This window comes from Salvia splendens, chromosome 7 (genome assembly GCF_004379255.2).
Source record: "Salvia splendens isolate huo1 chromosome 7, SspV2, whole genome shotgun sequence".
NCBI lineage: Eukaryota > Viridiplantae > Streptophyta > Magnoliopsida > Lamiales > Lamiaceae > Salvia > Salvia splendens.
In genome coordinates, this window is record NC_056038.1 from 32988912 (window position 1) to 33130918 (window position 142007).

The 142007-nt window shown below is 36.7% G+C and overlaps 15 protein-coding genes, 1 long non-coding RNA gene and 2 pseudogenes across 22 annotated transcripts in view; 8 read left to right on the plus strand and 10 right to left on the minus strand.

The window, feature by feature from the left end:
• Positions 1–1605, plus strand: part of LOC121741119 — a 24338-nt gene extending 22733 nt beyond the window's left edge. For 2 of the 3 annotated variants that reach the window (XM_042133817.1, XM_042133820.1), the window contains 2 exons: positions 736–915; positions 1022–1605. In XM_042133817.1, the coding sequence (XP_041989751.1) occupies positions 736–915; positions 1022–1389 (548 nt within the window). In that variant the 3' untranslated portion in view covers positions 1390–1605. The remainder of the gene's footprint in view (positions 1–735; positions 916–1021) is intronic. The other variant, XM_042133819.1, reaches the window with a different exon arrangement.
• A 3762-nt stretch (positions 1606–5367) lies between these two features.
• On the minus strand, positions 5368–8390 carry LOC121810761 (putative F-box/LRR-repeat protein At4g15060). The gene is made up of 5 exons (XM_042211498.1): positions 8352–8390; positions 7418–8263; positions 6949–7092; positions 6309–6870; positions 5368–5605 (listed from the first exon to the last, which is right to left on the minus strand). The coding sequence occupies exons 1-4, from the start codon at positions 8388–8390 to the stop codon at positions 6568–6570; spliced, it is 1332 nt and encodes a 443-aa protein (XP_042067432.1). The 3' UTR covers positions 5368–5605; positions 6309–6567.
• A 13525-nt stretch (positions 8391–21915) lies between these two features.
• Positions 21916–23918, minus strand: LOC121742014 (magnesium-chelatase subunit ChlI, chloroplastic-like). The gene is made up of 3 exons (XM_042135023.1): positions 23716–23918; positions 23446–23558; positions 21916–23187 (listed from the first exon to the last, which is right to left on the minus strand). Exons 1-3 carry the CDS (start codon positions 23819–23821, stop codon positions 22132–22134), a joined length of 1275 nt encoding a protein of 424 aa, XP_041990957.1. The 5' UTR covers positions 23822–23918; the 3' UTR covers positions 21916–22131.
• A 2964-nt stretch (positions 23919–26882) lies between these two features.
• On the minus strand, positions 26883–29130 carry LOC121742315 (GDSL esterase/lipase At5g45920-like). Its single transcript, XM_042135423.1, has 5 exons — positions 28801–29130; positions 28516–28731; positions 27614–27681; positions 27358–27519; positions 26883–27276 (listed from the first exon to the last, which is right to left on the minus strand). Exons 1-5 carry the CDS (start codon positions 28897–28899, stop codon positions 27117–27119), a joined length of 705 nt encoding a protein of 234 aa, XP_041991357.1. The 5' UTR covers positions 28900–29130; the 3' UTR covers positions 26883–27116.
• Positions 29131–30550: 1420 nt separating this feature from the next.
• On the plus strand, positions 30551–32905 carry LOC121741764 (pyruvate decarboxylase 1-like). The gene is made up of 5 exons (XM_042134649.1): positions 30551–31340; positions 31426–31987; positions 32069–32275; positions 32346–32534; positions 32607–32905. Exons 1-5 carry the CDS (start codon positions 30736–30738, stop codon positions 32775–32777), a joined length of 1734 nt encoding a protein of 577 aa, XP_041990583.1. The 5' UTR covers positions 30551–30735; the 3' UTR covers positions 32778–32905.
• Positions 32906–36324: 3419 nt separating this feature from the next.
• Positions 36325–38603, plus strand: LOC121811033 (GDSL esterase/lipase At1g28590-like). Its single transcript, XM_042211786.1, has 5 exons — positions 36325–36642; positions 36719–36922; positions 37008–37156; positions 37833–38112; positions 38195–38603. The coding sequence occupies exons 1-5, from the start codon at positions 36399–36401 to the stop codon at positions 38452–38454; spliced, it is 1137 nt and encodes a 378-aa protein (XP_042067720.1). The 5' UTR covers positions 36325–36398; the 3' UTR covers positions 38455–38603.
• A 5858-nt stretch (positions 38604–44461) lies between these two features.
• Positions 44462–47942, plus strand: LOC121811388 (GDSL esterase/lipase At1g28570-like). Its single transcript, XM_042212239.1, has 5 exons — positions 44462–44981; positions 45062–45280; positions 46937–47085; positions 47198–47474; positions 47560–47942. The coding sequence occupies exons 1-5, from the start codon at positions 44705–44707 to the stop codon at positions 47808–47810; spliced, it is 1173 nt and encodes a 390-aa protein (XP_042068173.1). The 5' UTR covers positions 44462–44704; the 3' UTR covers positions 47811–47942.
• Positions 47943–48747: 805 nt separating this feature from the next.
• On the plus strand, positions 48748–56132 carry LOC121740793. 2 transcript variants are annotated; one of them, XR_006037671.1, is made up of 4 exons: positions 48748–49017; positions 50093–50327; positions 54940–55024; positions 55112–55321. It is a non-coding gene; the product is annotated as an uncharacterized LOC121740793 (long non-coding RNA). The 2 variants fall into 2 exon arrangements; XR_006037672.1 differs by lacking the exons at positions 54940–55024; positions 55112–55321 and adding an exon at positions 56010–56132.
• A 4021-nt stretch (positions 56133–60153) lies between these two features.
• Positions 60154–62084, minus strand: LOC121811665 (adenylate-forming reductase 03009-like). Its single transcript, XM_042212560.1, has one exon. The coding sequence runs from the start codon at positions 62023–62025 to the stop codon at positions 60367–60369; it is 1659 nt and encodes a 552-aa protein (XP_042068494.1). The 5' UTR covers positions 62026–62084; the 3' UTR covers positions 60154–60366.
• Positions 62085–90665: 28581 nt separating this feature from the next.
• On the plus strand, positions 90666–94863 carry LOC121742712 (protein CHUP1, chloroplastic-like). The gene is made up of 6 exons (XM_042135948.1): positions 90666–92034; positions 92310–92441; positions 92525–92706; positions 92782–92893; positions 94302–94436; positions 94532–94863. Exons 1-6 carry the CDS (start codon positions 90808–90810, stop codon positions 94661–94663), a joined length of 1920 nt encoding a protein of 639 aa, XP_041991882.1. The 5' UTR covers positions 90666–90807; the 3' UTR covers positions 94664–94863.
• A 673-nt stretch (positions 94864–95536) lies between these two features.
• On the minus strand, positions 95537–97787 carry LOC121742068 (protein trichome birefringence-like 38). The gene is made up of 5 exons (XM_042135095.1): positions 97356–97787; positions 97108–97279; positions 96305–96480; positions 96078–96236; positions 95537–95998 (listed from the first exon to the last, which is right to left on the minus strand). The coding sequence occupies exons 1-5, from the start codon at positions 97652–97654 to the stop codon at positions 95707–95709; spliced, it is 1098 nt and encodes a 365-aa protein (XP_041991029.1). The 5' UTR covers positions 97655–97787; the 3' UTR covers positions 95537–95706.
• A 7732-nt stretch (positions 97788–105519) lies between these two features.
• On the plus strand, positions 105520–106263 carry LOC121741245 (annotated as a pseudogene).
• A 2166-nt stretch (positions 106264–108429) lies between these two features.
• Positions 108430–110518, minus strand: LOC121810762 (annotated as a pseudogene).
• Positions 110519–111680: 1162 nt separating this feature from the next.
• LOC121811446 (U-box domain-containing protein 7-like) lies at positions 111681–114235 on the minus strand. The gene is made up of 2 exons (XM_042212303.1): positions 113695–114235; positions 111681–112660 (listed from the first exon to the last, which is right to left on the minus strand). The coding sequence occupies exons 1-2, from the start codon at positions 113967–113969 to the stop codon at positions 111808–111810; spliced, it is 1128 nt and encodes a 375-aa protein (XP_042068237.1). The 5' UTR covers positions 113970–114235; the 3' UTR covers positions 111681–111807.
• Positions 114236–123264: 9029 nt separating this feature from the next.
• LOC121810939 (ubiquitin-like modifier-activating enzyme atg7) lies at positions 123265–127879 on the minus strand. Its single transcript, XM_042211682.1, has 14 exons — positions 127344–127879; positions 126440–126657; positions 126064–126255; positions 125925–125979; positions 125750–125844; positions 125402–125591; positions 125217–125325; positions 124992–125136; positions 124752–124910; positions 124455–124643; positions 124123–124323; positions 123913–124028; positions 123672–123828; positions 123265–123600 (listed from the first exon to the last, which is right to left on the minus strand). Exons 1-14 carry the CDS (start codon positions 127489–127491, stop codon positions 123427–123429), a joined length of 2148 nt encoding a protein of 715 aa, XP_042067616.1. The 5' UTR covers positions 127492–127879; the 3' UTR covers positions 123265–123426.
• Positions 127880–130618: 2739 nt separating this feature from the next.
• LOC121811053 (heavy metal-associated isoprenylated plant protein 28-like) lies at positions 130619–132564 on the plus strand. 2 transcript variants are annotated; one of them, XM_042211824.1, is made up of 3 exons: positions 130619–130765; positions 131902–131977; positions 132099–132564. In XM_042211824.1, the coding sequence occupies exons 1-3, from the start codon at positions 130760–130762 to the stop codon at positions 132473–132475; spliced, it is 459 nt and encodes a 152-aa protein (XP_042067758.1). In that variant the 5' UTR covers positions 130619–130759; the 3' UTR covers positions 132476–132564. The 2 variants fall into 2 exon arrangements, with proteins under 2 accessions (XP_042067758.1, XP_042067757.1); XM_042211823.1 differs by lacking the exon at positions 130619–130765 and having other exon boundaries at positions 131890–131977.
• A 102-nt stretch (positions 132565–132666) lies between these two features.
• On the minus strand, positions 132667–136456 carry LOC121811052 (lipid droplet phospholipase 1-like). 3 transcript variants are annotated; one of them, XM_042211821.1, is made up of 12 exons: positions 136065–136201; positions 135926–135978; positions 135418–135562; positions 135215–135282; positions 134460–134530; positions 134036–134287; positions 133699–133862; positions 133553–133608; positions 133427–133479; positions 133189–133357; positions 133016–133113; positions 132667–132930 (listed from the first exon to the last, which is right to left on the minus strand). In XM_042211821.1, exons 3-12 carry the CDS (start codon positions 135516–135518, stop codon positions 132811–132813), a joined length of 1152 nt encoding a protein of 383 aa, XP_042067755.1. In that variant the 5' UTR covers positions 135519–135562; positions 135926–135978; positions 136065–136201; the 3' UTR covers positions 132667–132810. The 3 variants fall into 3 exon arrangements, with proteins under 3 accessions (XP_042067755.1, XP_042067754.1, XP_042067756.1); XM_042211820.1 differs by lacking the exon at positions 135926–135978 and having other exon boundaries at positions 136065–136456; XM_042211822.1 differs by lacking the exons at positions 135926–135978; positions 136065–136201 and having other exon boundaries at positions 135215–135277.
• Positions 136457–139790: 3334 nt separating this feature from the next.
• Positions 139791–140540, minus strand: LOC121811672 (dof zinc finger protein DOF1.5-like). Its single transcript, XM_042212567.1, has one exon. It carries the CDS (start codon positions 140368–140370, stop codon positions 139945–139947), a length of 426 nt encoding a protein of 141 aa, XP_042068501.1. The 5' UTR covers positions 140371–140540; the 3' UTR covers positions 139791–139944.
• Between the last annotated feature and the right edge of the window lie 1467 nt (positions 140541–142007).

The following is a 142007-nucleotide window of genomic DNA, read 5'->3' on the forward strand; positions in this document are numbered from 1 at the left end:
GGTCAAAAATTCGCTTTATCACAAATTTGGTTCTCTGTTTCCCACAGACGGCGCCAGTGATGAATCGGCGAATTTTTGACGGTGATGAATGCAGGAAGATGCAGATCACGACACAGAGAATTTACGTGGTTCGATTTACTGAGGTAAATCTACGTCCACGGGAAGAAATGAGGGCAGAGTTGTATTGCTTGATCTGTTTTCTTACAGCTTACAATACAGACTTGCTATTTTGTATTTGATCTCTAGAAAGCGAGAGAGTCTTAGAACGTAACCCTATCTATCTGATCTAGGTTCTATTTATACATTGACCTAGATCGTGGCATGCAGCCATTTACTAGGTAGTGGATGTCGTGGAGATCGTGGCGATCTTGCATGGGTCCACTATCCTGCATGAGTTAATGACTGCTTGACACCACTAAATAGATCGTGGGTGTAGTGGAGGTGGAAATCCTGCATGAGTCCACTATCTCCTAGTTCGGTCGAATACTGAGACCGAACTGCTGAATTATTGCCGAGCAGCTTTTGCCGATCTGAGAGTAGAGCTTGATGCCGACCTGAGAGCAGAGTTTGATTGGTTGGCTTTTACCGAGCTGTAGGCTGGGGCCGAACTCTTTGGTCGTGCCGAACTGAACTCTGATACTCTTTAGTCATGCCGAACTGATACTCTTTCTTGGGCTTTAGGCTGATGGGCTTTGCTGCTGTTGGGCTTGTTTAGTACGTACTCCATCAGCTTACATAGCCAGCAGTTCAGCTCTCCAGTTTTTGGTTTGTGGTTTTGTATATTATGTCTTCTTGTTTATTTTCGAATTCAGGTGAAGTTATTTATATTATACCATCTCTCAGGGGTCATGTTCAATACTGGCATAGCCAGCAATTCAGCTCTCCAGTTTCTGCCATCTTATGTTAATCCTCCAGGTATGATTTTCTTATGTATTTGTATTTCTTTATCTTAATCTTAGATATGACTTTTCTTGAATTTGATATCATTTCATTTATGCACCTGGACCCCATAAACTTTCAGAAAGGGCAGAAATGCTCACTAATACTCACAAAGAGGAGGCTGTTGTATTTGTTAATGCTCAAGAGAAGGAGAGGGTTCGTTGTTCGGTCTGCTGGCAGTATGGTGGTGTCCGTGGAGAGTATTTCTCTCCCAATGGAAGTGGAAATCTGAGCCTATCTGGATTTCAAGCTCATCTTTCTTCCGACTTCCATGTTAAGTCTCTGTTGGCTAAAGAGAAGGGGAAGCAGACTCTTGAAACTGTTGTGACAAGTCAAAATTCTGATTTGGGAGGTGCATCAGAGCATGGTTCTGTGACTGCTGTCTCCTCCATGGAGAAGGTGTCCACCTCAGTTGAGGAAATAAAAGGAGTGCTAAATGAGAAGCTGTAAATCTTTGCTGCATCATTACTAACTTGTTGCATACTATATTTTGTTAAATCTTTGGATGTGCTGCCTTATAGTCTCTAAAAAAAGTTCATCATTGCTTTATTTTTTGGCCTCAAAGTATGTTTGAGGAGGAAAATGAATGAATGCTATGTCTATGTCTCAAATTGTGAATATTTCATTTAGTGCTGCAGCATTTCGTTCCTTTTGTGTTCTATGATATGTCTCAAATTCCTTTTGTGTTCTATGAATATTTCATCCTGCTCCAGCCCCAGTTTTCTTTGCTGAGTTCTTTTATTGCCTCTGGTCTGATACTTGGGATTATGTTGGCCCTCCGCTGCACGCGTTTTTTAACTTCTTATTTCTTGGTTTAAGAAATGAAAAAGAAGCCCTTAGATACTTGAATTTGACAAAGGCATATGCCAGAGCTCGCTCTCTTTTCACTGCTGCCTCCTCTGTCATGTATTTTTGCAAGAGCTCCACACACTGTTTCTGAACCTCCATTCCACTCCACCTGTCATACATTTCTTTTACGTATAACATCATGTGTTGTGTACGTTATTCTACATTCCTCTTCCCTAGAAATAACACTCTGTCCTGGGTGTCTTAGTTACTTTTTTCCCCACAAGGAAATGCAATGAATCAAAGAGCTAATATTTCATTTAGCGCAGCAACATTTCATTCTTTTTGAGTTTTTAGCGTTTTTAGCCATAATGTACAGACATACATACGGAGTCTTGGTCTTCCGTAACCGTATTGGCATGACGAGCTCTAATCCGGGCCTGAGTCTTGGTCCATGAGTGCAGGTGACTAAATGTAGCCGAGGCTTGATTCTTAATAGAAACACACTGCACCAGCTTTTGTAACCTCACGGTTCCTCTCAATCGACGAGCAGGAGAGGAAAACAAATTACGAACCAAGCACAAGTTACTCGGTAAGAAAAAAAGAATTACGAACCAAGTACTAGAACAATACCAATTAGGAGCAGGGATAACATACAGCATGTGCACGGTATGCAGTCTGAATCTTTCTAGCAGCAACATATTCTCTGGAGACACCAACACTGCCCTGATTGTCGAGACAAGAACCATTGGCTACTGCTATACACCCATTGAGAGAGCAGAGATCCTCTTTGCAGCCATCTATGTGTTCAAGGGACGAATAACTCTGCTCAACAATATGGAAAAAGATAACGATATCAGAAATCGCGTCCTATCTTGTGTAAAATGCCTTGTATAATTGTATTCAATTAGGCAACCGAAAACAACTGCATGTAAAAACTTTCACCAAGAAGAATGGACCAAATAATCTTAGATATTTTGTACTCGAACTGGTACTGCAACACCCTATAGAAACCATAGATCACATCAATTACACACAGTACATGAAAAAGCTTCAGTGCACTTGCTCACTAGTCCAATTATATGCTTCAGCATAAAACAAGATTTTGGTATCATATGACATAGATTGCTTCATTTCTGAGGAATTATCAATATTTCCTCTAGTCAACTCAAAAACCATCAACCGGAAAGGATGAACGAGAAACTTCAATAAAGAAGAAAGCTTGTGTTCCATCTCATAGATGGAATTACAGTGTGTACTTCTATATGTGAATAAAACTGATAGTATTAACTTGTTCGGTCTCATTGAAGAACCAAAGAGTATTCTCAAGTAAAGGCTAATCATCACAGGGATCATTAAACCTCCCGTAAAAGCAAATCATGGGAATGAAAAGAAGCTGATATTTAGTGGACCAGAGAGGGACATCAAGTTCTCAAAATGAAACTGGGAGTTCAAAGATCCAGAATAAGACTAAGGAAATCAGATTCAATCTAGTCTGAAAGATTTGTTTGTTTCAAAATGAAAGATTTGTTTGTTTCAATCTAGTCTGAATGGAAAGATTTATTTCCATTAATGTTCTCATGCATAAAATTCATCCGGAAATATATTTCTGAATTTTTGGAAGGACTAAACTGCAATTCGCACATGCAGTTTCAGTTGAACGGATGTACCTGTTCGTATGAACAGATGCAATGGTTCGAGCTGAAGAGACGCAATGGTTCGAAATGAACAGATGCACCTGTTCGTATGAACAGACGCATTGATCCGCCCTCTATAAATTGATCACTACATTTCTGGTTCGAAAAAGACTCTCATCGACATAACATCTATTTCGAAATTCTCTGAATTATATCCGATCAAATATTTTGTTAGAACCACCGAAATTGATTTGATCTGAAAGTGATCAGATCACGTCTTTCAGATATCCAGTTTGTTTGCATTGCTCGAATTTCCCCAACATGATTCCCATCCTCTGCGGCTATGTCACTCTTCCCTTGTATGCTTTAGTCACTCAGTTATGCATAGACCATCTCCTAAAGTTTCCGGTTTCTCGCCACATTATTCATTCAGCTGGTTGTTATTGACAGATGGGAACATCCATGGGAAACTCTGTGTTCCCTGAGAAAGTGGTTGGAGGGCTCAAGAGATGGCGCGCCAAGGCCAGGAGAAACTTGGCTGCGAGGAGAGGAGACTTGACAACGCGTTCCTTGGATGCATCGGTGGAATCATCTCCCTCATTTGCTAATCTTGATTCCTCACTGCCTTTAGATCTGGATTATACGAGCGATGATGATGGCATTGAGAGGTCAGACCAGCAGCAGCTCGGATCTTTTCATGGTATCGAGCCGAGCAGAGTCTAGTTTTCGGCATTGTATAGTTCTATCTTTTGGATCATGTCTCTTAATTTTTTTTATCATCTTTTCTTCATTATTAGTATTATTTGTACATGGTTGGTAAAAACCATTGATGAAATTTATATATGATGGAGAGGTCATTATAGATGTATTTATTTAGTACTAGTACTATTTGCTAATGTGAACAATGAAAAGAAGATTCAAAGATTTTTAAAAAAAATTCGAAAAACAGTAGCATAAAGCAATAAAAAACAAATGCTTTGGGTTTGAATGCTTTTGTGCTAACTGACGCCTATTTTAAATAAATGAGAAGCATGACTAGGAAATTTGGAATGTGACATAAATTACTACATGTAATTAATCAATATTGTACGTATAAACGATATAAAAATAAAAGATGTGTCTCAATTAACTGTAGATGATCTCATAACATATAATTTCACGTGGTAAGGTTTGCTTGGAATGACAATATGTGTAAACATATTTTATCAACAAAATGAGGTGATGGTTATGAAATTTTCTTATGCTTTATTATCATGAAGTTAAAGAATTGAAGAGTTGGTAAGGCATCTTTCTCATAGAAATTGTGAATTAATTTACACTGATTCTTGAATTCCTAGTAGTCATAGATTTGTTTGGAAATTCATGTCGAAACTTGTAGTAAGAGATTGATTAATAAGAAGATCCATGGAAATTGCTAAGAAAACTCTATGCAGTATGCCAATGATTCTCAATCACTAAGAGCATCTGCAATGCTCCGGAATTCCCGTCGCCCTTCCACTAGGACTTCCCAAAAACACTTTCTGCCACGTCACTAGGACTTCCCATCCCACTGCCACGTCACTAGGACTTCTCATCCCACAATCCGCCCTTCCCATCGCTCTTCCAGCGCGGACTTCCCACAATAAAAAAAATTCACAAATTCACAAATATACAATTTACGGAATTAAAATTCCGACACGAATACGGAGAAAATGCAACGATTTTATTTTAAAAAAAAAACATACATATTTATATTAAAAAAGTAGATAGTTCACAAAAAAAACCATCCCAAACCAAAATACAATTCAAACAAAGTACATGTTATGTCTTGAATCTCTATAGTTTGCTATACACCCTCTGAGAGAGCAGAGATCCTCTTTGCAGCATCTATGTGTTCAAGGGATGAATATGGAAAAAGATAACAATATCAGAAATCGCGTCCTATCTTATGTAAAAAGCCTTGTATAATTGTATAAAATCAGGCAACCGAAAACAACTGCATGTAAAAACTTTCACCAAGAAGAAGGGACCCAATAATTTCAGATATCTTGAACTTGAATATTCAGATAACATGTCATGATGTTGCCACTCCCAAAACATGGGAGGAAACTAAAACTAAGAAAACCAAAGATTTGGATTAGAGCTTCAAGCCTTGACTTTCCCTGATTTCCCACCCTTCACTTTCATTTTGCTGATTATATTATTAAACCAAACTCATGAACCCATGCTCAATGCTCAAGGCCTCGAACTGGTACTGCAACACCCTATAGAAACCATAGATCACATCAATTACACAGGGTACACAAAAAGGCATCAGTGCACTTGCTCACTAGTCCAATTATATGCTTCAGCATAAAACAAGATTTTGATATCATATGACAGATTGCTTCATTTCTCGGGAATCTCAAAAACCATCAACCAGAAAGGATGAACAAGAAACTTCAATAAAGAAGAAAGCTTGTGTTCCATCTCATAGATGGAATTACAGTGTGTACTTCCGTATATGAATAAAACTGATACTATTAATTTGTTCGGTCTCAGTTAAGAACCAAGGAGCGTTATCAAATAAAGGCTAATCATCAAAGGGGCATTAAACCTCCCAGAAAAGCAAATCATGGGAAAGAAAAGAAGCTGATATTTAGTGGATCAGAGAGGGACATCAAGTTCTCAAAATGAAACTGGGATTTCAAAGATCCAGAACAAGACCAAGGAAATCAGATTCAATCTAGTATGAAAGACTTGTTTGTTTCAATCTAACAGTCCACAGAAAGCAAAAGCAAATGCAATATTACTTAAACTGATTCGGATCCTATCAAGAATCACAAAAAATAAACACATTTTTTCTATCAGTAATAGTTGAAAAATGAAATTTAAATTAAAAGAGAGGCACATTTTGCTTGCAGACACATCAAAAAAACATTCTTGGAAGGAACAAAACAATGTGGGCAATTGAAGAAGCAGACATACCAAAGAAGTGGCCTCCTCCTTTTGGGCAAAAGGGTTTCTCTCAGAGCTGACAAAATAACCAAGCAACACACTAGAAGGTAAAAGCAGTGATGGAGATTGGAGTAGGAGAGACAAGTATGAGTGAAACTGAAGAAATACAAAGGCTTATATGTACACTACAGACTTGAAGTAGAAGGTTGAGAGGGAAAGAGAGAGCACATAAAGTGGGTAGCTTTGCCATGGCCCAGCGCCTGCTGACCTCAAGTGAAGTGCATTAATATTATATAAACTTGAATTCAACTTGATGAGGTAACTGGGATTGAAGTTGTTGCATATGGCCCATATGAGCTTGTACCTCAGCCTCACTCATATGTGGAGTACGAGTATTTTTCTTTTGATATGCATCGCAACAATCTGAAATACAGGTCATCAATTTCCTGATATCGATTGCACATGATCCTTCAAACTTTAACATTCTGAGACGTTGGTGTGGGCATCCATCTGGTGGTCCATAGCCATCAGTTTGCTTAAATTTATATACTTCTGGGGATTCTCCAAGATTTGATATTTTATACAAATAAAACTGCATACATCCATATATGTAAGAAATCATAAAATATTACTTGACGAAAATTTGAATTTATACTAATAATATACCAACCTCGAACGTAAACATCTGAAGACGAGGACATGCCGATGTTATAGATGTTACCGGCACAAGACAGTGGTGCGCATGGAAACGCGAAACTACAACATACAACTCCTTTAGATTAGGCATATAAGGAAGCCCTTCCCTTGAAAGAATCTGCAAATTTAAGACAACCAGTGAACCATCATCAACACCATCAACCTTATAAATGACCAAATCTATTAACAAACCAAATAATGCTAAAATGCATTAATAAACAAATATAATATGCAGCATAACATTTCCCTAGCTAATTATTATATGTATATAAGAAAAAGAGTAATCATTTCAAAAACATAATGATATTTGGCTAATTAAGTTCTAAAATCATCCAATGATTTCTCATTTGAGAACAAATTCAAATTCATGGATACTTGTTTTTAAAATGGAAGTACAGACTAAATTTTCACAAAACTTAATGATTTTTGGTGCAATGTCTAACCTTAGGTTTTGAGAGTGGGAGAGACAATATGAGTTTTTGGAGATTTGAAGTAAAGCAAGATACTGTTGAAGCAAAATTGGGCACATTATATCTTAGATTTCCCATTACAAGACTTGCTATAGCAAGTCTTGGAACATTCTTGAACCGTAGGGCGCCTGGTTTTGCATCGGAAACAACTTCATAAGCATTGGCAACAACTTCATAAAGACGCGGAGCAGAAATTTCGATAACGAATTTCCCAAAGGTGCATCCACGTATCCGAAGAATCTCCAAATCGCCGGAGAGATGAACATGAGACGTGAAAGACGATCTTGTGATGTTGAGTTCCCTCAACAAGGGACAATTTTGGAGGAAATATGAGATGTCTTGACCACTGACTTTCATAGCTGCCAGAGACAGAGCCTTGAGATATTTCATAGGCCTCATCTCTCGCACCAAATCTTCTAACACAACCGCACGCTTTCCACTCATATTCATACAGTGGAAGTTTAAATCCAATATCTCAACTTGTCTCAACTGCGCGAATTCGAGCCATTTGGTGATTGTGCTATGTGCTGATTTGTTTACGTAAATTGAAATTTTGAACTGTTTAATGAAAAGGGCTCGATGTGATTCAAGAACCGAATTAACCATTTTGACATGGTGGCACTTCTCCGCACGCCATGGCATGCGATTGGAAAAACCTTGGTCGGGGTCATAAAAGTCGAGATTAGAAGTATGCTTCCACAGATGGTGCCATCGGTGAGAAAGAAGGCTAGTGGCCGTGGCTTGTCTCAAGGGTAGAGAAGACAGTATGATGTATATGATCTCATCAGGTAACTCACTTATTCTGTCAACTGATCCACACTATATTATAAAATAAAACCAAGTCAAAAACACACAATTTAGAATGGTAGTAATCATCAAGATTTTTGCGCAACAATTAGAATCTAACCTCGCTCTTTCTCCTCTTATTGCAGTCGCTTTCATCCATCAATTTAGAGAATTGATTATGCGTCTGTCTGTATATAGAGAGATATTGAGAAAAGAAAGACCTAATTAACAGAGTATTATGTAAATATCTTCAATTTATAGAAGAAGAAATAGTATGTAGTATAAGGGCATCTCCAACGATGACGCAAATTGTTGCATGCATAATCCACGTACGTGCATGCAACAATTCGCGGAATAGCCGCGTTATGGAATGAAGGAATAAGGGTCGTATGCGGATAATAATAGGCCCACGTGGACGTCCGAGCTGGCATGGGAAGGGGAGTACGTGAGTTCGGCACCGAGCTGGCATGGGAAGGGGAGTACGTGAGTTCGGCACCGAGCTGGCATGGGAAGGGGAGTACGTGAGTTCGGCACCGAGCTGACATGGGAAGGGGAGTACGTGAGTTCGGCACCGAGCTGGCATGGGAAGGGGAGTACGTGAGTTCGGCACCGAGCTGGCATGGGAAGGGGAGTACGTGAGTTCGGCACCGAGCTGACATGGGAAGGGGAGTACGTGAGTTCGGCACAGAGGAATATAGGTGGATGCGGTGTGCATTGCGTGAACTATAAGAAGGGGGACCACACTCTCATTTTGTTATGTTAGTTATGTGATTGTTGATTTGGGCTAGGATCCGTGATCCGTAGCAATTAGGAGTTTCATTCTCATTGTTATCGTTATTGCTTTGTTGTTGCTATTTGTAATTCCTCTTTTGCAATTTACATTCGATTACTCAGATCTATCTATCTTAGCTCGGTTACTCTGCTACGTGAGGTGGTGTTGCTTGCTTTTGCTGTGTGACTTGCAGGGATCGTTGCGATCTCGCTGGCTTCGAGCTCGAATCGCAACAAGTGGTATCCAGAGCTACCGATTCTCGGTGAAATGACGCCGGTGAACACGAGGGGATCGACGGAGGCGGAGAGGAAGGTGATGGAGTCGGAGAGGCGGGTGATGGAAATGATTGCGGAATTGGGTCAGAAACAGGAGAGAGCGGAGGCGAGAATGGAGGAGATGATGAAAGCGATTGTGGCGATAAACGTACGGAATCAAACGGCGGAAGTGAGAAAGGAACGGGAGGTCGTAGGCGATGGTGGATGTACGAACGAAGGCGGAAATGATCTCGGCCGATCTACTCGGTACGAATTTCCTAAGTTTGATGGAACTGGACTAGAAGGTTGGGTGATGAGATCGGAGTTCTTCTTCGAAATCGCGAAGGTGACAGAGGATAGGGAAAAGGTGAAAACAGCAGCGCTGCACCTAGAAGGGAAGGCATTGCAATGGCACCGGGGGTTTGTGAGTTTGCAAGGGGAAGGAGCCTACGCAGATTGGGGTGGATATGTGAAAGCTATGTCAGCGCGGTTTGGAACACACGCTTATGAAGATCCATTAGCTGATCTGAGAAATTTGAGGCAAACCAATTCGTTGCAGGAGTACATGGATGAATTTGATGAGTTATACCCGAGATCGAAGGTGTCGGGAGAGCAGGCGCTCAGTTTCTTCCTTTCCGGGCTTGTGGATGAGTTACAGATGCCCGTGAGGATGTTTAAGCCGCAGAGCTTAGACGATGCTTATGCCTTAGCCAAGCTGCAGGATCTCACTGTCAAGGCGATGCAGGGCAAGCCTAAAGTGAGCCAAGGGGGAGGTTCGCAGGGGAGCAGTTATAGTGCGAATAACAAATCATTGACGGTGACTACCACCAACTACAAGCCAAGTGGAAGTGCAGGCGGCTATGGGAGCAGTAAGGAGAATGATAGAGGGAATCCAACGAGACCACCACCTAGACTTCTAAGTAAGGAAATGGAGGAGAGAAAGGCTAAGAACCTCTGCTTTTGGTGCCCGGAGAAATTCACACCGAATCACCGCTGCTCTAAAAGGAAATCCTACGTGATGCAATTGCTTGAGGAATTGAAGCAAGAAGAGTCTGAGGAGCAGGAAGAGGAGGAAGATTGTGAAGTAGCCCAGGACTTACAGCTATCTTTGCATGCTATGTGGGGAATTAATGGGGAAAGAATTATGAGGATGAGGGGAGTTTGTCAGAAAAAATACCTTAGAGTTTTGGTGGATACAGGAAGCACACACAACTTTTTGAGCAGCCACATAGCTGATAAGATCAAATGCAAGTGGACACAAGTAGCAACCGCAGCAGTTGAGGTAGCCAACGGGCAGCTACTGCAGTGCACAAAAAAATGCAAGGAGTTCCAATGGGAAATGCAGGGTTCTAAATTCACTACTGAGGTTCATGTTATTAACTTGGAAACCTATGATTTGATATTGGGAGTGACTTGGCTATCTACATTGGGGAACATTGGCTGGAATTTTAACACACTCAGTATGGTGTTCAAGTTAGATGGTCAGTTGTATCAGCTGCAGGGAGAGAAGTGGAATTCTAAGGAGAAGCAGCTCAATTGCATCCAACTAATAACTCAAGAGGAGGTCTCTGGTCAACCAGTAAAAATGAGCCAAGTGGTGACAGCGGTGGAGGGAGTTACTTGGCAATGTAATGGAATAAGCAAGGAAGAAATGTGGCCTGAGTTGGAGCAGCTACTTGAGGAGTTTGCTGAGATTTTTGAAGAACCTAAAGGCCTACCACCACAAAGGGAGCTAGATCATAAGATCATTCTGAAGGAGGGAACTGAGCCTATCAATGTGAGGCCCTATAAGTATGCAGCTCATCAGAAAGATGCTATTGAAATAATGATTAAGGAAATGCTAGAAGCCGGGGTTATAAGGAACAGCAAGAGCTCTTATGCTAGCCCTATAGTATTGGTGAAGAAAAAGGATAATACCTGGAGAATGTGTGTAGATTACAGGGCTTTGAATGCAGCCACTGTGAAGGATAAATACCCTATTCCGGTGATTGAGGAGCTGTTAGATGAGCTAGGAGCGGCTGGTTGGTTCACAAAAATTGATCTCAGATCAGGCTATTGGCAGGTTAGGATGAATCTGGAGGATGTGCACAAAACTGCTTTCAAATCCCATGAGGGCCACTATGAGTTTCTTGTCATGCCCTTCGGCTTGACAAACGCACCAGCTACTTTTCAGAACTTGATGAACACCATATTCAGGAAGTACTTGCGGAAGTTCGTGTTGGTATTCTTCGATGACATATTGGTATATAGCAGAAGCCAAGCTGAACATGTTGGGCATCTTAGGGTGGTGTTGGAATTAATGAGAGAGCATTCTCTTCTAGCTAAGAGGTCCAAGTGTGTTTTTGGGGGAAAGGAGGTGGAATACTTAGGCCATATAATATCAGAAAACGGGGTGGCTACAGATGAAGCTAAGATTGAGGCTGTCAAAAACTGGCCTCAGCCTAAAACGGTTAAACAGGTTCGGAGCTTCTTGGGTCTAACGGGGTATTACCGGCGATTTGTGCAGGGCTATGGTGTTATAGCAAAGCCTCTGGTGGAAGTTATCACAGGGTCGACCTTTGAATGGACAGAAGCAGCCCAGGCAGCCTTTGAAAAGTTGAAATTCTTGATGAGTTCAACCCCTGTTTTGGCCTTACCAGATTTCTCCAAGGACTTTGTGGTGGAAACTGATGCATCTGGGGTGGGAATAGGAGCAGTATTGATGCAAGAGGGGCATCCAATTGCCTTCATCAGCAAGGTATTATCTCCTAGGTATCAATCTCTATCAGTGTACGAGAAGGAATTATTGGCTATTCTCTTGGCGGTGAAAAAAATGGTATCACTATTTGCAATGCAGAAAGTTTGTGATTGTGACTGATCATCAAAGTTGGAAGTACCTTTTGGAGCAGAAACTCACAACACCTACACAACAAGCTTGGATGGCTAAGTTGATGCACTTCGACTATGAAATTAAGTACAGAAGAGGGGTAGAGAACTCAGCAGCTGATGCCCTCTCAAGAGTTCCTGAAATTATGGTTCATGCTCTCACCTCTTACATCATTCCCCTGGAACTCATAGCTAAAATCAAATCTACATGGGAGAAGGATCCGCAGCTACAACAGATTATCTCAGAAAAACAGCAAAACCTTGAATCTCATCCGAAATTTAGTTGGCAGAAAGGGGAGTTGAGGAGATATGGGAAGTTAGTGGTGGGAAATGACATCCAATTGAAGGCACAGATATTGGCAGTATTTCATGAGTCTGCTCTAGGGGGGCATTCTGGGGCTCTGCCTACTTATAAGAGACTATCGGCCTTACTATATTGGCCCAAGATGATGAAGGAAGTAAGGGAGTTTGTGAGGCTTTGTGTCGTTTGTCAAAGATTCAAGGCAGGAAATTCTCCCCCCGCTGGGCTACTACAGCCATTGCCTACTCCAACTTCACTCTTTACTGACTTAACTATGGATTTTGTGGAGGCTTTGCCAACTTCTCAGGGGAAGGATGCCATACTGGTGGTAGTGGACCGGCTGAGCAAGTATGCTCATTTCATGGCAATGACTCATCCTTTTACCTCTAAACAAGTGGCTGAAACCTTTATGAATTCAGTCTTTAAGCTTCATGGGATGCCACTAAAGATAGTCAGTGACCGGGGTGCAACGTTCATGAGTGCTTTTTGGGCCGACTTCTTTGCCTTGTTGGGAGTTGATCTCTTGTACTCCACGGCCTATCATCCGGAGACAGATGGCCAGTCCGAAGTAGTTAACCGATGCTTGCAATGCTATTTAAGGTGTTCGGTTGGGGAGAAGCCACATTCTTGGCATCAATGGTTGGGTCTCGCCGAGTATTGGTATAATACTTCGTACCATTCGAGTATCAAAATGACTCCCTTCGAAGCTCTGTATGGGTATGCTCCACCTCTACATGTGCCGTATTTGCCCGGGGATTCACGGGTGGAGGCAGTAGATATTGCCTTACGGGACAGAGAGGAAATGATTTCAGTGCTCAAAATGAATATACAGAAGGCTGCGGACCGGATGCAAAGGCAAGCCAACAAGCATAGGGTGGATCGCGAGTATGAAATTGGTGATTGGGTGTGGCTGAAGCTGCAGGATTATCGACAAAAGTCCATCCGAGGCAAGCACCACAAATTTGAACCAAAGTTTTTTGGGCCCTACCAGATTCTGGACAAGATCGGCAAGGTGGCCTATAGGCTGAGTCTTCCCTCATCAGCCACCATCCATAATGTGTTCCACGTTTCTCTACTTAGGCCGGCTTCTCAGCCTACTGGTCCAGTGCCCAACCTACCTGCTATATCTCACATTAGGGATGCTCTGCCGCAAGCTATACTTGAGCGAAAAATGGTGAAGAGGCACAATCAAGCTGTTACTCAATGGCTCATACATTGGGATGGGTATTCACCCGCGGATGCTTCGTGGGAATATGCGGATGAAATCAAAGCACGTTTTCCCTGGTTCCTTGAGGACAAGGAACCTTAAGAGGGGGGTATTGTTGCATGCATAATCCACGTACGTGCATGCAACAATTCGCGGAATAGCCGCGTTATGGAATGAAGGAATAAGGGTCGTATGCGGATAATAATAGGCCCACGTGGACGTCCGAGCTGGCATGGGAAGGGGAGTACGTGAGTTCGGCACCGAGCTGGCATGGGAAGGGGAGTACGTGAGTTCGGCACCGAGCTGGCATGGGAAGGGGAGTACGTGAGTTCGGCACCGAGCTGGCATGGGAAGGGGAGTACGTGAGTTCGGCACCGAGCTGGCATGGGAAGGGGAGTACGTGAGTTCGGCACCGAGCTGACATGGGAAGGGGAGTACGTGAGTTCGGCACAGAGGAATATAGGTGGATGCGGTGTGCATTGCGTGAACTATAAGAAGGGGGACCACACTCTCATTTTGTTATGTTAGTTATGTGATTGTTGATTTGGGCTAGGATCCGTGATCCGTAGCAATTAGGAGTTTCATTCTCATTGTTATCGTTATTGCTTTGTTGTTGCTATTTGTAATTCCTCTTTTGCAATTTACATTCGATTACTCAGATCTATCTATCTTAGCTCGGTTACTCTGCTACGTGAGGTGGTGTTGCTTGCTTTTGCTGTGTGACTTGCAGGGATCGTTGCGATCTCGCTGGCTTCGAGCTCGAATCGCAACACAAAACCCATCTTTGGGTTTTGAAGTTCCTGGAAATTGCATCCTTTGTATTTTCAAATGGAAACAACGACCTACCTGATTATGGAGAGTTGGAGATGGTTGAAGAACTTGTGAAAGAAATTTCGAGATGCAGAGAAGAGAACGAAAAATTGAGAAGGGGAAGAAGCGGCACTGGCAAAGAGAGTAAATTAGGTTTAAAAAAAAATGGCATGGGCTAATTAAAAAAAAATGGCATGGGCTAATTAAAAAAAAATGGCATGGGCTAATTAAAAAAAAATGGCATGGGCTAATTAAAAAAAAATGGATTTGTTTTTGGATTTGAGATAGGCTAATTGATGAGAAAAAAATTTCATGGATTAGGTATATCTAATCAAAGGGTCAATCTTAATGTCCTAGTATCAATTATTTTTGACATGTGGATCTGTATAAAAATCACCTTTCAACTAGATGGCCAGCAATTAGGAAATATGGTAAATGCAATAATATCACGAGTTATTTGGAAAGAATCTCATACTTCTATTATATTATAAAAAGATCTGGGCATAATATACACTATTTATTACCTAAAAATATGAGATTTTCACGTTAATACTGAAAAAATTACTAAATTTGATAAAAAATAAAACTACTAAAAATGGAAATCATTTGAAAACAATATACAGTAAATGATAAAAAAGAAATATAAAAACTACTACTGAAATTCTCTTGAAACAAAATACGGTAGATAAAATTAGAAAATGACAATTAAAAAAACATAAAACTACTATAATCAAAGACATCACCAATCATAAAGTTTAATCCTATAAAAAAAAAGTACTCAATGAATTTTACATAATAGATGGAGCTTCTCATTGCAATATATAAATGTATTGTGTATATATAGTCGAAAATTATTATAAATAGGATGCAAGAAAATTTTCATAAATATCACATTGTATGTGTACATCTAGCTGGAAGGGATTTTTTTATATAATTCCACATGTAAAAAAATGATTGAAACTCTGGTATATCTAGACCATGTGAGATTCACACTTAGGTATAACTAGTCCATGGATTTTTTTTCTCCTAATTAATTATCATATGTATAATGTAATGATTCACAGTATTTATTGTTTTAGTACGGTTTTATCAATATTTAGTTCAAAAAGTTGATTGGTATTTATTTTATTTTATACTTCTTCCGTTCCAATAGATGTCACATTTTCCTTTTCAGTTTATTGAACAAAAGATGTCACACTTCTTTTTTTTTTTTAAAAGCTCTCTCTCATATTATTAAAAATATACTCCCTCCGTCCCAATAAAGTTGAGACAAAACTTTTGAGCACGAAGATTAAGAATTTATATTAAATAAATAGGAGAGATGAAAAAAGAGAAAATATAAGAGAGAGTAAAGTAAATGATGGAATAAAATAAAAGTGATTAGATGTTTTGTCTTTTGTTAAAAAATGAAATGACTCAACTTTGTTGGAACAGACTAAAAAGGAATACGACTCAACTTTCTTGGGACGGAGGGAGTATTACTTTTACTCTCCATCTAACAAACAAAACAATATCATCTAAAATTTCGTGCATATTCCCAAGTGTGACATCTATTATGGGACAAAGAGAGTATAAATTATTAGTACTCCCTCCGTCCTACATAATTTTACCCAGTATTCCATTTTGGGCCGTCCCACATAATTTTACACACTTCACTTTTACCATTTTTGGTAGTGGACCTCATATTCCACTAACTCATTCATACTCACATTTTAATATAAAACTAATACTTTAAAAGTAGGACCAACATCCCACCAACTTTTTCAACTCACTTTTCATTAGATTTCTTAAAACCCGTGCCGGGTCAAAGTGGGTAAAATTATGTGGGACGGAGGGAGTATTAATTATTTATTTTGTATGATTTGTGAAATTATATTTAACATAAATTATTAGTATTAATTATTTTATTGAGTATGAATTGTAATATTATATTTAATATTATAATACAGTAAATTAAATAATAATAATAATACAATACTCCCTCCGTCCCAAGATAAGTGACCACAAACTTTTCGGCACGGGATTTAAGGAAATGAGGTTTTGTTAGTAAAGTGGAAAGTGAATAAAGTAAGAGTGTTAATAAAGTAGAGAGAAAAAGTAAGAGAGGTGGTACAAAAAAAAGGAAATAAATCACTTATCTTGGGACGTCCCAAAAAGGAACATGAGTCATTTATCTTGGAACAGATGAAGTATTTAATAACAAAAGTACTCATGCTACGTAACATACCATAATTGGTTCTACAAATGGAAACTACGTTACAATGACATAAATATATTTTATTGAATGGCCGTAAGTGTTACAAATCAAAAGTAATAATAACCTTAGGGCATCCACAATGGGGCGGAGGATAGCCCGCTCTAAGCCCCGCCCTATGCTCCGCCACGTCAGCATTCTATCCTCCGCCTCTTCTATCTGCAATGGGGCGGACTATAATTTTAACTCCTATTTTGTATTTATTTTTTATTTTTTATGTTTGCAAACATATCAATTAGCAAGAATAAATATAAAAACACCACAAATTAAAGGCAAATCCTATTGTCAATATTTATTATTTATTATTTATTATTTATTTTTTATGCTTGCAAAAATGGAAAATCGTCGGAATTCATTATTAAATTTAGAGAGAAATTGAGATGGGGAAGAAAGTGGAGTGAAAGGTGTGAAATGAAGTAAAAAAAATCGGTGATATATATAGAAGAAAATACAAAAAAATAGAAAAAAATGAAAAGTGTGTGCATCCACCGGCCTATCCTCCGCACCGATGCATCCTCCGTGTCATAGTCCGCGGACGATGCATCCTCCGCGGAGGATAATATGTGCATAGTCCGCATACCCACAATGGCGGACGAAGGGGCGGAGGATGTATCGTTCGTCGCATCCTCCGCCCCATTGTGTATGCTCTTAGGATCAACATGATGGACGGATTAGATGTAAAGTATATATCATACTCTGAGTTACATTATTTAGGAGTTCTGGTTACATTATGGGGGAACTTAGGATTCGGTTTTAAAATGGAAGGAACGAAATATCCTCTATTTCTCTCGATTTCTCTCTCCCATTTATCTCAAATCGACAAAAATCTAGTTTTCCACTTTTGCTCTCTATATTGAATCCTAGTTTCCGACAATTCCTTATCCACTGAAGACGGAGACCTCAATCCATCGCGAAAAAAGTGGAAGACGAAGCTTATATCAACAGTCGGTGACCAGAATTGTGGTGTAGAAGTGAATTTGTTCAAAACGGTAGGCTAGAAACTTTCAGTTGAGACCTCCATTTTTCGACCGGTTTAAGGTAATTTAGACATGAGATTCTCTCAATCATCTCCTATATACATTAGTTACTCAAATGTCCGATTAGAATTGTCCAATTTTATGTTTACATTACCGAGACAATACCTAGAATTTTCCTAAAAAAGAATCGATTTTTAAAGATACGTTTGTTGCTGGTAAGCATACTTCATTTCTCTTGTTCGTATTTCATTACTGTGCAAGGTTATGTACATTATTGATGTTCATGGTTTGTAGGTGTCCATTAGTAGTTGTTGTTACATTATTCAAGGTTGTTGTATACAATATTGATTAGTCAGCATACATTACTTGCCATGTTTGTACTACTCCCTCCGTCCCCCATAATTTGTCACCATTTGACCCGGCACGGGTTTTAAGAAATATAATAGAAAGTGAGTTGAAAAAGTTAGTGGCATGTGGGTCCTACTTTTATATATTAGTTTTATAATAAAATGTGAGTGAGAATGAGTTAGTGGAATATGAGGTCCACTACCAAAAATGGTAAAAGTGAAAGGTGACAAATTTTTAGGGACGAACGAAAAAGGAAATATGTGACAAATTTTCAGGGACGGAGGGAGTACATTATTGTGAATTGTTGTGTATATTATTTGTGCTCTAATTTACATTATTTACCCCAGTTTGATACATTAAAACAAATTCATTATGTAGTAATGTATGCTATCTACGGCAATAATGTAAATGACATAAGTCTTCATGTTATTGTGTAGATACAATATTCATTTTCAACAGGTCTTTATTTTAACGCATATATAGCGTACATTGTTCAGTATGCGATTATAATCTCACTTTTATTATGAACTTTTGAACAAGGTCGAAGAGGACAAGAGTAGATTATGAAGATGACTTTGTTGATTACTTTGAGGAGATGGATGTAGAGGATGTAGGGAACGGAGTTCGTCGAAAGAGGGATGATGTGCTCTATTATAAGAGAACATGAACCGTGTAGCAAGATTTTGTACTCCATTTATTATTGCAAATGTAATGTATATATTATTTTCTGTGTTGACATTATTCGTGGAACATATTGCATTATTTAATCGATTATGTTACATTATAACATATTCATCATGTATTAAAGTTTGTTATCTTAAATAATGTAAACTTATGGTATCAATAATATAGTCGTTATAGCTTTGATGTATGGATTGCTAAATTAAATAAAGTAGTATATCTCAAAAATTAAAATTTTCATGCTTTCAATTTCAGCGATTTACGTGTTATTTAATTATAATATATGCTATAACAATTTTATTGTAGAAAGATGTGATTTAGATTAAGATAATTAATTAAGGAAATCAAATCATGGCAGCGTTGAATTTAGGAAGCATATATATGGAAGGAAACTAATAAAATTTCTCATACCAAATCTACCCTTTTTTGAATTAAAATAATAATTTTATTAATAAAATGAGCATGTATCTCGGCCATTAGATTAAGAAATTGAATGGATGAGATTTGCATGAACTTTTGACATAATTTCTCTTATGCATATGAACACTCCCACGCACTCAGGGAGAGGGTAGGGCTGAAGCCCTTACCAAATTTTGTTTTTTTTTGTAATTTTTTACTTTCAAAATTTTTAAAATTTTGGAAATTGATGTTAAGCCCTTGAAGAACAAATTCTCTTGGAATGAATGATTGTAAGGGGCTGAAAATTTAAAGAAGGAAAAAGTGAAAAATTGCAGAGAAAAGGAATAACAATCGCGCTGCTGGATGTGAGGAAGAAGATGAGTAATTTATAATAAATTATAAAAAAAATAAAAAGTCAAATTGACCCACATTAGTAACTTGGACACGTATTTTACTTTTAAAAATAGACTTCAAACTTATAAAATTGTTATCAAGTGGCCACACATTTTTAAACAATTAAATTTGTCCCTACTAGTATATTGCAACTTAAAGAGAGCAAAGAGAGACAAAGAGAGGGGTTTAGAGCAGCGGTATGTAAAACCGGTGAAATTGAGGGTTTGAGTTTTTTAGACTTTAGAGAAATTAAATTTCAAATTCTACCTAAATTGTGAGGTAAGGAATTTATTAAACCTGTTAATTTTGTATTCCATCTCTTGTTTTTTAAAATTTTGAGAAAATAGTTGCAAGCTTGTAAAATAATTATAACAATGGTTACTTTGATGTTGAGTTTTATTTTATATATTATATATATATATATATATATAGAGATTTGATATGCTGCGGACATTTTGTGAGCGGCATTTGAGCGCTCTCTTCCACGTCATTCACCTCTCTCTCTCTCTCTATTCCGTGAAATTCTCACATCTCACATCCTCTTTATCTCTTTCGATTTCAGCTCTCTTTGTTTCTCTTCCACATTTATCTCTCTTCTTCAATTCTAAAATCGACTTTATTATCAACGAAATCTACACTCAAAATTACTCTCTACCATGATTTTTCTTCTTGCTCAATTCTACATATTTTTGTTACAGTCCGAACACATATGATAGCACAGAAGAAGAAAAAGAAGAATAAATTAGGCGTAATTCAATTGCTACTCCCGTCAATTGGCGGCATAATTTAGTAGGGAGATAAAGTCCAAACAAATCTCCTCAAGCAAAACCTTGAAAACTTTTCCCATCCTTCACTCTACTAATTAAAATCAAAATTGCCGGAAAGAACTCGGTTCCAAAGTTTTCCCATCCTTCACTCTCCTCAAGCAAAACCTTGAAAACTTTTCCCATCCTAAAATCTATTAAATCTTCCCAGATTCATGTCTTCTCGACTTAGGCAACTCCATCTTTTTTTGTTTTTATTCAAGTGACTTTTCAATCGATCTCAACTCCCCTCTCCCTCTCTCTAATTATTTTTCAACATCAAGCAGTATATATTTTTTTTCTGTTCCCCTTTTCTCAATTCTTATTAGCCCCAATTTTTTATCTACTAAGCACCAAGAGCGATGCATCGCCTAATTTAGGCGACAAATCTATGTCCTCATTTTTTCGTGTATCGCCTAATTTCTGTTCCCCTTTCATTTTTTACTCTATCAAGTATCAATTATCATCCCCAACTTTTTCAACTTCCGTGTATTAATGGGCTTCTACTTATTACCCTGCAAATATTCGCAGATCAGTGGCAATAATTATAGATTTTCTTTTTCAGAGGAAATCGAGAAAGAGTAAATTAGAATTGAGAGATGGAGAAATTTAAATTTACAAAATAATAATGAAATAACTGTAGAAATACGAAGAACATTATATGAGTGGTCAGATTATTGAGAACAGGAGGGGACAAAAATAATGAAATAGAAGTCCTGCAAAAATCAGGGGAAGCCGGGAAGATGTGAGCTCAATAGGAAATTTAGATTAAATAAAAACAGCAAGGAGCAGGGGAAGATGTGAGCTCAATACGAAATTTAGAGTAACAAAGAAGAGGAAGAAGAAGAAGAACCACCTGTTGAGAAAGAAACTAAATTAAAACTGATAAGATGAAAGAAACGTGCAGCAGTGGGAGGAAAGAGGAAAAGTGGAAATCTTAAAAAAATAGTGCTACTACTGCTAAGTAAAAAAAATCTGATGGATATTAAATGATATTTATACACGATAAAATGATATTTTCCAGCATGCATAAAATGATACTTTTAATCCATAAAATGATATTCTGTTCTATAAAATGATACTTTTTGTCCATAAAATGAGGGTTATTAGGTTATCACCATAAATATGAGGTTATCATAAGATCACATCCATGTAAATATATATGCATTTTTTATAGTTGTTAGGATTGCGATTTTTGCATTGTATAATATTTACATATATATATACTCACTTTGTCCCGTAGAAATAGGTCATTTTTTTGGTATATTCCATAGAAATAGTCCATATTCATTATTGACAATCTTTTTCTACCTCTGTCGTGTCAAACATAAATAACTTAATTATATGGGACGGAGGGGGTATATATATAGTGAAGCCCAGCCCCTATAGCCAATTTTTTATGCGTCCGCCCTGTATATATATACTGTTTAATGTGACAAAACTGGAAAAATGAATTTAGATTTAGTTTAAATGGTTGGAGATGGCCTAAGGAAAGACATATTTATAGGGATACGCTTTACTCACCGAAGGAAATACAGAGGTGAAAAGGGAGGCAGAGAGGAGCAGAGGAGTGATGTTGAAGACGAGTGATGTTGAAGACTTGAACAAATTAAGACGAAGATTTGAACAAATTCTAACCTATTAACTTCATTCTACCAAATATATTCTTGGATTATACTTGTCTATCAACATCAACTCAAAGTTTCAGAAATACAATACAAAATGCTTAGAGCTTTATCTGTTTGTTTTGCAGCTCCAAAATTGAATAGCCAAGTACACAAACCTTCATACCAAAGATAAACCTTGCACTGAAAAATCAGAAGAAAATTTACCTCCATCAGCCAAAAACTTCGTAGAATTTCTCAATCACGAGTACGCCTGAGTCGATTGACTCTAGAGGATCCTTTCTAAGTCGGTGTCTTAAGCAGTTGGGAATGACAGTGGCAATATCCTCTGCTGTAACTTTATCTCTTCCTTTGAGAGCAGCCAATGCTTTTGCTGCCCTATTCGAAACTATATCACCTCTCAATCCATCCACATGGAGCTCAGCGCAGACCTTGGAGATTTTTACTCGAAGATCATGATCTATTGTAACGGAGGAAAGGGCACTCCTGGCTGAGTCAATTTGCTGCTGGAGTTTCTCTTGCTCTGCGATGTAGGACTCCCGGAATTCTTTAGGATTCTTGTCAAATCGTGCTCTCTCCTCGACTATCTTGACCCTGAGCTCCGCATCCCTCACTGTTCCAACTTGGGCATGCATCCCAAAACGGTCAAGAAGCTGCGGCCTCAGTTCTCCCTCTTCCGGATTTCCAGATCCAATGAGTATGAACCTGGCTGGGTGCGAAATTGAGATTCCTTCTCTCTCGACAGTGTTCCAACCCGAGGCAGCAGAGTCCAGTAGAACATCCACTAAATGATCATCCAAAAGATTAACCTCATCCACATACAGAATCCCTCTGTTGGCTTTTGCCAGGAGGCCAGGCTCGAACGCCTTCACACCTTCGGTAAGAGCTTTCTCAATGTCGATTGTACCACAAACTCTATCTTCTGTGGCACCCAAAGGTAGATCAACCATATTGATTTTGGTGGAAACAACAGGGAGCTGTTCACCTTTCATGACTTTGTCACGTACTTCCGGCCCCTGCACTTCAGCATCCTCTGGATCCGAGTTAAATGGATCCCCATAGACTACTCTGATTTCGGGGAGTAAATCGACTAAAGATCTAACAGTGGTAGACTTCCCAGTCCCCCTATCACCCATGATCATCACCCCTCCTATCTTGGGATCAATCACATTCAACAAGAGGCACAGTTTCATCTCATCCTGCCCAACTATAGCTGCAAATGGATAAACTGGCCTCTGGTTCTCCTTCGAAGAAGTTAGCTTCTGAACCTGATCATACCCATAATGTAGTTTTTCACTTATGCAATAGATTCTATCTATATTCTGATAGCCAATTAAACGAAATGAGGAACATATGATTTGACAGTATTATGACATTTCTTATCCACAATTACCAAAAATGAGAATCAATGATTGCCGTTAAACTCAATAACATTCATTTTTTTTGGGGGGGGGGGGGGGGGGGGGGGGGGACACACTGTTTGAAGCAAGATGGAAACAAAGTATAGAATGGCAGGAAATTAGTACCTCTTCTTGAGCGGGAGAAGTGGCAACATTGGAAATAGAGAGATGTAAATGAGAGCGCCCTTTCTTCAAGGGGAGTGCGACTCCTCCATAGAATTTCCTCCCTGAACTTAGCCCTACGTCAATTAATAAAAAAATACTCCAATTAAACTTCTAATTGAACTATCGTTCAAATTTTTAGAAACGAGAAGTTGAAGCTTAATCGGAAGCAGAAGAGTTCAACATTGTAAAGATTGAAGATAAACTTGAAAAGAAGGAGCATAGGAAATGTACCAGAAGAGGGGTGGAGGGAGAAAGAGGGAGTTGGTGACGAGTGAGAAGAAAGGGGCCTGGAGGCAAAGATTGGTGCAGTGGAGGAAGTTCCGATAATCCCAGCCATGTTGAAGGTAGTGTGTTAGGTGGAATGGATTTGGAGTGGCGGAAATCCAATTGGGAGGTTGTATTGTTTTGTTGTGTTGTGTGTGGTGAAGATAAGGATCAGATTTCCTAACGACCCATCCACATTACTAATTACACAATTATCTAATGTCTCCACTACCGCTTCGATTGCGAATTTTTGGGTAAACTTCAATTCTAATTCAACCAATAAATTAAAAAATCTAACTGGAAAAACTATTTGAATTATTTTCTTGTTTTTCGGTGAAACTATGCTTCTTTTCGATTAACGACATTGCTTAACTCGGTGAGATGATTGAGAACAGATCCAAACTTTATGATTGAGAAAAAAATCCAACGTTTTATTTGTATTGTAAAAAATTTATGGTAGTGAATATCGACGTCACAACTCAAATTACATGTCGATTAAGTAATCGATGTGTAATTTTGTGTAATCAACGTGTAATTTGGATATCGACATGTAGTTTTAGCCCTACGTCAATTAATAAAAAAATACTCCAATTAAATGGTTATTACCTAAAAGGTGGTAAAAGCCCAAAATGATGGGACAAAATAGACTCTTTACCCCTTTTATTTACCACCGGCCTCCGTGCACAAAAACTAGATAAAGTTGTGAATGACACAAGTTTTAATGCGCAATTGGTAAAGTAAGAGAGATTGTGGGAAAAAGGTAGTGGAAGTAGTGTGGATTGTGGGGCCCACATTTCGAACGACGTGTAGGGTTATTATTTGTTTCAAAGTTCCCTATTTAGAATTGGTCTAATTTTGGTGGACGACCAAAAATGATCAAATTAGTCTATATTTTGTGGACATAACTTCAATTGATTCGGTAACATGTTTAACTCAAAATTTTAATTATGTATGCTAACAAATGAAATATACTTCCATATGTTCAAGTCTGAGTCTGAATGTTAGATGTCTGGATTTGGCATCATACATTACGCTGCTGGTTTGTTTACAAATGATTTACTTTATACAGTTCTTGTCTTCTGCATCAGCATCTACTCAAATTGTATTGATGCATTGCTGTAAATTTGGGCTTGTTCAAGTCATCAACCAACCATATTTGCATTTGACTTGCAGAAAGCTGCTTTTGGATTTTGCATGTTTAGTTTAATGGACACATCATCCGCACAACTGATTTCCTCAAATGCAAACGAGGCTCTTGAACTAACTACACAACGTCTTCATGTAAAACAAAAGATCGTGGTTTTTGAATCAGTTTTCTCTCACTTCAAATTAATGAATGCTATATATATGTTCACTTACCACCTTATCTATATCACACTTGCATTAATTAGACAGTAGGTTGCTACGAAAAATAAACCATCATGAAGTTTTCCATGTGGCTTATAACTTTGTTGCTCCTATTTTCATCTGCAGTGATTGCGGCTCGCCCTGTTAAGCCTCTAACAATGGCCAGACGCGCATTTGAAGCTCAGTTTAAGATGGCCCAGACCCAGAGTAACCATGAGTGGCCTGAGAGATCCAGTCCCGGAGGGCCGGATCCGCACCACCACCGCAGGCTTACAATGATCGTGCTAATTTGAGAATGTAATGGGATCTTTTTTGAGAGTGGTTATTAATAATGTACTTGCATCTTTTGCTTGTGATCAATGAAGGATGCTAATGTTTCTCCACATGAACTCAGGGCTCACAGTTTCATATTCAGGTTTATTAATTAAAACCATGTTATGTGGAAATTAACGTGACAAAAATGGAGACTAGAGTTGGTGTTCATTTTTGTTAGAGACATGTAGAGATTACAATAATAAATTAAAAAATCAGCTTATTTTAAGTATCCATACCAAGTTGCTGGAAAAAAATGAGCTAGTCTCTAAAGAAAAGGTAAAAAGGTTTTCATTTTTTAGGCATATCTGAAATTCGACCCCTAAAACTACTATAGAGAGATTTTCACCACTTGGATGACGCTAAAGGGGCAATATGATTATTTTAAAGAATTTCCTTAAGTCCATAAGAAAACATCCTTTTGGATAATCTACTTAAAGATTTATTTATCTCATCATAATTATACACATTTTGAGTTTACCGACTAATAATTCCATACACCTTTATTATATAAATGGGATACCGGTCATTTAAATCACGAAGTTTGGTCAAATTATGGTCTATCCCATGAACTTTAGAATTCAAATATTAAATCACAAAATTTCAATTTTTCACAATTGTCTCATCCATGCACAAAGAATATAAAAGAAAAGATATTTATTTTAATGAAACATGTCATTTTGATGATCGCTAAAAGATGACATTTTGTGCATATAGATGAGACAATTAAAAAAAATTAAAATTTCTGATTTAATATCTACAAAGTTCATGATACAAATCAAAATTTGACCAAACTTCATAATTTATTCCTTGTATAAATAGAATAAGTAGAAGAATAAGGTAACTAAGTCATGGTTATAAGGCAATCGAGCCGCCACTTGAAAACAATAGGTTTGTCGAATGCGATTAAAGTAAACCAACTTACAAATGCGTCCATCTGCACTAGCCCACCAGCTTTTATAAAGGATAACCACTTTCGAGCTCCATTAAAATGCAAAAGATTACCTAAATAATCCAATATACCAAGTGCACATTCTTTTTGAAAAGGCACTACTATGCATATATTGCCTGTGGCGATTCGGGGGTGCGCCTTACTCCCTCAGTTGCACACGGTAATTGAGTCGTATTGCCTTTTGGGTTGGTCACGTGTAAAGTATATCCATTTGCATGTACTGCCGGCGCCAACAACATGACCTGCATCTCTATATATCCTGGATCTTCAACAAGACCCAAATCAACAACTTTTTCTCTCTCAAAATTTATTTATATATTCGATACATACTTCTACCATTTTTGTATGCCTGCTACTTAAACCATCTTCTAGCTCTACTTGATGTTACTGTTTTTCCTTCCAAAAATTTGCGAAAGAACTAAAAAGATGGCTGCAGTTTCAGTTTCCTCATGCATCTCAATGCTGATCTTAGTGAAGGAAGGTCATATTTTGATCACTCTTCATGTTATCATGTGTACATTGGTAAGAAAAAGTTTAATAGTATTGCTATCAAGGGATTATTATAAAAATGTTCTTGACGTTCAACACCATAGAACCTGTGATACGTAGCAACTTAAATAGAAGAAGACAAGAGCAACACATATATATAAGATTTTGGATCCAGGATATTGGTCTTGGTTTAGTTTTGGTATTGAGATATATTATTAAAATGCAGTGAATTGAAAGCTGGAGCAAATGGTCATCCATCCTCTTCCATTTAGTTCCCAAATGACTTGAGCGGATCGCTAGGGTCGATCTCAGAGATGAGCGGGAGATCTGCTGGTAGCGCCTCGAGACTTATTTGCTCTTTAGCAAGAAGATTAATCACTTCCTCGAATACAAACTTATTGCCTTTCTGACTGAGGTGCAGGCCATCGCTGCATTTCGGAAGATGGATATTTTTCAGGGTTGGAACAGTGGCAGTTATAGGTAGAGAAAATATGATGAGACAAGAGAACCTCAAAAGAGACTTCCAGTCAGGAAGTTGCTGCATTTTTTCGCAGAGAGGGATAGCTGGGAGCCCGCATTCAGCTGCAACGTCGAGGCACTGTTTGGCGTATTGGCAAGCAGCCTCATTTGTCCTCTCCGGAAGCCCAAGAGGTTTCTCAACAAACGGGTACCTGCAATACGTTAAATGATTGAATCATAGACATCAAGCATTTTCAAAATGCTACCTATCTATGCAATAGAATTACTCAGCAAGGAGCGTATTACATGAGACGTGCATTGTCATCGACTGGAGGAGGTGTGATGAGGATGATGCGAGCGGACGGCCATTGCTTCTGCAGTCATCATCAGCATTAATCACCGCATAGCATAAGAATTGAAAAAGCAAGGCTCTTACCTTGCATCAACTTATGTACTGAACATCAGTGTTAAAATATCTCAATAACAGTTAGTACCACATTTCCCAAGTGACAAATTGGTCAGAGGATTAATCAAGAAAGAGTAAGAACAAGAGAAACCAATAATTTAAAGGTAGTGAAAATGACAGGGCAACTCCATGCATAATGATAGCAATAAGTGCCACAAAAGCTATTACTTTGTTTTAGTAACATTTCTCAACATTTATAGTATATACAACTCATATATGGCATGATAGTTCATGAGTCATTGTCACATCATCAATATAGGTGAAGTGTCATTATCCAACATATGTGCAAAGTAATTACCACCACTGTTTCTAATAGGCATACACTAAGTAACTTTAGGAGAGAGCAAAATCATCCATTGTCCAATCAATGATTGCTTTTTTTTGAAAGGGCCATGCTTCTCATACTATTAAATTGGAATGATCTCCTAAACATATCTGCTCCTTTACTTTGATTTGTTGAATAGGGGAGTAAAATTCTTCATAAACTACTCCACCATTATTTATTTTTCCAAACAATGTGGGTGTAATACAAAAACAAGAGAGTGATGCCATTTTTTACCATTTAGAAACAAGACAACTCAAAAAAAAAACCTTCTAAAATAAATTACTAATAACCAGTGACCACATTCATGTCACAGTGAGCCCACCCGCATTCCAAATCGGCACGCACGTGTGAGCGCGCGCAGGTGGTGGGGCGGCCACGTGCGGGGTGCAGTTGAATTATTTTAATTGTTGTTGTTACCTTGAAATAAGCAACAATGGCGAGAAGGTTCTGCTTGTACTCATCAAGCGGCACGTGCTGAAAGCCGCTGTCTCTGTCCGGTAGCGCGGCATCATTGGCGCCGAAGAAGACCGTCACCGCCAGCGGAGCGTCGCCGGCCGCCGGAAACACTTTATGGATAACCTTGAGAGCCCATTTGGTGTTGTAACCGCTGTAGCCTCTCAACACCACATCCGCCTTCAAAAGTCAAAAGTCAAAAGTCAAAACAGGCCATAGGCATAATTGTAGTAAGTATAATAGTATTACCTTGCGAGCGAAGTGATTAGCGAGGGAAGCACCCCATCCGCCGTTGGAGAAGGAGCCTTCGGTGATTGAGTCGCCGAAGAGATAAATCTTGGGCCTCATTTCTCCGATCACACTCTCTATTCTTGTTAATTCCAATGCGATCTCTCCCTCCCAATGAAACGTTTTCACTTTTCAGCCGTTTCGAATTTAGAATTCAAGTTTATTAGGAAGAGTAACAGAGCAGTGAATTTAAAACAAATTCGGTGGTGGCTGGTTTTTGTGTAGGTTGTTGGTTCTGTATTTAATACTAGTATGTGTAGACTAGACCGTGTGCTCTTTGCGCATTTCCAAGGGCTGTTTTAAATCACGTTTCGAAATTGGGTTGATAAGAAATCGGCAAATTTTCTTTATTATTTTACCGGTTCCTATCAAGATGATCCTTGTTATCTAGAAAATAGATAAAATATTTTATCATCTTTCTCTTTTTTTACTTTATTACTTTTCTTATATTTTTAAACACAAATTATCTTAAAGTCATTAACTTATTTTTTTCTTACGTTATTTTTATCCGCTACTTTTAAATACTCAACAACCTTATCTCTTTCTTACTTTAAAGCAGCCAACAATATTTTATCCCTCTTCTTAAATTCTTAAAAACTTATCAATATTTTTAAACCCGAACCAACAAATAACCCGACGAAGCTACTTGTTCATAGTTCGATTAGTCAGACAGAGTAAATCACTGGTCGAACCGTAATCCTGTTATAAACATATACTATTAAATACACAATATATTCAATTTAATAAATGATAAAATAAACTCAATATATCACAAAATATATTAAACATTTTATCTTATGGAGTACTCCATCCGTCCCCACAGAATATGCACTTTGGGTTTGACACGAGTTTTAATGTAAAATTGGTAAAGTAAGAGAGAGATAGAGAGAAAAAGTAATTAAAGTATTGTTAGTGGGGAATGAGTCTCACCTTATTAGTGATAAAAGACTTTCCAAAATTAGAAAGTGCATATTCATGTGGGACGAACTAAAAAGGAAAGAGTGCATATTCATGTGGGACGAAGGGAGTATACAAATATAAAAAATATAAAAAATTAGTGAATGATAAAATCTAATTAATATTTTTATCGATAAATATATTTAAATATATAAATTACTTATAAGTTAAAAAAAGGGGTAGAATATAGACCATTACCTGAAGTCTGAACACTACTCATTTCAGTTAATATTCCATGCTTGCACGAATTTGGCGTTTGAAAAGTTTTCACCATGCCAATATATTATTAGTCGAGATGAACAGTATGAGTAGGCCAATCATGAAAAGTTTTCAAAAATCTTCTTCTGTTTTCCCAGTCCACTATTTTGGTATATATAAAAGCCCATTGGGCCTAAACTTGTCTTTTTGCAATTGTACAATATTTTGTGGCGACCCCACCCACCCACTTACTACTTGCTAGTTGTATATGCATTTGGTTAAGAAGAAATTATTTAACAAATACGATACCAGAGGAGGTTCTCCACGCCATTAATACCATCTCCTTTTTAAGATAAAGATAAAAAATAAAGATATTAGTAGTATGTAGCAGAAATTTAGAGACATAACCTCGGAATGGCATAAGCAGCAGTTGATAGTATTTGGATACCAAAAAAGTAACGCCTCCTGTTTTCGGAGATGCTTTGCTAACCCACCACTATTTTCCATTTTTTATAACCCATAAAGCAACATTATTCACCCAATAAGTTGTAAACAAACATAAATATTTCCAACGTCGCCTACTTGGCGACAAACAATACCGTCAACACTAAATTCCACATTGCATCTTCTCCTCACACACTACCCACAGTGTTTATTCACTTCCATCAAAGCTTCCCCTATAAATCCACCCCTCAACTCTGCTACCTTTCTACCTCCAAACCAATCACAAACAGATCAAAAATGAATTCCAGCAACGCGATTTGCCCCACCGCCCCGTCATCCGGGACTCTAGGCCGGCACCTGGCGCGGCGGCTGGTCCAGATAGGCGCGACGGACGTCTTCTCCGTCCCGGGCGACTTCAACCTCACCCTCCTCGACCACCTCATAGACGAGCCCGGCCTCAACCTGATCGGCTGCTGCAACGAGCTGAACGCCGGGTACGCCGCCGACGGCCATGCCCGGGCAAAGGGAGTCGGCGCCTGCGCCGTCACCTTCACCGTGGGCGGCCTCAGCGTGCTCAACGCCATCGCCGGGGCCTACAGCGAGAACTTGCCTGTCATCTGCATCGTCGGCGGCCCCAACTCCAACGATTACGGAACCAATCGGATCCTGCATCACACCATCGGCCTGCCGGATTTCAGCCAGGAGCTGCGCTGTTTTCAGACCGTCACTTGTTTTCAGGCGGTGGTTAATAACCTTGATGATGCCCATGAGTTGATTGATACCGCCATTTCGACTGCTTTGAAAGAGAGTAAGCCTGTTTATATAAGCATAAGCTGCAATTTGCCTGCCATTCCTCATCCTACTTTTGCCAGAGAGCCTGTCCCATTTTTTCTTGCTCCAAAGTAAGTCTTGTCTCATTTTATTTAATTAAAATTTTCTTGATTTGTTCTGTAACAACAGCAATCTCATGCCTGTTGATTTGGACAGGGTTAGCAATCATCTTGGTCTTGAAGCAGCAGTGGAAGCAACGGCTGATTTTCTGAATAAAGCAGTGAAGCCAGTGATAATAGGAGGTCCAAAGCTAAGGTTTTCAAAGGCGCAAAAGGCTTTTGTTGAACTCGCAGATGCTTGTGGCTATCCAATAGCCGTGATGCCCTCGGGCAAGGGACTCGTCCCGGAGAGTCATCCGCACTTCATAGGCACCTACTGGGGAGCGGTGAGCACCACCTTCTGTGGCGAGATTGTGGAATCGGCTGATGCATACATCTTCCTCGGCCCTATCTTCAACGACTACAGCTCAGTTGGCTACTCTCTGTTGATCAATAAGGAGAAATCCGTGATCGTGCAGCCCAACCGTGTGACCATAGGCAACGGCCCTTCCTTTGGTTGGGTTTTCATGACTGATTTCCTGACCGCATTGGCCAAGAGGCTGAAGAGAAACACCACGGCTATGGAGAATTACCGCAGGATATATGTCCCTCCCGGCATTGCTTTGAGGCGCGACAAGGATGAGCCATTGAGGGTTAACATCCTCTTCAAGCACATACAGGTAATATTAATAAACATTAACACTACTAATTAGTTGAAGTAGCAAGCAATCCTTGACATCAATCATTGAATTGCATAACAGGAAATGCTGAGTGGCAATAGTGCAGTGATATCAGAGACAGGGGATTCATGGTTCAACTGTCAGAAGCTTCGTCTCCCGGAGAATTGTGGGTACGAGTTTCAGATGCAGTATGGATCAATCGGGTGGTCAGTCGGTGCAACTCTTGGCTATGCGCAGGCTGCTAACGATAAGCGCGTCATTGCCTGCATAGGCGATGGAAGTTTCCAGGTGAAGTGCTATGTTTTTGAACCATGAATGAGTAGAAAAGATAATTAACTAAACTATTGTGCCACCACAGGTGACGGCTCAGGACATATCCACCATGATAAGATGTGGGCAGAAGAGCATCATATTCCTAATCAACAATGGAGGATACACTATTGAAGTCGAGATACACGATGGGCCGTACAATGTGATCAAGAACTGGGACTACACAGGCCTTGTGGATGCTATTCACAATGGAGAAGGCAAATGCTGGACTGCAAAGGTAATCACACATACATTGCGTGATTCATTGTGGATTAGAGTAGTTGTGTGTCTAATATGTTGTTGGGAGCAGGTGAAAACGGAGGATGAGTTGATGGAAGCGATAGCAACGGCGACAGAGACGCACAAGGAGTCGCTGTGTTTCATTGAAGTGTTTGTTCACAAGGATGACACAAGCAAAGAATTGCTGGAATGGGGATCTCGTGTCTCTGCTGCTAATAGTCGACCTCCCAATCCTCAATAAGTGATGCAATGGACAAAATTAAAATCTGCTTGCTCTGAATTTGCGTTGCTCTTTTGTAGTAGGAGGAGTACTAGTTATTTTCTTTAAGTGCGTGTCGTTTTTATAATGAAGAAAGACTTATTTGGGAATACTGCATTCTGGACTAATACTTAAGCTATTGATGTTTTTAAAGTTAATGTTAAGTGAAATGATAATCATATATACTCGAAGTATCAAACTTTTTTTTTATTTATTTGGCCTAATTGAGGACTAAGATGCATTTTCAGTCACTCATTCACAAGTTTCGCGTGATGTCAACTACGGAGACATTATGTCAACTAGAGGGCGTAATTGTCATTTTCGCTCGATGTCAACTACATAGACATTATGTCAACTACGATGTCAACATCAAACGTTATTTATGTCAACTATTATGTCAACAACAACATTTTACAAATAATTAATGTCAACAATAAATATTTTCATGTCAACGACCTATATTATTTATGTCAACAACGTTTTACATATAATATATGTAGATATATGTAGTTGACATTATATGTATGTAGTTGACATGGATTTTATATATAATTGACATGGATTGTACACATAGTTGACATTATATGCGTATAGTTGACATGAATTGTATATATAGTTGACATTACATGTGTGTAGTTGACATGAATTGTATATGTAGTTGACACGGATTGTACACATAATTGACATTATATGTGTGTAGTTGACATGAATTGTATATGTAGTTGACATGGATTATATATGTAGTTGACATTATATGGGCGTTGGCTAAATCTTGAATCTAACTCTTAGCAACTAATTCCTAACTGGGGAATATCACCAAACACCTAGAGTGCATTATAATTAAGCTTGATTCCCTAATCTAGCTCACATCCAACACAATTGATAATCCAAACCCTAAAACTTTCAATTCTATAAACGAATCAAGAATTAAGCTTGCAAAAACCAATCTCACACAAACTACACTTTCAACTAAATCAGAACCATTATCCATGATCTATATTTCAAATATAAGCAAGCAAAGCACAAACCTAACCAGAACAAGTGCCAGTATAACTCAGAGAAGAGAAAATCCTGAAAGAAACTATTGGTTCCGAACGCAAAAACACATACATTGCGAGAGATCTCTTCAGCGGCCTCAGCGGCAGCTTTCTGAAGGTCCGAGAGATACGAAAGAGAAAATCCCCATCCGCCCCATCCGCCGCCGCCACCGGCAGCCTCTTTCACCGGAGATAACTTCTGTGCCTCGGCGGCTGTACTTTCTTCAGTTTCGGGCTTCACTTCAGCTTCGCATTTCTTCGAGCTGTCAGCCATGAAGACTAAATATACAAAACTGACTATTAATTTGATTTATTCGAGCAATAACTTTTCGACAACTGAATTGAGAACTCGAATTAACTTGGGGAATCGCTTATTTTTATGGTTCTGTTTTGAATTGAAATTGACGGAGGAAATGGGGAAAGTGAGAAAAGTTAGGGCGGCTATGAGTAATCGAGGCAGTAATCAACGGCGTCGGGGCGGCGCCGGCAAGGGGCTGACGGCTCCGGCGGATTTGACGGCGACGACGAATGGGAGGGGAGAAGTTGCTGCTCCTTGTTTTCAATTGGATTTGTTTTCAATTAAAATTACCATTATACTCTTTCATAATTAATTAATGCTAAAATAAATTTTAGTGTCAAATTCTGGACCATTCAATTAATAAAAATAAGTGACTGATAATGTATTTTAGTTCTTAGTTAGACCCAAAAATCTCAATTGATCACAATCCTCTATGCATATATATTTCTTAAAATCAACACTTATTAAACATGATATAATATATATATATATATATATATATATATATATATATATATATATATATATATATATATGGTTGCGTTAAAGACAGAACCATTCTTAAGTGTAGAACCTAGAACTCTACATATTTTATTCATTGGATGAGGAAAAAATGACGGTCAAGATTAAAAATCATACATATTAGACTATGTTTTCACGACATTCCGGACTCAACATGTGAAAAAACTCACATGTTGATGGAAGAATGAATGAAACGAAGAAGAGTCCATGCATGCTTTATTTTTTCACTTCTTTGCATTCACCCATTAATAATAGTTTTGGTTGTAATGGGAAGTTGTTGTGCAAATCAACACGATTGGATTAAAAGATCTAACGACCTCCGTTTGGCATTTGTTCTACGTTTAAGAATGGTTCTACGTTTAAGAATGGTTCTACCTTGATCACAATCCTCTATATATATATATATATATCGTAAAATCAACACTTATTAAACATGATATAATTTTATTATATTCAATTCATAATATGTATATTAGTGATTAAGAATGTGAGATACAACGAAATCCTTAACTAGTCATTTGGTTATGTTGGCACTCTGATACTCTTTTGACGAAATTTATTGTTTTCTTTTGTTAGAAAAAACACCTTAGTGGAGACCTTTTTTATGCTAGAGAATGTTTTAGAAGTGACATGGAGTAGTATAGTTACTTGAGATGTGTAATGTTTTCTTGTAGGCGTGCACATTAATTTAACGACAAGAACAATCTGTCTATTGTCTTGCACCAAATTAAGTAAATTTGTTTGAAATTGTATTAATATAAATAATATTTGTTGCACAAAAATTAAATGATTTAATTATATTTTCATTTTCAGTGTTTTGTTAGAAGAAGACTGCAAATAAGTAGACAAAAAAGCATAAATGACGTGTCAACACCAATAACTTTTCATATTAGTCTTTTAAAATCAAAACCATATAAAAATATTCGTGTTTGTAAGATATTCTCTCTGTTCCATTAAAAATGAAACGTTTTCTTTTTGAATTGTTCCAATAAAAATAAAACGTTTCCCAAAATGGAAATAACATCATCTTTACTAATATTAAAAATGAAACGTTTTTTTTGGATTGTTTCCAATAAAAATGAAACGTTTCCCAAATTGAAAACAACATCATCTCTACTAACATGCGTTTCATATTTATTGGGACGAAGGAAGTACTACGTACTAACATTTACATATTCGTAATAATGATGATTTTTATACTCCATAAATATATGATACACTTTGTCATTTTCAAGTACATATAGTACTCCTTAGAGATGCCCACGGTTCATGAACCGACGGTTCCGGTTTCTGAAATTGTCGAACCGGGACCGAACCACGAGGGTGTTTGACGGTTTCGGTTCCAAAACTGACGGTTACAGTTTCGGTTCGGAATCGTCGATTTTTCAGCGGTTTTTTACAATTTTTCACGGTTCCGAACTGCCGGTTTCCGGCGGTTTTTCGCGGTTTCCGGCTAGATTTCATGATTTTCTGACGGTTTTTCACGGTTCCGGTTTAAAACCGTCTGGCCCGGGGTTCCGGTTCTAGAAACAGTAACGGTTCCAGTTCGGAACCGGAACCGGCGATTACGGTTCCGCTGTTAACCGCCGGAACCGAAAACCTTGGTCATCTCTAGTACTCCTACGTGTCGTCAATAAACACTCTTTATGTGGAAAGTGAAAATATGCTACACTCGATTTGGGAATTTGCACATAAGCATATATGAGTAGAGACTAGAATCCCCTTACCTACCTCCGGCTCCCCAAAATGTTTCTTGCACTTGCAACCATAATCATCGCACTAATCCGGTCAACTAGCAGCCAATCCGCGGCTGGATGCTATGAATCCATCGTCAGCTTCGGCGATTCGCTTGCCGATACCGGCAACTATCCAATGCTCTTCGAATCCGACAGCCATACGCCGAGCTATGCTCTGCCGCCTTACGGCCGGACTTTCTTCCACCGCCCCACCGGACGATGCTCCGACGGCCGTCTCGTCATCGACTTCATCGGTATGCTATTATATACACATAATTTTGTTGTGTTTTTAAAAGTAGTTGAATAGATCTCAACATTCCGGCCGGCCAGCTCAAAGGTTGGGGCTGCCGTTGGTGCAGCCGTACATTACTGGAAGAGATCGGAGCTTCAGCAAAGGAGTCAATTTTGCGGTTATCGGAGCTACAGCTCTTGATTTTGACTTTTTGAGGAATATTGGATTCCCAAATACTTTTACCAATGTGTCTCTTGGAACTCAAATTGATTGGCTCAAACAATTTTTAGCCACAATTCCAGGTATTATTAAATATCTCACCCCAATCCTAATCAGTATCTAATTACAAGAATTTCACTTGGTTTTCTGATTTATCACTGATGTAAGATGGGAGAAAGTTTCTGCAAAAGTCTCTGGTTCTGATGGGAGAGATCGGCGGAAACGATTACAACCATCCGATCATGCAAGGGTCGACTTTCGAGGAGATGCAACCGCTTGTTCAACTAGTGATTCACTACATCGGCTCCACCATTGAAGTAATACGAACTCCACATTAACACTCCCTCTTTCCAATGTTTTTTGAGGCATTTCTTTTTTTGTGGTTGTTTTAGAAAAATGATACTTCCTCTGTTCTATAGTAATGACATTTTTTTTCGCTGTCGTATTGGGAAAATGATACTCCCTCAATAGCAGTGTAGTCATTTTGCTATTTTGGTACGTTCCATCCGGTAAGGATCACCTACTCCACTAATCCTAATCCATCCATACTCTACACTCACAACAAAATAAAATAATCTTATAAACATGAGCAATTTTAATAAGTGATGGTAGGTCCATTTTATTTTGTTGTTAGTGTGGAGTAGAAATGGATTAGGATTAGTGGAGTAGGTGATCCTTACCACGTTCTATAGCCGTTGAGTCATTTTCATTTTTAGTAAAAGTCAACACATTTATTTTCACTTACTTTATTCTCTCTTTATCTCTCTATCTTTTTCATTTCCTACTTTATTTTTCATTCACTTAACATATTTTTTCTTAAATCACGTGTGAAAAGAAAAGCGAGGAAGTAATAAATAGTAGGAGTAGTTAAAATGGAGAAAAAGTAAAGTAAAAATAGCATGGGTAAGAGGGAGTATTATATTGTCCACTTTGTGTAGTCATTATATATTGCTTGCAAATTACTAACTTATTTTCCGATGCAATCAAATGCAGGAACTGATTAAGCTTGGTGCTGAGACGTTGATGGTCCCTGGGAATCTACCAATAGGCTGCTTTCCATTTTGTTTAGCAACATATAAGGATAGTAGCATTGCCCAAGACTATGACCCCAAAACAGGATGCCTCAATTGGCTCAACGACTTCACCATCTACCACAACCAGCTCCTCCAGGAGGAACTAAGCCGCATTCGAGAGCTTTATCCTCACGCGGTCCTGATCTACGCGGATTATTACAATGCAGCAATGCGCTTCTATCTCTCACCAGCAGAATACGGTGCATTTTCGAAACCATTAATCTAATGTTTATTTATCTAGAGTAGTTAGATTGGATTTGATTAGTTGAGTTGTGAGTGCAGGATTTTCAAAGGATATTATTCTAAGTGCTTGCTGTGGAGGGGGAGGACCGTACAACTACAACGGAACGGGGAAGTGCGGCATTCCTCCGGCGAGATCATGTGATGATCCGGCTTCATATGTTAGTTGGGATGGCATACACTTGACGGAAGCAGCTTACCGACTCATAGCGCTAGGTTTGCTTCAAGGACCCTACACCATTCCTCATATCACCACTGCTTGTCCTGCCTTCAACAGGGATGATCAAGTTTATCAGTATTAATCAACAACATTCTAATGTGGTGCTTACTTGTATGTGATTTGAATTTGCCTCTTCTATTTATTGAGGCAATATTATGTAGAAAAAATACGTAGAGTCCACATGTTTAATTCTTGCTAATTAAATGGAATAAAAGATGGATATTGAATTCATGTTTTTGCCCTTTTGTAATTAGCCAAATTTTCGGCTCAAATTTTTTAAGTGGCGAGAGCTTGCACTAACGAGATGGCATGGCACGAGTAATAAGTGGTATAAAAGCTGAATATTATTTCATATAATTACCCAAATTTTAGGCTCAAAATTTCGAAGTGATGAGATCACGAGAGCACGAAATGGCATATCTTACTTGGCCAACAGTCTGCTATTTGAAATTCATTTATATTTCTCACTAAATTGAGAATGAAATAAGAGAGAACATGTCTTTAATGATAATGAAATAAGAGAGAACATGTCTTTAATGATTTCCTTATAATGCGCACAAAATAATATTTTTCACTTTTAATTTTCATGACATAGATGATTGGTGAGAGTCTTGGAATACTAATTACTAACCGTGCCAAGCATTGGCACTAAGTGCAAATAATAAAGTCAATTCGTAAAGTTTGACTAATCAATATGTTTCTATTGTACATTTTAGTCAAGTTCGACATTCAATTTAAATATAAAATAAAATAATTTTTTTAAGAAGACATAAACAAATAGTACTACTATTACATTTGTAGCACTAATCTGATAAGAGTTTATTATATTGATTATTTGATTATGTGTCACTAATTTGAATATATTTTAGGTCTCGCGCGAACACAATATACAAATTTATACTAATGAAATATAAATTTCAATGAACTAAAATCCATACTTATGCTATTGTATGTATTTCACAAACTATTTTTGTTGCGATGACGTCTCAAAATAAGTTAAAGAAAGTCGTCTGCATCAAGCGATGCGAGAACTCTGCATCTATAAATGGACAATGGATTTAACCAAAAAAAAAACATTGTGGCATAAATATGATATTCGCCATACCTAAAAATAAGATATGCGAACCAATATACATGGCTCCACTTATCCATGAGAAAAATTCCCTACTCAAGGAATATCAATGTGGCAATCCTATTTGATATGTCATTATTTAACAAGTGAAAATATATATAGCACGCTTTCAACTAGATATATTATATATATAACGGAAACTCTCTAAATATAACAACATATTATTAATTTATATAAAAAATTTCTCCACATTCCATGTATAACAAATACATAAGTATATACAAGCACATAATATATCTATATACAAAAGTGTTTCATTTTTCTATATATTTATGTATTCAATCTTTTTCATAATCATTATCAAAGTCATCTTGCATATAAATAAATAGAGAATAATAATATCACGTCATCTATATACAAAAAAGTTGTAGACAAATATAAAGTGTAATTACTTATAACTTTAACTTTTGTTTTCATTGAATATTATAAATTAAATTGACAATATAAGTAATTAATCGTATAAATTAAATTAACTATATAAATAATGCTAGTGTAAATTAAATTAACTATATGAATAATTCTACTATATAATTAATCTAACTTGTATGCTATACCTTAGTGTTAATCATATGGTTAGTAAAAATTTATACATTATATAATCATTCATATTGTAATTGAATTTTATAATATTCAATGTTGGCAAAATTAAAATTATAATTACACTTATATGTATTTATATTGGTTGTATATATAAAGAGAAAAAAATGTAATCTCCTAATATCTTAAAATGGGTGATGTGATTATTTGTCTACATCCACGTAAAAGATAATTTTGATAATAAATATGGAAGAAGATTAAATATAAAATACATAGAATGATGAATCACTCTTGTAAATAAATATATTATATGCGTGTATATATTTATATTAATTATAAATTAATATACATGTACATTTAATACTCTATTCGCTGAAATTCTGAAACAGTAACAAACCAATCAGATGAATAGGGGCCGATAATGGCGACCCAGCAGCAGCAAAACAACAGCCCATCAGTAAAGGAGATAAAGCCCACAGCAGATGAATCAATTTTAAGGTTTCAGAATTTCATCCCTCATTAATCATTATAATTTATATATGACCAAAATAAAATAGTAGGGCAAATGGGAATCTCAGTAATCGATGATAGGAACTATTTCCTTCCAACTAACTAAGTTGAGTCACGTTCCTTTTTGGAATGTCCCAACTAAGTTGAGTCATTTTCCCTTTTGACAAAAAATAAAACATCTAATCACTCTTACTTATTTCATCACCTACTTTACTCTCTCTTTATCTTTCTTACTTTATTCTTTTCTCCTACTTTTCAGCACAATTTCTTAATCTCTGTGCCCAAAAGTTATGTCTCAACTTAGTTGGGACGAGGGAGTACTAAAATACTACCTCCGTCCCACAATAAGAGTCATATTTGGTGTGAGTACGAGATTTAAGAAATGTAAAAAATAGTGAGTTGGAAAAGTTAGTGGAATATGAAACTCATTTTCTTATATAAGTTTTATAATAAAATGAGAGTGAAGTAAGTTAATGGCATGAGAGACCTATTTACCATTTATGGTAAAACTAAAATATGATTCTTATTGTGGAAATGACAAAATATGACTCTTATTATGAGACATATATACAAATTTATGTTACATATTTAACTCTATTAATTATGCATATAAAAACCTCGTTTATCTGTCTATTCATCTTATGTCATAAATTATTTAGAAAGGGATACAATTCATTTCTAATAAGTACAAAGTACTGACGTTTTGTTTTGAGCACTCGTTTTAGAAAAATATATTAATTAATTAAAGCGAAGAGAGTAAAATAAAAGAGATAATTAGGGGTGGAGAAAAATACTTAAAAACCGATATACGGCACTTACAGTATCGAAAAAATACCGAAAATACCGGTTTTCCGGTATACCGCAATTTTCGATATGGTACGATACCATACCGAAATCTATGGTACGGTAACGATGTCAATTTTCATATACCGCGGTATACCGTGGTATACCGAATATTCGGTATATACCGTAGATTCGGCACACCACGCTATACCGAATCCTTGGTGCATACTAAAAAAATCGACATATGTTAAAATATTATATAAATATTATTATATATAATATATTTGTATATAAAATAGAATTTGAAAAATCTCCAAAAATTCTAATTTTAAATATTTTGTGTACAAAATAGATTTTTGTGCATAACGATATTATAATATATCGGTCCGTATACCGTAAATGTGCGGTATACCGCAATAACTGTATGATAACAGTATAAAAAACTAATCATACGGTATGATATTTTGTCATACCGCAGTTTTTAATACGGTATGTAGTATGGCGTTTTCGGTACGGTATATATATATCATACTGACCCACCCCTACATATAATAATAATAATGTAGATAGGAGTGAGTAAACGAAAGTCTCTACTACATATGGAAGTAGTATTATTTAATAAATAATTTTGTTTTCAACGAGTTTAATTTTAATTCAGAACGTTACTGCAATTTCGTATAGATGTTTATATTATATTGGCGAAAGCGACAAAATATTATTATTAATAGGGCCTACACAGGAGGTCATTACGATTCCTATGTGACTATAAAATTTAAAAGAGTGGATCTATCAACATTTAAGAATGAAATTGATATATTGGACATGGTCATTTTATATTATATAAATAAAACTCTCATATTATATACAGTTTTAAGAGTGAACTATAAAAAATATTCTTGGAAAATTGAGTTTTCATGTTCTTACTTTTGTGGTCTTTGAAGGAAAGAAAATTTGCCTAGACGTCCTGTTTGATGTAGTCTAATTTTAAGCACTAGATTATTAAATAGAAGTCTTGTCATTTTCACTTGTATGAGTTCAGCCATTTTAACATTTCTTACTTCCCTAACATTGACATCTCAGATCTGCATTTACCTACGTGTCTACATTTGACAGAGCATATAAATCAACATCCAAAATAAATAGAATTAATCACAAGATAATAATAGCGTTGGCTTTCACAAGATAAATACCAATTTCATAAATTAAAGAAAAGCCAAACGAACAGATTTTCTTCAGATGTATAATTGTTAATTATTTTATTTTCAGGTAAGTTCTTCATATTTGACGTTACATAAGATGATTGGTAATTAATTACTCCATAAAAAATAAATTTAATCATAACTTGTATTTTATATTTCTTTTACTGTAATTTAGATGATGATAAACTTCATCCTTTGATTTCTCTCTAATTCTAATTTAGATGATGATAAACTTCATCCTTTCATCTCCCCCTCATAACCATCATTAAATTTACTGTTGTTGAAATATTGAATGGATTTAAAAATATACAGTAAATAATTTTGATTGGTTGTAATATTTTATTTGTAAATGTTACAAATTTGTAACTTTGTAACTTTATACATGTACATTTATTAGTATTATCATTTGTATAATTCTAGTAATATGTAAATAGGAGTATTCTTTTATCGAGTAGTTAATTCACAATGGATAAAAATAGCTACCTCAAAGTTTAAATAAATATACAATAAATAAATAAAAGAGATTAAGAGAGAAAGTGGTATAAATAGTGTTAATAGATTTTGAAATTTATATTATTAGTAATATTTAAAAAAATTATTTTAAAATTAATCTAATTTTGATGAACGAAAATTTATCTATTTTCCTACAAAAGAAGTTAGTAGAGTGACACTAGTTATAGTATGCACCCAAATGATAGAGACGTTTTGTACAGAAAGTGAAAGAGATGTTGCAACATTTTTATTAAGTTGAGTTGTCAATCTATAGTTGGTTGTCAAGTTCAATTACAAACATGATGAGGGATTGGGTTTGAATCCCATTAGTATATTCTTCTTTGGGACGGAGGAAGTTTAGCTAGTAAAACAAAACTAGTACTCCCGTCCCTTTGTAGTAGAGATATTTCTTTTTGAAACAGTTTACTGCTAAATATTTTAAAATAATCTAAAAGAATACAACTCAGCTATAGAGGGACGAAAGGAGTACATACTAATGGGATTCAAACCCAATCCCTCCTCTTTGTAAATTGAGCTTGACAGCAGCCAACTACAACTTTAAAACTACAGTAGAAAAAAGAAAAAAAAGCAAAGTCAAGATATTTTTTCCATTAATTAAGTTATTTTTATACAAAACAGTTTACTGCTAAATATTTTAAAATAATCATTTCATACATATTTATTTATTATCACGTACTACTAAATTGTAAACATAGTTCCTCTGCTGTGGATAAAACACCGCAGAAGATGTTGTGGAGTGAAATAACTATGTTTTAATCCTAATATGAGTTTCTTTCTTTTACTTCTTTGTACCCTTGGAGATTTTATTCATCAATAAAGGTGCTACCAGTGTTTTAATCCCTTTATCTTGTTATTAAATTTCTTTCGGTTTTTTGTTTTCTTTCTTTCACGGATTAATAACATTGTTAGTGATTTTCTTATCAATAACAGTGCTACCATTTTATTTTCCTAACTTGAAAAATATAGTGTAACTCATTATTATTGTATTTGCTCACAACTTATTTAATACAGTATACACTATACAGTTAAGCTCATAAATTATCTAATCTTGCAAAAAATTCTAATTAATTAGTTTCGATATAGTAGTATTTTAATTTGTTTCATGTGTTTCATCCACGGCAGCTAGAGGATCCACTCCCCTAACAAAACGGCGTCGAGATTGTGTGCAAAATTTAATTGTTGTTAAGATAGTGACTGTAGATATTTTATTGATCTCAAAACAATCTGTACTATTATTTTAATAATAGCATTTAGTGTTGTACGATTATTTTCCAGACGATAAAATTAGCTGGCAGTTGATAACTCAATAACTCAATTCGTATACCTAATTTTTCGTATAATTATAAACAAATATTGTCTATAAAATGTTATGACAAACTTAATACTACTGAAGAGGATGGATGGATGCCTGCCGACAAAGTCATAAGAGGATTTCAACATCGCTAATGTTCGGATTGTCGACTGCGTCACTGCAACAGACGACGTTTTGTACATAACAGTTAATTCTGGAAGGAGGGGTCCCTTTGGTTCAAAAATTTGATTGTCAATTATTTTTCGAAACGTGTTAAAAAAACCAGTGTGAAGAACTTTTTTTTTTCTATAAGAGAGTATCACATATACACACCATCACTAGTCTACACTAAATTGTGTTAACCATAATGGCCCCGTCAAATTTTTCTCCCATTTTCACATGTACTATAGTTTATTCACTCTTAATTACTAGTATTTTGTTATTAACACAAACCAAACAAGGTTCTTGTTCATGCTTCAAATCCATAATTGGATTCGGTGATTCAATAGCTGATACCGGAAACCTGCAGCACCTGCATCAATCGGACCCTCCCCTCTTTTTTCAGGTGCCGCCGTACGGTGAAACATTCTTCCATCGTCCCACCGGAAGATGTTCCGACGGCCGCCTCATTATCGACTTCATTGGTATGGAATAACTATTACTAGTAGTACACTATTTTTAAATTTTTTTTTTTGAATATTTAGTTCATATAGTGGTTATGCAGCTGAATATTTGGGGCTTCCTTTGGTGCCGCCGTTTTATGGTGGGAAGAATTTGAGCGGCGGAAGTAGCGTGAATTTTGCGGCGGCGTCGGCGAATGCGCTGCCGGACTCTTTTTTTGTGAGCAAAGGGATCAAAATTCCTAATGCAAATATTTCTCTATCCGATCAGTTGAGTTGGTTTAAGGAATTATTTTTGCCAAAATTCTATCGCAAACCTTCAGGTTAGGGAAGATTTATTATTCTCTTTCTTTTCTGATTTTATCAAATTTCTTAAGCTATTAGTTTTAACATGATCTTATATCTTCATCTGAGGAGTCTAATTTGATACTTACATTTTAAAAATCAATAATAGCCGAATCTTGCAGAATCTTAGATTAAATAATATTGCACAAAACTTTAGTGAACATTTATTCTTGATTCGATACTTTCTCCACTAACCAATTATCCATCTAAATTTTTATAAAAATTCATTCATTTTTAATGTTGCCACATTTGATCGAAAATAAAAAGAATAATAAATTAATATTTTTGAAATAATAAAAATTAATAGTGGAACACATGCGACGGAATAAATTAAGGATGTCATGCAATTTTAATATAGTGTTTGCATGCAAAAGGTTTCTGTAGCCTATTAACTTGATCAGATGATTCACAGTCAGTTCGGATAACTGGTTTTCATATATCTGTGTGTTTAAAGTGTTTCCCGACTAGCTTTACTATTTTAATAATATTAGTAATATTTAATTAATACAATATTAAAAGTTAATACTATTATATACAACTACTAGATATTGAAGGATAAAATATTTAAACTAAAAAATAGTCTACTTCAGATTAAATATAAAAAGGGGATGCTATAAGTATGTGATTGACACATCAAATTGTGTGGACTCAGTTATTCATACGACACTCAGTTAGGGCCGCAAATTTAGTTGTCGGGTTTCGGGTATACCCGATCCCGACCCGATACCCAGCGGGTTTTGGGTACTCGGGACCCGAAATTATGGGTTCGGGTACGGGTACGGGTATTTGGTGTACTAATTTTTCGGGTTTTGGTACCCGAAACCCGTATTCCGCGGGTACCCTATTAGTACTGATTGATACTCGTTTATGAATTTATGATAAACATTTTTATCTATCATAGGATATTATTTATGTTCTGTTAATTTGTTATGTCTTCAATATATATACAATTATGTTTTTCCCATTTTATTTACATTTTTATTAATAAAATTTTAAAAATGTTTATCATAATCTCTTTTGAGTTTGACTTATTCCAAAAATTTCTTTATTATAAAATTAAGTAGTGTCTAATGTCTATTATTCTACATATTTATAGTTTTAGAATCATAGTAATAAAAAAACTAAAACATTAAAATTGAAGTTTGAACTTTTAACAATAGCCAATAAGTAGTATTATGTTATTTTTAGTTACTCCTGCACTCATCGCAATATAATTAATTTAAATAGAATAAATTTTAAATATAATATTTTGGGTTTACGGGTACTTGATTAATCGGGTTTTGGTACCCGCATCTGGTATTAGGGTCCCGAATTAACATACGGGTCGGGTATTGGGTATGATATTTTACAGATTTCGGGTTTGGGTACCCGATTTTTCGGGTTTGGTACCCGTGGGTATCCGAATTTGCAAGCCTACACACAATGATAAAAGGACCACAGAACATGATAATTAAATGTGAAAGAGATACAAAAAGGATCTCAATTATTCCTATGACACTCCGTCATAAAAAAAATGGTTACACCCACCGAAAAGCTAGTTAATTGCACATGTTAATATTTAGATATATATATGTTAATTTAATTTTATTATAAAAGATTAAAGAGATGATGAAATTAATGGCATTGATATGCAGAGCTTAAGAGATTTATGGAGGAATCATTGGTGATAGTTGGAGAGATAGGAGGCAACGACTATAATCACGCTTTACTTCAAGGAGAGAGCATGGAGTCAGTAAAAAATTTCGTACCTCAAGTTGTGGGTGCAATCACTTCAGCAATCCATGTAATTATATGCTACTACCTACTACTTATTTCACCCCGACCACTCAATTATACTCTACAAAAGAGAACAAAATCTAATATACATGTGGATATTTGATGTGGACAATATGCAGGAACTTATTAAACATGGAGCTGTGACACTAATTGTCCCAGGTAACTTCCCCATTGGATGTTTAGCCGCATATCTCACACTGTTCAAAAGCTCGAACCAAAATGATTACGACCCAAAAACCGGTTGTATTAATTGGTTAAACGAGTTTGCTACTCACCACAATAACCTACTTAAATCCGAACTTAACCGCATCCAAAAGGAGAATCCCACCACCAAAATTATCTACGCGGACTATTACAATGCTACAATGCGCTTCCTTCGCTCCCCACTAGAATATGGTAAGACTGAGCACTAAGAAGCACTTCACTTACCGGATTCAAGTCTTGCAACTTCTTTTAAGTTCACACTTGAATTTGGTTTTAGGGTTTTCAAAAGGAGGGCTTGCAACTTGTTGCGGAGGGTGCGGACCATATGACATAGACCCGTTGCTACGCGGGAATCAAGTTTGTGAGAATCCATCTGAATATGTGGGTTGGGATGGCTTGCACTTGACTGAAGCAGCATACAGAGTGGTGGCAACAGGTTTGATCAAAGAATCTTATACCATTCCTCGAATCAATTGTTCATGTGCTTCATCTTCCAAGTATGGTCTTGTAGGCCTTTCCGACCAATGATTATAATATGGGTGTAATTTGGCGAGTTGATTTGAATAATGAGAGTGCTCACTAGAAGTATGTGTGCACGAACTGCAACTATTTTATGTATTTGTATTTTATGTATTTTAGAGTGCATCGACCAATTCACAACCTAGTCAATCCAACAAACATTCAAAGTTCAAATATTCAAAAGAAAACCTCCAAGTTTAATGTTTCTAATTTCCAAAACAAATGCACGCTTAATTTAACTTTGATCCCTTGAATAAGTCCTTTCAATTATGTATTTGTATCGGTATCAACCAATGACCATGACACTTTGTCATCCTTATGGAGTGCCTCCATCGTGTCACAAATCATGAATCAAAGAAATAGATTTAAAAATGAAAATAAATAAGTATTTTAGTAAATAGCAATGAATCACTCATTATCATAGAATCATTTTCCGGATTTGATCCTTCGTCTTGAATTACCATATTATGCATGATAATACACTCGAACATGATGTTGGTGAGATTTTCTGCATTTGTTTAAAATGATAGGAAGTCCATAAATAATTAACAATGAGATAGTTTTGAATTCCTTGTCGTGGGCTCTTTTTGTCCCATTTTCACATGTACAACAGTTTATTTTTTCATAATTATTTTAGTTGGGAGTTGATTGCCTAATTCAATTTTTCGTAAAATGATAAATAAGTATTGTCTATAAACTATATTTATGTCCAATCACGTATTGATTTATCTTGAATGAGACTCGATACCTGCCTACAAGTTGAAAGAGGATTCCATTATCCCTCATTGTTTACTGAGGGTGAGGGGTATGGGGTCCCTTTGGTCTAAAAATTTGAGTGTCAATTATTTTTTGAAACGTGTTAAAAACCAGTGTGAAGAACTTTTTTTTTCTATAAGATGGTATCGCATATATACATCACCACTACACTAAATTGTGTAAACCATAATGGCCCCGTCAAATTTTTCTCACATTTTCACATGTACTATAGTTTATTTTTTCATAATTATTTTTTTATCAACACAAACCAAACAAGCTTCTTGTACATGTTTCGAATCCATAATTGGATTCGGTGATTCAATAGCTGATACAGGCAACCTGCAGCACCTGCATCAATCGGACCCTCCCCTCTCTTTTCAGGTGCCGCCGTACGGTGAAACATTCTTCCATCGTCCCACCGGTAGATGCTCCGACGGCCACCTCATTACCGACTTCATTGGTACGTAACTATTAGTAATCCCTCCGTCCCTCGTTATGTGTTCCATTTTCACTAAGCTGTTATGTGTTCCATTTTCACTAAGCTTGAGTTTTAAAAATATAGAGAAAAAATATGGATAAAAAAAGTTAGTAGAATGAGTTAGAAAAATGTAAGTAAATTACCAAAAAATAGTAAAATAAAATAGGATAATAAGGGACATCTAAAATGGATAACTGAGACACGGGGGCGAAGGAAGTATTATTTATAAAAAAATTTATTCTTTTTAAATATTTAGTTTTCGCTTCCTTTGGTGCCACCGTTTTATGGTGGGAAGAATTTAAGCGGCGGAAGTAGCGTGAATTTTGCGGCGGCGGCAGCGAATGCGCTGCCGGACTCATTTTTTATGAGCAAAGGCATCAAAGTGCCCAATGCAAATATTTCTCTCCCCGATCAGTTGCGTTGGTTTAAGGAATTATTTTTGCCAAAATTCTATCGCAAATGTTGGATATTTGGGCTGTGGACTATTATTTGGGTTGTGTTTAAATGAAGGCCCAGATGGATTTGGGTTGGTGGCTGCCCTAGCCCAATGCTCGGTTGATATACTCTCCTGCCTCTCCCTCTGACTCTCTCTCTACTCTCTTGACTGTTGAAATCCTCTCTTCTCTCTCTTCTTCACCGATGAGTTTCCAGTTGTTTCTCTGTGATCTTTCACGGTTATTTGAGTGATTGATCTTGTGTGAGTGTTGGAGAAGGCAACTGCTTCGGTTGCTGTGGTGTTGGTGAGAACTAGGGTTTTGTGTGTGAGGTTTTGTGTGAGTCTGTGTTCGAGAGGTTTTAGATCTGGTATGGTGGATTCGATCGGTGTTGATATCTGTGGTGTGAGGTGAATCACTGGTAGATTCAACGTTGCTACCTTGGATCTGGTTTCTGGAGAATAGATTTGTGCTATTGCCGGGTGGCTGAGCCATTACCAAGATCTATTATGTTTCTTGAAGATCTATTATGTTTCTTGAGTTTCCTGTTTACTAGTGTGCATTACTCTTTAGAGCCGAGAGGATCCCGTGTTATTTTGCTAACGAGTTCATTTAGTCTGCAGGGTCTTCTTGGTGATCCAGTAGTATCCGGTCAAGGAGTGCTAGGATTACTTCAACGAAGGTGAAAGTTTGACTGAGCTCTCTTGTAAGAGAACAAAGAGGTCTCGGTAATTAGTGAATCTGGACTTATCTGATCCCTACAGTGGTATCAGAGCCACGGGGGGACTAGTCCGGCACGCCGAGTCGCATTAAGGAGGTGGGCAAGTGGAATCCTCATTCAAGTGGGAGTTCGCTCTGGTAAATTGGCTGAATCTCCTGTTTTCTTTTTCCGTTTTAGTACCAACTATAAGCTTGGGATATTGTTTGCTGGTAGACAGTCTCTGGCAAAGAATTAGGCCGTTTCTTGCTTTCTCTGTGTTCTGCTTCCGTTGTTTCTTGGTGCTCTGTGTTTTCTGACCTCTCATTACTTGACCACCAAGCATTGGTACTGCCTAAGTGACCCCCTGCGCCCTCCAGAAGTGAGTGATTCCGAACAGGGATAGCCTTAGCCAGTGTTGCTCGTGACAGTCAGGGATTTGAGGTCTGATTTGGTGTGAAAGTGTGCTTTGTCTTGTGGTGTATGTCCATGTGCTTGAAAGTTTGCAAGGTTCTGTGTTTCTGTCTTGCTTCCTGTGTTCTTGCAAAAGTGATTTTAAAAATGTCTCAACCTGTTAGTTTGGTTCCTTTTAATGGCAAAAATGATTTTGTTATTTGGAAAAAGAAATTGAAATGCATTCTTATTCAGCAAAAAATGTTTAAGGCTGTTGATGGTTCTTTGCCTGATGACACTCCTCAATAAAAACTGTGATTAGGAAAATTGATCATATTGAGTCTGCTTCTGAAATGTGGAAACACCTAGATACTTTGTTTACTGAAACTTCTATGTCTTCATGGATGTACTTGCTTGAAAAATTGTTCAAATTTAAGCTTGACTTGTCAAGGATATTGATGATAATGTGGATAGATTTCAGAAGCTTGTGCAGGATATTAAAAGATCTGGTGATAAAACTATTGATGAATACACTAGTATTGCTCTAATGAATGTCATACCTGATTCTTACAGTGATGTGAAAGCTGACATTAAGTATGGCAGGGACACTGCCCCTCTGGACTTGATTATTAGCTCCTTAAAATCTAAAGAACTTGAATTAAGGGAAAGGGTTGCTGATAAAAATGCTTTTAACAAGGCTCTGAATGTTAGAGGAAGACCTAAGTCAAGAGGGGGGAATGAATCAAATGGTGGATTTGGTACCAACTCTAATTTTAAGAAAAAATACAGATCTAGGTCCAATAGCAAGGACCCAAAATCTTTCAGGAAGTGTTTTAATTGTGGAGAAGTTGGGCACTATAGAAACGATTGTACAAAGCCTAAAAAAATAAATCTCCCAATAATAACTCTCAGCTTGAAAATCTTATGAATGTGGCCAAATATGATGCTGATAATGAATCTGTGTATATGGTGTATGACTTGATGTATATAAATGCTTCTCCTATGTGCCCATTTACTTCAAATGATTGGTTATGTGATTCTGGATGTACTTATCATGTCAGTCCCTTCAAGGAAGTGTTCACTGATATTAAGTCTGTAACTAATATTTATGTGTCAATAGCTGATGAAAAGAAATGTGAAATTCTTGGAACTGGCACTGTGTATTTAAAGTTTGATAATGGCTATGAATTGAACCTGAAGGATGTGAGATATGTTCCTGATCTATGCTATAATTTGATGTCTTGTACTGCCCTTGAGAACTCTGGCATTGGGGGTAAATGGGGGGAAGGTTGCATGAAAATCTGCAAAGGTTCTATGTGTCTGTTTAAAGCCAAAAGAAAATGTGGTTTGTGAATGGGTTGACAGCGGAAGCGTGCATGAATTTACCGATCACATAAATTTGATCTATTTAGCAGATTATTTAGATAAATTCTGTTCGCATAATTATCACATGTATCATGCTCATAACTTGAATTAAAACATGCTTTAGCATATAAAATCCCTAAAACATGCTTACTACGGAATTAGCCAATTTACCTTGTTGATTCAATCAAGAATCGATGTTGGCTTGCGTCTTCTCCACGTGAAGATCTTCAGTACTCGACCTCGGACCTTCTGACTGGTGTCCCGGACTATACGCTGATATTTGTGTGGGCAAATCTCACCAACGTACTAGGACTTGAATAACGAAGACAGAACTCAGCTCACGGAGGAGGCAAAATTTCGAACTCTCTCTTTCTCTGAGGGGGATGAAAATTCTCAACCAAAATTATTGTCTTTTCTGTCTCCTTTATTCTCCTATTTATATTAAGTCACATATTGGGCCCAGTCAGGGATCTAAGGAAGAATTTGGAACATGCCTCACTCAATTAGCCTTTTACTAATTAAATTGAACCCACAATTTAATATAAGCTTATATTGGAATATTACAAGCAGCCACTACAAAAGTAATATTGCACTGCCTTCCAAATCCGAAATTACAAGTATTCCGGGTTTCCTTTAATTGCATTTAATTTATTTCCCGCGCTTAAGATAGAAACATCTATTAATTAATTATTGTCTGCTATGGACTTAATTAATTAACATATTTTAATCTCCAACAGTGGACTTAGTAAGAAACTCTTATTTATTATTCATAGAGTAATTAAACTCCAACTAGCTAGGTTCCGAATAATAAAACCTTGTTTCAAGCTCCTCTTGTGGATGTTATCAAACGAGACTCTCCTCGCGCACGATTCAACGTAATAGCAATCCTAGCACCGCTAGATAATGATCGCCACTACCCAATATACATGGATCGTTGGGTGACGAAAAACCCGCACCTTTGGTAAGCCAAAGTAGTAGATACTCAATATCGTATGCCCAATGCTAACGTATATTGATTAAGAAATTAATTATCAAGACCTCTTCTTTTAGTAGATAGCATAAAGACTCGTCTTGCTGTTAGATCCATTCAGTGCTATACCACACCAACGTCATCTTATTTCAATAAGGCTTAGTAATAATCGGACTGACATTGCAACCTTTCACGATAGGTAGTCTAGGCCTATCTAGGTTGTGAAATTCTTATTTTTCTTTGTTTAGAACTGACCGTGTTACCTTAAATTGGACAACGCCCACAACCGGTCTACTAAAACAAAGACTTAGACTTTGTTACGTTTGCTTATACATTTAAATATGCAATAAACAACTATTAAATGTAAAACATAACAACATTATGACAAAAAATAATATGTTGCATTTATTGGAAAATAACAATTAGAGTTTTACAGTATCCAATCACTCGAAAGGTGATTTCTAGTATACAAAACCCTAACAGTTTGTATGTATGTACTGCTGTGCCTCTTACATGTGAAAAAACATGTGTCAATGTTGTTAAAACTGATAAAACTATGTTGTGACATAATAGGCTTGGTCACATGAGTGAAAAAGGCCTGAATATTCTGAAAAGCCTGCTATCTTATCTGAAGCTGGTGTTCGTGGTAGTTTGCCTTTTTGTGACACTTGTGTATTGGGTAAACAATATTGGGTTACCTTTCCTACTCCTGTACTTGCAAATATCAGTAGAAATGTTCTTGAATACTTGCATATGGATGTGTGGGGCACTGCTTCTGTGTCTTCTCATTTTGGTTATGTGTATTTTCTTTCAATTATTGATGATTTCTCAAGAAAAGTTTGGTGCTTCCTCATGAAACATAAGTATGAAGTGTTTGCAGAACTTGTTGCTTGGAAAACTTTGATTGAAACTCAGACTGGAAAGAAAATTAAGCCTATAAGAACTGATAATGGCTTGGAATTATGTAATAAACAGATGGATGATATGTGTGCTGGTTTTGCAATTAAAAGACATAAAACTGTTCCTTATACCCCACAGCAAAATGGGCTTGCTGAAAGAATGAATAGGACTTTACTTGATAAAGTGAGATGCATGCTTGCAAAATCTGGTTTATCTAAAAAAATTTGGGGTAATGCTTTGTTGACTACTACTTACTTGGTTAATAGATCTCCATCTGTGCCTTTGTTAGGGCAGTGCCCTGAACATGTTTTTACTGGAAAATCTTTGAATCTTTCTCATCTAAGGGTGTTTGGTTGTTCTACTTTTGTGCATACCAAAACTGATAAACTTGAGCCTAGATCTAGAAAGGGTGTTTTTCTGGGATATTCTGAGGGTGTCAAAGGATATAGGGCCTGGTTGTGAGATTAGCCTGGGTTTAAGGTCATTATTAGCAGGGATGTGGTTTTTAATGTAAATGAATTCCCTTGCTTAAAGGTGACAAATAACCATGCTTCAGATACCGTGGACAATGATCATCTTATTTAGGTGGAGTCCACAGAATAGCCCACTGGTGTGGAGCATTCAGTGGATGCTCCAAGTGAGGTGGGGCAGCCTTTTTGGAACTCTCATCCAGTCTATACTCCTTATGAGACACCCAATGAGGGAAAATCTACAAGCTAATGATGTCAACAATGTGCCTCTACCTGATAATATATTGATAATGCTTGTGATATGCATGCTAGTCCTGTGAGAACTAATCCTCATGTTCCTGCCCAGAATGTGTTAAATAGTCCCACTGGTGTTCAAAATGCTATTGATGCTCCCAACTTGAATGACTATGTGTTATCTAGGGATAGACCTAGAATGCTTAATGTTTAGAAACCTTCTAGATATGATGGTTATATGGGATTGGTTGCCCTGATTAACTTGGCTTTCAATGTGTATGAATCTGATGGGGATGAACCTCAGTATTATAAGCAGGCTGTCAAGTCTAAATTCTAGAGTCAGTGGCATAAAGCCATGTTGGAGAAGATGCATTCTCTTAAAATTAATCTTACATGGATTCTTGTACCTTTGTCTCCTAGTGCATCTGTGGTTGATTGCAGGTGGCTTTATAAGTTGAAAAGTGAGGTGGAGGGTCTTAGGTACAAGACCAGACTTGTGGCAAAAGGTTTTACTCAACAAGAGGGGGTAGATTATACTGAAATTTTTACTCCTGTTGTTAAATTTACTACTGTGCGGTTAATGCTTACTTTATGTGTTCATTTTGACTGGCAGTTGAAACAAATGGATGTTAAAACAGCTTTCTTGCATGGTGACTTGGATAAACCAATTTACATGAAACAGCCTGAAGGCTTTGTAGATCCTAAGTTTCCCAATCATGTGTGTTTGTTGAAAAAGGCCTTGTATAGTTTAAAACAGTCTCCTAGACAGTGGAATATCAAGTTTAATAATTGTATCCATAAGTTGGGCTTTGTGAGAAGTACTTTTGATGCATGCTTATATGTGAAAAATCTTGATTTTGTGCTTGTCTTCTTACTATTGTATGTTGGTGACATGCTTATTATGAGTCCCTGTTTAAAAACTATAAAGGTTTTGCAAACTGCTTTAAGTGAGAATTTGGATACGAAGGACCTTGGTGATGCTCATAAAATATTGGGAATAAATATTTTTAGGAACATAAAGGAATGTATGCTTGCGTTGTTGCATGAGGAATCTTATGTGTACAAAATTCTGAAAAAATTTAACATGTTTGATGCTAAACCTGCCTCTGTGCCTTTAGCTGCTCATTTTATGTTGAGTAAAGATCTTTGACCTAAAACTAAATTTGATATTGATGTCATGAAGAAAATTCCCTATGCAAATGCAATTGGATCAGTAATGTATCTGATGGTAAGTACCAGACCTAATATTGCCTATGTAGTATCATGCTTGAGTAAATACATGGCTAATCCTGGTTCTGTTCATTGGGAAGCTTTGAAGTGGCTCCTGAGATATCTGAAATATACTGCCAAGTATGGGTTGTGCTATTCTAAATGTGATGATGGTGTGTCACTAACTGGTTTTGTTGATTCTACTTATGCTAATTATGCTAATGAGTCAGAGTATATCTGAAATATACTGCAGCACATAGTAGCTCTATCCACTACTGAGTCAGAGTATATTGCCATTACAGAGGCAATGAAAGAAGCTGTGTGGTTGAAGGGAGTGCTTTCTGAACTAAAATTTGTGCAATCTCCTCCTACTGTGTTTTCTGATTCTCAGTCTGCTATTCAGTTGTGTAAAAACTCTGTATTCCATGATAGAACAAAGCATATTGATGTAAGGTTTCATTACAGTAGAGATATTGTAGAAAAAGGTGAAGTTTCTCTTCAAAAAGTGTATACTGATAGAAATCCTGCTGACATTGGTACTAAATGCTAACCACTTGAAAAACTTCTTTTCTGCATAAAATACTTGCATTTTGACCTAGGATAGGTTGTATGTCCCGGGGAAAAGACCTCAGTCACCTTATCAGTTGTGGTAAGGGTGTTAGGTGACTGGAGGCATGAAGTCCTTTAGACTAATGGGTGTCAGTCCTCTGGTGTCTAAAAGGCAACCTGGTGGCTTCCCTAAATGCTAGTGAACTTATGTTCTTTGGAGCTGAGGGGGCTACCTTATAGGTTGTGATGATTTTAAACCTTAGCTAATAGTGCAAATTGGTTTCCCAGAATAATGTCCAAGGTGGAGTATGTTGGATATTTGGGTCGTGGACTATTATTTGGGTTGTGTTTAAATGAAGGCCCAGATGGATTTGGGCTGGTGGCTGCCCTAGCCTAGACATGCCCACGGTTCGTAAACCGGAGGTTTCGGTTCGGAATCGCCGGTTCTGGTTTCGAGAAATGTGGAACCGGAACCGAACCGTGAGGCTATTTCACGGTTCCAGTTTCGGTTAAAAATTTGGCGGTTCTGGTTCCAGTTCCGAACCGCCGATTTTTACGGTTTTCACGGTTCCGAACCACCGGTTTCCGGTGGTTTTTAGCGGTTCCGGCTAGATTTCACGGTTTTCCGACAGTTTTTCACGGTTCTGGTATGGTTTCGGTTCATAAAATTTGGAACCGGAACCAGCCCGCGGTTCAAAATATGGCGGTTCCGGTTCAAGAAAAAAGTCACGGTTCGGGTTCGGAACCAGAACCAGCGGTTACGGTTCCGCGGTTAACCGGAAATGATATAAAATAAAGATAAGATACCATTTTTGTGCAAAAGTAAAAGATCATGTATTATTTGTGTAGTTCACTCCTTTTTAAATACTAAACGACATCCATGTCCCATCTTTGCATAATAATAATGACAATATTTGGAATTCCAAAATTACCCTCATTGAACATGAATGTTATTCAGTACTTAAAAAAGGGTATTTTAGTGACAAGGTATAAAAATAATATAAATTAAAGATCAGATACCATTTTGGTAAAATAGTAAAAAATTAGTTACTCCCTTAGTGAAAATTTGTCACTTATTTCTATTTCGTCCATTCCTAAAAATTTGTCACATTTCACTTTTACCATTTTTTGTAGTGGAACACATATTCCACTAACTCAATCTCACTCACATTTTATTATAAAACTAATAGTATACAAAAGTAGGATTCGCATGTTACTAGTTTTTTCAACTTACTTTCTATTACATTTTTTAAAACTCATGCCAGGTCAAAATGATGACAATAATAAGGCATGGATGGAGTACATTTTTTAAATTCATTCTGAAGACAAAGGAAAGAATACCGGGAATGTTGACGTTGTCCTCCTTTAGATTTTGTTAGCACATAAAACAATCAATACCCCATATTAGTGTAAGAAATACTACTAGTAAAAGTACCTATATACATCGGCCACAAACCTCGTGAACATGGACTGCGACAAGTAATTGAAAGTGTTTTAAGTTTGGAGAGGAATGATATGCTTACGGTAACCTTATATGAGCACCATCTAACCTTATATGAGCATCATCTGTGAGCACCACACTCGTTTAAGACACGTTTAACGTTATTTGTTTTATTTTTTACATCTAGTTTGATTCTAATATACAAAAAATTATTATTGATACTTTTGATTTTACATTTTTCACAAAAATCAAAGCTCGATTTGGTCATTTTCTCTATAATTTCAAATACATGAATAAAATGATAAATCGAGCTTTGATTTTTATGAAAATTGTAAAATTAAAAGTGCTAATAATATTTTCAATGTATTAAAATCAAACCATATGCATAAACAAAATAAAGGATGCTAAACGTGCCTTAAACGAGCATGGTGCTCATGGATGTTGCTCATATATGGTATGTAGCGCACATCATATAATTTGTTTTTTTTGTGAGCGATAAGTTATCATAATGATATTATTATTTTATTGCAAATTTAACTTTGAAATGTGTAGGGATTAAATATTGTATCTATTCTTTTGACATCGATCATATAATTTGTTAAATAAAGAACTATAACAATATAAAAAAGTTACTATAGTGTACAAGTTTCAATAATTCAACGACAATATGGAACCAAAAGCTTATGCATATTGGGCCGGGATGGATCTATTTAACCTACGCCGTTAATCATTATATTTGTTCGGGCCTTGAGAGCCATTCTCATTACAGACCTAAGCCCACAACTTCAACTATAAAAAAGGGAGTGTTTTATAGTATTTCTCTTATTTGGAACATAATTTTATGGCTTCATGCAACTTTATTAGGCGGCTTTGTTTTGGAAAGTCTACTACAAAGTATGAAGTCAAATTCTATAGATGTTTTCAATATTAATAATCTATACTTACTTCAAATAACAATGTCAATATTTATAATATAAGAAACACGTATTTCAAACTTATAGCGTATAAAGTTGGATTTCATAGTTTATGAACTTTTTTTCACCTCAATTCGGCGAAATCCTTTCGATTTGGGTGGAACTAGCTACTAGTATTCCAAATATCTCGGATGATTTGTTTCTCACCACGACCATAAATCCTAGCAATTAGTATTAATTTAATTAAAAATAATCAACTAAACTTAAATAAGAATTGAAATAAAACATGGAATACTAGTCCAAAAAATAGTCACATTTTACCATTTTGGGGTGTCCACGAAAATGGTCTCATTCAAAAAAGTGAAGCATTTTTCTTATATTTTACCCACATTTTCTCTTCTCTAGTACTTTATTCACTTTTTATTATACTCTCGTACTTTACCAATTTTCATTAAAACTCATGTCGTCCACATATTATGTACTTCGTTCCTACTTGTGAGAGTACCAAATTATGCCTATGCTAATTGAGCAATAAAGAGTATCTACAGTATTTATTATCATTATTTCAAAATGAGTGCAAAAAATGAAATGACTTTACTTTGTGTAAAAGAAGGAAATGAGTAGTAAATACTAACACTTAAAGTTCAATAGTTTTATTTTTTATTTTTCAAAAACAACTGCTTAATTATTGTTGAAGGCCTCGAATTTTCAGACCACTCACAGCATTTTAACTTAATTCCTACTCTGGAATTTTAATATTGATCATCTTACTGGACCTTGATGGCTTGACATACTCAGTCAATACTCTTGTTTTACTTACACGTTATACCCTTGACATTTTCAGTCAATATAAATATAAATCGAGATTTTTTTAGCTTAATTGAGAATTGAGATGCATTATCAGTCACTCATCTTTATTAAATGAGTGGTCCAGAATTTGCCACATGAAAAATATTTTTAGATTAATTAATTATGAAAGGGCAGAATGGTAATTTCATGGTACATTTTATTCAATAAATATTTTTTATTTTTTTCATTTAAAAAAATTGTCAACTACGTATACAATTCATGTCAACTACACTCATATAATGTCAACTACATATACAATTCATGTCATCTATACACATAATGTCAACTATAAGTTGTTGACATTTGATGTGAAGGCTATTGACGATAATACCCCCGAGTTGACATAATCTACTTGCAGTTGACCTTTCGAAAATGTTGTGGATGAGTGACTGAAAATGTATCTCAATTCTCAATTAAGCTAAAAAATTTCAACCTAACATGACCCTATAAACACGTAAATGCACAATATATCTTCGATATGGTCATATATATACGCTATATTCACATTTGCAGTCGCCTAATAAATATTGTAGATGGTCAAACATTCATTTAGAACTTTTTTTATTAGAAAATTGTGATTAAGTGGCATGAGATAAGTATATTTAATTAATTAATATCCATGTGATCATCGATCGATATAAAGGAAATAAACCAAAGTACCATAAACATGATCAACAAAGTTAACTAGTAGTATTACATAATGAGAGTAGTACATTAATCATGATTAACTACTAGTACTACACAATATCCCAACTTATTAGGATTCAACCGACACATCCGATACTTTGGAAACAAACCAAATGCACATAGAAAACTTAATTTTGACATCCTCATCTACACATACAATAAACAAGCATATGCATAGTTACACTTAAATAACCATATTGTAAAAATGAAGAGAATAAGTTAAGAATCCCAAATAGGTCCAAAAGCAGCAATCCCATTAGCCTTGCATGCATCAACCACGTCTCTGCTTCCCTCCGGATTACTCGTCACAATCACCACCTCCGCCCCAAACCTCTTCGCCGCGTCCACGCTCATCTCCGACACGTTGGGCCGGCCCAGCACCGCGGTGTCGTGAACGATCACCTTCTCCTTCGGGTGCCCGCTCATCCACTCCTTAATCTCTTTCCCAAAATTCTGCTCCACCCCTTTCGTCACCCAAAGCAAGCACACATCAGCCTTGCACGGCTGCAGCAGAAACGACAAAAACACGCATATGCCCGACCCGGTCGCCACCAGAAGGACCCGCCCGTACATGTTGGTCAAGTACGGAAGACCCGCAAAGTGCACTTGCCTGACCCAGAGATGCCTCGGCGGGCTCGCCACCAGAGACTTCGTGAAGTCTCCCACCGCTCCGGCGAGCATCATGTGCTCCTTCTTGTTGTCTGAGATGATCCCGAACGCGTGCCATTCGGAGAATGGCGACGGGCTGATTCTGCCGAGGATTCCGGCTTTGACACCTCCGTCGAATTTTATGATCGCTGCATGGCCGGAAGGAGACGAGATGCGGACCGGGACCCGCCTCACGGTTAGCCAGGGGATGATGATTAAGACGGTGATTCCGATTGTGAACCAGAATTCTTGGGTTTTTACTAGCTTGGAACCGAGATCGTCGCTGTAGGTTTTTGTTGAGGGGTCGTATGAAATGGTGAGGGTGATGAAGGCCCAGAGGAAGCCCAGAGCGGTCCAGCCGGCGAAGCGGTGGGTCCGCTCGAAGACGTTGTGGTGGAGGTGGCGGACGAGAGGGAACGCCGCTAAGGAGGAGAGGCAGAGAAGGCCAAGGATCACGGCTGCAACAGCGATGATTTCAGGTGTAGTGTTGTCTCTGTCGTTGAGAGTGAGGACTAACGCGTAGACCAGCCATGCGACGGAGGAAATCCCACACCCACTGTGGATTCCGCCGAGAGATTGAAGTAAAGCAGTGGTCATAGTTTTGAGGCGTAGTGGGACCCATGAATAGCCCAGAACATTCACCGCAAGCCAGAAAACAACCCTCAAAACCGCCTCGCTCCGGCAGAGGACCAACGCGAATATATTCGCGATGGAGAAAAGCGCGGCGCGGTTTCTGGCGTAGGGGAATTCGCCAGCAGCGGCGAGGACTAGCCCGGTGATGTTCAGCACCAGGCAGACTGCGAAGAGGCGCTTGTAGACGGTGAAGAGGCCTTGATCGAGGAGGATGATGGAGAGCCGCGATGGAGGAGGTTTCTTCTTGGCGGCGGATTGAGGTGGTGGAGGGAGCGAGGGGGGAGGGTGGTGGTCGTGTTTGCCTTCTTCGTGGCCTTCTTCAATGTCGGCGAGGGTTTGATCAGCGTCGACGTCGTCTTCGTTGTCGTCGAGGTCGCAGAAATGGCTGCTGGTGCGGCTCATGGATCGGTCCAAGAGGTCGGAGGATGGGACGATTCGGGCAAAGCTGCCCCATCGAGCCCAGGATCGGCGGCTGCTGCCGTTGCGAGGAGTGTTAGTAGGCGGGGCAGGGATGGCAAAGAGGTCGGAATGGGGTTTTATTTCAAAAGCTACGCCTCTGCAGCTCGAAAACCTCTCCAAATTATCAGTTTTTCCCATTTTTCAGTGTGTGTGTTTTTTTTTTGTTGTATGGGAAAAAAGAGCTAAAATATTGGAGAAGGTAGGTTGTGATTGGTGCTTGTGAAGTGGAGTATTATGTCTATTTATAGGGTCCCAAATCGAAGCTTACTGATGCACACTTGTTTGGAAATGTTTATTACTAGTATTATTCTCGAATTATTTGGATTTGAATCGGTCGGGTACTATTGACAAAAAACGCAACATGTTATTAAAAAAAGAATAAAAGATACGGATATTTGCATTAATTACAGGCAGATTTTTAATCTTTCTGAGGACATTATTTTAATATTATAAACTACGAGAATTTATTGTTGGGTTACAAACCCATCCCACATCGGATGAGGGAGGGAAGTTGGAAGGTGTATATAATTCCTGTCCAACCCCAATTAGTTTGAGGCCTTTGGGAGTGACCCAAAAACAAATCCGTGCGGGCTAGACCCAAAGCGGACAATATCAAACTAATGTTGCAGTCGACGATCCTAACAAGTGGTATCAGAGCCCAGGTGGCTATGGGTTGTGCCTGGATGAGCCCCGGTTAGGGTCAGGCCCTGAAGGACTCGGGTTAGAGTCGGGCCCAGGATGACCCAGGGGCCAGGGCTGGAACGACCCATGTTCGTGTCGACTGCGTTCCCGATGTGGTCTCGGTTTGAGGGGAGGTTTGTTAAGTTACAAACCCGTCCCACATCGGATGAGTGAGGGAAGTTGGAATGTGTATATAATACCTGTCCAACCCCAATTAGTTTGAGACCTTTTGGGAGTGACCCAAAAACAAATCCGTGCGGGCTTGACCCAAAGCGGACAATATCAAACTAATGTTGCAGTCGACGATCCTAACATTTATATACTCCATTAAGCAGTAGTATATTTTAAACTTGACTAAATGAAGTTTTCAGTTATAGATATGTTCTCTGAAAAAGGGTTTCATGGTTTAGATTTTAGAACGAGCCTTTAAACTTGTTGTCTGCGAAGTTGCTAATTATGTATTTTAATCGGAAATGAGGAAATATGGATCAAGGTTTCAATAAGAAACGAAGCAAGCTATATTACTTTCGAACCGTGGTAATTAGTGTCTGTCTGATTATCTGGGAGTAATTAATTATGAGATCAACTCTTTCAGCAAGGACATACTCCACTTCTCAATTACTTGCATGTGATGATAAATCATTATAAAGATTAAAGGGTTCAAACTAGCTAGTTAATTATCAGGTCATTTGAACCCTGTCAGCAACTAAAAGAGCATAAAATCTTGTGCCGCCCAAGGAAATGGTCATCTTTCTTGAGACGGAGCCAGTACTCCCTATGTCCACAAAAAATAGTCTCATTTGTTGAAGGCATGAGTTTTAACGAGAAATTGGTAAAGTAAGAGAAGGAAAGAAAAAAAGTGGTTAAAACAAGAGAGAGGGAGTGAAAAAATAGGTAAAGTATAAGAGATGAGAAAAAGTAGAAAAGAATGACATAAACTTTTCATTTTAAGAAATGTGACTATTTATTATGAACATCTGAAAATGACAAAACGAGACTATTTTGCATGGACGGATGTATTAGTAAAATTGATCGGGTGATAGGGACGGATCCATATGAGCATCACAAGGGGCAATTGCCCCTAGCTGAAACTATAACAAAGAAAGAATCTTGGTAATGATTTAATCATTGTTCGTTCATTGATGCTATATGTTGGCATTCTCATTTCTCGTAGAAAAATCAAATTCTCGTCATGACATCATATATCCCTACGTACCTATACGGGAAAAACTATCTAATATTACACGGTTAAATGCAAAAAAAATAGTAGTACATGTTTCCAAATTAAGCTTCAATTTTCGGAGAAAAAATGGCTAGTTGTGGTAGGTAATGAAAAGTCAGAAAGCTTTGACTGGTGACTGGCGGCCATTTGCAAAATAATTCCACGTCCACGGTCCGCGCATGATCTGTACATTTGCCAAATTTATCTAACCATCAATCTAACTTTTTAATAGCTAAGTAGTACTCCCCTGTATGTGAATAGGAGTCCCGTCCCGGTTCATAATTACCATATATTGTAAAATGGCCTCACATTTTACTCACATATCATTTAAAATTAATATATACAAGTGAGACTCATATTCTACTATCTTTTTTCAACCACTTTTCTTAACATTTCTTAAAATCCGTACCGGATAGAAATGAGACTCCTATTCGCGAACGGAGGGAAGGAGTACATTTTATAACAAGAAATAAATTCCAAGATTTTTAATGATTTTCTAAGAAACCCTCGTTATTAGCTCTAGTTGACCGAAATTATTATAATCACAATAATTATGTGATAAGTTATAATTTGGGGATAATTAAGAGGTTCATTAAGGGTTACCATTCCATAAGTAAAGTTTGTTAGTATCCAAATACGTGATATCAATCCATTATCACAATTTGATGGAATGCCCTAGGCTGAAAACCTATTAAAAGTTCATGTACGTAGGCTTAATGTATCCACACCCCATGCCGGCATACATTACATTGAGTGCTTCATGAATGTGAAGTATGACTAGTAATGCTGTAATTAGCATTAATTATTGTGAGAAAAATATATTACAATTATAGGTGTATCCATAACTTTGTCAATCGAATAGGAGTAATATATTGAATATATACTTGAAGTATATATATAGCCACAGGGAAATACTCCCTCCGTCTCACAAAGATTGTCTCACTTTGACCGGACACGAGTTTTAAGAAATGTAATGAAAAGTGGGTTGAATAAGTTAGTGGAATGTGAGTCCTACTTTTATATATTAGTTTTATAATAAAATGTGAGTATGAATGAGTTAATGGAATATGAGTTCCACTACCAAAAATAGTAAAAAGTAAAATGAGATAAATTTTTTGGGACGGATGGAAATGGAAAAATGGGACAATCTCTGTGGGATGGAGGGAGTATAATGTTGGTCATCAGCAGCAGCCAGGTATTACCTTGGATCCGTTAATTCACATCATGTAGTTGGATATATTACTCGATTCCTGTCTACCAAATATATGAGCAATTGAATTATTTTAACTTCATGGTGATATTTTATTGTTATATAATCAATTATATGTGCTTAGATTTGTTAAATTTAGAGATGAATTATCTTTTATTGGATCTTTTGCCACCCTATTGTGTGTATAGGTTTGGGCAATTAATAATGACCTTGAGATAATGAATCCTCTATTATAAATATTCAAACCCAATGTGCAGGCTCTAGTCACTACTAGAAAAATTGCTTCTCACTACACTTTTTTTATCACACTTTATAAAAAGTGCCAGCATAGATGTACTATCTACACACTAGCTTTTCACTGCACTTTATAATATATTGTTACTGCACTTCAACATAAAAAGTGTCATCATAGATGTACTATCTACACACTACCTCTTACTACAGGTACCCGGTGCTGCACTTCATCAAGTGCCATTATAGATGAAGTGTCAGCACAGTAATTTTCTAATGACAATTTTAAGTGCCATTACAAGCCAATTTTCTAGTAGTGAGTACAAATAGTAAGCTTAACTCTTCGGGCTACTAAATAAAATATTTCAAACTTTGGAAATTTATTGACCTCATTATAGAAAAAAGCATTATTATTGCTTTATGTTCAATTACAAATGTATCTTACCTTGTAGATTTGTTTTATGTAGTACTATTATTTAATTGTATTATTATATGTAGTAACATTTTCATTGTAAATTACTTACAAGAAAACACAATAGTAACGACGGAATTACGAATTGAGCAAGCTTGTCATATATTTTGCAATAATTAACGACAAAATAATGGTAAGATTAACTTTAATTTTATTTAAAATTGGAGTCGCCGCTAAACATCTAGTAGTAATTAATTTAAAATAATTTATTAAACTATTTTAAAAAAATATAAATAGTTGTTAATCCAACTTTAAAACTATGTTATTTATATTTAGGTCCCATTAGTTACGTACTTCCTTCATCTCAAAGAAATAGACTCAATTTTTTTTCGGTCCATCCCATATATATTGTCCATATCTATTTATGGAAACTGTTTCTTTTTTTTTACTTTATTATTTATGGAGTCCACTATCGATCTATTATATTATTTTAACTCATTTTTCTCATTTCACTTTTATTTTATCAATTATGCATTAAAATTTGTGTTATTTTAAATTGACTTATTTCTATAGAACGGATGGAGTGGAAAGAGAGCGCGCCTACTCAGCATAAAGTCAGAAAAGACCTTGGGAATGTATATTTATCTACAATGGTGTTCTAATAATCAACTAATTTCCTAATTCTCTTGTGAGAGCTGACTTTGTCTACTAAAGTCAAGGTCAACCCATCCATTCAGTTTCAGTTTTCACTCCACCAATACGACTCCACAGTCTTCTCGATCACTATTGAAATTCCAAGAAGATGCATCGCAAAACGACATATTTTAAGATCTGTTTTTCTAAATCTTGATACTTCAAAATTTTCAATTTTATGGAGTAATTCATATTGCTAGTAATTAATTTGATGATGGGATGAGATTCGGAAATATCGATCTATGCCCATTTTCTCCGAAAATAAAATCATCATTCTGCTTATAAGTTATAACCGCTGGCAATTAAGATCAATCGAGCTATTTAATAATAGTATAATACTAATATTTTTATTTTAAAAATCTCATAATTTGTGTTAATAAATGTTTATGGTCAACTATTTACAGAAATAATGATTACTCGCATACGGCGTTCAAATAAAATATATACCTCTAATTTTACAAGTTTGTTTAATTACTTAACTAAATTATGTACGTATATATCATGCAGCAGGGATATATATATACGTACATTTCTTAATTGCAAGTCTTGTTAAAATATTGCTGGAAGTGCAATCATTCATGACATTAAGCTGTTGATAAGTCGTAAGAGAACTATTGATCGTATATTAGTACTATTATTGTTGTATTTATGACTAATTATAGAACAAAAAAAACATGGACGTGCAAAAATTACGTATAAAATATGCTCAAATTCATAGTTAATTAATTACATGTTTGCCTCAAGTTGTCTCCCAATTTATATCATGTGACTGTCACATTGAAGTTGGAGTTGATTTCCAATTTCATATTCCGTTTACTCTAACAAATTAAAGTCTCTCCTATACACGCTGTTATAACAATAATTGATTCAATATAAATACTAATAACAAATAATTATGGAATTATGGAATAGAACTATTGAACCATTTAGTATTATTACATTCCTTGATTCTGGACCCTGTTTTAGGAAAATTTCCGTTTCCTAATTAGTTATTATCATTTTTCTGTTAACCCGTCGAAAACAAATTAAATTTAATGGCCATGACATACTTTTTTCGTTAACGATCTAAAGTTTTATTTTGATTCGGTGCGGATTTTGGGAAAGGATAATGAAAAAATTAGTTGAATATGACACTTACTTTTATATACTCTGTCTAACCACAAGAAATAGAGACTTTGGAAACAACACAAACTTATACTTCCTCCGTTCCATAAAAATATGTGAACTTTTCATTTTTGTTCATCCCATAAAAATATATACATTTCTATTTATGGATGTTCTCCCCGACTCATTACTCATACATCAATTTATTTACAACTTATATCACTATGACCTACTATTACAACTCATTAACAACTAAGCATAATATGGGTCTCACTATCGACTAATACTATTTCAACTATTTTTCTCATTTCTCTTACTTTACCAATATGGATTAATTTTCGCGTCATTTCAATAATACATACTTTTATAGTCAGAAGGAGTAATTAATAAATTACGAGAGAAAAAAAATTGTCAAAATAGTAGCAGTATTGATAGATGATAAGACATTCATTATTAGTAGTGTAATATGAGGTGAGCAAGTTTTCAAAAAATTAAAATGGGTTGATGTTAATGGTCTGACAAAAATAATAAAAGAGACTATTTATTGTGTGCGGATGGAGTATTATTTTTATAATTGAATGTAATTATAATAATTTAGGAGAGTATAGTCCAGTTATTCCTTTCGTTCATGATTAATTGAGTCTGTTTGACTTGGCTCGGATTTTAAGAAATATACAGTGGAAAGTGATTTGAAAAGTTAGTAGTGGTTCCTCCTTTTATAGATTAGTATTAGTGTTATAATAAAATGTGAGTGTGATAAGTTGATGGAATGTGGGGTCTATTACCAAAAGTAGTAAAAAGTGATGGTTTTAACTAATTGTAAACGAACGAAAAAAGAAAATTGGTGGTAATTACTCATGGACGAAGGAAGTACCTTAATTAAAAAAAAAGTAAATGAAAATTTAAATCAGGGATGCCCTGCAGTAATGAATGAGAAATTATTTTGTGGACAATAATACTTCGTTTATACTCCATCCGTCCCATAAAAATATGTGCACTTTCCATTTTCATCCATCCCATAAAAATATGTGCATTCCATTTTTAGAAAATTATATCAATTTAATAATGTATGTCTCACTATCCATTAACACTACTTTAACTATCATTCTCCTAATCTCTTTTACTTTACCATACCATTTCTCATTCTCTTTCTTATTTTATCAATTTTATCTTAATTCCTATTATATATCCATTGCCCATATTTCTCAATTTTATCTTAATTCCTATTATATATTCATTGTCTATATTTCTATGGGACGGAGAGAGTATATACGAACGTGGTTAAGGATTGAATAGGCACCGTGATCGTGTAACTACTATTTCAGGTGTACTTGGTAGGAATTAGCAAATCCACAAAATGAGAAGGTGGAAGAAAAATTCACGAGATGCTATTAGAATATTAGTTTTAAGCGATTGTTAATTAGGTTGTTAATTTATGGTATTGTTTCCAAATTAAAATAACGAATTTTATAGTATTCGGGCTGTTCACAGTAGTGGGCAAGTTGCAAACTTTTAATGACAATTTGAGCCGCCGATAACGGGTCCAATTATTTACCATAATTTAGTCAATTTCCATTTATAAATAGGGAAAATATTACTGAACCTAAATTATTATTGATTGAGAGCTGACTTCCTACTTCTTATATGAAAGAGGCTTAATTGGTTCATATATTTGTCAGCTTGTCACGTTAGTTACTATTCTTTTTTTATAATAAAATAAATCTTATTCTCTCTTACCTTATTAATATATTCATTTATTTTAATTTTTCTCTCAACTTCACTTCATTTCAAACTCTAGTTAAAATGTGATCATTTTAAATGAGGCGAATACAGTAGTTACATGACCATACATTTTATGTCATTTATAGCATTATACTTTACAATTTTAATTTTGGACATGATAAAAACACATATAAAATTAACATATTAGTGTGAAGCATTTTATCGTATTCATATGCTTATTCATGTTGATACTGTCAGACCCATTTAGCATTAATTATTTGTAGTTTGGTTTAATACGTCATTAGCAATTCTTAGAGAGACATGTGTTAGTACTTACTCCTATTTAATTATATTTTCCTGGTCTACACATGAGTTGCGGTAAAGTCAGAGTCTTGAGTATACAAACGATCGAAAATGCGTGTAGAAAGTTGTTACTAATTCTACAACTTAATTTCCAGCAAGCTGCGATTTTTGGAATATTTATTGACGACGGATTAAAATTTGAATTCTCGAGGTCTTCTTCTTGGATAAAGATCTGCAATGTGCAAAAAGTATAAATCATTACTCCAATTATACGTAAATTATGAATCTGAAATCCATTACGGCCACTGACGAAGCTAGGAAATTGAAGCTGGGGTCCAAATTTCTCTTAAAAGTTAATAGAGTATTTTTGGAGTCAATATCATCATAATTAATTGTATTATTAGTATTCAGTAGTAGAGGAATGCGAGAGATAAAAAAAATAACAGAGAAACAAATAATAAAACAATGGTTACATATGATGGTTGTCATTAAATTACATGTTTGGAAGTTATTCTTCAAAGTGTATAGAAAAAGTGTGCGTGAAAAAAAAAGCTAGTGTAAATAAATTAGAAACTAAAATTGAGAATAAACTAGAAGTTAAGAGAAGAAAAAAGTGAAAAATCCTGTAAAATAAAAGTAAAATAGAAAATAAAAGAGAAATTCATGTATTTAAGTAAAATTAAAGTATAATTAAAACAGAAAAAATAAGAGAAATATAAAATCATATGAAAGTAAATTAGAAAAAAAAACTATGAGTAAATGAGAAAACAAGAAAAATATCGGATATGTATATAAAAAGCGTGTAAAACAAAAAACAAAAGCGAGTGTAAGTAAAGATAAAATTAAGGGTAAATTAGATAAAGGTAGAACCTCCGTAGATAAAAAAGTAAAATAAAAATAGAAGTACAATAAAAAATAAAAGTGAAAATCATATTTAAATAAAATTAAAGTAGAAGTAAAATAAAAACGTAGGTAAATCAGAAAATAGTAAGAAAAAAAATAGAGTTATATACCTAATACATTCCACAATGGTGGAAGGAAAACATATTATAAGTACTCCATTGTAATTATTTTTGTCTAATCTAGAGCACAATGGTATGAAATATAAAATCAAAAGGAATTGTAAATGAATCAATCAAAATAGGTAAATCAAATTGGGCTTGGTGAGTTATTTCTAGAATTCTAAATAGCCCATTTGATCGCAATAATTACTGAATTTTGTTAGGCCTTTTTTTGTTTCGGCCTTATTCGCAAAAATTTCCTCTCAAATCTTCATGCGTATTTGCCCGAATTAATCATACAGAGAAGGAGGCTAAAACTAATTAAGGAAAAATATTGGGGTTGGCAGAAGAATAAATGTTGGTTATGAGCAAATGTTGGATGTGTTGGCAATTAATAATTATGATTATTTATCCCATAAATTAGGGAAAACAGAACTTTCAAGGACCACATTTTCATTTATTCACTAGTTTCCCCAGCTTCTGCTATCTTCTTTCACGTAGCTTTCTTCGTACAATTACTAGTAGTATTAATTTTATAAATTTATAAAAATGAAATCTTAATCTATTCAATTTAATTTCTCTATAACTTTATAAACCAAGGTTAAATTTTTGTGTAATTTTTAAAATTAATTGTATTAATAAATTACCTCAAGCGTGCTAGATACCCATAAATTTGACGGGGTTCCAAGAAGTAAGCAAAGAAACTGTTGGATTCTAGGGATTACAAGAGATAAAAAGCGGGCGTAATACAACCCAAAAGAAGGAATACAGAATGGAAAATGAACTGAATGAAATTACAACTGAAATTCGAAACAGATTAACCGTGAAACAGTTGTTAGCCGAGTCGAGGAGACCTCTTCCCGCAAGACGAGATACGCCCCGGTAGTGCTCTCGGTTTGGCGTGTCAGCCCCAAAGGTAAAACGGCTACGTCTCTTTTGATGCAGCACCGCAATCAGCAGAGCTCCGGCGAACTGGATGAAGGAGAGGGCAGAGCTTCGACAGAAAGACAATGCAGAGAGAGGGAGAGTGCTTATGCTATTATGCTTGTGAATGTTGTAATCTAGATGCATGGAGTGGCTAGCCTATTTATAGGCTCAGTCCACTGCTGTGGGTCAACAGCCATGAAGGCTCATCATGGCAGATTCGTAACCGCCGACGGTTACGAGCGTGTGGCAGGAGTGTGCCTTTCGCGTGTGCTTTTCTCATGTGGCAGCTCTGACTGTGCCACGCTTAACGACGTGTCAAGCCACTTGGATTGCTGACTCTTCGGTGGTATAAAAAGATTAAGTTTGGGCTAGCACCAAGCCCAAAAGACCACCCAAAGACCAAGATCCAAGATCCAAGTCCAAGATCGGGATAGGGATCGGGCCCGCGACCGCGAGCACGTGCACGGGCTCGGGCGGGCGGGCGGCGGCGGGGGCGCGCCCGTGTGCGCGCGTGTGGGCTCTTTCACCCATCTTGGTCCACTATAATTATTAAGTAACATAAAGTCACTTAATTTAAACACATTAAAAGATGTGTTAATCCTCCAATGTGGGATAATTAACACTAGTTAATTATTCCCTAAGCTCCAACTCCAAGCTTTAATTAAAAGCTAATTATGCCCAACTTTAATCCACTATTTCTCACTCACCGGAAATCAGATTTGAGAAAGTGAATATACTACATTTATCTACGTAAAGTGTAGATCGACGCTATGTCATTTAATTTCACAAAATTAAATGTCTCGTCACATTTATATTTGGTCAAAATCCATTGACCGTGCATATTTAATCCATGATTTTTACAATCCCCCACATGAGTGGAAATAGCCGAATGCATATGCATGCAGACACAAGCTCAACCCTCGAGAGGTATATAAGCATAAGGATAGGTAGTTGTTGGCTTTGAACCTTCCATAGTCGACACCATCGGATACATAGGCGGCTTAGTAGCGCGATGCTTTGAACTAATCCCCCACGGCGTGCACCGAGACAATGGTGTTAACGCTTAAACACCTCAACCTCATCCGTTCTCACGTTTTGTGTCCATTGCGGTCTTGGACACCACTTTGGATTCATAAGTGTGTTTTATGAAGCGACTACACTTTGCACTTACATAGGTGATTCTTAGTCAAGTACCTTGCCATACTTGATCTCTTTGAGAACTCCATCTCTTTGAGATCTTTAAGAACCATTAAAAGTCATAGACTTAGCCTTTACCACTAGGCAAGTTCTCTAACACTCTATTGTTCTCTAGGGAATAGATATAGTTGAGTGTTTCTCATGAACTCTCATAGCTTAGTTATCCCTTTGAACCAAGTTTTTGGGATCTCCAGTCATCATGGTTGGGTTACCACTATGATAATTCTTTAGTGTGTGGATTTCAAACCATTCCCTCTAGCAACTTGTTCATTTAATCACGGTTTAACCCTTTGGTTAGCGGATCCGCTAGATTATCTATTGACTTCACATAGTCAATTGTAATCACCCCTGTTGTGATCAAATGTCTCACGGTGTTATGTCGTCGACGTATATGTCGAGACTTACCATTATAGAAGCCATTGTTTGCCCTTCCAATAGCTGCTTGGCTATCGCAGTGGATCATCACTGGTGGCACTGGCTTAGACCAACATGGAATATCTTCAAGGAAGTTCTTAAGCCACTCGGCTTCCTCACCCGCCTTATCTAAGGTAATGAACTCCGATTCCATTGTTGATCGGGCTATACATGTCTGTTTTGTGGATTTCCACGATACATCACCACCCCCAATAGTAAAGACGTATCCACTTGTTGAAAGTGAGTCTCTATTATCGGATATCCAATTGGCATCACAGTACCCTTCAAGTACCGGGGGGTATCTCGAGAAGTGTAGCCCAAGATTTTGAGTGTGTTTTAAATATCTCAAAACCCTCACAAGAGCTCTCCAATGCTCTTTTGCTTGGATTGCTCGTGTAACGACTCAACTTGTTCACGGCACAAACAATGTCAGGTCGAGTGCAATTAGTCAAGTACATAATGCACCCGATGACCCGTGCATACTCTTCTTGTACAACGGGCTCGCCTTTGTTTTTGCTCAAGTGAACGTCGAGTTCAATTGGAGTCTTAACTGCCGCGCCATCATAGGCTTTGAATTTATTCAATATCTTCTCAACATAATGTGATTGTGTTAAGATGATTCCATCAGACGTTCTTAGAATCTTCATTCCAAGAATTACATCGGCTAGACCCATGTCTTTCATGTCAAAGTTTCTCTTTAACATGGCCTTTGTATCGTTAATTACTTGAGTGTTACTACCCAAGATTAACATATCATCAACGTATAGACACACTATAACATGGCCGTTATTAGTGCTCTTGATGTAGACACATTTGTCACACTCGTTGATTTTAAACCCATTTGATAACATCACATTATCAAACTTCAAGTGCCACTGCAAGGGCGCTTGTTTCAATCCATATAGAGACTTAACGAGCTTGCATACCTTTTTCTCTTGTCCAGGTACTACAAACCCTTCGGGTTGCTCCATATATATTTCATCTTCTAATTCACCATTTAGAAACGCGGTCTTTACATACATTTGATGAATCTCAAGATTGTGCAATGCAGCAATAGCGAGAAGCACTCGGATAGATGTAATCCTTGTTACAGGTGAATATGTATCGAAGAAGTCATGTCCTTCCTTTTGTTTAAAACCCTTTACTACTAATCGGGCTTTATACTTATCAACTGTTCCATCGGCCTTAAACTTTCTTTTAAGGACCCATTTGCATCCTAAAGGTTTAGCACCTTCGGGCAAATCAACCAACACCCACGTGTGGTATAGCAAAATTGAATCAATTTCGCTTTGAACAGCTTCTCTCCAATGCAGCCCGTCTGGGCCAGCAAAGGCTACTTTTATGGATGTTGGTTCTTCATCCAACATGAAAGCAATGTAGTCAGGACCAAATGTTTTTGGTGTTCTGACTCTATTACCACGTCTTAGTACTGTATCTTTTGGATCGGGCCTTGCACGCTTGCGCGATTCAGGTTCCGCATCCGCTGATTTAGAACTAGTGGCTTCTTCTTCCACTGGTTTAGAACTAGTGGCTTCTTCTTCAACTCTTGTCTCATAATTGGTTACGACCTTTTCTTTGTCTTTGCAAGGAAATGTATTTTCGAGAAATACGGCATTCCTTGACTCAATTGTTGTCCCTACTGTTATAGTCGATATTTCGGACTTGTGAACAACAAATCGATATGCACTACTATTAAGTGCATATCCAATGAAGATGCAATCAACCGTCTTAGGTCCGATTGTAACTTCTTTGGGCGGAGGAACCATCACCTTTGCCAAACACCCCTACACTTTGAGATATTTGTAGGATGACTTCCTTCCTTTCCACAACTCATAAGGAGTAACATCTTTTCCTTTGAGAGGGATTTTATTCAAGATATAGTTGGCTGTCAAAACAGCTTCCCCCCACATGTTATGTGGTAATCCTGAAGTCAGAAGCAGTGCATTCATCATCTCTTTTAGAGTTCGTTTTTTGCGTTCTGCAACACCATTAGATTGTGGTGAATATGGTGCAGTCGTTTGATGGATTATACCACTTGCGTTGCATAATTCCTCAAACGGGGCTACATATTTGCCTCCTCTATCGCTTCGAATCGATTTGATTTTACAACCAAGTTGATTCTCAACTTCGTTCTTATAATTTTTGAACGCTTCTATTGCTTCATCTTTACTTCTTAAAAGATAAATGTAGCAATACCTTGTGCAATCATCTATGAAAGTGATAAAGTACTTTTTACCACCTCTAGTTTGCACCATCTTTAAATCACATACGTCTATGTGAATTAATTCGAGGGGTTTTGTGTTTCGTTCAACCGAGTGAAACGACAACTTAGTCATTTTTGCTTCAAGACAAATTTCACATTTATCTTGGATATCCAATTCATTAGCCTTTAGTAAATCTAAATTTACTAATCTTTGAATGGCTTTTGAATTTACATGTCCCAATCTACAATGCCACAAATTTGAACACTCAGTCAAGTAAGAGGAAGTAGATGCTTTATTCTTATTAGCCAAAGGCTTAGCAACACTGCGAGTCGTCACACTAAGTTTGAAAAGCCCATCGGTTACATAACCTTTTCCGAGGGATTTTCCAAACTTATACAAGGCAAACCTATCAGACTCAAATACAAGTTTAAACCCCTTATTAACTAGTATTGATCCTGACACTAGGTTCTTGCGGATGTCCGGGACATGCAGCACATCCTTCAATGTTATTGTGACGCCAGACGTCATCATGAGGATCACATTTTCGATGCCAAGGACTTCAGAGGATGCTTGATTCCCCTTGTTGATCTTCCTTCCTTCAACAACAGTATAGGAGACAAACTTGCTCCTATCTGAGCAGACATGGGCAGTAGCGCCGGTGTCGATGTACCAGCCACCCTTGTTCTCAACAAGGTTAACCTCTTCAGTGACCACAGCAATGAGTTCGTTCTCGTCCCAGTCTTTGAACTCCTTCTCAACGACGTGGGCATCCGGCTTCTTCTTCTTGCTGCGGCAGTCTTTAGCAAAGTGGCCTTGTTTGCCACATTTGTAGCAGTCGCCTTCGAACTTCTTTGAAGGTTGCTTTCCCTTCCCTTTGTCATTTGGACGGTTTGGGCGAGGGCTTTTGTTGGAGGGACTGCCCCGCTCCAACAGATTGGCTTTGGCTTCAAGTGGGGTGAACCCCTTAGCCTTTTGGTCGCTTTTGCGCACATCAGCCTCAATGCGCAACTTCATGATCAAGTCTTCAAGTGTCATCTGCTTTCGCTTGTGCTTGAGATAGCTCTTGAAGTCCTTCCAACTGGGAGGAAGTTTGTCAATGATCGTGCACCTTAGAAATTTGTCGGGCAAGGTCATCCCTTCAGCCACTAATGCGTGGATGATCATTTGGAGCTCTTGGACTTACTCCATGATGGGTCGAGAGTCGACCATCTTGTAGTCCATAAATTTGGATGCTACAACTTGTTCGGTCCCTGCAGCATTACCTATGCTATATTTCTTTTCTAGGCTTTCCCACATTTGTTTAGATGTGGTTACATTGGAGTATACATTGTACAAACTATCATCTAAATCACTTAGAATGAAATTTTTACAAAGATAATCTCCTTTCCTCCAAGCCTCATAGTCCGCCATGACTTCGAGCCTAGTCTCTTGGTCGCTTGGCACGGGCGGCTCGTTCTCCGTGAGGAAGTTGGCGACGCCCAATGTTGTCAAGTAGAACAACATCTTTTGGTACCACCTCTTGAAGTCAGATCCTCCAAACTTGGGTGGTTTCTCGGCAGGTGGCATCATTCTTGGTGCCAAAGGTGCCGAACTTGGTCCATGGAAGGAACCAATTCCGTTGCTCCCGAAGGAGCCAACAACATGGTTGGGCATAGAGCCCCTACCATTCATGTTGGGCATAGAGCCCGCCATGGTCGTACCATCCCCGAAAGGACTAGCACCCGCATGAGACCCGAAGGCCCCAGCATTCGTGTGAGACCCGAAGGCCCCAGCACTCGATCCATTAAAGGATCTGAAGGAACCACTAAAAGTGGAACCAACTGAACCACCAAAGGTGGAACCAGTGGACGCCCCGAAAGGGTTGTCCCATGGGACAGTTGAAGAGGCGGCTGGGAAGCCGGGGGTTGGCATCATCGAGGGGATCGATGAAGTGTTGACCGGTCCAGTGTTCGCCATGGTGGAGGAAATGGCGGCGGTGGTGGTGGCAGCAGCGGTGTTGGATTCAGTCGACATCTCCAGCAAAAGTGTTTAAAGTTTCGAAAGTTTTAGTTCAGTTTAATGGTCCAAATTCCTTCAAAGGCAAGTTATCTCGTCTTGCGATTGTTGGATTCTGGGGATTACAAGAGATAAAAAGCGGGCGTAATACAACCCAAAAGAAGGAATACAGAATGGAAAATGAACTAAATGAAATTACAACTGAAATTCGAAACAGATTAACCGTGAAACAGTTGTTAGCCGAGTCGAGGAGGCCTCTTCCCGCAAGACGAGATACGCCCCGGTAGTGCTCTCGGTTTGGCGTGTCGTCCCCAAAGGTAAAACGGCTACGTCTCTTTTCATGCAACACCGCAATCAGCAGAGCTCCGGCGAACTGGATGAAGGAGAGGGCAGAGCTTTGACAGAAAGACAATGCAGAGAGAGGGAGAGTGCTTATGCTATTATGCTTGTGAATGTTGTAATCTAGATGCATGGAGTGGCTAGCCTATTTATAGGCTCAGTCCACTGCTGTGGGTCAACAGCCATGAAGGCTCATCATGGCAGATTCGTAACCGCCGACGGTTACGAGCGTGTGGCAGGAGTGTGCCTTTCGCGTGTGCTTTTCTCATGTGGCAGCTCTGACTGTGCCACGCTTGACGACGTGTCAAGCCACTTGGATTGCTGACTCTTCGGTGGTATAAAAAGATTAAGTTTGGGCTAGCACCAAGCCCAAAGACCACCCAAAGACCAAGATCCAAGATCCAAGTCCAAGATCGGGATCGGGCCCGCAGCCCACGACCGCGACCGCGAGCACGTGCACGGGCGGGCGGGCGGCGGCGGCGCGCGCGTTTGCGCGCGTGTGGGCTCTTTCACCCATCTTGGTCCACTATAATTATTAAGTAACATAAAGTCACTTAATTTAAACACATTAAAAGATGTGTTAATCCTCAAATGTGGGATAATTAACACTAGTTAATTATTCTCTAAGCTCCAACTCCAAGCTTTAATTAAAAGCTAATTATGCCCAACTTTAATCCACTATTTCTCACTCACCGGAAATCGGGTTTGAGAAAGTGAATATACTACATTTATCTACGTAAAGTGTAGATCGACGCTATGTCATTTAATTTCAAAAAATTAAATGTCTCGTCACATTTATTATTTGGTCAAAATCCATTGACCGGGCATATTTAATCCATGATTTTTACAAAAACATCTAAAGTTGTCAAATGAAGTATGCATGATTGAGCTTGGAGAAAACAGTCTTTGCATAAAAATTGAACAAATTATTTTGTGTGTTTTCTTCTCTCACAAACTTCGTACCTATATATAAGTTCTAGTAGAACTTCAATAAGTAAAGCCTTCAACACACTTGATAAGGAGTTGGAGGTATCATCATGATGAATGGCCAAAGGTCTAACCCATATGAATACGAATATTTTAGGTCAATTGCATCTTGTTTCAGAGAAGACAATCCCGCATTCGTTAAACACCTCCAAACTTTGAGGTATGAATACATAGATTTCTCTGTTCTCCACAACTCATAAAGATGCACATCCTTACTTTTAAATGGTATCTTATTCGGGATATAGTTCGTTGTTAACAAAGCATCTGCCCATATGTTCCGAGGGTAACTCTGAATTAATCAACATATCATTAATTGTATTTTTTAAGTGTTTTGTTTTTTTTCTTCATCAATGTCATTCGACTGGAAGAATATGATATCGTGGTTTGGTAAATTATAGTATCAGTTTTGTGGCATAATTATGCAAGCAGTGCTACATCCTTGTTACTTTTATCACTTCAAGTACATTTTGCTTCTATAAGTTCATTTTCTAGTTTATTTAAAAATAATTCACAATGGGGCGCCCTAAGACGCGCCCTATGCACCGTCACGTCAGCATTTTATCCTTCTGTCCTTCCACCTGCAGTGGGGCGCCCTAAGCATTTTACTATTGTTTTTTTATTTAATTTAAATATTTTCAAATATATAAATGCAAACTTATTAAAAAACACAACGATTAACTAAAAGAACGGGCAAAAAATTCATTGATTTAAAAAAAAGTTACACGAGTTAGAAATAAAAAAAATGACTATCCTACAAAAGCCCCAACTTCCGGCTCAACTCATCGCTCAACCTCTGGAGGCGCTCAGCGGCTTCGCCTCATTGTAGCGCTCAGCGATGCGCTCCCAGTACGCGAGCTGCTTCTGGTTGTTCGCGAATATCAGGTCCTCCGATATATCCACCCAACCAAGACGAGGGTTTCATCTGGCTGGTAGTTCGTACGGCCGGGGGCGTACTCTTCACAAGTTGTCGAAGGTGGCAACTTGTGCGCCCGGTGCTTGGTCCGCTTCTTTCTGGCGGGGGCGGTGGGGGCGGCGCGACGGGAAGCAGTGGCAGGGCGAGTTGGAGACGGCTCCATGTCGGAGAGACCGTACGAATCCGTACTGAAGTCCGGATTGTGCTGCGTGTTGGCGTCGAACGACTGATATTCGCCAGGTTGTCGCCAGGTTGTGTACCGGGCCACTGTGCGCCATCTCCAAACACCGGGCTACTAGGACTTGAGTATCCACCGGAATCCATTTTATAGCGTAATTTGAGAGTTTAAAAGTTAATCGAAAAGTTACAAATGAAAAGTGAAGCTGGGGTATATATATAACAAAATTTTTGAAATTTTTAAAAAAAAAAAAACTAAAACGCGTTGCATCGTCCGCGTCGCCCACAGTGGGCGGACGATGACGCTGACGATGCCCTATCGTCCGCGCTTCGTCCGCGGACTAAGCGTCGGGCGCCGACGACACATCGTCCGTCGTCCGCGGTGCCACAGTGGGGGACGATAGCGAGCCCGATGCATCGTCCGCCCCATTGTGGATGGCCTAAGAAACTTGTGAATAGAACTTTTTTTTATAACACATGACATGTGTCACTCGTATCAACAAACAATTCATTCATATAGCTGGTGTGGTTCATGTGGATACCACTGCAACTGCCATTTGATCCTCGATGTCTTTAACCAACACGTTCAAAAAATCTACGCAATATTGTCTTCAACATTATATGCATTACGATTACAATTATATTGAGCATTACATGCACTGTTATATTAATAATATGTGCGGCCCGGCGTCGGAATTCTAGTTTATTTCGTCCAACTTTAGTTCACATAATTATTTTTTACAATAATAAAGCATCCCGCATTTATTAATAAAATTAATGATTGTGAAAAATAGACAAAAAGAGAGATGTGCAATTAATAAAAATGAAAAGTAGCCCAAGGCCTTGACAGTTTATTAGTCTAGTTAATTAAATGACATATGACAGCTCTCAACTAACATTTATTTCTTTTGTTATGAGTATGTCGTGTGAGATATGCAATATATAGACATAGTATCGACTCATGGGCCAAATTCTGTTTCAAGTTGGATTTGATTACACATAATTTCTTAGTTGATTTACGACAATTTTTCTTGCAAAATCTAATTTATGGTCACATCAATGCACCGCCATATCTAAATCTCAACCGATGCATCAGATTTTTTTTCTCTAATCAATTTTGGCATAACTCTTGAGACATCAAACTATATATGAAATATATCTGACGTTAATATGACATCATCTTTTAAGTAAATCTGGGCGAAAAAAATTAATCATTGAAACGATTTTTCCTAATATAATTAGTTACTATGGATTATAGAAGTGGTTGTACCAAACCAAATTATGTGAAGGATAAAAAGTTTCATCTTAAATTTGAAAATATCCTACAATTAAAATATTTTCATCTTCAAGTCTTCAACCATAATCATTATGTGCATGTTTACAAATAACTATATACTCAACCTTTAAACAATGAAACTCTAATCTCCACGTTTAAGACACATTGCATCAGTATTTAAGCGAGAAATGCACCTCTAATCTCACTCAACCACCAAAATTAAAACACTTTGCATTAGCTACACTCAACTAAAATTTTTAAGATGGATTGCTATCTTAATTTCAAAATATATAAAAATGTAATTAAAGCTATATTTTTTTGCTTCAATTTTTTATAAGAGTAATAATTTATAGTATCCTCTCCGTCCTATCATAAGCGAGTCACTTTAGCTATCTGGATATTTCATGATGGAAAAATAATATTAATCATGATGGAAAAATAAGAGCTATTCTATTTAGCCTTCATTCGGTTGTTATAATTGCTTGTGATTAAATTTTATGAAGTTAACTAAAAATTTGATACCACTAAAAATTTTATATAGGAGTATTTTTGTTGAAATTTTCTAGTTAATTTTGATTGTTTTCAAATAAATAAACGAAAATTATATTAGTCTTACATTATATGCATATTTATTTCAGCATAAATCGTGTTATATTATCTATTTATGATTAAAAATATTAAATATTGATTAAAACTAAGTTGGCGTCGGCATACCTTATTGATTAAATATTAGACACTATCAAATATTTATTAAAACTATCAGTTTGTGTTATTTACTAATTTTAATAATTATTAAAAATTTATTGATATTTAAAAAACTAAATTTAAAAATTAATTTTATAAAATTAAATCTAATATTAAAATAAAGAAACAAAGTGAAGGATGAAAGGAAAAAATAAATCTAATATTAAAATAAAGAAACAAAGTGAAGGATGACAAAAGGAAAGAAGAATGATAATTTTGAAATAATATCAGATTTAGTACATCACTGAAATAATATCAGATTTAGTATGTTAAAAGTGTTAAAAGACCAAATTGCCCAAATGTTCAAAAGGATATTTTCGTACCAAAAAATGGCAAAAGGACCAAATTTGAGATAAACCCTTAGTCCAGGGTTGTATGGCGATATTTTTAAAGTCCATGAACTATGGGCGAGATAAACTCATAGTACATGGACCATTTTTGTAGTTCACTCTTAAGTATATCTAATTGAATAATTACTGGTTTTTGTTAAGGATTGGTGCTATACTCTATGGTATAAAAATCCACTGATAATAATTGGTCGACTGGTGGTTTGTCAACGGCGAAGACTTTAATGATCACTATAGTTAATAAACTCTAGGAAAAATAAGATATACACTAGCTAGCTAATAATACTCTTCTAGATATTATTAAGACTCTGAAAGTTGTTTTATTATAGTATCTTAAATAAACATGAGAGTAGTTATAATTTCTTTTATTCCATAGTTTATATTTGAAGCGTTTAGACTAATTAGATGTCCTTAAAATGATGGATACCGAACGTAGCAAATAATAGAAGAAAGAGACTGTGTCCTATGAAAAGGGCAATCAAGCAAGAAAATCGAGTAAGGAGTTCACACATCAACTTCACCACTTGTTAAATGAGTCTTAATTTTTTTATTTCTACATATATTTACATTAATAGACTCCCACTAAACGGGATGGCTTCCTAGTGCCGAAATAAAACCTACTATGAAACTCGAAAATAGGTGGTTAGTGTTGAATATTATACAATATAACATCATATCAAATTAATTCCGTAATATGATTAAAGGGGTATTATTGTCCGTGAGGTAAAATTAATATTAACATTATGAATTTGAACATTTTCAGTCCAACAAATGTCAGGGTCATTATATTTGATAGACAAAATTATCTTTTACTTCAATATTTAAATAACAGACTCCAGTTATTTTTAATGTAAGATCATAAAATGCTTGTATATATGTTTAGGATAAAAATGGACCTTACTCTATGTTTAAGTTACTAATCGGGTCAAAATTATTTTAATTGCCATATTTAATAATGGTAACGTCACTTGTATGATAAACGTACCAATTCATAATATTAAAGATAAAAAACTATGTAGTACTTAAACATAATGTTTTGGATCAAAATCATAAAATAGTTACTATATGTTTAACATAAAAATGAACTTTAATCAAAATCAAATACTACTGTTTACGTGATAATTCATATCGGCATCTTTGTTGATTGAAGCAGAGAAACCAAATCACCAGAACAAAAAACGATTTTACCAAATGATATTTAATTTGTTTGTTTATATATTGTGCATAGTGATAAATGAGACCTTTGCGAAGACAAATAAAAATGTGAAAATGAAGGAGCAAGGTTGGTTAATGGTCATATTCGTTTTGCTCATGGCCTTTTCTGAAAGTGATATATCAGCCATGAAATTTACTAAACTACAACCCTCACCTAAAACTAAGTAATCGCAACTGAATATATTAAATATTGCTAAGTAAATATACTTAGAAGCTTATAATAACATTTGAAATTTTCATTACAAAGCATATATGTATGTGTGCATTCCTTGTCCACATGAATATTGGGTTTGTTTACTTAATATTAACATCAAACACTAGTATATTTACTAATTTGAGTATGACTTCATGTGTCATTTGTCTAGTTCTTAGAGTATTAGCACTGGGGCGCCCTAAGGGACGCCCTAAAGCCCGCCCTATGCACGCGTCGGCATTTCATCCTCCTACCCTTCCACCTGCAGTGGGGCGCCTTATAAGCCGCCCTATAGGTTTCACTATTGTTTTGTTAATTAATTTAAATGTTTTCAAATATGTCAATGCAAAATAATTAAAAAATACCACGATTAATTAAAAACGGCAAATCCTACATTGATTAAAAAAAAGTTTTACACGAGTTAGAAATGAAAAAAAAGTTGACTACTCTACAAAACTCTCAACTTGCGGCGCAGCTCATCGATCATCCCCTAGAGGTATTCGGCTTTGGCCGGGTCCTAACATTGCATGAGGGCGTTGTGCGTGTTCAACAACGTCCTCCGGTTGGCGGCCGCTGCCAACTCCGCGTAGGCAAGTGCTGCCGGGGTCGGGGGTCGGGATCGGGATCAACGATTGGGGGGGGGGGGGGGGGGGGGGGGGCGTGGCTTGCGAGGAGGATGTCACCTTCGCCTTCCCCTTGTTTTTCGCAACCTTGACTCCAATGGCACGTCGGGAAGGCACCAGTGTGCCGGAACTCTCCTCCTCCCCGTACATCGTCCGGTTGAGGTCCACCGGATATGCGCCACTTTCGCTGCTTGTGTAAGCACCGGCTTCGATGGTCCTCGTCCTCTTTGGCGCAGCCGATGGCAGAATCCTGCCCTGTAACTTCTGCTTGTCCTTCAAGAGCGCCCAGATGTTGAAATGCTCGAAGTTGTCGTACATTGACTGGTACGACAACAACGCTCTATCATGCACATCGCTCAAGCTCTAGCCGCTTCCCTACTCCCTCGAGCACTTCTCGTACTCCGCCGAGAACAGGTTGACTTGCTTCTTCACCTGATCTCAGTGCTTGCGGAGCTGCTCCCTATGGCGCTTGTACGCGCTCGGCGACTTCGCCTCATTATAGCGCTCGGCGATGCGTTCCCAGTACGCAACCTGCTTTTGGTTGTTCGCGAATACCGGGTCCTCCGAAATATCCACCCAACACCTCGCCAAGACGAGGGTTTCATCCGGTTGGTAGTTCGTCCTCCCGGCCAACGTGCACCACCCCCAAATATTCGGGATCGTACTGTGTGTTGGAGTCGAACGGTCGATATTCGTCAGGGTCTGTACCCGGCCAACGTGCACCACCCCCAAACATCGGACTATTCGAACTTGGGTATTCACCGGAATCCATTTTATAGTGTAATTTGAGTGTGGAAAAGTGAATGGAAAGGTTACAAATGAAGGTGGGGTAGGGGGTATTTATATAAATAAATTTTTCGAAATTAAAAAAAAAACGCGTTGCATCGTCCGCGGACGATCTATAGGGCGCGGATGATGCATCGGGCATCGTCCGCGCACCCACAGTGGGCGGACGATGGCGCGCCCAAGGAATCGGGCGGCCTATCGTCCGCCCCATTGCTTGCGGATGCTCTAAATATTCCTCTGGCGGCCTATCGTCCGCCCCATTACTTGCGGATGCACTAAATCTCATAAATGTTATGCACATATACCTCCTAAGAAAAAATGTTATGCATGTGTTTTAATTAATTTATTATTATTTGAAGGACAATAGTATATTATTATTATTATTATTATATAGATTATTCTAGTTGCTAATTGTAGTAATATTTCAATCTAATTAGCAAATTCATTTTTTATAAGACGAATTGACTTGCATCTCTTATGAAGAATCTTATTCACGTGACCAAAAGATAATTGTTTCCAAGTTTTGTTTGTAATGTGTAAAAATATGTACACTATCAACTATCAAGGCAGAAGTAATAAAATACTATAGCTATTATAATAATAATAATAATAATAATAATAATAATAATAATAATAATAATAATAATAATAATAATAATAATAAGTATTGTGATGAATTGATAATGATGATGATACCTATTAGTACTATATGAAATAGTGTTGGGGACTCTACTCTCAAGCGACTGGCATCAAATACGAAATTTGTACTCTCTCCCCCATTTATTTGAAGTGAATCATTTTTCTTTTTGGAATGTTTCAATTTAATGAGTATATTTTTAAAAATAGAAAATCAATTTCTCTATTTTTTTACTCTCTTCTACTTTATTCTTTCCACTTAATCCACAAACGAAAATTACATAAAATTTTGTACCATAATAGAAACGCTCCACAGTCGATTATATTTTGAATGTGTACCACAGTCGAATATATTTTGAATTGGGAGTAAAATTTTAGCTAACATTAACAGACGTTTCCAGAAAAGAGTATGAATATTGCAGGTATTCAATTTTTCATGACTGAGCAAGTTCAATTGAGTTGAAGTTTATTTATTCTCACATTAATTAGTATCTACGTGTTCCATTTGGAAATTATATATAGGGACGTGTCGCACTACTTAGGCCACCCGCAACATGTTAAGCGGGTGGCCCGAATTTCGTTCCTCCGTGATGAAACGGTGGCGGGACGCGTTGCAGCGTCTCGTCCCGTCATCATCCTGCCGGATCGCCCGTCACGCCGAGACGCGGCGCAAGACGGCTCGCCACGCGCTCCCGCGACGTGACGCGCTCCCAGGCCATGCGTGACGCCCACTCGCCGGCCAGCGAGTGGGTTTCGTCACGCTGACGCAATAATTCATTTTTTTTAAAAAAAATCGAATTTAATAAAAAAATTTAAAATTAAAATTCGAAAACGGTAATATTACCGTTTTGACCGTTTTCCTTTTTTTATTTTTTAGTCTATAAATACTCCTATTTCATCCTCATTTCACACACATATAAACCTCTCAAATCCTCTATCTTTCCTCTCCAATTTTCATCTCAAATTATATCTTTTATTCTTCCCCCAAATTTAATCGATCTAATAGATCCATATGAGCAAATGCGTCGAATAATGGAAGAATCACTTGAAGAAGATCGACGCCGGGAGGCGGTGGAAGCCGCGCTACCCCAAAGACGCTCCCGTACTTACATCTATCGTAACCGGGAGGAAGCCGCCGCAAGGTTAGTCTGCAACTACTTCTGCGATAACCCGGTGTGGGGAGATACCTACTTCCGTCGCCGTTTCCGCATGCGGCGACCGCTATTTCTCCACATCGCAAATACATTGGCGGCCCGGGAAGAGTTCTTCCAAGAAAGGTTCGACGCCGTCGGCCGTCCCAGCCACACGACGTTGCATAAATGTACTGGACAAACGGCGGATGTGTTCGACGAATACCTCCACATTGGAGAAAGCATTGGAAGAATGTGCTTGCTCCAATTCTGCAAAGGCGTCCGGGCAGCTGAAGTGGGGGTCTCGCTCGACTCTAATGTCGAATGACTAGACTCAGGAGTAAGCGAGTGTGCACATATGAGAATTAATGCAAAGCTCGGTCCAGACACAACGCTCCTTAAATCCGCTGGATCACTGGGTCCAGGAACTCTAGAGAACTACAGTGTTTTTGTCGTTGGACACACTCGACTCCCCTTCAAAAATAAATCCCTCAACCCGAATACTATGAATTAGTATAGGGAAGTGGGGTCGATCCCACAGAGATGGATTCGCAAAGTAGTGCTAAGAGACTATGGAAACAAACGGCTGCTGCCACACAAAGGGGTTGAGATTTAAACTACCACTAGATCTAGGCAAGAAATGTAAACGCTAGACCTAGGACACAGAAAACTTACTGGAATCAGACATCAATACCGACAGACACAATTACTCCCTAGACTAAGTAAACGACTACCTAATCTAGCTAAACAGTAAGCAACTAACAGTGGGGACCATATTTCCAGAAATAGCAAGTACAGTAAAAAGCTGCAGATAACCAACCCATGCTCCAGCTAACTACGACATGCACCTTCGCAACTAAACTAAACTCGCAGATGAAGAAAACAGAGCACACTCCTAAATTCAAACAGAATATAAAGATTTGGACGCCGGAAACTTGCTATGAATCGGAAATACATCAGATCTACATAAACTAGGCGAAATGAAATGAAAACACGTAAGCTAGGCATAAAATTAAAACACTCCTGCTCAGAATCACTTCAGACGCTTAATCCACTCCGGATCCAAGCCATCCGAACTCAACAACCAACAAAATCAACTCCATAACTCCGATTCTCACAGTTCTGCTCCGATCAACTCCAAATTCCAACAATCACAAAACAACTCCACAACATCAGCAAAACAAAACCCCGATTCATCCACAAACAAACTCCATTCTTCCAGATCTCACCATTAACCTGCAATAATCCAGAAAATAACTACGAAAACAACCAACTCCAACAATCCAACTCCAGAATTCAAGTAAACACAATCAATCGACAGAAATCATCATGATCGACGTAAGCGAAAACGAAACTTGCATAAAAGTAGAGAAATATCCAGAAACAAAAGAGGACCGAGCTTCGAACAGCGAAGCTCGGCGAATTCAGCAGAAACGAAAAGAAAAACAGAAATAAATTGTTTCTTCGCCCCAAAGAAGGACGGTGTTACAACCCACAAACACTATCGGAAAGCTAAATGTGAACCCCAGCGCGAACCCGAGATCCTCCGCGAATTAGAACCAAGTATGTGAAAAGTGAACTGAGCAACAGGCTGTTCGTGAGGCCTCCCCCGAGAAGGTCCCTCCAGCTTGCATGCTTCTTCCTTTTATAGATGCGGACATAGCCTTCTAGAGTCTTCGTAGAAATCTCTATTCTACCCTTCAACTCCGAGGCTTCCTCCGTCAAGCAATTTCTTTCATAATGTCCGCTCTTTCGCCAGTTTCCTAGGACTATGCAAGCGTCCTCTTCTTTTCCTGGATCTAGCGAAAACCTTCACACACCTGGCTTAAAACATGCATTAGACCCAGTAATTTCACGAAATAAAACCCCTAGACCGATGCATGAAATTAGCCTTATCAGCAGCCTTCACCGACGAATTTCTCCGGAAGCCAAGCACGACAAATTGCCAGTTCCTGCTCCGCCTTCACGAAGAAGTGCACGGATTCCCCGGGATGTTCGGCAGCGTCGATTGCATGCAGTGGCAATGGAAGAATTGCCCGGTGGCGTGGAGGGGGTCATACACGAGCGGCCACAAAGGCACTCACCCCACCGTTATACTCGAGGCCGTTGCCGACTACCAGCTATGGATCTGGCATGCGTACTTCGGGGTCCCCGGCTCGAACAACGACATAAACGTCCTCCACTAATCCGACCTCTTCGCCGAGTTTCGGATGGTAAAGCGCCGACCATCAACTTCACCGCTAACAACCGGCGCTATAAAATGGGGTACTATCTTGCCGACGGCATCTACCCGAAGTGGCCAACCTTCGCGAAGACGTGCACCAGGCCTGTGAACGCAAAGTAGGCACTTTTTTGCACAGAAGCAGGAGGCTGCTCGGAAGGATGTGGAGCGGGCGTTTGGGGTTCTCCAAGCGCGCTTCAACATTATCAAAGCCCGGCTCATACGTGGTTCATGGAGAGCATGGTCGACATCATGTATGCGTGCATAATCTTGCACAACATGATTGTCCAAGACGAAGGACCCGATGCGGGAAATTGGTTCGACCCTAAAGCCCCCGCAAGCTCTACCGCAAGTAGTCCACCACGCAGTGGAGTGCATCCGTCTATACAAGAACGGTTGTCTATTCGGGCAAGGACACGTGACTCTTCCGCCCACGCCCAACTCCAAGATGATCTAACGGAGCACATTTGGGCAAAATTTGGTGGAGGAGATTATTAAATTATGTATTTTTAATTTTTTAGAAAATTATTAAATTATGTTTTTTTACGAATTTTAATGTTGTAAGTTTATTTTATTTAATGAAGTGTGTTTTTATTAATTGGATTTGGTTGGAAATAAAAATAAAAAATGAAAATTGAATGAATAGTAATTTAAGGGACGGTTAATGAACGGGGGTTGCAGGTTCCGACCCTTAGTTAAGAAATGAAATAAAAAAGTACAGTGGGGCCCGTGAATAGTAATTTAAGGAACGGATAAGTGACAGCGTTGCTGATGGCCTTAAAATATTAAAATCGAGATCTCGTCCTCTCTCACATCGAAATATTGCTATAATATTTTACAATCTATATGATTTTTATTTTCATACCCTATTACCGTGATCTCTATTATAATAAGCTTTTAATATTTAAATCAATTTGAAAAATTTAAGCACTACTATATTTTAACTATTGCTTTACAATGAAATACTATATAGTAACACAATTTATAAATCAAATATTAAATATTTAATTCGCTCTTTTGAGGCATTAATGTTAATTATGACTCCTTGTAGCTATAAAGTCAAAAGGCTAGTAAATTGGAGATTGAGTAATTTGAACTCCATTTTAGCGTCACAAAAGGTAAAATTAAAGTTGGATCCAATCCGATTCAAACAAATAATCTCTTTTACACAATGTATCATCATTTTCTCATAATTTCAGAACCTGACCGTTGTAGAAATCTTCCAACTTTAATAACTTTAATCACAACCACATTTAACTTTCCACAATAAAATCCGTAGGTATAATAAAAATTAAAAGTAGCAATAAACTCCTACAAGTCTCCAAATTTTGTTTTCATTAATTCAATTTATTTTATAAACAAATACTTGTGATTTTAGTACATTTAATAATTAATAAATTAATATAATAGTAATAAATAATTCCGCACTTTAAATACTCTTGAAAAATCTCAGCCAATTTTTTTAATTGTATCACATTCTTCTCAGTTGGCCAATAGCCCTTGCTACTTATGATAACCGCGTGGGGTTTTAATTGAAATTAATAAATTGTAATTACTATCACGAATTACATCACGAGTAACATTCTCAAAACTTTAAATATCTATAGAATAGAGGTATGTGTAGAAATGTGGCTGGTAAGAAATTAATATACTCCATCAACTATTTTATTTAATACTTTTATTTAAATTAAAATTATAATAAATCTGGATATTCTTTTCTAAAGTACTACTACTAGAAATAAAAGCATTAACTGTAAGTTTACTCGATAAATAATCTTAACAAATTGAAGCTCCAAAAACATCGTTCTCTACTTACAAATTACAATAGTTTTTTAATTTAATTTTGTTTTTATTTATTATCCTAAAACAAAACTACCTATGCAAAGCTGCTCTAAAACAGTGAAGAAGAGAAAGTGACGCATGTAGTAGAATCGTCCTTCTCCAACATTTCAATTCAACACGATAACGTTGGTAGAAAGAGAGAGAGCAGCCGAGTTATCTTGAATTTAAGGCAACAATGGTTGCTGGAAAAGTAAAATCCGTAATGGGGCTTCAGAAATCAGCGGCGCCACCTAAGCACAAGCCCGACGCCTCCGCCAGGCCGCCGTGGTCAATCACGCCGACTTCTGGCAAGCAGCATCCGCCGCCGCCGCCGCAGAAGGGCTCCGCCGCCCCCTTCTCACGCTACTTCCCTCGCGCTTCCGCTCAGGTCCAGCCCCGCCCTCCCGACGTCTCCGAACTCCTTCGCCTCGTCGAAGAGTTGCGAGAGAGCGAGTCCCGCTTGAAGACCGAGCTCTTGGAGCAGAAACTCGTCAGAGAGTCCGTAGCCATTGTCCCTGTTTTGGAGAGCGTTATCTCCAACAAAGACTCCGAAATCGAACTCTCTAGAAGGAAGATCGGATGCTTGGAAGCCGAGAACGAGCAGCTCAGGAGCGAGAACGAGTTTCTCCACATGGAATTATCCAAACAAAATCAGATATACGAAGAGAAAATCAGATACATGCAGGCCGAGCTAGCTGAGATCAAGATAGCCGTTTCCGAGAGAGAAACCGAGTACGAGGAGGCCTCGTCTTCATACACGGCGGCCGTGAAGCCCAGCGACGCTCGTAAACCAAATGCACCTACCAAGTGTTTGAGAAAATGCGCGGCTCAGATTAGCAGTAAGACCGAAACTGACGCGAGGAAAGACGAAATCTGTGCTGCGGCGGAGAGGAATCCAACAGCAACGGGAAATTCCGAGGAAATTCCTGAAAATTCCGATGTGTTTATGGGGATAAGATCCCGTGCTCCGCGCGTTCCGAAACCGCCTCCCCGGCCGTCCGCATTGCTTCTCTCGATGGTTCGTTCATCTTCTCCCAAATGTTTGTCATCCGTCTCGTTGCCTTCTTACGGTTCCTTATCCGATTCAGCGCACCGCGCATTATCGGAGATTTCCAACGGCTCACGTCCGCCGCCTCCACCTCCCCCACCACCTCCGATTAGAGGCTCCGCTCCCCCTCCTTCACTGCCAAAGAAAGCCGCAGCGGCACCTCCTCCTCCTCCTCCTCCGCCTCCGAAAAGGGGGTCGAATCCGTCGCCGGCGAAGGTCAGGAGAGTTCCGGAAGTGGCTGAGTTTTACCACTCTCTAATGCGGCGGGACACCACTTGCCGGAAGGATTCCGCCGCCGGCGATCCGCTGGCTGCGGGTGCAACGACGAAGGACATGATAGGCGAAATCGAGAACCGCTCAGCTCATTTACTAGCCGTAAGTCCTCTTTACTATTTTGGTCAGGGTATGGGTGGTTATTTACCACCACTGCCACTGTGCCATTCCTTTTCTTGGAATTTTGCCAGACTTTTTTCAGGATAAGACAGTGTTAAGATTCGAGATCAAAATTGGTAGAGCAGAAAGTGTAGTGAACTGAACAAAACAAGTGGCCTAAAATGACTATTCATACCCTCTATTGATTGTGCTCTCCTAGATCAATTCCCATTTCCAAATGTTTATCATTATCTGATTTATTACTGCCTTAATCACAGATTAAGACTGATATAGAGACTCAAGGGGATTTCATAAGGTTCTTGATTAAAGAAGTTGAGGCTGCTGCATTCACTGATATTGAGGATGTTGTGTCTTTTGTCAAATGGCTTGATGATGAGCTGTCTTACCTGGTACATCCCTTAATTTCTCCCAACGCTTGTTATTTTGTGTTTGGTGATTATTTTCTGATTGGTTTTTCCTAATATGTATAAAGGTCGATGAGAGAGCAGTGCTGAAACACTTTGACTGGCCTGAAAAGAGAGCAGATGCGTTGCGAGAAGCTGCATTCGGTTACTCTGATCTGAAGAAGCTGGAATGTGAAGTCTCATCGTTTCGTGACGATCCTAGGCAACCTTGTGCTCATGCTCTCAAGAAAATACAGTCTTTGTTTGAGAAGTGTGGACTCCACCTAAATCATTACTGGAATTTTCAATTTGTAATAAATTAATGTGCTGCGTTATTTTGTTCCAGATTGGAGCATGCTGTGTATAATTTGTCAAGATTGAGAGAGTCAGCGACGGACAGATACAAAGGGTTCCACATTCCTGTGAACTGGATGCTTGATTCTGGTTATGTTAGTCAGGTAAAAAATCTTATTCTCACAAGTTGTGATGCTTGTTTTGATCTTTTTGACTGTTGATGAGTATATAATAGTTAAAGGCAAAAGATTCAGCTATGATTTTGTTTGAATTAGTTGTTTATAATGTTGACTTGATTTATGTAGGATTTCTGGTATTTAGGTTTTAGTGTTTAATATGGGATTGCTTAATATTACTACTTTGACTTGTTATGGTGGAGAAGATCTTCTCTGACTCTGTCATTTAGACAAGATTTCTCATCCTTCATAAGCAACTGTATTATTTTGCTGAGTTGGTCAAGGTCAACTCCAAACATTCAGACAAATTCGATTTACTATCAACATTATGCATAGATTGAATTATAGCCCATATGTTTGAGATATAGAGGCTGTTAAACCATCAGATTAATGGTTCTGATGTCTTAACAATAGTAGCAAGACCCCCTTTACTACCATACACTCATGTGATCATGACTGACTATCCAAACTCATATGGAGTTGTAATAGGAAACAACTGAATCACTTTTGTTAGTTAATTCATATTAATCTCTTCAAATGGATTAATATGCTGGCCCTGTCCAAGTTCATCCATCTCAGGTGGATTTCGGAAATAGGTCTGTGTCAATTAACGATTAGCAATAACTCACTTCAACTGCAGACACATTGCATGCATTTCACATGTCACTGATTGCATATTCAGTACTACCTCCATCCCACTCAAAGTGACGCATTTCTGAAAAAAAGGAAACACCACTTTCTCAACTTTATTCTCTCTCGATTGAAACACTAAACAACACTGCATAACATCAAATGCTGAACAAGAAATGTGTCGCTTTGAGTGGGACGGATGGAGTATCTGTTAACTGCAAATTTTTATGAAAATTAAGCGTTCGTCCTATAAGTAGATCTGTTGATAAACATGAGAAACCATATGAACAAGGATTAAATGAAAAAGATGCATATAGGTAGTTGATCGATCAATTTTTTACTTGGTAATTTAGTATAGGAAGTTCATTTGTGGTCCCTCGAGGTTATTTTACAACTGGAAATTAATGGGGAAGCATCATGACATACACAAATTAAAGAGTGGGTAGGTGAAAAAGAATGCCTCAGTTTGTTATGTCCAACTACTGCATGAGAAGCGCTGAACATGTGCAGGGCTCTCAAATCTTTAAGGTGCCTCTATTTTGTCTCTTTTGATTGGAATTTAGTATATTCATTAAGTTGACCTTAACCTAACCCCAGGAATCTATGTCACTTGGCTACTTTTATGCTTACTTCTGTTTGCTTTACCACAATAATTCTAATGTGAGAAGCTTACTTTTTAACACATTGGATTGTTCTACTACGCTCGAGTTTTACCGTCTTAAATAGCAGAGGAGGGGCTGACAGTTGTGATGAAATGTGTGTGCAGATCAAGCTGGCGTCCGTGAAATTAGCGATGAAGTACATGAAGAGAGTGTCGGGGGAGCTTGAAATGGCTGGTGGCATCCCCGAAGAAGAAGAGCTCATAGTTCAAGGTGTCAAGTTTGCTTTCCGAATACATCAGGTGATTGATTGGTCCTTGTTTGAATTTTTCTACTGCATCGTTTGAACTTCATATGTTGCAAAGTGATCAGTACTGATTCCAGTTGTGTTTCTTAGTTTGCGGGTGGTTTTGATGTGGAAACTATGAAGGCTTTTGAGGAGCTGAGGGATAAAGCTCGACTATGTAACGTGCAGTGCCAAACACAGCAGCAGCAGAAGTATGTTTCGAGGTCGGCTGTTTGTCTGTAGGCTAAAGCAAAGTCATCTGCAGAAGATGATTGCCGCTATTTTTTTTGGTTGTAAAATAGGGTTGAAGATAGGGCGAGGATGTGAATATGATTGGCGGCTTCAGCTGCATTAATTTTGTGCAAACTTATTGATGTATAAGCTTCAACTATTTAAAATATAACACTATGATTTGAATGAAATTTATTTGAAGATAAAATCAATTTGGAGTGATGCCTTTCAAATTGTTTGTTGAGGTCTTCATTTCTTTTTTACAGTATGGATTCTAGTTTTTTGTTGGTTGTTAAATGCTGTACATACTTTATATTCCTGCAAACACTGGACATATTTTACTGTCAAGTGTAGCAAAGATAGTACATGATGTATAAGGAGATGGTTCATTTTCAGATTTTTTTTAAGAAAAGAATAATTCTCATGGAAACCGTCCTTCATGTTTAACTATTAAGCAAAATATACAAGATCCTTTGAATATAAGGGCAAGAATAAGCTGAAAAACAGACATACTAGTTGACATTAAAAAGAAAAACTAGAATCATGTAAAGGCCCATTTGAATTTGAAATATGGGAGTATATTCCGCTATCCGAGCCCATCATTGTGATTGTGAAGCCCCATTTTAATTTCTTGTGATGAGTTTGACATTTCATTTTTAGAAACATCAGGGATACAATACGCATATAGAGAGAGTGATGATTTTTTGTACTATAATTTCTCCATTACAAAATTTTGGCCTTAGTAAAATGTGTATGCTGCATGCATCACTTTGAATTTGTTATTAGTAGTATCTTATACTCTAGCCAACAAGTTTTTCTGCATTTAGTTGTAATTGGACTATGTTATTTCCACTATATATCCCTGTTTACACTGAACAATAAACATTTAACCAAAAAACAACAACTACTACACTTTCCTTTTCATTCAATCAGTGAACATTTTTACATTTGAATATGATCTTCTCCCTTATTGCTTCAATCAAACTAATCACAATTGGTTTATAGTCACCCTAAAAAAAAGACAATTAATTATAGACAGACAAAGAAAGGGCAGCTCACATAACCAGAGCTGCATAGAGCAGCTGGTTCCATGTATCCGGCAACCCGGGGAGGCACCAATGGCTGCAATCGACCCCTGCATGATCGCCACTATAAGCCGATGGATGAGCATCCTTCCTCAGCTGAGACAGAAACGTAATGTCTAACAAATAAACGCGCTTCTGCATCTTGCTCAACACGCTCTTAACAACCTCCACCTCTTTTGGCGTCCCCCCTGGATATGTCGACCCTTCCAGAGGCTGCTGCTCCCCGTTGCAAGTCTTTGACGACGCCATCCAGTCCCTACCTCTGCCAACATTACAAAACACCAACACTTTTAGCAGCCATAATTAATTTCAACATTGCATTGTCTTAACTAACAACTTACTGATAGTGAGTGGGAGAGATCCCTTGGAAGAACACTCTGGTCTTGGTGGGATCGACGTTGAGGTCAACCCAGCGTCCCCACGTTGCCAACCCTTTGAAAAAGGCCTCGAGGCGGTTCATGTCTTTTGACACGGTGGAGCCATACTGTATGTAGTCCCATCTGCAACCACAGCCACATATCAGTTATCATGCCTTCTCTACTGTAAAATGACTTAATTCATTTCATACGATTGAGCGCTGCCTTTGTGAGTCCACCAATGCCATGTGTTGAACACTAGCATATCCATTCCTCTCCACGCATTCCCTTGCTGAATCGACTCCAGCTTCAGCACTCTCCCTATCTTCTCCCTTGTTATGTCCACCAAATATGGCGATCGGTATAGCAGTATCGTAACTCTATAATCCTGAAATTAGTGATCAACAATAGTCAAAGCTCAAATCTACTTGTGCAAACGCCACTTGCTCAGCCTTTCTGGTTTTTCTTCCATGGCGGCGACTACTGTAACTCAATAAATCAGAGGGGTATTAAATGGTGTTTGGGCTTAGGCTGGCAACGGAGAAATATTTATTGTTACATAGCTGGAGATTAGGCCTCTGTGGCCCATGTGACAGGACATTCATTTATTTTGTTCAATATATTCAGTTGATGATTTTCACGTTTTTACCAAGTTATACTACATACATGTAGGAGAAGCTTAAAAAAGGCTTGTTAAACTAGTGTTATTTGTAGGAAAGCCATTTCTCCAAATCTTGTATTAATCTATTACCATTAAGAATGACTGTATAGCATCTGATTCTGCTTATTGTAAATTTGTAATAACAGAAAAATGATTCTTCAGCTACAGTCCCATTATTAATAGTGTTAGATAAGAGCTTAATAATGATGCCTCTTAAAAGTTAAAGTGCGAGGCAATCATTTAAATTGTTGAGTGAAGCATCCGTGACTAAAGAAAGATGCTAACAACAACGGTCAAACATTAAAATAAAAAAGCAGAAAAGCTATAGTAGTAATTAAAAAAAGTTGAACTGACCTGGAATGTAACAGAAGAAAGGGTGCCCTGTCTAACATAGTTGTATTTAGAATTGGGAGAAGCAGCATGAAGCATACAAGCCAAAGACTGCCACTGATTCAAACTCAGTGAGTCTCCCACAAACATGATCTTCTTCCCACTCCATCTCTTCAGAAAATCCACCCCATTAAACCTGATGTAATTAGAAAGAATGATTTAAAATGTATTCCAAAAACACCACAGAAAGATGGAGGGATGGAAGTGTGTACCTAGGGAGGTTGCAGGAGTCGGGCTTCCATGAGAACTTGAGGAACTGCTTATCCGGTCGGCCGTATTTAATGCAGTCGAATTCGGGGTCGATGAAGGGGCAGCCGGAGGATTGGTAGAGGGGGTAAGAAGGATCCGGGACCCATTTTCCATGGAAGAGATTGCAAGAAGTGAATAATTCTCTGCTTCTGGTAGCGTTAAGGAGCTCGGATGCAGCCGGGAGTGGCAGTAGCGAAACGAGCAACGTTGAAAGCAAGGCTTCGAGGATGAGAGAATTGTGGTGATTCAAAGAGGAGAGCATTGTGTTGCTGTGTGTTGTTTGATTGTTCTATCTCAGAATATATATATATATATATATATATATATAGAGAGAGAGAGAGAGAGAGAGAGGGAGGTGATTTCACATGGTTTATTAAGCGCAACAACGAGGATGAAATCGAGATGGAATGTAATGTATTCTGAGTGGGGATGCAGAGCAGAGGTGTCTTTTTCTACATTTGTTTACTCTGACTATTCAACATTTTTGGATGCTAACTTCAATAATAACATAAGTAACTCCATTCTATAAAAATATTAAATGTTTTTAGTTTATTTTATTTTGTATTTCATGGGCGACCAGGTCACGGGATTTTCAATTCTATTTCTAACAATTCTATTTCACGTTTGTTTTCTTGGAATTCAAATAGTATTAAAAAAGAAATAGTATGCCCTTTATTAGGATCTCAATATCACAAATATCAATAATTAATAAATGTCTCAACATAATTATACATACAACATATTTATACAATATTAAAATAAGAATATCAAACTAAATCAAATTAAGATTAGTAGCTCTGGATATTTATATGTATAAATATACGTATAATATGTTAACAATTTGTCCTTTCCGTTTTAAAAGTATATACTAAATGAGATGATATTCACATTAATTATATATATACTTGTATTATCCCATAAACATTTTTGACAAATGACATTTATGCAAAATACACATATAGGTTTGTGCAGCCAACTAATATCAATTAAAAACTAGAGTAATAAATTTTATATTTTCAGCTGATTCTCATTTTAAGATAGTTCTCAATTGAATCAATCCCTATACATATATATGTATAAGGTCCTGTTAGGTTGAGATTTTTTAGCTTAATTGAGAATTGAGATGCATTTTCAGCCACTCATCCACAACATTTTCAAAATGTCAACTACAGGTAGATTATGTCAACTCGGGGTATTATCGTCAATAGTCTATACATCAAATGTCAATAGCTTGCACATCAAATGTCAACAACTTATAGTTGACATTATATGTGTATAGTTGACATTATATATGTATGTAGTTGACATTATATGTGTGTAGTTGACATGAATTCTATATGTAGTTGATATGGATTGTATATGTAGTTGACATGGATTGTACACATAGTTGACATTATATCTATGTAGTTGACATGAATTGTATATGTAGTTGACATTATATTGTGTATAATTGACATGAATTGTATATGTAGTTGACATTATATGTGTATAGTTGACAAGAAAAATTTAAATAAAAATAAAAATTAAAAAAATTAAAATTTTAAAAAAAGTATTTATCGAATAAAATGTACCATGAAATTACCATTATGCCCTTTCATAATTAATTAATCTAAAAATATTTTCCATTCGGCAAATTCTGGACTACTAATTTAATAAAAATGAGTGGTTGATAATGCATCTAAATTCTCAATTAGGCTAAAAAAATCTCATAAAGCTAAAAAAATCTCAATTGATCACAACCCTATATGTATATACGGTATATTTCCATTACATGTGATTGTTATTAGTACTAATAATAATCAAATTAATTTTTGACTTGAAAATCAGCAAATCAATTCATGGAATAATATTTAAGATGTATCTTAAATTAAAGATAATGGCAAGATCTTTAATTTAGAATAGAATCTTAAAATATAGCTATAGACTAAATTAGTTATGATCTCTTTATGGTGTTTTGCTTTCCACTCCCGGTTATTAGTTATTTTAAACTTGTGCTTTTTTTACTATACGATTTCTTGTCATTGCATTATATGGTATACCGACAGTTGTTCGTGTACTTTTTTCATTATTCGTTTATGTGTGATTAAATTCAAAGCATACTCCATTACCCCTTTGTAAACAGTGTGCGTGCGATAGTCCTATTATCAATTCATCAAATGGAAAGCAGCAAAATGGCGATAAAACTTAATACTATGAGTTAGGACGACGAAATAATTAAAACTAATAAGTGACCTCTACATCCTTTATTAACTTCTTTCATAGTTTTATTGGTGGTCTGAGGGCCAAGGAAATTATAACAAACATAATCCATATATCTATTCATGTAAAAGAGTCTTCTTTTATGTCAAAATCGTTTGTATCCTATATAATAAATTTATGAGTGTATTTGTATAGGAGTAATATATTTTTTTTACTTTTAAGATAAGAATCTTTTGTATCCAATTTAGTAAAAATAATATGATAATTTTATATATACAGGCTTGTATTATAAGCATGACTGCATTAGGGGCGGTTTCACTGATTTTTTTAAAAATAAGAATTTTGAGAATTTAAAATCAGTTGTTATCACAATATATCAGATTTTGATATTGAGTCCACATGACTACATGAGGGGCGGTTTCAGTGATTTTTTTTAAAATAAGAATTTTGAGAATTTAAAATCAGTTGTTATCACAAAATATATCAGATTTTGATATTGAGTCAGAAACTGATAATTTGTTTTGGATTTTAAGAAAAGTTTTGAAAATACCATAAGCATGATTTTTGTAATGCATAGCTACATATCAAATCCAATCCATTTGATCAATACATTAATCGTCTAGATTATATGTATCATTAGCATTTTGTAGCATATTTAGGTCATTGACGAAAATGTGTATATTAATCATGATGGTATTTGGTTAATTGGTTTAGTTAAAAATTTTAAAATTAAAGATTAAATGAAAATGCGTATATTAGTCATGATGGTATTTGGTTAATTGGTTTAGTTAAAAAATTTTAAATTAAAGATTAAATGAGGATACACCAATTTGTTTTTTTAAAAATAATTTTGATTCCCATCTTATTTATAACGTGGGAGAGTAGATCATTACATCATACTACTTCCGTCCCTTAAAAATAGAAACTATTTTCATTTAGGCAGTCCCTTAGAAATAGAAATTACTTTTCAATTTTTCTATTTTAGGACGTAGACCCCATAATCCACTAACACTATTTTCACTATTTTTTCTCTTTCCCTCTATTATTTCATCCATTTTTTTCTCTCTCTTACTTTATTAATTTTTCTTTTTTACCTTACCAATTGTGCGTTAAAACTCGTGTCGTTTCAAAATTTTCTATTTTTTAGGACGGAGGTAGTATAAAGTATATCATTAAATTTAAAAATGAATAATATTTGAAATCGATTAGAATACACAATATCAATAAAAAAAAATCATTTGATCATAGAATATTACACATGCAAAGCAAAGCAATGCTTTATATTTTTTCAAAGTATAGCAGAATAATAAATATAACAAGTCAATTTTCCAGATCATTATGTGATACTAGTACTATATATTATGATCATCACATGTAAGAATTAAGATTACGCAAAGTCGATAAGAAGAATCTACAAATGTCATTGTTTTATAAATATATATGCCACTTCAATTACCTAAATTTAATCTCGTGAATGAATTATATATGATTGATATTGAAGACAAAATATTTAGATTATATATAATAATTTATGTTTGACTAATTCAATTCAATTAAGAAAAGATAATTATGTAAAAAATACTAATAGACAATAGTTGTATCTAAGTCTAACCCATCGGGCCCATCGAGTTTCCGGTCTAGCCCACTCAGACAGCGGGCTAATTGTGTGCAGGCTATTCGGATCAGCCCACATGCTGCGGGTTAGCCCACGGATTGCAGACATCACTGACACCTCACTTAGATTTGATTATTCAGTGATTCATATTATTATGCATTAATAATAAATTCTTATTGAAATATACACTTATATATATTTATTTGAATTCAATAATTATACGTTTTTGGATTTGTAACATCGTTATAGTTCAATAAAGACACAACCAAAAATTAATTATTTCTACTATATCTCTGTTGAAGCAATCAAAGATGAGAATGCGGTTAACAAAGTGGGTGTTAATGAAGTAGTGATTGCATGGCCCAACGCACCAAGAATTAGACTCATTATTGACTCGTCGCCACCAATCATACCATACACATTATACATATAATATAAAATATAAATTTATAAGCTACCCAAAAATTTAAGTTAATATATAAATAAATAAATGAGACAAGTTGCAGAAGGATGGATGGCAAGTGAATTTGAGGAGGAAACAAACTAAGATAGTTCAACATATAGATTTTCCCACTTGTCCAAATATTGTAGCTTCTTTCGTGGAATGCCACCATGTGTTCTGTTCCATTCAGCATCAAAAACTGGGTCCATTATTTCGTAATTATTTTTTAATTGACGCTTATCTCGTTTGCGTATATGATTACGCCAATATCTTGATAAGTATTAGTGATTGCATTTTGGATTGGATACATTGATTATTCCAGAAAAAAGAAGAAGATGATAGTTACATTTTAAAGTTTATCAATTATAGAGGGAATCATAATAATTATTAATTCTTAAACTAACATAAAGAGAAAATTCTTATAGGTTGTTTATGTACTAATCCATTTAAATAAAAACATATACTCCATATATATAATTGTAGAAGTTGAATTTCTTACTACATAAAATATTTTCTATTCCAAATTAACTACAATTAAGATAAAACCACACATATATAAGTGTTTTTTTTCAATGATCCACTTATTTGTGGTGTCTAATTCTTTGGCAATTCGAAATGATGGCAGTTAACAGATCATCGTAGATGTGTGGCGGAAAGAAGAATAACATTAAAACCATAATTTAAACCAATCTAACAGTGACGTAATCGCTATATCTCATCTAACCCAAACATAATTTATAGTAACGATTTCAGTTAACAGGATTTCAAATAAAGATATATTTTTAGTTTATTTTGTACTATTACTTTTTAGTTTTGAAATCATTAGTGGCGTGCATCAAGTCTAATCAATTTCCCAATATAACTTTTTTTACAAGGAAAGAAATATACATTTTTGGGGATGATCTGCATGTTAATCATTTGCATCACACTTCAATTCATTCTGACTTCTGAATACTCGGCGGTTTTGAAAAAATATTCTTCTTGCCTACGATTGTGTAAACACCAAAATTCAAATTAAAGGATTATATTAGCTTATTAGCTAAGAGCCTATTTAAGACCTTCTCTTCCAAAAAGAAAAGTTTTAATCAACTGAGAAATATTGCAGGACTTCAAAACTATGTTTACCTATAGGAATATAGTATTTTATGCGACTTAGATATGCATCTATCGGTTTTATTATAGTTAGAAATAAGTTCCTACTAAATACCGAGGAATATTTTCATATATAAAACGATACCATAATGAATCAATTTAACAAATTACAATTAAGTTGAAATGATATCTCTCATCCCTTAACTTATTACTTAATATAAGTATATATATTCCCTTAACTAAATAGTATGACACATTTAATAAAATGAAAACCAATATCATTTTTGCTTTTTTTTTCTTACTTAGTTCTCTCTCCATTTAACTCACAAAACAAAACTGTATAAATTGTATGCCGAAAAATCAAATTTAATGGGATAGAGAGGGTAATATTTATTGTACATGTATAATGTGGTATGTACATAGCTAGACTAATGGGAGTGGACGTGAGTTCAAAAGTGGTGATTATGATTGTTGTTACCCAAAACGCAAAATAAATTCCTAACAGTAGGAGAATTTAATTTGAGTTCATCAGGTGTAGCTGTAATGACAATTAAGTGTAAATAAGTTAAGGCTGTCCTTTAATCTACACTAATTAACGCCGCCTTCAGCTAATCAATCAGAACTATAAGCTGTCCAAAAGTTTGTTATATTATGCTATATATCACATGTATCATGATGAATCTTCCATGCAAATAATATAATACTATTATTAAACGAACAATTATATATGTTCAGTAGCAAAGCCAGCATATTTGACTATTTCAGAGTAGACATATTCTTTCTTTATTATTTTTATTTTTAATAATTTTGATCCATTGGTGACCACCCACAATGCTTTCAATATTAAAGTAGAACAGATAAAATTGAAAATACGACTTAGTAGTATTAATATTATCCATATGCACTGGCTAATTAAACTGATAGGCTAGTTAGGTCAAGTTCTGTCGCCATGTGGGCAGAACTATGGTCCCAATTTGTATATTGATATACATGCACATTTCCCCCCTCAAAAATATTTTACTCCATTAGTTTATACTTTTTGAAAAATTATTATTTTTCTTAATAATTTTCCAACAAATTTCTATATTAGTTAAAACTTGTGTGTATTTTAATTCTTGAATCATCAATTCTTTTTCTTTGAATTGAAGGTCGGGGTGAGGAGATTGTGATTTTACTTCAATCTCCTGTCACATATAAAAAAAGAATACCACTAAATTACAAGACATGCATGGTGTCTACTTATTTTAATAGATGATTTTATCTCAACTTATTTGCCGATATTTTGTTAACCTTCGATAATTTGGTGGAGATTTTTATTCAATATTTATGAAATCCTTAATGTAAAAAAGAAAAAGAAAAAGGACTGCCTTGTTTTGTAAGATACTCGAGTAGTCGCACTGTATCAATTATTTGGACTCAACCAACTGATCATTAAACTCGACCCATTACCTACATTTACAATTTAAGGGACATATGAAAGTGGATTAGTTAAGCCATCTAAAAGTTTACTATTTTATGAATTGACACATATAGCGCGAGTTGCCCTACTCTAATCTCTATTATTTGAAATAATAATAATAGTAGTGGTACTCTAATTAACTATTAGTAGAATCGAAAGAAATAACAAAGCAATGGAAACATAAATGAAATCAAAATAACAAAAACGAACTAAATGTAAGCTGGATCGATGATAGCCCTCAACTGTTGTTTTTTCAGCCATACCGAGCACAACTGGCATTCGCCTCACACTTTGAGAAACGAATCAGAATTGGACGGGCTCAACCATAAAATTTCTCATAAAGATATTAGCGGTTATGGCCATCCGAATTCTATTGGCATTGGCCATGTGAGAGTCTATAAGGCCAACGTTTTTCAACATCGATCTATATATATGGGTGGTCCAATTTTGAGGGAAACGGGTAAAAACAAAGAAGATTCCTTAATCAAAGTGGCACTCACATTCTAAATTTTGTCATCGAGTTTGATTGCAACCAGCTGCAAATTGTGCTCCAAGTTGTTATTTGATATTTGAGATAGTAGATGGAACTTGTGATAAGATTATTTGGTATGTGGCGACAAAGGAGTAATAATCAACTATTAAGGGAAGTGATAAACAAAATTTATGGCATGCAGAAATAATATATAAGTTCACGTAAGCACATTGGTCTGTGCTGATTAATTAATTAATCTTTCTACGGAATCTATTATTATCGAAAATAATCTACAATACTATTGAGATAAAGTTTTGGAGCCCACCGAAAATGTTGTGCTCATGTGTGGCCAGTGGCCACTTTATTTGTTGTTGTGTTAGATGGGCATAATAATTTCTTCTAAAATAAACAAAAAAATTTAAGTCAAGTTTGATTTAATCACGATGCATTATTATAATAGGACATTGAGGATATTATTCGGTTGCTAATTGGTCATACAATGAACACGTCAATTTTTATTTCTTGAAGTTGAAAGAACATGTCTTTCTACTCTCAGTCAATCTCGAATTTTTGGTCTTATATTTTACTTGGTTAGTGTAGGCCATCTGAGATAACACGATTTGGTATATAGATAGTGACATATTTTAAAGCTCTAAGCCTTTATAAATAATCCTAGAATCATTTTACGTTATTAATGATTTTAAGAAGGAATGCTGCCCAATTTTCGGCCCAATTGTGTAATAATGCGGCCTATTATCTCAAAGCAGGCCAGTAATTCTTCCTATAAGCCCAACGATATAATGGATATTAGCCCACGATAACTTTGTCACGATTGGGTGAATCAAAATCAAGATAAGCAAGAACAAGGATAACAATTAACAAGATTGAATCGAAGTCTGGGAGCGAGAAAGCAAGCAAGCCAATAAAAATGGCGTCCTGCTTTTCAGTGAGAACAACTCTGTGTAATTTCAGCACACCATCAGCTTCACTTTCACTAGGTTCAAGAACAGCTGCTTCTCTTTCATTGAACGCGAAACCTAAGGCCCAAATTTGCTCCATTCTGCCTTCACACCCTCCTCTCTTTCTCTCTCTTCCGCTTCTTCCTTCACAGGTTTTGTTTTCTTCCAAGTTTTTATCTTTTCTTCACTTTGCTTGTGGGCTTGAAGGATTCTTGATCTCTTGGTATTGCAATTCATGGCATTTTTCCAATACTTTGGTGTAGGTTTCTTTTTTAATCCCAATTGGCCCTTTTAGTAGTGCTTGACCCTTTTAGTTCAATGCTGTCATAAAACTTGGTTATGGTTATAACAAAATTTGATGTTTTGGATTCAAGAATTGGAGCATGTTGAATGTGTTGTTAAATCTCAGGATTGTCATTGGAAAGGCAAGTGAGAGGAGGCGTGGGCTAGTTGTGAGAGCATCCAAATATTTGCGGTGTCAAACCAAGAGGAACAGATCACGAAAATCGCTGGCTGGCTCGAACGCATGGCTTCCGCAAGCGTATGAGCACCACCAGTGGGAGAGCGCTCATCGCCAAAGGCCGATGGAAGCTCTGAACTAAAACAAACCCCAGCAGCGCCAAATGGGCCTGATCTTGTCACTAGTTTGTTTCTAGCTTACATTTCTCCCTCGATTCAGTTCTAGATGTCTACTACTTTGTGACTCTGCTATGTATGAAGACCAAAGACTTGAGTTATTTATACCAAGCATGGCTAGATCCCCTATGGGAAGGAAAAAGAGTTTCATGCTCTTCCTTTCGAGAGGGGAGGATTAGGAAAATCCTATTGATTGCACTTCTTCCCAACCTTGGTGAGCATGAAAAACCGGCTCAAATGGTATGATAGAATCATACCAAAACAGAAAGAGTGAACTACAAAAATGGTCTCTGGACTATGGGTTTATCTCGCCCATAGTCCCTGAACTTTAAAAATATCGCCAGACATCCCTGGACTAAGGGTTTATCTCAAATTTGGTCCTTTTGCCATTTTTTGATACGAAAATATCCTTTTGAACATTTGGCAATTTCGTCTTTTTACACTTTAACATTTTAAATTTGATATTATTTCAGTGATTACTAAATCTGATATTAGTTCAAAATTATCATTCTTCTTCCATTTTACCATCCTTCACTTTGTTTCTTTATTTCAATAATATTCAGCTGAATTGAAGAAGTACAAAAAAATAATATTAATCGTGATGGAAAAATAAGAGCTATTCTATTAAGCCTCCATTCGGTTGTTATAATTGCTTGTAATTAAATATTATGATGTTGACTAAAAATTTGATACTACTAAAAATTTTATATAGGAGTATTTTTGTTGAAATTTTCTAGTTAGTTTTGATTGTTTTCAAACAAAAAAAATGAAAATTATATTAGTTTTACATTAGATGCATATTTATTTCAGAATAAATCGTGTTATATGATCTATTTATGATTAAAACTATTAAATATTGATTAAAACTAAGTTGGCGTTGGCATACCTTATTGATTAAATATTAGACACTATCAAATATTGATTAAAACTCTTAGTTTTAATTTTAATAATTATTAAAAATTTATTGATAATTAAAAATCTAAATTTAAAATTAAATTTTATAAAATTAAATCTAATATTGAAATAAAGAAACAAAGTGAAGGATGAAAAGGGGAAGAGAATGATAATTTTGAAATAATATCATATTTAGTACGTCACTGAAATAATATCAGATTTAAAATGTTAAAAGCGTAAAAAAAACCAAATTGTCCAAATGCTCAAAAAGGTATTTTCGTATCAAAAAATGGCAAAATGGCTAAATTTGAGATAACCCCTTAGTCCAGGGAAGTCTGGCGATATTTTTAAAGTCCAGGGACTATGGGCGAAATAAACACATAGTCCAGAAACCATTTTTGTAGTTCAGTCAAACAGAAATGGAGGAGACTCTAATATCTCCTCATTGAGAAACTCGAAAACCATGCTATTTTCCTCGACCTCTTACAACGTTTTTCTTCCTTTTTCAGGGGCTTCATCAGTGGATATTTCTTTAGGGTTGATTTTGTTACTTTTATTATTGAGAGTTAAAATTGGGGTTATAATACTCCATTCGTCTCACATTAGGAGTCCCGATTCACTTTTTTCATTATAGTAGTAGTAATATTTCCCACAATCCATGTTCCACTTACCTTATTTTACTTTATATTTTATCATAGTAAAACTTATATAGAAATGAGAATCATGTTTCACAATTTTTTCGATCAACTTTTCTTTACATTTATAAAAGCTCGTGTCACTCTCAATTGAGAGTGGAATAGAGGAGTAGCATATGTATTGAGTTCAGTTGGACTATTTTGATCAAAATGACACAATTAACATTTCATTTCCAGTGGTTATAATACTACGTACGAAATAATTAGTTATAATACTCACTTTGTCCCAATAAATATGCAACATTTGGTTTCCAGTGCGAGATTTTATGCAGTGTTATTTTGTGAGTTAATGAAGAGAGAGTAAAGTAAGGGTGAAGAAAAAGTAGAGGTAGTGTTGTTTCCATTTTAGGAAACGTTTCATTTTTATTATGATAACCAAAAAAGGAAAACGTTTCATTTCTAATGGGACAGAGAGAGTATTAGATTCTTAATCTGCAAGCAATAGTTGTTCTCAAATTTGATAGATCACTTCATAATTCATTGGTTACATATCTGAGATTTAATTTATAGTAGGAGTATCTTCTTGCGATAAGCGGAAGAGAATGGAAGCATTCATACAATATGGTTACACTTATTAAGCAAGTGGGTAGGATGGTCGCTTGGCAATGCTGCAGATTCCTTCCACATTTCCACTCTCCCTTTGAATCATTCCAAATCCAGCCTCACCCCAGTCCGTTCCCCACGAATTCTTTACCAACCAATACTTGATTCCGTCGCTATTTTCGCCGTAGCCGACGATGGTCACCGCGTGGTTGGTCATCGTTGCGCACTCTCCCGTGAAAACGCCGCTTTTGTAGAATTGGAACTGCGATCCGCTGCCATCAATGCTGACGGAGACGGGCTGCTTAGACACCGCCTTGAGCAGCGCCTCCTCGTCGTTGGCGGGAACATCTTCGTACCCACTAATCTTGCCGGCGCGAGGAGCCGGTCGCTCTGGGTTGCAGCTGCCGGCGACTCTCTCGTAGGGCTAGTCCGATTCGATTGAGAGGCCGTTGTTATTGATGATGAACTGGTACGCGAGGTCGCGATTTCCACCGTTGCAGCCTTGGTTCACGCTCGTGTCACAGTCGAGCAGTTCTTGTTCCGACAAAGAAACTAGATTCCCGGTAGTGAGCTGCTTTATGCTTTCTGTTGCTGCAACTGCCGCAAATGCCCAGCAGCATCCTGCACACATGCAATAATGAATATTTAATTAGACTATTATAAGTATTTGTTTGTTCCCATAGGTTAATTGATACGTACTTCTGTATCCCACATCGAAGTATAAACCAATATATACATATATAAGCATTAGTACTCCCTCGTCCCTTATTAAGAAATGTGAGTCATACTTTTATATGGACTATTAGTTTTATAATAAAATGTGAGTATGATTAGTTAGGGTAATATGTGGTCCATTACCAAAAAAAAAGAGAAAAGTAATCGAGGAGATGCTAGTGGATAGTAGGGACCCATCTTATTAGCATGTAATATGGGGTGAAAAGGTCTTCAAAAATTGAGTGTGGATTAATTTTGTAAGATGCAAAATGAAACTATTTTCTGAAGACAAAGGAAATATTTAACATACCACATTTTCCTTGGTCCTTAACACCGGTGACGGCGCCCACGGTTCTCCAGTCCATGCTGGATGGAACCTCGGTGACGTCGGCATGCATGAACGCGGATGAGTTCCGGCGAGATCCCATTTTGAGCCCAGTTCTAGTCAGCACGAATTCCTCATTTGTGAGATTGGCGAAGTCGTTGATGGCGAGCGTGTAAGAACGGTTTCCGGCAGCATTGAAGGTGTCGATGAAGTCGGTGTTGTCCTTGAATATTTTGAACCTGTGTGCCTTGTCCGCAACATCTTTGTAGCTGCGGCCGAACTGGGTCATCCATTGGTGGTGTCTCTCCACCATCGATGAGGCCACCACGGTGCGGGCTGCGCTCCGAGAAGCCCCAAAAATGCAGCAAAAATAAGCTTAGATAAGAGTGTTGGTGCCATGTTTAAAATTCAAGTATGTTTTGGTGTGAGGAGTGGAAGTGATGAAGGGTATATTTATACAAGTATTTCACGCTGTGCTTCCACAAAACACAAAAATAATGACAAAAATTAAAATAGAAAAACAAAGGCGGGAGATGATGCAAGACTCACGGAGATGACTTGAGAGTCTATTTAGATTAAAGACTGCATATATCACAATTAGTCTTATCTCACGGAAAATGAAAATAGAGTACGAGAAACATGCAAGAAACATACAAAACAAGGAGAAATATCTATGGAATGTGTTTCAGCACAATTAGTTACTTTCTCTTCCATGCAAAAAGAGAGATAGTATTTTTGTACAAACGCGTGGAATAACATCTCGCAATCGGTGTGGAAATTCTACCATGACTTCATTGCAACAACTGGTGATACAACCCTTGATATTAAAACTTTAGAGTATATAGTATTCCCTCTCTCCCTGAAATTTTGTCACATTTTTCCATTTCCGTCCATCCTATAAAATTTGTCACATTTCACTTTTTACCATTTTTTGTAGTGGCACGGGCGGATCTAGGGGGTGCAGGAGGGGGCGGTCACCCCCTCCCTGCGACTATTTTCCCCTTATTGGGATGCAAAATTACCATGTCCACCCCCTCCATTTGCCTCTGGAGTCGCCCCGAACAATGAAAAAAATAGCCATGTCCGCACTAAATCAAGTTAATACTATATATTCTGCCCCCTCCGTTTCCGGATCCTGGATCCGCCACTGGGTAGTGGACCCCACATTTCACCAACTTATTTTCACTCACATTTTATTACTATAAAACTAATACTTTAAAACTATGACTCACATACTGCTAACTCTTTCAACCCACTTTCATAACCTTTCTTAAAATTCGTGTCCGGTCAAACTGTGATAAAATTTGGAGGACGGATGGAGTAATGTATTGCAGTGAGTTTGCGTCCTTGGGAGTCTGTACTACTTTATTTTGGCAAAGTTAAGTTTCCAGATTTTAGATGTACTGTTCACAAAATGAATTCGATGACAGACCCAAAATTCTATGGATATGAATTTATAGTACTCCACATTTTAGGACCCATTGTAGTTGTACCAATTTAGACCCAAGCCGCAATTTTCAAATCCAGATCTGGAGCAAACGGAAATGATTACGTCAAAGAAAACTACGCTCCGGCACAAAATTTTATATAGTGTTATTTTGGAGTTAAACGGTTAGAATAAATTTTAAAAAAGAGGAAAAAGTAGAAAATGATGTTTCCATTTTTAGAAATGTGTCATTTAGAATGGTCATATCGAAAAGGAAAATGTGTTGCTTAGAATGAGACAGGGGAGTAATAAATATTGGAGGCCACGGACGGGATCACAGTGGCCCCAAAATAAAATACTAATACTATTTATTGTGATAGAATTTTCAAATGGCCTTTGTGGTCTAGTGGTTCTGCTATCAATTCCCACAAGTTAGTTATCATTTTTCAATCATTGGATGGGATTATGCTTAGAAGTTAGAATTTATGCATAATATTTCAAACTAATGACGAGATTAGGCTCGTAAATCAATTCTTGATTTTTCAAGCTCCATACGAGAGATGATGCTCAGAAATCAGAGATAATTCGTCAAACTCTACACGAAAACTTAATTTTGATCTTTCAAACTCGAGATTATCGAGATGATGTTAACAATTCATAAGTTAAAACACATGATTTTTCAACCTTTAGATGAGATGATGCTCAGTTTGTAAAGGAATCGGAATGTGCATTGTTCTTAGACACAAACACAGTCACATATGTTCTAAACGTGTGTGCCTAATTGCAGGCTAAAACAGAGGATAATCATAGATCAAAGTTAAAAAAAAATACACCAAAAATTTATTATAATAATAAATCATTAGTTGCACCAGAGGTGCAACCACCAGTGATACCCATTCCTTTGTATATACCAAAAAAAAAAGTACTACTATGAGTGAATTTTTCTAGTATGGTAAGCTCTTAGAACTAGTGCTAACCACCAAAGCCTTGAGCTTGGAAGCATCTCCGGCCGCCCCATTGGCACGACGCGTGATGGTCTCCATGTTCTTATGCAAACTCTGTTTCACAATCTTGGTCATCATCCTCTTCCCTTGCTCGGCATCCTCCTCACTCAGAGGCGATCCCATCGACACCCTCCCCACCTGCAGGGGCCCCGAATGAGGCCCCATCCTCGTCTGCCGCTCATCCTTGAACCACTGCAGCAGCTTCAGCGCTCTCTTCTGCGCCAACGGGCTCCCCAGCAGCGCGACTTCTAGAAGCACCTGCACTATCCCGGCCTTGGCCATCTTCTGCCTCTGCAGGGAGCTCTGGTGAGCCAAGACCATCAAAATGTAGGCAGAGAGCTCCTGGCACTTGGGCTTCTCCTCCCATGTCATGATCTCGATTAGGCCCTCAGGCACTGTGGGGTTCTGCTCGAGCGCCTTCCTCCCGTCTGAGGTCACTACCAAGTTGCCTAAGGTTGCTAGGCTCTTCTCCGAGGTCTCCTTCACCGAGGCTAGCTTCGTTAGGCTGGTCACGATCCCCGTTGAGATCAGGGCTGGCGCGTTGTCTAGAACTGAAGAGAGGTTGTGCAATGTGCTCAAGCAGAGGTGTTTGGTTTTGAGGCTTGGATTGGATTCAAGAATGCAGACTACAGTTGGAATGATTCTTGATGAGTTTAGAGGAAATTGAGTGTTGGCTAGGCCTGATATAGATAGGAGGAGCTCTGCAAATTCTCTCTTATCTGTTTCCTCTAACAAACTCAAATTCTTGGGCAATTTTGATAAAATTCCTTCCTCCACCATTAAAGCCTTGTTCCTAAATAAGAAGCACAAAAAAGTTAGTCAAGGAACAAAGTGTTGCAATTGATAATGTCTTTATCAAGAACTGCTATAAGTCAAGAAGATTGAAAATATGTGAAAATCAGAGTTTTATATTGTCCATATTCAGACAAACATGCCAAAAATTAGCAACCCATTATTTTTATGATCATTTACATGAATTTGAATTATGCTACTTGAAATTTCCTTAAGCCGTGGAGATAGGTGCAGAGTCAGCGCACCAAAAGAGACCACCCACTCCCACTTGGGGAAAAGAGAGATCGAATTATTAGGTTTATTAAGTGATTAAAACGCAAAATATGCTTCATGACATATTAAACTATATGCTAAAGTTAAAAGTGATGTTAGCTATCGTTATCTTCAACCTATACCTCTAAGTTATAGTATTATATTTTCTGGGTCAATCATATCCTTAACTTCACTTTCCACTCTGTATCATCCCATAAACAAGAATTTCAAGCACCACATACGACCAAACAAAGTCCAAACCCTATTGCTGAGCCACCTACTTTTAATTAAAAAATCCTAGCAAATATAGTCGTATCGGCAGGGGATTATGCAGAAAAAAATTGGTAAGAGCAAGTATGTTTTCTAAATTATATTCGTGAATATATTTTTTAAGTGATTCGATTTTTTTTTTGAAAAATTGGCTCCATTTGTGTCCGCTACTACATATCGGTGAAGACTTCTCCGACGCGGTGGCGCTGCCGGAAACCGCGGTTGGCGTCTACGACAGCGGCCACTCCACCCACCCCACGAGTCATTAATGGCCAGTAGGCCTCCATAATGGTTGCAATTTCCATTTGTGAGTAACATTTTTTCAACTAATAAAGAATAAGTATAGCTTCGGCCCCTCCCGCAATAAAATATATTCAATCATCCAACTAGATTAGAGACTATTTGCTTAATCCCATTTAATTCGTCTAAAAAACAACAATAATTTTCAAATTAATGACCAAGACTGCAATTGCAAATTAAATTGAAACAAATTAATTAAAATTTAAAACTCACGTGAAAGATGCATTGGCGAGTTCAATAAGCACTTGCACAGCCAATCTTTGATGCGCCGCCGCCACCTCCGATCCAACCATAGCAACCAGCGGCGGAATAACGCCAAACTCCGCCATGGTCCTCCGCCGATTCACATCTTCCGCCGCGAGCCTCTTCATCTCCCTCGCCGCCGCCTCCTTCTCTTCCCACCCCCCAAAATGAAGCATCTTCACCGACTTCTTCAACGCCGCCATCCAATCACGATCTTCAATCTTGGCTTCTTCACACGTAATCATCTCTGTGTCAATTACAATAGGCTCCGCCGCCGCCGAATTCGAGATAAAAATCTTGGGGAAAAGCTTTTAATTTGCTGCTCATGAAATGATGTATTTGAACAAGTATGTGCCGAATTTGTAGTTGCCTAACCAATTATTTGAATATTGAATAATCATTTATGTCTGACTTTTTTGTTGAGAGAGAATCAGAGACTTTGCGAGAAGATACAAAAGAAGCAGATAGCACATGCAGCTTAAGCAATCTGTCTCTTTCGTAGGATGAATGGAAATAATTTTACTATTTTTTCCGGTACAATTTCACGAATTTAGACAATGGGATTATTAAATATATTTTAATGGAGGCTTAATAAAAGATTTTGGAACTCCCACAAATGCCCATGTGATATCCAGCATTTTAGTTGGCTGGCGTTTTGGGACACTGAATTAGTGAGATATGACCTAATCATTGATGTAATTTCTTCAAGGGTTAAACATAATGTTACTTATTAATGGATGCAAGTTTATTTTTTTTAACTCACATAATAAGATATAATACTGATTAATATCGCACAGGTAAACCTAACAGATCCGGTTGGGATTATAAATTCATATTTACATCCTCTAATAATTATCGAATATATTTATTTATGAGTAGAAAAACTCTCTCTGATTTGTGGTTCCATTGTTAAGCTACAGAATTTATTATTTTAATTAAGAATTAGTGTTTATGTATTAAAATATAATTCTGAACCAACATTAATTGCTTATTGTGGTGTAATGTTTTGATCGTCTGGTTCCATATTCCACCAAAACCGGTTATTTGTTCAGTTGTCCTCACACATGTAGCTAGGCTGCAATGGGATAAAATTAATAAGATCTTAATAAATATTTTATCATTTATATTTGCTTATGATCATATGAATTTCTATAATATAAAGTAAAAAAAAATTACTTTCTGATTTATAAATCTTGCTTCTTAATTTATAGATATACATTACTAATTCTTTCAGATTGAGTACTGGCTAGTTACCTCTATTTTATGATTTTATCCCATTTATGTATACATAAAATCATTTTTTCAGAAGAGGGTATGCCTTTTCATCTTTTAAACAAATTCAGTTATTCACATGAATTGTCTGGTGTTTACCAACTATATATAGATGAATGCATTTATCAAACGACTTCACATGATATATTATTGTCTTTTTCACCCACAGAATAAAAATGATAAATGTACATAAATTGTACATGTACATAATATCCTTAAATTTTTAAATTTAATTGAATTTACTTAAAAATTAATTATGTTATTTATTGTATTATATGTAGCAATAAGAAAGAAGTGATATAGAAATTTTATGTCAAACTTGATTTGAATTAATTATACAATGTTTAGTAAAAAAAAATTCTTAAATATACAAATATGTAAGTTAAAATTTCAATTTTTTTTCGAAGTGTTACAAAATTATTAGTATGAAATTTATTTTAAATCATGTTTATAAATCAATTTTCAATGTAAAATATTAAAAAAATCGATTATATACATATGTACGATTATACTGCCCTTTTCAGAATACCTCATATTATAGTGCTATTATTACCATGTTGTCTTGTTTCCGTATAATTTGGACTCTCAGGGGAACAAAATCTAGATATATATTGTCCAGGCCAATTTCCACGTTACCACTAATCATACTGATTCTATTTATTTTTGTACTACTAATATATAAACATTTAATACTGAAAGATTCATTTATTAGGCAATAAATTTCTATAGAAAATCGCAAGACACGTGTGCTCTATGTAGTGGTTTGGTCTCCCATATCTAAATTAGAAAGGACATTTCAAAACCAAGATAAGTTACCGTGTAGCATTATTTTCACTTGCATTTCTTTTGAGATAATTTGCATTTCGATTTGTAGGTCTCCTGAATTCATCAATGCAATCAGACCAAATTAAATTCATAATCATAAAAAAGAAATACGATTTGTTAGTATACCGTTCAAGTTCATCTCCCATTACCACTCCTTTTTCTATTTAATCTTTTTCTGAAGGGAAAGTTTCATTTATTTACGTGATCACCTCCGCTTGTTTCACAAGATTGAATAAGCTAGAATAAATATTGGTCACAAAAGTGATCCGAATTAAAATAATTAGAAAATTGTTGTCACGACATTAGAAATAATCTTCCTCGGCATCACAACTTCTCCTTTTAAGTTATAAATATGTATATTAATTAGAATAGAAAAACGTACTTGAAAATTGAATTCCCGTACATATTCGGAAAAGGAAAAAGATGATAAATATGATGGTGGCAACATTACCATTTACCACCCATGTGGAGTTGCATTCATGAAGAAGTTTTAAAGCTTTATTAATTAAATTCATCATGTATTTGAAGTTGGCATTAGCATTTGGCATTTTGGCTCCAACTATTAATCGATTTACATGTTCATGGTGTGCTCCATGCACTCAAATTTTGTACACGTGCAATTCTCATACAACACTTGGCTCTTCCTAAATTTGCATCTAATGTTGGAAATTAGACCGGAGCAAAAACGAAATGGAACAACAAGAACACGAGGATATACGTGGTTCGGCGTAAGCCTACGTCTACGGGAGAATCACGGATCGATTTACTTCAATCACGATCAAGAACTACAATCATACAACAAGATCACACACTCAAGAACAAGCTACTCTCTCTTCGCATATGAACTCACATCACACCGAAGACTATACAAGCTAATTCCTCACAAAGATAGTGTGTATCTCTCACTCTAGCTATTGATTGTTGTTATGATCTCTCAGCTGATTTCTCTCTCTCGTTTCTTCTCAAATGAACTCCTTGGATTGCAGCAATATTTATAGGGATTGTATCATGCAGTTGAAACTGCCATGAATGTGTAATAGCTTTAATAGCTGTTGCATAACAGAGTTTTGAACTCAAACTTCTTGATCATGTGTCGCACACTCCACGCTCGGTTCCGATGCACCCTCACTCGTTGTTATCATCACAAAACTCCTAACAATCCTCCACCTTTTGAGATGATACAACACTTCTTTCGATCATCTTGAACTTTGTCGATCTCATGTCCGAGTAGCGCCAATCTTGACTATTCTTGTCAGCATCCTGACCCCTAGAATCATCCCCAGATCCTCCTCCATCACTTCCTTGATCAGCCACAACGCCTCCACCGGATGATCGCCTCCACCGGACGATAAAACCTCCACCTAATCTGAATCTTCCCTGTTCAGAATTGGAGTTGCTGATCCCTGGAGATATCACACATCTCTCATAAGTGATAACCGAATTTCTGTCAAGATTATTACCACTTTCATCGCTTAGGATCGATGCCTGGACCGCTAACGAGCACGCGTCGTCGACACTGCTCTCATGCTTCTTCGCATCCCTCAAACATCTCCTGGTTACACAAAGCTTTTCCACCAGTCGTGTAATTTCCTACGGTTTTCGTCACGAAACCTCGACCTTCTCCGCATGAATCTCAGCTACTTTTGTTGCATCGTCAGCATGGCTCTGTGCCTGGTTCTTCGCAGCAGACGTCATTGACAGTTCTTGCTTCAACTTCTGAAGCTCCTGAGTTGCAGACAGTAGTGCAGCGTCAATTGTTACGAATCTTGATGAACCCTCTCCCCTCCTTAGTATTCTGCGATGCTATTTTCAGCATCTCCTCTGCTCCTCCGTCAGAAACTCTTCATGACTGGAAACTCCATTTCCATATCAATCTGTCGGCGCTTTCACGCAGATAAAAAAGGGGGGGAATCGCCTAAAATGACATCATCACCACTCGGATTTCTCGATACAAGTATTCTCGAAGCAAGCTCCTTCTCAGCCTCCAAGAATGATAGTTTGTGGAACCAAGAATGATAATTTGTAGAAGCAAGAATGATAGTTTGATCCACCAATTTGCTTCTATCTTCTTGTTTCAGAGTCCGCAATACCATCTTCTCTGACCTCAGATTCACCCCTGAAACTGATTTCCTCTTCCTCCAGTTTCCGAACCTTAGCCAGCAACAAGTCCTTCTCCTTCCGAAGCTTGATCAAGTTTCAATCCCCTTTTTCAAGCTTCTTCATCATTGAATCCACTTGGTGAAGAGAGCCTGCTGCCTTGCTGGGAACCGGCACATCATCATCATCCATCGGTGCTTCGCGGCGAGGTCCACGGAAACCTCCGCCTCCACCTCCACCGCGATGTGCCTTCTCATCCAGAACAGGTGCCTTCCCTTTGCTCTCGGGATTGGGCTTCTCCAAGACCGCTGTGCATCCCTTCTTGAACTGAGCTCCGACTTTTTCCAACGATTCTCCTCTTTCCCACAGACGGCGCCACTTGTTGGAAATTAGACCGGAGCAAAAACGAAATGGAACAACAAGAACACGAGGATATACGTGGTTCGGCGTAAGCCTACGTCCACGGGAGAATCACGGATCGATTTACTTCAATCACGATCAAGAACTACAATCATACAACAAGATCACACACTCAAGAACAAGCTACTCTCTCTTCGCATATGAACTCACATCACACGAAGACTATACAAGCTAATTCCTCACAAAGATAGTGTGTATCTCTCACTCTAGCTATTGATTGTTGTTATGATCTCTCAGCTGATTTCTCTCTCTCGTTTCTTCTCAAATGAACTCTTTGGATTGCAGCAATATTTATAGGGATTGTATCATGCAGTTGAAACTGCCATGAATGTGTAATAGCTTTAATAGCCGTTGCATAACAGAGTTTTGAACTCAAACTTCTTGATCATGTGTCGCACACTCCACGCTCGGTTCCGATGCACCCTCACTCGTTGTTATCATCACAAAACTCCTAACATCTAACCCTATAAAAATATCTATAACGCCCACTTCTCTAAATACACATGCTAGCTTGTGTCCAGTGGCGAAGCCAGAATTTTAAAGTTGGGGGCCCAACTTACTGAGGAAATCGGGTTTATAGGCTACTTTGCCTTTAAAATAACGTAAATGTACCCATTTTGTTATCTATTCCATAAATGGGAAAACGTCACTCTCGTTGGCGTGTTTTAAGTGAAAACGCCACCCGTATTGGCGTTTTACAACGTATGTGTCGTCGTATGGCATGTACGTTGAAAAATGCCGACGTGGTTGGCGTTTGAACGAAAAACGCCAATCCCACTGGCGTGTTTCAAAAAACGTCAATTCGGGTGGCGTTTTTCATGCCTTCCGCCGTGAAAAAAAGGCCAAAAATTATCCCAAGGTATACACGCCAATGGGATTGGCGTGTATCAACCTTTCGTTCAGGCAAACTTTCGTTCAGGCATTTCATCAAACACTTGGAGGGCAAACTTTCGTTCAGGCATTTCATCTAACAGTTGGTTCAAAATATTTAACAGTGCTTGAAGACTTGAGTCGACGATGACCCACAGTCTCATTTGCCCCGTTAATCACGTAATGTATATATATACGTCTTCACAATCTAAAAATTGTTTATTTTTATCATTTAACGATAAAAAACAGATTTATTTCATCCACATGGGTGAATAGTCAATATTTGGAAAAAAATAGATTTTTGTCATCCACATGAGTAAAGCATTAACGGTTATATTGGTAAAGAAACATAAATTTTTAACGGTTATAACATTAACCAATTTACTTATTGGTCAAGACACACACTAGTGTGTTCATTTCTAATCATAAAATATTTTGTTTCATATCTAACGTTTGCATAAAAAATTAATGATCAGAGATGTTTTGACCATATTATGATTAAATATTATTATAATTAATCAAATTAAAGTCCGAATTATTTTGGTCATTCTTGGCTGTTCCTCGGGTCCGTATGTATCATCACTATACTTTTGGTCCAAGTCGTTCCATCTTTCATTCTAAGTCTATTTCAGCTCATTATAAGTTAAATATTTTGAGGTTGAATGATAAAAATAAACAATTTTCAGATTGTGAAGACGTCTATATATACATTACGTGATCAACGGGGCAAATGAGGCTGTGGGTCATCGTCGACTCAAGTCTTCAAGCACTGTTAAATATTTTGAACCAACTGTTTGATGAAATGCTGAACGAAAGTTTGCCCTCCAAGTGTTTGATGAAATGCCTGAACGAAAGTTTGCCTTAACGAAAGGTTGAAACACGCCAATCCCATTGGCGTGTATAACTTGGGATAATTTTTGGCCTTTTTTTCACGGCGGAAGGCATGAAAAACGCCACCCGAATTGGCGTTTTTTGAAACACGCCAGTGGGATTGGCGTTTTTCGTTCAAACGCCAACCACGTCGGTGTTTTTCAACGTACATGCCATACGACGACACATACGTTGTAAAATGCCAATACGGGTGGCGTTTTCACTTAAAACACGCCAACGAGAGTGGCGTTTTTCCCATTTATGGAATAGATAACAAAATGAGTACATTTACGTTATTTTAAAGGCAAAGTAGCCTATAAACCCGATTTCCTGCCAACTTACTCTTCTTGGTTGTGAGATATTCTTTTCTTTCGTCGTCGCCAAAAACTGATATAACCTAAGTGGGGACTTCGAGAAAGATGGATAATATGTGCGAAATAACTTTAAAAATGAAGTTACTAATAATATTTAGACTAAAGTCCCAATTTGGTCCTTAACATATTGTGTTTTTTTTATTTTGGTCCAAAACATTATCTTTTGAATTATTCGGTCTCTCACATTTGAAATCGGATCACATTTGGTCCATTTTGGATGGTTCCGTCAAATTTTTGACGGTTTTAATTATCGGGTCACAAATCCGTCACTAATCTGTCACTAACTGAGAGAAACAAATTCGTCACTAATCCATCACAAATTCGTCACTAATCCGTCCCTAATCCCATTATTTACATTAAAAAGAAAGAGAAGTAAAAAACATTTCTTCTTCCCTTCGTCTTCTTTAATTTCTATCTCCTTAATTTCTCTCTCTCTATCTCTCTCACACACACACACAGAGTCACCGATGAAGAAAGCTTCACATTGCGGAGCGCAATGTTGTTAATTGGCGGGGACACATGCTTCCAACGATTATGAATCAGCCCAGTTCCGTAGACCCAACAGCGCCGCCGCCGCCGCCGTCGTAGCCACCGCGATCCTCCTTCAGCTGCGACCGCCACCCCGCCGAGAACTTCACCGGCTTCTGCCCCATCTGCCTCTGCGAGCGCCTCACCACTCTCGACGGCAACTCCTCCGCCAACACCCCCTCCTCCTCCCGCCGCCCCTCCTCCTCCTCCGCCTCCTCCCGCCGCCCCTCCTCCGCCGCACAAAGTCATTCTCGGCGTCCAAGGACGAAGCTTTGAGCTAATTCTTCGAGCCCCAGAGGAAATCTTGCGATGTTAGAGGGAAAAACACTATCTGGTCTCTCTTCTCCCTCGACGACGGCAACACCTCCTCCAGCCAAGAAAATGCAAGAAATTGATGAAATTGAAGAATCCCATTTGGAGAATTCAAGAAACAAAGTTGAATTCGAGGTAAATGAAGGCGAAATAGTTTAAGAAGAGAGTAATGTGAAGATGATAAAGAAGCACATTGATCTCCACGGCCAATAGAAGAAGAGCTCCGGCGGAGGCGGGTTTTGGGAGGCGAATTAGTGACGAATTAGTGACGGATCAATTTCTCCCAGTCAGTGCCGGATTAGTGACGCATTTGTGACCCGGTAATTAAAACCGTCAAAAATTTGACGGAACCGTCCAAAATGGACCAAATGTGAACCAATTTCAAATGTGAGGGACCGAATAAATCAAAAGATAATGTTTTGGACCAAAATTAAAAAAAACGCAATATGTTAAGGACCATTTTGAGACTTTAGTCTAATATTTATAAGTTACATTTATGGATCTCTTATAATTCTATGGAGCAAAAACTAAGGATAAAACTAAATAAAAGGAACTTTGTGAAGGTAAAACAAACAAAAAAATAAAAAATAGAACACTGTGACTTATAGGATTCGAACACTGAATTTGATACATTTTTGGATCTCTTCAATTATATGTTTCAACGTTGTTTGTGCAATGTAACGAATTACTACAACAATGTACAATTATCCAACAAATATATATTATTAGTACATGTATCTAATACAGTAATATACTGTACTAACAAATATACAGTGACAGTTTGATATGGAGTATAAATATAATAAATGTAACTACCAATAAATATCACAGAACGAAATAAAAGATTATGGATATGTGTTTTATCTTGGTAATAGACTGTACGGTTTAATAAAAATATGATAAATTAAGAGTTAGAGAGAGTAAAAATGGTTAAATATTAGTTCTATTAATGAAAAATTAATAGCGTTTGGCTTTGAATTTAAGCTGGTGTGCAGAAGTAGTAGTGATGAGGTTTTCCACTATTTGCTTCTACTTTAATGGTTGCTCTTCCTCCCAACTTGTGATTTGAACAACGGAGATTACGACGTCTCATTCAATAAATCTTTTTGAAGGAAAACCAGGTTTTACTTAATTCGGTCGTATATGGAAACGTGAATATAAATAAATGACCCAAATATGAAGTTTACATGAGTTTGGGAGGTTATGGTTAAAAGTTCTACAACTTTATCTATAATATTTTATCCTTTTCATCATCGTTATTTTTTGTTTCCTTGCAAAGAACAATATGAGAGGAATGGATAATCCCAATTTAATTGGATATTACTAAAAATATTCAAAAATTAATCGAACCCGGGTCTGTATTCTACCACTAGACCACTGGTGCTAATTTATTAAGCTGGCCTAGCTGTTTTTATTACTTTTATTTTCCTAGGTCAGATACACAGTATTTATTTATTTATATATAATTTGGACTTCAGTACTATATTACAGTGCTATGTATTGCCTTTTGTTTGCTTATAATTTGGACTTCAGTGATATAACCTTATGAGAAGTTATGAGATTCAATTTTATGAACCAAATATAAGGAGTAGTACATATTTAGTCATGTGATATAATCTTTCGAATTGAACTGTATTGTATTATTGAGTAGAAATATCTAGTACTTGAATTAAAACGTCTACAAACTTGCTCCCTCATTACCAATACCCAAAAATTAAATTTGTCACAGTCACACCATGTTTGCAAAAGGGATGGTGGCAAGTTTAGCATTTACCAGCCACGTGGAGTAGCAATTGATGAGAAGTTGCTATGTTTTTTAGTAATACCCATCATGTCATGTGTTTGGATTTGAAGTTGGCAATATTTGGCGCTAGTTAAGATGCACAGTTTTTATTTCTTGATGAGTTCTGTGATTTCAAACATATAAAATGAAAATAGTCACAAACGGTATAGGTTGACACACCCATCACCCTTGTATAATATACTCCTTATTTATGCAGAAGGAAACGGCGTGTAAATGTTGTTTGCCTTTAGAATAAGGCAATTAACATGCATTCAGCTAAACCAATCCTTTTTCAATTTATTTTTAAAATTAGTAATAATAAACCTCTCTATTGCCAACGTTAATTAAAACTCAAATGAGAGAAAATTCATCATCGTCATCGCCAGTTTCATCAGCCCAATCCACTTCGAATTTGCCGGCTGATTTCATCAGTTCAGTTAGACCAGTTAGATCTTCTAAATATGTAGGATGGTTGATGGCTTCAAGTATAAAATCCAATCCTCTCTTCTCATACTCCTCCACAACCTGCACATGTTTATAACTTAATCAACAAATTACATGCCTTATATTCAAATGTTCTGTGAAATAAATCTTACAATGGAGCTACAAGCAGTGCAACTTGCAGACGCGTGGCCGACGAGGATCATCTGAGAAAACTGGGACAGAGAGCCTCGCACTTGATGGGGCAGAATACCAAGAGGTTGATCGCCTCCAGTATCAATTGTGCTGGAAAATTCAGCTTTGGCTGATATCCTAAAATGGTTATCCAGAAAATATAAGGAAAAACGTAGAAGGAACTCATGAATAAGAGCTAGAAAGTGTGCAGAATCAACGTACCCAGAAGGATGATGTAGAATTCCTACAAGAAGCTCAACTGCGAGAGATGATGCAATAGGAGCAAGTCCTGGACGTGTGACGGTACATTGCTGGTCTAATGTACGGTTAGAGGTTGACTGCAAAACAGACGAGAACAGTTTAGATTAATATGTGTTTGTTGTGGAGGAGGGGTGTGATATCTGAGGACACAGTTGCTTTAGTATTAGTTACATCAACTGGAGCAACAACGTCGTTGCAAAAGTAACAGCCTAATCTCTGCCCCTTATTCTTCCCCACAAGTGAGATGGTTGCAATTTCAGCAGACAAATCATTCACAGCTTCTGCTTTTATTTCATGAGAAGAAATTAAAGGGCCAGCTCCATGGCGCATAACTAGAAAGCTATCAAACCCGAGAGCGGCAGTAATAGCGATCTACAGTTAAAGCAAACAAGTTCATAAATCAGTAACCAGATTTAATTCAATGGCTAACATATTACAGAATTTCAAATGGCAGTTATGAAAAATCAATCTCAAGGAAGGAAAAGAAAGAGGATCAGATCAACCTTGTTGGTTTTGGCGCAAAGGAGAGTTGGAAGCCACCTACTTTCTCGTGTATCAGTTAGCAAAAAAACTACATCATGTGAATCTATTAAGTTATGCAACTGTTTGCAGTCTTCAAGCACACTGTTCTCGTCTTGGCTCAGTATAGGATGCCCAGGCATAGGAATAGCCATTACAACAGATTGTGTTTCCTGCGATATATATAGCACATGAAATAGTGAGAAAGTCAATAAAAAGAACGTGTCCTTGTGTGAAGAAATTGACATCATGAACGAAATACAGAAGTTAACACTATATACCACTGCCGGATATATTCTAGATAAACTTTTAGCAGCTGCTATGGCCTTAAATTCGCCACCATTCAGACAATCATCCAAGGTATACAGTGACTGCCGAAGTGGATTAGACATAGAAACTCTACCACTATCAACAAATGTGATCTTCCGAACACCCCATGCCTGAAATAATTAATAAAAGTGTAAAAGGTAATTGAGCTCGACACAAATATTGTGTGATATATAGATTTCTAAAATCCATACCATAAGCATCCTAGAAACCTGGCATCCAAGTGTACCTGCACCTAAAAGAAGGCATCTTGTAGATGACAAGACAGTCAGATTTAGTGATGGCAGCTGACGCCATCTCATAAGCTTTAAGTTTAAATCGGCAGCTTCAACTGCTAACCTGTCAAAATTCATGTAAAACTAACAATTGGACACTGTGATGAGGTTCTGAATTGTCTGGTAGTAGATTGTGCAGAATACCTATTTGGATCCATTGTCTTGGCAAGACTAATGCACCTTGATGCCTTTCTCCCTCTGTTATTGAGTTCCCAGCCAACAGCATTTGGCACGTTCTCATGATTTCTCAGCTCTAAACAAAGATGCTCGAATGAGAATGCATCAAAAATGTAACTGCTGAAACACGACAGATATTCTGGTAGATCTACCTTCCGAATTTGATACTGATGCTTCTCCCACCAACGATGATTCTAGATCAGCCAAACCACGACTCTCACGATAGCAGAAAAACTGAACCTTAGGAAGACACCATCTTCTGAAAATATACCATAAGAAGTTTCGAAGTGGCCAACCAGGATTATTCGGAAGATGGCAAGGGTCATAAAATCCAAACAGGACCTGCAGGGAATTGGATATGTGGTTCAATTATCTAGTTGTGATTGGTCATTCAGCTTCATTCGTGCAAAGACATCAATGTTAACAGCATATGTCTTTCTGCAATTGGGTTTAAGTTGATATTTTACTATCACAATCCTTTTATTCTACATATGACAAACCTTATGACCATCCCTCTGACAGGCTTCAAACTCAGCCAGATGCCTAATGGTCGCAGCAGAATTTGAAGGAATGGATACCAGGAAGAAAGGAACATCTGCAAAAGACTTGACCTTTAGCTTTGACTTAGTGGAAGTAAAGATACCTAACTAACAATTTATTAAGGATGACATTTACCTGTTGTTGAGCACATATTGCGCCAATCATTACAAGCAGCCGTCACAGACTCCACCTACAAGCACAATGTTATCTTATGTATCAAACTTAACATCTCAAAAAGATGACAGTAATACCAGCAGCTTGATATTTAAAACACCTCATCCTTACTAAACCATTGAGTAGCCGGCTTAAGATTAACAACAGTTGCTGGAGGGTCAAGAACCAATGCTGGGAAAGCAAACCAATAATAAAAGCTCCATTTTTTCAAGTCAGCAAATGAAATGACGAGGAATCTTGATAGAAGGCTGCAGTCCTCCTGGACTTTGCCGGATATGATATCCTCCCATATCTGACATTTCACAAAACATGGAAATGAGAACATACCCAAATTCAAGCAGATTTTTCGTCATAAAGATCAGTACAAACAAAATATGAGTTCGGACTTTGGAGCAAAGAGAAAAACCTCAACCTCAACCTCAATAAATTATGCATAAGGCGAGTCAAAAAGATAAAACAACTGATAAAAATTAGACCTTTTTTGCTTCTGCTTTGAGTAGGCTTTGTTTGTCGAGAACCTGGAACCCCTCCAATGTGTTTGTATTGTAAAGAATACCAGGGATTGGACATCTATTCCTGTTCCCACGACTTAATACTGGCTCAAGTGATTGTTCATTAGACTCGGGAGGTAATGATTCCGTTAAAAGAGTTAAATGATTGGATACTTGTCGATGTGAAGAAGGGGCATAGTAACCTGCCATGGGAGTTATAATAGAAGTGAAAACGTCTTCATGGTTCAAATATCTACAGGTATTCCCTAGTCCCTAGAAGTCAATTAGTTCAAAGTACAGTGCTTGCAAAAAAAGGTATCCTCATTAACCTCTAAAAGCCAGGTAGTTACCACTGCTTATTAGTGCTTAACGGTAAAAGCATGTAGTTTAGGGAGCATCTAATAAAAGAAAACCAGCAATGTTAGTAACATGCCAATGGATTAGCAATGGCCCAAACATTTCCAATCTGACATTAGACATTTTCTACATTTTCAGGGGAATATTTCAGTGGGAACCTAGGACCTGTGAAGTATTATCATGCATAACTCTGATTTATTTGTATGCCCAAAATATTTTTATCCCCTTAATTAATACTACCTACAATCTGATTAGTATTACTGATGCGATACAATTGTAATATCATATCTAAACACTTAAATTCAAGCCTTAAAGAGGATAGAACAAAAGTAGCATCAAAGCAACGATGACACAAATGAAGGCATAACTGGATGAATAAACCTAAAAGTAATTAGTGATGCCGATGCGATTGCAGCCTACAAATAACAACACAATGCACTGATCTCAACGCAGTTTTAATTTGTGGAAGTCATAAATCAATCCAAAACAAGCTTGAAAATTGGAAGCAATCCTGGTGTAACTTAAAGGGTACCAGTGATAGGAATAGGAGATTCGTCAATCCCTAGCTTGTTGAGCTTCAGTGATGATAATCTGTGCCAAAATCCCTCGTCCACTGCACTTTGAAAAGGAGCGAATTGAAGAATTGATTCATTCCCTTCATCCACCGAACTGGACAACATGAATTCCTATGTTTCTCTTTGCTTTGATCAATCAAATAGTATTTACAATTGGGGTGAAACTACGCCGCATAAGGATCGGCTACTTGCACAACTATAGCCAAACGCTGCGAAAATTTAGAAGAAAATTAGGGCACACAGTTGGGACTAATGGAGTTTGTGCCGTTCTCGGGTTTGGATGAGGTGAGAAGAAAGTTGGATTGAAGTCTTGTAGATTTCTGTATCTTCCAAATGGATTGAAGTCTTGTAGATTTCTGTATCTTCCAAATCCGATCCATACGCTGCTTCAACACTTGTTCAATTCGGGAGAGGAGATCCCTCAGGGAGTGCAGTAGTTAAAACGCAGTCAATTTCACGTGAAACGCAGCAAAGTTTTAGAGAGAGAGAGAGATTGCAATTAAAACCACCCACTTCTCTTTCTCTCATACTATTATATTATCCTTTACAGAATCCGCAATGATGCGGATGTCCCGGCGGGACTTTCCAAAAACACCTCATGGCACAAAAAAATCAAATATCGGGACATTTGCCGGACATTCACAAAAAAAATTAAAAATCGGGACATCCGTCAGGACGTCCGTCGTGGCACCGCAATGACGGACGTCCCGAAAAGCCGCGGATGTGCGGCTTCCGCAGCCGACGTCCGCATCCGCCCCTCCCTCGCCTTATGGCGAACGTCCCGCGCGATTGTCCTGCACGCCGGTCCGACGTCCGGTGAGACATCCTCCATTGCCTATGCTCCTTTGATTAATTAATTTCAGGTGGGCCAGGTCAAATTACACATATTAATATTAATACCATTAACTTCATTCGTGTAATTATTAACTGATTTTCAAGCGGATCATATTCATTTTTCACAAGTTATTAAAAGTAGTGTGCAATTTTTTTTCTTCTAATATTTCTATAATTTAAATAAACATATATTATAAACATTAATTAAATTTATAAATTATAACACTTACAAATGTAGATCATATAATTAATTATTTCTAAATTTTATGAATTGTATATTTATATTATATTTTTCAAACAACTTTTATTCAGAAATGTTCAAAGTCTAAATAATATACAAATAATTTATTATATATGATATATAGATGTACCAATAATGAATACAAATAATGAATTAAGTTGTTAGAATAATTAGTTAATATCAGTAATTAAATTATTTTAACGCTATGTTTGTGTGTTAGATGCATCAATAACAAAACTTACAGCTAGTGTTTGTATGCATGTAGGATTTAATAAATAATTTATTCAGGATTATAAAATATAGTATAAAATAAAAGGCCGTGCATAATATTGATACAAAGCCGTGCATTTATTTAATCAAAGAAATAGGGTGAAAGAAAAGGTTGCGTTTCATGTGAAATTGACTGCGTTTTAACCACAGCACTCCCTGCTGTGTTTTTTAACAAAGCAGGGGATCCTCTCCCGTTAAATTCATATTTCTTGAAAAGTTAAACAAAACATATTGCTTAAATATTTACGTCAACAGCCCCTTTTTTTCGAGTGTTTTTAAATTATTATTTAACCAAAACTAAATTTTTAGAGCATAATCTTTGCCATAATCTCATTAGTGGATCTCATTCTTTAAAAATATACTCACGCATCTATAAAGTTTGATATAACATGTGCTCTATGTATGTAGTAGTATAATGTAAAGATTTATTTTATTATTTTGGAATTTCATGATTTTAATAATTTAATTATTTTTTCCAAAGTGCTAATATTGTATTTCACTAATTTTTTTCATTGAATATTTTTAAAAATTCGCATCGAATCAAAATGACCTTTTAAATCATGGACATATAGAGTGATTTAAATGACTTTTTTCACTTCTAAAATATTTTATTCCTTTTTATTTTTAGACTCAAAAAAGATATTTTTATATTTTGTAATTCTCTTTTCTCTCATTTTATATCCCAACATAATTATTGAACTGATAATCGCTCTACTACGTTGGAATAATGCAGGGAACTAAAAAAAAAGTTAAATCGGGCACACAAATTATAAAAGGAATAATAATAATAATAAAATAAGGGGGCAATCATAACTACTATGGGAAGCATTGTAATTAACTCGTCTGTTTTCAGAATATTCCAAGTTGCTATTTTAGAAAACATTTCGCACAACTGGCCTTGAAAATAAACCCTTAAATTGTGTGTCTTCATATATAATTAAAATATTAAAAGTTTAAGCAGTCATATTCGTAACTGCAAAGCAATTAGCTGGGCCTCATTTTCGTGTACATTTACAAAGCAATTAGCTGGAGCTCATTTTTTCGTGTAAATTTGCACCGATGCTTCTAACATTCTGACTTTGTCGAAACTTCACTAAATTTTCATTTAATTTATTAGTATTGCGTCACCAGCGTTTTGTTAGAATCCTGCTGTAAGAATTTTAATAAAATCAAATTATTTAAACCAAAAAAATATCTTAATTGAGGGTTTGTAGCTGCCTTTAACCAAACATTTTTTTGCAAAAATTGGCCTAATTACCTTGAGATAAATATATTTACTTTTTTGCACTACTAAAAAGTTTTTTATGGACATAATTAATGCTACGCACAGAAGAAAAAAAATACGTATTGAACTAATTTAAAATTGAATTCCATTATTTGATGGTTTGGCCATCGACCAAATTGTACCCATCCCTAACTATAATATTTGTTAATAATAATAATAATAATAATAAGTGATAGAAGCTCGATATAAGTTGAGACATCAACAGTGCCCGACGCTCCACAACTTACGTGGTTTATTTGACTTATAGATTAACACCGCAACCTAAACCACATATTTTGTTCTTCTATTTATTTTTTAATACCAAATAACTCTGTCAAAATACACATTTATACCAAAAAATAGAAAAAAAATATAATAAAGTATATGCAATAAGCAAAATAATAGTAATAATTTCAGTGTAATTTTATGTTTGGGTCCTCCATTACTAGAAGCGTTATAATAGTAGGCAGATGGAAAACATTAGGAAAACAGTAGGCAGATCATATTGAATATTATAAGCATTTCTTGCATTATTTAAGTTACTTGCTCTACAATTAAATAATATATATACACTACAGGGAAGCTGTCGCTATATATAAATGCAGTATACTTGATCTTGCCAAATTATCAAAAACATCATCTCACAATTTACATTGCCATATTATCAAAAGCATCGATCATATCACAATTTACATTGTTTTTGTTGTAAGACATCTGAGATTTTGGGAACGAAGATACCAATTGATCTCCTGTGAAGTCTCGCCATGTCGGTTAGTTTCCCTCTCTCTAATCTAGTACTGTCGTGTATACAGTACACATATGTATGTGTATGAATTGATGAACGTGTGTGCGCGCAGCGCTTGCGTGCATGGTAGCTTTTGCTTCCAGTCTCTGTTGGATCATAAAAATATTTGAACTTTTATATCAATGGTATGTATCAATATGTGTTTATTATAACTGTACAAGGTTTAATTATACATTTCAAATACATTATACTTATTTAGTATAAGAATATAAGATGAAACATAAGAACACAGGCTATTTGTGTGCTCCAATCTTAATAGTTAATACAAGTATTCAGAACTGATCAGAAGTGGAAGAATATGAATTATTTAGCCATCAAGGATTAATTCCTTTTCCATTGTTAGAAAAATATAAACACAAAATTTTCCCAGTTTCAGAAATGGCACGAAAGTAATTAAGTAATTAGTAAGTTTCATGGAAATTTAATCAAGCTTTCCCGCGTAACGTTATTTCAACAATGAACAAATGGAAAGCAACACAAACCGACTAATAACACAAGTAACATTCGCATATGACTTCTACATTAAGTCATCTAGCTAGAGACAAAATGTTCATTGTAGATGTTGTGTGATTTAATTTTCGAGGTCATGATTTTGAGAAAACAATTTTCATGTAATTTAGTTTGGATGAACGCTTTTACTGATCGATTGAGTATAAACAATATTGATACTTTTATTTTCTAATAGTAGCTCCATAACCAGACAAAAATCATAATCAAAGTGGGGAAATGAAAATAAAAGTGTCTATAGTATATTACAAATAACACATACGTCCATAGTAGGGTTATTTTTATGAAAAAGAATTAGTGCTTGTAAGATTATGACAAAATCAGTTGAGGAACTTAATTTTTGAGAGATGGTTAAAAGCTTATTTTGCAACTAACTATTATGTCACATATGAGTCCATCACGAAATTGATGTAATTAAGAGTTGAAGAGAAAGAAGGCTTAAATTAATTGGCGTACTATTTCAAACTTTGTTGTGTTATTATCTGACAATTATCACAATATATATTGTGGGGACAAAGATATTAATGCATGACATTATTAATTATCGTGATATTATTATTCTATATGTATCTTACTTCAATAATGTCGTTTCAGATTGTGGAGATGAGAGTGCACGTGGACTGTCCCGGATGTGAAAGAAAAATAACAAAAGCCCTTTCAAAATTAGATGGTACAAATCCTCTGCTTCCAATTCCTATCATATCAAATTTGTATTGATTCATCCATATCACATTATTCTTTGTTAAATTCAGAATCATCATAAACTAATTGAAGTGCAATATATGAATCAGGTGTGGACAGCATAGACATAGATATGGACATGCAAAAGGTGACAGTCACAGGGTGGGCAGATCAGAAAAGGGTTCTCAAAACTGTAAGGAAGACCGGCCGGACGGCGGAGCTCTGGCCGTTTCCGTACAACCCGGAGTACCACGCCTACTACAGCCACTACTCCGGGAGTCCGGCCAACTATGCATACTCGAACGGCTACAGCACTCCAGCAAGTTATTTCACAGCTGAGACGACCTCCACCTACAACTACCGTAAGCATGGTTACAACGGCCATGACCACGGCTACTACCAGCAGCCACCAGGGTCGGACATCCTTGACAGTCACACTGCAGCCATTTTCAGCGACGAAAACGCGACTGGTTGCTCTGTAATGTGATTAAAACGAAAGACAAAACAACGCTACCGAGTGCAGTTTATGTACCTATGCTTATATTTTGGACTCGTAAGAGTTGCTTTTAACATCTCCATCTCCATCTCCATCTCCTTGTCCTTCGTCTTCCGCATTCTTGTTACTGCAAAAAATTGCTAAGAGCAGATATAGTAACCTCACATACCAAAATTAAGATCATGTGGAACCATGCTTTCTTCTCTTTGATTGGTGGATGGAAAATATAATCGTTATCTATCAATAAAAGATTAGTTATCCTAAGAATTCTTATACACATTGAGGGGAGAGAATGATATAACTAATGAAAAAACTGGAATTTCCCATCATCTTGTCAGTATACAACGGCTAACACCAATACATGGTGAAGAGTCTTGTTGCTTTATGGTGTCAGCAACATGCGCCACCACTCCGGCTCCAGCATTATGAAACCTTTCATTTTTCCCCTGTTTATTACAATAAAGGTATAAATTAAAGAGCTATCTTTGCCACAGACGTAGGATGATGTATGAGGCCTGTTTGTTACTTAACCTGAATATTGAAGTGTGCAAAGAACGGCCAGAATATCGAGTGAAAGCTGACATCAACTTTCATCCATCCCAACCGTTGTAATCCACGTATCATCTCATCTGTAACAGACAATTTTCATTTCCTAGAAGATACCTTAATAGAGTAGGGATTTTCATTCATAATTGGGATTGTACCTTCCATAATCTCATGATATTCTAGAGTGTTCTGTGTGCTCGGATAATTTTGAGCAGCCTCCTTTGCTTCAGCTGCCTCTGATGGGAAATTAGGGCTCTCAGACAAAACTGGCGGGCAATGCTCCACGTTAACAATGTGTTTGTAGCCATCCAATGACCCATTTGTAGGCTGCCAGTGTCAAAATTAGAAATCTGACTAATCAAGATAATTATACAAAACAAAGAAATGTCAATTTACTTTAACAAGTTCTTCTTCTCTTCTAACGGAGGATGTGCGCCAACCAACCATATCTGGACATCATTAAGAATGTGAGTAATCAATGCAACAGAAAACAAACATTTATAGTAATTGAAATCAGCATACGGTCATAAGAGACGTTTGCATAAAGCACCCGGCATCTGAAAGCAGCGAGTGCAGACCTGCAATGTAACTCAGAAAAATTAACCTAAGAGTTGAATACCAAGACAAAAGTTAACAAAAGAACATCATAACAAGTTAAGTTCCCTCACAGAAATTTTCCTTCATCGCAGTCTGAGGTCATTCGTAATAAGAGAGGAGGTTTGTCGGCCTCTTCATCAGTGAGAAACAGCTGACTGCCAGTTTGCCCAGTAAAAATAGGAGCAATCGGTGGAGCAATTTTCTCCAAGAAAGGCAAACCCAACAGAAATGGAAGCTGAATTATTGATGAAAATTGACTGTCTGGAGGTCAGATCCCACATGACTATAAATCACAAGTATAAGCTAATTGTGTAATATTCTACAATTAACTATAAACTACTGTTAGTTTTAAATCAACACAAATAAAATATATATTAACAAGTTAATCTTTCAGTCAGCAAAATATACCTGTTTTCTTCCTCTTACTCCGAGATGAGGTGTTGCCAGGGTGATAAAATTAATTGCTTCCAGGCCAGCAATCAAACCACCGTTTGAGGAAGATGAGGTTTCGGAGTTTGTAGCAGTATCATCAGGATAATCAGAAAAAACATTAGGCGTATACAACACAGCAGTTGCATATCTTGCAATTAATCCACCAAATGAATGGGCTAGAAAGGAAATCATCTTTAAGCTATCTTCCTTCTTCACGACCTCCATGACCTGTTCAAGAAAAGGAAAAGAAAAATGAGAGAAACACTTTGCTTGTCAATTCAGACTCGATTCTACATAATGAGTAGTAGAAGGACATTTGACCCAGGCATATGAGTATGGTTCACAACCCATGCACACGAGTATTAAAGAGGTGTGAAAGAGCATAACCCAAAGAACTTACTTCATCAGCCAGTCGTCTACCAGCACCATCAATGCCTGTGAAAGTCTTGGTGTACATATTACAAGAACTCACTGCAAAGAGAAAGGAAGTAAAAACCAAAAATAAATTACAGTACAGCTTAAAGATTATACTACAACGAGAACTCATCAGTTCAAATTCATCAAACGCGGACAGACTTTTGCATGCATTCTCAAGGACAAAAAGATGCTTTGTTTTGCATATTAAATCTCCAGTTGTTCCCCAAGAAAAGTCCCTGTATATCTATATCCCCATGTACATGGAAAGTAAGCACTATTAGCAGTTGTAAATTGGCTCATTATTCTAATTCATTGCCACAAATTGTTCTCAATAAGGGATAATCTATCCCAATTGTAAAATTCAAATATACCCTCCCCCCCACCCCCCACCTCCTTGATGTGTTGAATAATGCAAAAGGTATGGGAATAACAAAATTGAGAACATGTACTCACAAAACTTTAGCAATACCACAAACATGATGAGAACATATATTGTAACCCCAAAACCTTCACTAAGGCCACCTTCTCAGACATAGTCCAAGTCTCCAAATATCATATTGCTGCATCATCAGTGGTATGCCAATGTGGCAATGCTACCCCATACATTTTCTTTATTCCAAAAAAATTCCATCCCCATGTCAACAAAATGGTACTACTACACAAACACTAAATTGGAATGAAATTATTGTTTGTCGAGTTGACTTTATATATGTGAAACAATTAGAAAAAAAAACATACCATGTACCAAAAACTTTTTTCCTAATCGCCTCTTCAACTCTGCTTCACAATACGTCCAGTCGTCTGGGCTGCAATATTTAGAAACTTCGGTAGACATAAATCTTGTGCAACTTAATACAGTATTAGTTTCTATCTACTTTACATTCTCAAGATAGCATTATCAGTATTCACGTAATCCGTTCCATGTACAATAATCAGCATACCTCCCCATGATTCCATGAACAAGGACAAGAAGATGATCGGGTTTATCCTCCGAATTTATCATGGCCGTTGAAGATGAAATATCTCCTTGAGTAGTACCCATAGCTTCAGCCTTGAGGCTATATTGATTCCAGATAGCTTTTAAGCCTGCAGTATGTAAATGAACCGAGTGTAATTGCAGCAGGTATGCTATCAAGTAGTAAGATGGTGTATGATTGAGTACTTTGTATTTTCAAGGCATTGATTAATTCTAGTAGGCCTAGAACATGACGTTTAAGCAAAGCATGATTGATTAATAATTAGATTCGAAGATAAATAATGGAGTGACCGAATCAAGTAGCTTTGTCCATGTATGGAATTAAAATTAACAAATTCATCAGGCTAAAAAGAGCATAAACTTCAAAATCAACAATTAAAAGTGCATATTTTTCACAAAATTCGCGATCTCGATCCGCAAATATAAACAAGTTTCAGAATCAAATTACAAGAGAATAGGCACCAGGTTTTTACAGTAAAAAAAACAAGTCAATCACCAAATTCCAGAAATTCCACAATTCCATTGCCTGTAAATAAATCACAAAATAGTGAAAATACTGACGGTAAAACCTCGTCCACACATTACAGTTTTAGAGAGAGAGAGAGAGGCTACCGGAATGTGTAATGCAATTCCAATAACGCCCTGGTCGACGAGACGAGAAATTAGAGTAAGAAGAATAAGGAGACGGGGAGCAAGAGGTAGAAGACGACGGCGGCGGCGGATTAACCGAATTGGTATGCCGGCGGCTGATGATTCGAGGAGAGAAAGAGTAAAACAAAGGCGGAGAGGCCGCCATCTATCCGCAGTTGGTATTATTTACAGTCGTGAATAATAAATAAATTAATAAAATCAGGAGTTTCTAGCTATCACGATGCCACCAAAATGTGAAGTGAAAATGAATGAGTTGGACGGAAGAGAGAACTCCGAAAGAGAACAAACTGAATTAGATTATTCGATCGATACAAACTGACGCGCGGCGCGTGGCTAGTAGTACAAACTGATTGATACAGCCCCTCTATCCAGATTTCAACGTACATGTCTTCAATAATGGGCATTGCACAGGCCCAGTTATAGTGGGCCGCGATAGACCTGTCACTCAATTTCATGAGATTAATCAATCTATGGCCATAAATTATGCCATCAATTGTGCCACAAACCTATCAATATTATATATAGAGAGTAATGTTTGAAATATGTTACTACTATGAGTGATGCTAAATGGCCATAATGTGGTCGGCCATAAAAAGTTAATTTAGTCCATTTATATGTATAAAAAAATTAGAATTACTGATATAAACTTATATGTGTGTGAATGGACTTGTGAGTTGATACTTATCTTTGAATTCCATTACGTAAAACACATTAATATCACGAATTACTGTATACGTTGAGCAACAATCAAGAAATGACAGTAGTAATAAGTTGAGCAAAAACTACGAAAGAGCAACACTAACATGTTGAGCAACATATAATGAAGATGATATAAAAGTAAAATCAAATAGTATTAAACCAAAAATTTGAAAAAAATCAATTTTTTTTTGTTATTTAATTAATTTATGGCTGGTCATAATGTGGCCACATAGCTTTATTCTACTACTAGTGCATGTAAACAACGAAAACTAATATTCTCTCCGTCTCTATATAGTTGAGTCGCATTCTTTTTAGGCTGTCCCATTGTAGCTGAGTTTTTCTTTTCTTTTTTGCAAAAAAAGATATATTTCCGCTCTATTACGTTATTCTCTCTTTATCTATCTTCCTTTTATCTTACTTTATTCTCTCTTACTTAACTCACTAAAAATAATTTTTTTTAAATCTCGTGCAGAAAAGAAATGCGACTGAGGGCAGCGGCGGATCTAGGTGGGGTCGGGCGGGGTCGACCGACCCCACCGCAGCCTAGGTAAACCGGTAGATATGGTCTTTGTAGGTCACTCCGACCCAAAGGTGCAGACGCTCCAACCCCATGACCAATTTCAGAAGACGATTGGGCAGGAAGATTGGAGGAAGATGAGGACCTGAGTTGCAAAATTAGGCTGGAAAGATTGAAGAAGTCGGTGCTAATTGGGATTATACATTTACTTTATGCTCAAATGGGCCCAAATTTTTAACATGGGCCAATAAAAAATGTACCGGCATTAGCAATCTGTCAATCATTAAATTGAACACTAGGAAATTTTTTAATTTTAAATGATTATAACCATTATTATATCTTAATTTCATTTCCAAATCCTAATAATATCCAATCGAGATGAATAATTACTATATAAATATTTAAATATTATACTTTATCTATTATCTATTTTTTATCATGCGTTTCACTTTGACCCCGCATAAATTATAATAATTAGATGTTAAAAATATAGAGGGAAGTGAGTAGAAAAGGTAGTGGAATGCGCGTCCTACCATTATATATTAGTCTTAAAATAAATTACAAATGAAGTGAGTTAATAAAATACGAGGTTCATTGCCAATTGTCCCACGCTTCGAGGTGGCTACGAATCAGCAGGAAATAGTCACTAGACCCGCTGATAGATACCCTTGGTCTAATAAAAAAAAGAATATGAGGTTTATTATTAAAAACCGTAAAAATGATGTACTCAATATAATTAATATGAGAATTCCAAAATGGGAAACTGAGACACATAATAAGAAATGGGCGACGAAGGTAGTACTCCCTCCGTCCCATAATTGATGGCATACTTAGGAATTTGCACGGAGTTTTAGGAGATGTTGTTTTGTGTGCTAGATGGAGAGAGAAAATAATATATTTAGATTAATTTGTGAGAGAAAGTTTTTGAAAAAAAAATGTGACATCTTTTATAGGACAAATTTAAAAGGAAAGTGTGACATCTATTATGGGACAGCTGAAATATTTATTAATAATATGTTCGACCCTACGATAACTGCTTTCTGGATCTGCCATTGACAGAGGGAGTAAGTTATTAGTGGTGTAGGAGATAACAAAATATCTAAGTATATTTTGAAATATATTATTAGCGGTGTGGGTAAAACAGAAAATTAAATAGTAGTGTCTGATCGGACACCATGTGAATGGGCCTGCCATGCTCTAATGGCTCATCGACTTTATGCAAGAGTTTTCTGAGAATATTAAGGCCAAGGCCCAAGACTTTGCATGAGAGTTGAAATCTATCTATATATGTTAGTGTTTTGTTTACTAGATAAAATAAAGCAAGATATAATCTAATATTAAGTTGTGAGATTATTTAGTAGGAGGGGGTTGATTATGACTATCCATTTAGGATTAAGTTATGAGATTCAATCTCATGAGTTAAACATAGTACAAATTTAATCATGAGATATAATTTTGTAAACCGAACGTGCTAATATTGTTTGATTGTCCTAGCTTAGTTGGTCCGTTTGATGTTTATTTAATTATTTGTTGAGTCAGTCCCCTATAGGGATCAAGATTAGGTTTCCGTTTTCTAGTAGAATTATAAGTTATTTTTGTGCTTATAAATTGACCTTGTTCGAGTCTTGTAAACATAGATAAATATAACTATAGTTGTTCAGGAAAAATTTAATCGACCTATCAAATTGAGAATTTTAATTGTTTTTCTCGTCATTCATCATCTAAAAAATTCGAGAGTTTAAATATAAATGTTCGTAGCGTGTTCGAACATAGATTCATCTATAATGTTGTGTTTTAGCGTTCCCAACATTAGGTTTTGACCCTTGTTTTTTGTATTCATTAGATTTCTATGTTATGCAACTTAAATAGATTGTTGAATGGCGCACATCATATCGTATCATTAACTCTCTAAAAAAAACAAGTGCGCCGGCCTTCATATATAGTATCACTATTATTGCGAATTAATGAATTTTGCAAAAGGAAGTTTTCCATCTCAAAATATTACTTTTATAAAACTCCACCTATAAAATACTCCTTCAGCAATTTGTCAGATGGGTAAATTTTATGTTTTTAACAATCATACTGCCATTACACTTGTTTTACAATTGCAGAGAATTCAAAGACTATGTTAACAAACTAACAGACATATCATTCTAGATATCTCTTCAAATTCATATACTTATATTCAAGTAAAATGGATTGTATGATGTACTATATAATTATAATATGAGAAATTTGCTTACAAAAACAATAGTGTCATAACAAAAGGATCCGACGATAGATGGCTAGTTCATCCCCGGAGCTTGGATTATTCAACGAAATGATTGAATTTAATTAATTATATATATACTTGCAAAATCACGAGGCTAATTTCATATTGCTCCATTTTTCAATAAACCATATATTAACTTGTTAGACCAATTCATCAGCATATATTTTTACACATAAACTAGCTTCTTAGTCTACGCGTCTTACTGTAGTTAAAATCATATACAAAAATTTAAAATCACCAACTAGTACAAGGTGCATATGTACAACAAGAAACGTAGAAAAACGATCATATTCTATTCTCTATTTTCCACAATTAAATTAATCCTTGAACTACAAGACAAAGAATCGGATATCTCAGCAACTTTGACTATTGAGATCGCATCTCCTCCTCTTCGCCGCCTCAAAACCGCCATGCTCCGCCACCTCCATCCGCGGCGCATCAAAGAAGCACCCCTCCGACGTCGCCGGCTTGTTTTTGCGGCGGCCGGCTCCGATGGGGACGTTGCGGAGGGCCCCGCCGGCGGTCCAGTACCTCTGGCAGCCCCGACAGAAGTGTCGGGGCTGATTAACATTGTAGTTGTTGAAGTAACAAAACTTCGTCTCCGTGCTTTTGCACCTCGGACACGGGATGATCTTGTCCGGCCTCTTCTCAGCCGCCCGATCTTCCACTTTCCATGATTCACGATCACAATCGCCCGCTTCTGATCGCTCCTTAATGATCGGAATCGTTGTTCCGAACAGCTTGATCCCCGATATGTTTCTTTCCTCGACCTCCGCCATACACGCACAAAGAGAGATCGATAACTAATTAAATTTGATAATAGAGGTGATTTGGAGTGATGAAGTATTGAGGTATTTAAGGAAGAGTATTGACTTGTTATGTATGAACTCAATCACACTACCATTCTTATATATAAGGATTTATGTGATGAAAATATTGTGGTAGCCAAGGTTAAGTGAAAAAAAGTTGAGTCATGATCTTGTTTAGTTTGAAAACCAGGGGAAGAGGGGCCCAGGCCAGGTATGTTGAGTGCAAAGTGGGAGCATAAAGGTAAAGATTAAAGGGATAAAGCCCAAAAGTTTCTTTTGATTTGATTAATTAAAATGAAATCCACTTGCTCTTTTTCCACCCCACTTTCTTCATCTCTTTTGTAAATAACAAGGTACATAAAAGATCAACGACTTAAGATATTGATGATTGAAATATCATGGTAACATGGTTCGACATATATAAAATTTTATACTGCTGTTCACTATCAATAATTTTATACTCTACAAAGTTTTAACATAAAATAGTAAAATAAAAAATATAGCATAATTTTTTTTTTCGAAGACTATTAATGAAAATAGATCACATCTCGAAATAAAAATTTATCAATATAGAAGATCGCTAATTTTGACGGAGAATCTCAAATAGAAAAAATCATTATTATTGATGGACGAAGGAAATATACATTTTATTTATGGTGTGTGATCAAATACTAACTAAGTTACAGTAATAACTAATAACTAATATCAATTTTGTATGTTAAAAATATCAACACAAAAACATAAATTTATCAATCTTCTTGTGTTGATAAACTTATGTCTTTGTGTTGATATTTAAATTTACATATTGTATTGATATAATTATGTCTTTGTGTTGATAATTTTAATACACAAAATTGAAAGTGTATTAATTATTACTGTAAATTATTTAGCACACTAAAGCAACTCTTTCTTTTATTTATTACATAAGTATGTCTTAAAAGAGTTAAAGATGGCCGTCGTTAAAAAATATTTTCTTCAAAGCAACATATCTTTAATTAAATATTTAAAATATAGTTGCAACGGATGACATAACCGTTCTATAAAAATGTTCAATGCCAATTACAGCTGTTGTATTTTTAATGAGTCAATGATATATTTTCCAAGTCAACATACGTTTTTATTGGGTTTTAGCAAACTAGTTTCCAATTCCATCCCTTTTATTCCTCTATCTCTATTCTCTAACACTGTTTTCACCATTTCTTGTCTAGAAATTTAAGGAATAAAAATGATGAAATTAAACGGATCACTTTCAAAATCGTTTCGATTTTATATGAGTGACCCTTTTTCTCTTCTTCACTTTGGTTATAAATCACGAAGCCAGCAAACATTATAAGTTTGAAAATGAATGTCGAAATGATTACTTAACTTTATTGAGTACCTAATTTGGCTGGTTGATCATTTTATAAACATATTAGTATGTTTGTCTAGAACATAAATGGACTAAACAGAAGTGTCTTTCATTTTAAAAATATATATTATTTCATTTTAAAAGTATTGAACCGTATATAATATGTCAGCTAAGGTCTAGAATTTAGGAATTAGGTGCTTGCTTTTAATATTGATAAAAGTTTGATACCAAAGTTAGGAATTTTGTTAATACACAAATA

What these genes read in the sequence shown, in the direction of transcription:
- LOC121810761 (XM_042211498.1), bottom strand. Translation starts at nt 8,390, where the DNA reads ATGGATGAAAGCGACTGCAATAAGAGGAGAAAGAGCGAG. An exon ending in TCCCACTCTCAAAACCTAAG is followed by an intron (nt 7,093 to 7,417) that starts GTTAGACATTGC and finishes TTAAATTTGCAG; the next exon opens with ATTCTTTCAAGGGAAGGGCT. An exon ending in TTCAGATGTTTACGTTCGAG is followed by an intron (nt 6,871 to 6,948) that starts GTTGGTATATTA and finishes GGATGTATGCAG; the next exon opens with TTTTATTTGTATAAAATATC.
- LOC121742014 (XM_042135023.1), bottom strand. Translation starts at nt 23,821, where the DNA reads ATGGCTGGGATTATCGGAACTTCCTCCACTGCACCAATCTTTGCCTCC. An exon ending in CTCCCTCCACCCCTCTTCTG is followed by an intron (nt 23,559 to 23,715) that starts GTACATTTCCTA and finishes TAATTGACGTAG; the next exon opens with GGCTAAGTTCAGGGAGGAAA. An exon ending in CTTCTCCCGCTCAAGAAGAG is followed by an intron (nt 23,188 to 23,445) that starts GTACTAATTTCC and finishes GGGTATGATCAG; the next exon opens with GTTCAGAAGCTAACTTCTTC.
- LOC121742315 (XM_042135423.1), bottom strand. Translation starts at nt 28,899, where the DNA reads ATGAGGCCCAAGATTTATCTCTTCGGCGACTCAATCACCGAAGGCTCC. An exon ending in CCATTGTTGCTTATTTCAAG is followed by an intron (nt 27,682 to 28,515) that starts GTAACAACAACA and finishes TGATGACTGCAG; the next exon opens with AAGCAATGGCCGTCCGCTCG. An exon ending in GACTGGAAGTCTCTTTTGAG is followed by an intron (nt 27,277 to 27,357) that starts GTTCTCTTGTCT and finishes TCCGAAATGCAG; the next exon opens with CGATGGCCTGCACCTCAGTC.
- LOC121741764 (XM_042134649.1), top strand. Translation starts at nt 30,736, where the DNA reads ATGAATTCCAGCAACGCGATTTGCCCCACCGCCCCGTCATCCGGGACT. An exon ending in TCCTCTTCAAGCACATACAG is followed by an intron (nt 31,988 to 32,068) that starts GTAATATTAATA and finishes ATTGCATAACAG; the next exon opens with GAAATGCTGAGTGGCAATAG. An exon ending in TAGGCGATGGAAGTTTCCAG is followed by an intron (nt 32,276 to 32,345) that starts GTGAAGTGCTAT and finishes GTGCCACCACAG; the next exon opens with GTGACGGCTCAGGACATATC.
- LOC121811033 (XM_042211786.1), top strand. Translation starts at nt 36,399, where the DNA reads ATGTTTCTTGCACTTGCAACCATAATCATCGCACTAATCCGGTCAACT. An exon ending in ATTTTTAGCCACAATTCCAG is followed by an intron (nt 36,923 to 37,007) that starts GTATTATTAAAT and finishes CACTGATGTAAG; the next exon opens with ATGGGAGAAAGTTTCTGCAA. An exon ending in TCTCTCACCAGCAGAATACG is followed by an intron (nt 38,113 to 38,194) that starts GTGCATTTTCGA and finishes TTGTGAGTGCAG; the next exon opens with GATTTTCAAAGGATATTATT.
- LOC121811388 (XM_042212239.1), top strand. Translation starts at nt 44,705, where the DNA reads ATGGCCCCGTCAAATTTTTCTCCCATTTTCACATGTACTATAGTTTAT. An exon ending in CCTCATTATCGACTTCATTG is followed by an intron (nt 44,982 to 45,061) that starts GTATGGAATAAC and finishes GTGGTTATGCAG; the next exon opens with CTGAATATTTGGGGCTTCCT. An exon ending in CAATCACTTCAGCAATCCAT is followed by an intron (nt 47,086 to 47,197) that starts GTAATTATATGC and finishes GACAATATGCAG; the next exon opens with GAACTTATTAAACATGGAGC.
- LOC121811665 (XM_042212560.1), bottom strand. Translation starts at nt 62,025, where the DNA reads ATGGGAAAAACTGATAATTTGGAGAGGTTTTCGAGCTGCAGAGGCGTA.
- LOC121742712 (XM_042135948.1), top strand. Translation starts at nt 90,808, where the DNA reads ATGGTTGCTGGAAAAGTAAAATCCGTAATGGGGCTTCAGAAATCAGCG. An exon ending in GCTCAGCTCATTTACTAGCC is followed by an intron (nt 92,035 to 92,309) that starts GTAAGTCCTCTT and finishes CCTTAATCACAG; the next exon opens with ATTAAGACTGATATAGAGAC. An exon ending in ATGATGAGCTGTCTTACCTG is followed by an intron (nt 92,442 to 92,524) that starts GTACATCCCTTA and finishes ATATGTATAAAG; the next exon opens with GTCGATGAGAGAGCAGTGCT.
- LOC121742068 (XM_042135095.1), bottom strand. Translation starts at nt 97,654, where the DNA reads ATGCTCTCCTCTTTGAATCACCACAATTCTCTCATCCTCGAAGCCTTG. An exon ending in GACTCCTGCAACCTCCCTAG is followed by an intron (nt 97,280 to 97,355) that starts GTACACACTTCC and finishes TAATTACATCAG; the next exon opens with GTTTAATGGGGTGGATTTTC. An exon ending in ATCTCTCCCACTCACTATCA is followed by an intron (nt 95,999 to 96,077) that starts GTAAGTTGTTAG and finishes TAATGTTGGCAG; the next exon opens with AGGTAGGGACTGGATGGCGT.
- LOC121811446 (XM_042212303.1), bottom strand. Translation starts at nt 113,969, where the DNA reads ATGATTACGTGTGAAGAAGCCAAGATTGAAGATCGTGATTGGATGGCG. An exon ending in CTCGCCAATGCATCTTTCAC is followed by an intron (nt 112,661 to 113,694) that starts GTGAGTTTTAAA and finishes CTTCTTATTTAG; the next exon opens with GAACAAGGCTTTAATGGTGG.
- LOC121810939 (XM_042211682.1), bottom strand. Translation starts at nt 127,491, where the DNA reads ATGTTGTCCAGTTCGGTGGATGAAGGGAATGAATCAATTCTTCAATTC. An exon ending in ATCTCCTATTCCTATCACTG is followed by an intron (nt 126,658 to 127,343) that starts GTACCCTTTAAG and finishes CTCCCATGGCAG; the next exon opens with GTTACTATGCCCCTTCTTCA. An exon ending in AGGTTTCTAGGATGCTTATG is followed by an intron (nt 124,911 to 124,991) that starts GTATGGATTTTA and finishes TAATTATTTCAG; the next exon opens with GCATGGGGTGTTCGGAAGAT.
- LOC121811053 (XM_042211823.1), top strand. Translation starts at nt 131,890, where the DNA reads ATGTCGTTTCAGATTGTGGAGATGAGAGTGCACGTGGACTGTCCCGGA. An exon ending in AGCCCTTTCAAAATTAGATG is followed by an intron (nt 131,978 to 132,098) that starts GTACAAATCCTC and finishes TATATGAATCAG; the next exon opens with GTGTGGACAGCATAGACATA.
- LOC121811052 (XM_042211820.1), bottom strand. Translation starts at nt 136,248, where the DNA reads ATGGCGGCCTCTCCGCCTTTGTTTTACTCTTTCTCTCCTCGAATCATC. An exon ending in GAATTGCATTACACATTCCG is followed by an intron (nt 135,563 to 136,064) that starts GTAGCCTCTCTC and finishes TACATACTGCAG; the next exon opens with GCTTAAAAGCTATCTGGAAT. An exon ending in GTAGACGACTGGCTGATGAA is followed by an intron (nt 134,288 to 134,459) that starts GTAAGTTCTTTG and finishes TTTCTTGAACAG; the next exon opens with GTCATGGAGGTCGTGAAGAA.
- LOC121811672 (XM_042212567.1), bottom strand. Translation starts at nt 140,370, where the DNA reads ATGGCGGAGGTCGAGGAAAGAAACATATCGGGGATCAAGCTGTTCGGA.